Source organism: Salmo trutta, chromosome 28 (assembly GCF_901001165.1).
Source record: "Salmo trutta chromosome 28, fSalTru1.1, whole genome shotgun sequence".
Classification (NCBI taxonomy): domain Eukaryota; kingdom Metazoa; phylum Chordata; class Actinopteri; order Salmoniformes; family Salmonidae; genus Salmo; species Salmo trutta.
Window position 1 is genome coordinate 18,669,510 of NC_042984.1, and position 144,179 is coordinate 18,813,688.

Sequence of the window (144,179 nt, forward strand, 5' to 3'; positions counted from 1 at the left end):
CCTATTAATGTTTTATGATACGTTTAGCAGATTATGTCCGTATTAAGCCGCATACAGACAGTCCGCGAGCTAGACTGGAAAGTCCCTGACTGTGACACAGATGGTCAAGGTAGCCCAAAAAGTATGAAACTGGCATTGCATTAGAGGGTGTAATGTTCAAAAAAAGTTGCTAGTTAGAAGCCTACCAAAAAAAGGGTTATTAATTTGCCCCTGTAGGAGAACCCTTTGGATAACCTTTTATGAAGGTTCTATGTATAACCATTCACAACTAGATCTAACTTAGAGGGTTCTATGATTTCCATACAGGGACAAATGAAAGAACCATAAGGGGTCTTTGATTGATATTGTTGCTGTATGGGAACCGTTTTTGGTGCAATGTAGAACCAATTTTTTTAAGACCCATAGAGGGTTCTTTGATTTGTCCCTTTAGGCCAGTGTAGGGGAATGTTTTTGTCATGCTATGGTTCTACATTTTTTGAAGAACCATAAAGGTTCTTTGGTTTGTCCTTCTAGGAGAACCGTTTTGCTGCTATGTAGAACCTATTTGGAATACATTTAAGGGGATTATTTGATGTCTACAAGGGAACCCTTTCTGGTTCTATGTAGTGAGAACCCTCTAATGAAAAACTCTATACTGGGTTCCAGCTAGAAACAATAACGTGTTCTATCTGGGACTGAACTAGAATTGCATTATCTGATTAATATTTACATTTAGCAGTATGGTGTATCCATAATTAAACTTGAGGAGTTGAACCCTTTTGGAACCCTTTTTCTAAACTGTAGTAGATCATTTATTTCACATATGCAATCCATTCTCTCTTCTCTTCATCTACAGCGTAATAGTCTAAGGCGTAGCAGCCGCCGTGCCATGCAGGTGAGGTTGCTGTATGCTAGCATGCTTTCCATGCAGTCTGTTAACATCTGTTACACCGATGCATCATACCATTAGGCCAATATTCAGCTGAGACCCAACTATACTGAAGATTCTACATAGAGGATGCTTTTAAGTCCATGGCAGGATAATCTTTTTTGTTGTTGTTGTTAGGATGGATCCCAAATGGCACTCTATTCCTTATTTAGTGCACTTCTTTTGACCAGGGCCAAATAGGGGAATAGGGTGCCATTTGGGACAAATTATTTTATTTAATAAGGATATAGGAAATACAATTATGTTCACAGGCCACGTTGACCTACCCTGAGGTGATCGTTCGGAGTGTGGAGATGACATCGGTCAGTAGGAGAGACATCTCCTCTTCGATCAGCAACAACACCTACAACCGATACTTGCTGGAGAAACAACAGAAGATAGGTTTGAAACACTTAGAAGTTGGTAGCCCTTAAGACTCGTACCCATATATGGGTTGAAAATGGCTGATTTGGGCACTGATAATCGCTTAAATTGGAACGCAGTGGCTATTCAGTAAAACGCTATAAATTACGTCAGAGCTCAGGTTCTAAGCTTCACAGCGCTGAATGGATTTTGACTGACAACCTTTCTGAACTTGAGCACTGCACGCAACAAAGTTTCCCCCATTCCTCCCGCTAATTGTGCAATGTTTGCACCTTTTTCATTGTCTGAGTGAGGGAAATGCTGTAAATTAAGAGGGCTCAATGTATTTTGGAAGTTGAGGATTATAATAAACATTGCTTTGATGTCCTACAAGCAAGTCAAACACCTGTGAGTCCAAATGTGCACTTCACGTTTCCATATCATAAAACTCATGTCAGATACAGTGTCAACGTTTATGATCACTATGTTTGATGTAGTTACAAGATGACATGATGTCATACCCTGGGTTGTTCTGAACAGAATGAGCCTATGTTTGTCTATTGTGAAGCCAATTTGCTGTGGGACACGTACCTGAATGCATGCATGACTCCTTTCAATGCGCGTCAAAATTATGATTTGTTTCTCTGAATTGCCCTGTGAAAGCCTAACACTGTAAGATCGTATTTTATAACTTAGCTAGTCATGTTGGCAATAGAACAAGATTTCAAATGATGCCCACCTGACCCTGTTTTTTTTATTGCGTAAACAACAACAGTAATTGTATGATGGCGGGGATACAAGGTTGTGTTCAAAACAACTACAAGTGTGTTTGCTCTAGTTCCTTTGAGCGATAAAAGTGCATTGAAATTACTTAGGAACTTTGCACTTTTTGGAGAAGTGTGTGTCCACTTGGAGACACCAGTTAGTCCTCTCACTCAAACCCATTTTTTTGTCATGTTGCACCTACTCCACATTTTCCAGGAATATTCTCATCATGTTATTGAATGTTATTTTCAGATTTCGTTATCAACAAATGTAGCGAAAAGTAAAGTAAATATAAAATCTAAAGTCTTGTGTCAGGTGAACTGTTGTGTCCTCATCTTTGGTCCAAATTTTCCCTAAATCTGCAAACTGTTCCCTTTCAAATACTACCATGCTAATGCATATTTTTTAAATATTTATTCTGTTAGTAACATTTCAATTTAGACCTATAGGCCAAGGGTTAAATAGGCAAATTGATGGTGTTTTTTCAGTTTGGGCGTCTTACACAACTATGAAACAGATTTTGTATAATAAGGAAATACTTGAGTACCAGTTTGGTAAACTGAAGAAAAAAAATAAAACGCAACATGTAGTGTTGGTTTCATGAGCTGAAATAAAAGATCCCAGAAATGTTCCATATGCACAAAGCTTATTTCTCTAAAATGTTGTGCACAAGTTTGTTTACATCCCTGTTAGTGAGCATTTCTCCTTTGCCAAGAGAATCCATCCACCTGACAGGTGTGGCATATCAAGAAGCTGATTAAACAGCATGATCATTACACAGGTGCACCTTGTACTGGTGACAATGAAAGGCCACTCTAAAATGTGACGTTTTGTCACACAGGACAATGCCACAGATGTCTCAAGTTTTGAGGAAGCGTGCAATTGGCATGCTGAATGCAGGAATTTCCACCGGAGTTGTTGCCAATGTTAATTGCTCTACTATAAGCCACCTCCAACGTTGTTTTAGAGAATTTGTCAGTACGTCCAACCGGCCCAAAGTGTAACCACCCCAGCCCAGGACCACAACCGTCTTTTTCACCTGCGGGATCATCTGAGCCCAGCCACCCAGACTGGGGAAACTGGGTTTGCACAACCGAAGAATTTCTGCACAAATTGTCAGAAACCGTTTCAGGGAAGCTCATCTGCGTGCTCGTCGTCCTCACCAGGGTCTAGACCTGACAGCAGTTCGGCGTCGTAACCGACTTCAGTGGCAAATGTTGACCTTCGATGGCCATTGGCACGCTGGAGAAGTGTACTCTTCATGGATGAATCATGGTTTCAATGGTACCGGGCAGATGGCAGACAGCGTGTATGGCGTCGTGGGGTGCGAGCGATTTCCTGATGTCAACGTTGTGTCCCATGGTGGCGGAGGGGTTATGGTATGGGCAGGCAGGAATAAGCTACGGACAACGAACACAATTGCATTTTATGGATGGCAATTTGAATGCACAAAGATATTGTGACAATATCCTAAGGCCATTGTCATGCCATTCATCCGCCACCATCACCTCATGTTTTAGCATGATAATGCAAGAATCTGTAAACAATTCCTGGAAGCTGAAAATGGCCCAGTTCTTCCATGGCCTGCATACTCACAAGACATGTCACCCATTGAGCACGTTTGGGATGCTCTGTATCACTGTGTACGACAGTGTGTTCCAGTTCCCGCCAATATCCAGCAACTTCGCACAGCCACTGAAGAGGAGTGGGACAACATTCCATAGGCCACAATCAACAGCCTGATCAACTCTATGCAAAAGAGATGTGTCGCGCTGCACAAGGCACAAAACATCTGGTGGTTACACCAGATACTGACAGGTTTTCTGATCCACGTCCCTACCTTTTTTTAAGGTATCTGTGACCAGCAGATGCATATCTGTATTCCCAGTCATGTGAAATCTGTCACACCTTAATCTGTTTGACCTGTCCTTGTGCTTGTCTCCATCCCCCACCAGTTGTCTCCCATCTTCCCCCATTATCCCGTGTGTTTATACCTGCGTTTTCAGTTTGTCTGTTGCCAGTTCATCTTGTCCCATCAAGTCCTACCACCGTGTTCCCGTGTTTCATGTGCTCTAGTTTTTGTTTTTCCTAGTCCTCCCAGTTCTGACCTTTCTGCATGTCCTGACCCTGATCCTACCTGCCGCCCTGTACCTGCCTGACTCTGATTTGGATTACAACTCTTTGCCTGCCTTGACGTACCTTTTGCCTGCCCCTTGTGTCTGCATCTGGGTCTTAGCCTGAGCCATGATACAATCCATAGATTAGGTTCTTATGAATTTATTTCAATTGACTGATTTCCTTATATGAAATGTATCTCATTAAATCTTTTAAATTGTTGCATGTTGCTTTTATATTTTTGTTCAGTGTAGATGAAGTACAACATCAAATCAAATGTATTTATATAGCCCTTCTTACATCAGCTGATATCTCAAAGTGCTGTACAGAAACCCAGCCTAAAACCCCAAACAGCAAGCAATGCAGGTGTAGAAGCACGGTGGCTAGGAAAAACTCCCTAGAAAGTCCAAAACCTAGGAAGAAACCTAGAGAGGAACCAGGCTATGAGGGGTGGCCAGTCCTCTTCTGGCTGTGCCGGGTGGAGATTATAACAGCACATGGCCTAGATGTTCAAATGTTCATAAATGACCAGCATTGTCAAATAATAATAATCATAGTAGTTGTCGAGGGTGCAACAAGTCAGTAACACAAGAGTAAGTGTCAGTTGGCTTTTTCATAGCCGATCTTTGTGAGTATCTCTACCGCTCCTGCTGTCTCTAGAGAGTTGAAAACAGCAGATCTGGGACAGGTAGCACGTCCGGTGAATAGGTCAGGGTTCCAGCAGTTCTGGGACAACAGGTCTGGGACAGGTAGCACGTCCAGTGAACAGGTCAGGGTTCCATAGCTGCATGCAGAACAGTTGGAACTGGAGCAGCAGCACAGCCAGGTGAACTGGGGACAGCAAGGAGTCATCAAGCCAGGAAGTCCTGAGGCATGGTCCTAGGGCTCAGGTCCTCCGAGAGAGAGAAAGAAAGAAAGAGAAAGAGAGAATTAGAGAGAGCATATTTAAATTCACACAGGACACCGGAAAAGACAAGAGAAATACAGCAGATGTGACAGACTGACCCTAGCCCCCCGACACATAAACTACTGCAGCATAAATACTGGAACATACATTTCCCAATGAGCAAAAACTGGTTGAATCAATGTTGTTTCCATTTCACTTCAACCAAAACATTTAATGTGATGTTGAATCAAAGTGGAAAACTGATTGGATTTGAAAATCAGTGCAAGAGAATTTCATTTTTTTTCAGACAACTTTTAGCCTGTTGATTTCACGTTGAATTCACGTTAGTTGACAACTCAACCAAATGTAAATCAAAGCTAGACGTTGAAATGACGTGTACCAGTGGGTTGATACTTGGACTCGTTGTTAAAGCCTTTGTCAACTACTTGTTACACTGTAAAGATTAAACATCTAATCAACTTTATTTTTGGGCTTACAGAGTTGGTTTGGTTCCAGAAGACAGGGAAGAAATCAACTCTGGCTGTCGGAGCAACCAGTCCAACACCTGCTGTGTTCAATGTCACTAAGGGTCTATCTGACAAGTAAGGTATTTTTTACATATCCTTTGTGGTTCAGGGTTGGTATGATGTCGACAGATCCCCTGCAGTTGTCAATTTATGAAGTGCATATGCACATTAGGCCTACAACAGAGCCATAGATTGATATGGCTCTGGCTGTATTGCAGTTGCATTGCACACATGATCAGATCTCACAACGCCTGGAGAAGTGTTTAATGTCTCAGGATGTATCATATTGAAGTGGATCCTTAGACTTTCAAATAAAATCAAATGTTATTTGTCACATACACATGGTTAGCAGATGTTAATGCGAGTGTGGCGAAATGCTTGTGCTTCTAGTTCCAACAGTGCAGTAATATTCAACACTTCTCCAGGCGTTGTGAGATCTGATCATCTGTGCAATGCAAATGCCATATGATCAGAGCTTTATATAGGCTATGTAGAAATCTATGGCTCTGTTGTAGATCTGGAACACAGCCATTTGAAAGATTTATATTGACCAGCGATATGTGAGTAAGACCTTTAAACAGGTCAACATTCACAAGGCCGCTGGGCCAGACGGATTACCAGGACGTGTACTCCGAACATGTGCTGACCAACTGTCAAGTGTCTTCACTGACATTCTCAACCTCTCACTGTTTGAGTCTGTAATACCAACATGTTTCAAGCAGACCACCATAGTGCCTGTGCCCAAGAACACTAAGGTAACCTGCCTAAATGACTACTGACCCGTAGCACTCACGTCTGTAGCCATGAAGTGCTTTGAAAGGCTAGTCATGGCTCACATCAACACCATTATCCCAGAAACCCTAGACCCACTCCAATTTGCATACCGCAGATGATGCAATCTCTATTGCACTCCACACTGCCCTTTCCCCCCTGGACAAAAGGAACACCTGTGTGAGAATGCTATTCATTGACTACAGCTCAGCGTTCAACACCATAGTGCCCTCAAAGCTCATCACTAAGCTAAGAACCCTGGGACTGAACACCTCGCTCTGCAACTGGATCCTGGACTTCCTGACGACCCGCCCCCAGGTGGTAAGGGTAGCTAACAACACATCCGCCACGCTGATCCTCAACACGGGGGCCCCTCAGGGGTGCGTACTCAGTCCCCTCCTGTAATCCCTGTTCACTCATGACTGCACGGCCAGGCATGACTCCAACACCATCATTAAGTTTGCTGATGACACAACAGTGGTAGGCCTGATCACCGACAACGATGAGACAGCCAATAGGGAGGAGGTCAGAGACCTGACCGTGTGGTGCAAGGACAACAACCTCTTCCAACGTGATCAAGACAAAGGAGATGATTGTGGACTACAGGAAAAGGAGGACCGAGCACGCCCCCATTCTCATCGATGGGGCTGTAGTGGAGCAGGTTGAGAGCTTCAAGTTCCTTGGCGTCCACATCACCAACAAACTAACATGGTCCAAGCACATCAAGACAGTCGTGAAGAGGGCTCAACAAAACCTATTCCCCCTCAGGAGACTGAAAAGATTTGGCATATGTCCTCAGATCCTCAAAAGGTTCTACAGCTGCACCATCGAAAGCATCCTGACGGGTTGCATCATTGCCTGGTGTGGCAACTTGTCACGGCTGTCGAAAGGAGCAGACCAAAGTGCAGCGTGGTTGTAGTTCCACATTTGATTTAATCCGTGAAACTTTGCAATACATAAATAACTGAATTTGACAAAACAACAAACTGTGACACAGAGAGAAACAAACACTACTCAAAATATAATAACCCACAAAACCCAGGAAGAAATACCCCTACTTAAATATGATCTCCAATTAGAGACAACGAGGACCAGCTGCCTCCAATTGGAGATCAACCCCCCCCCCAAAAAACATAGAAATAGAAAAAACTAGAACTTAAACATAGAAATACAAAACATAGAAAAACACAAAACACCCCCTGTCACGCCCTGACCTACTCTACCATAGAAAATAACCTCTTACTTTGGTCAGGACGTGACACAACTGCTCGGCCTCCGACAGCAAGGCACTACAAAGGGTAGTGCATATGGCCCAGTACATCACCGGGACCAAGCTTCCTGCCATCCAGGACCTTAATACCAGGCGGTGTCAGAGAAGGCCCAAAAAATTGTCAAAGACTCCAGCCACCTTAGTCATAGACTGTTCTCTCTGCGACCGCACAGAAAACGGTACCGGTGCACCAAGTCTAGGTCCAAGAGGCTTTTTAACAGCTTCTACCCCCAAGCCATTAGACTCTTGATCAGCTAATCAAATGGCTACCCAGACTATTTGCATTGCCCCCCCCCCCCACCCACCCACTGCTGCTACTCTCTGTTATTATCTATGCATAGCCACTTTAATAACCCTACCTGCATGTACATAATTTCCTCAATTACCTCGACAACGGTGACCCTGCATATTGACACATTGACTCTGTACCGGTACCCCCTGTATATAGCCCCACTATTGTTATTTACTGCTGCTCTTTAATTATTTGTTATTCTTATCTCTTTCTTTTTGGGGGGATTTTCTTAAAACTGCATTGTTGGTTAAGGGCTTGTAAGTAAGCATTTCACTGTAAGGTCTACACCTGTTGTATTATTTGATTTGATTTATGATGTGACCAAAGGCAACCAAAGATATTGCAGAGAGATGGCGAAGCATGAGGCTGCACTCATCAGCACCCAAACACAGATACTATTAAGCATCTGCGTATGTGCACAGGAATTAGCTTCTCTCGCTCTCTCTCCTGCAACATTGTTTCACACTGTCTTTGTGTCAGAAGTTGTGCCACTGCTCATGTTTACGTCATATTACTCAATCTACATTTAAATCAAATTGGAACACATTTTAATTGACATTTGTTTCAGGCAGTGGCAGTCCATACAAGGGGAGATGCCAGGCAATGTAAGATTATTTTCTCTTTATTCCACCAGAAGAGGCTGGTGGGAGGAACTATAGGAGGACGGGCTCATTGTAATGGCTAGAATGGAAAGATGGAACGATATCAAATATATCAAACATATGGAAACCATGTTTGACACCGTTCCATTTATTCCATTCCAGCCATTACAATGAGCCCGTCCTCTTATAGCTCCTCCCACCAGACTCCTTGTCATACCATTTCTGTACCATACAGGGTAAATGGTATTATCGCCCAAGCCTACTTCATAGAGCTCTTCCCACCAGCCTCCTGTTCATTCAACATACAGTTGAAGTCGGAAGTTTACATACACTTAGGTTGGAGTCATTAAAACCTGTTTTTCAACCACTCCACAAATTTCTTGTTAACAAACTATAGTTTTGGCAAGTCGGTTAGGACATCTACTTTGTGCATTACACAAGTCATTTTTCCAACAATTGTTTACAGACAGATTATTTCTGTCACAACTTCCGCCGAAGTCGGTCCCTCTCCTTCTTCGGGCGGCGTTCGGCGGTCGACGTCACCAGCCTTCTAGCCATCGCCGATCCACTTTTCATTTTCCATTTGTTTTGTCTTTGTCTTACACACCTGGTTTCAATTCCCCAATTACTTGTTAATTATTTAACCCTCTGTTCCCCCATGTTTGTTTGTGAGTAATTGTTTATTGTATTGCGTTCCGTATTTGTGGCCTTGTATTTATACGACGTGTATTGTTATATTATTGAGTAAAATTGCTTTCATTACTCATATCTGCTGTCCTGCGCCTGACTCATCTCACCAGCTACACACAGACGCATTACAATTTCACTTATAATTCATTGTATCACAATTCCAGTGGGTCAGAAGTTTACATACACTAAGTTGACTGACATTGACATAATTTGAGTCAATTGGAGGTGTACCTGTGGATGTATTTCAAGGCCTACCTTCAAACTCAGTGCCTCTTTGCTTGACATCATGGGAAAATCAAAAGAAATCAGCCAAGACCTCAGAATTTTTTTTGTAGACAAGTCTGGTTCATACTTGAGAGCAATTTCCAAACGCCTAAAGGGACCACGTTCATCTGTACAAACAATAGTACACAAGTATAAACACCATGGGACCACACAGCCGTCATACCGCTCAGGAAGGAGACGTGTTCTGTCTCCTAGAGATGAACGTACTTTGGTGCGAAAAGTGCAAATCAATCCCAGAACTACAGCAAAGGACCTTGTGAAGATGCTGGAGGAAACAGGTACAAAAGTATCTATATCCACAGTTAAACGAGTCCTATATCGACATAACTTGAAAGGCCGCTCAGCAAGGAAGAAGCCACTGCTCCAAAACCGCCATAAAAAAGGCAGACTATGGTTTGCAACTGCACATGGGGACAAAGATCGTACTTTTTGGAGAAATGTCCTCTGGTCTGATGAAACAAACATAGAACTATTTGGCCATAATGACCATCATTATGTTTGGAGGAAAAGGGGGTAGGCTTGCAAGCCGAAGAACACCATCCCAACTGTGATGCACGGGGGTGGCAGCATCATGTTGTGGGGGTGCTTTTCTGCAGGAGGGACTGGTGCACTTCACAAAATAGATGGCATCATGAGGTAGGAAAATGATGTGGATATATTGAAGCAACATCTCAAGACATCAGTCAGGAAGTGAAAGCTTGGTCGCAAATGGGTCTTCCAAATGGACAATGATCCCAAACATACTTCCAAAGTTGTGGCAAAATGGCTTAAGGACAACAAAGTCAAGGTATTGGAGTGGCCATCAGAAAGCCCTGACCTCAATCCTATAGAACATTTGTGGGCAGAACTAAAAAAGTGTGTGCGAGCAAGGAGGCCTACAAACCTGACTCAGTTCCACCAGCTCTGTCAGGAGGAATGGGCCACAATTCACCCAACTTATTGTGGGAAGCTTGTGGAAAGCTACCTGAAACGTTTGACCCAAGTTAAACAATTTAAAGGCAATGCTACCAAATGCTAATTGAGTGTATGTAAACTTCTGACCCACTGGGAATGTGATGAAAGAAATAAAAGCTGAAATAAATCATTCTCTCTACTATTATTCTGACATTTCACATTCTTAAAATAAAGTGGGGATCCTAACTGACCTAAGACAGGGTATTTTTACTAGGATTAAATGTCAGGAATTGTGAAAAACTGAGTTTAAATGTATTTGGCTAAGGTGTATGTAAACTTCTGACTTCAACTGTGGCCTTCCTCACCATCAAATCCCTCAATTGTTGTTACTCATATACTATTACAGTATATTGTAAAAATCTCTTTAGTAATGTAGTTTCAGGAGACATGTCAAAAGACAAAGTGCTAAATATTTTTGGCATTCACATTACCTCAAATAAAAATAAAAAATCTGACTTTTCTTGCCCCTCTGTGTAAAAAAAGATGACAAGAGAGGACTTTAATGAGACCTGCAACACCATCCTACTGTGGGTGAAAGAGGCCGTTGGGACTGCTGTGAAGCCTGCCCTGGACCTGACCTGGGAAATCATCACCACTAACGGATCTTCAATATTGTCGACCCCCTCCAGCTGCTCACGAGCAGAGGAATGCTCAGTTGTGATCTGTCCCTTTCCATCAAGGTATTTTGAACGTAATAGTACTCTATGGTCAGTGGTAAGAACTTTGACCTGTGTTAAGTGTCACATGTCAGGACATTGACTGTACTGCTACTCTGCTGTTATCTGAATTGTATTTATTATGGATCCCCATTAGCTGCTGCCACAGATTGTAAACTGTCATGGTCAAAACATATTGATACAACGTTAGCTAAGATGGGGAGAAGTCTGTCCATAATAAAGGGCTCTTCTGCCTTCTTAACAGCATTATCAACAAGGCAGGTCCTACAGGCCCTAGTTTTGTCGCACCAGGACTACTGTTCAGTCGTGTGGTCAGGTTCCACAAAGAGGGACTTAGGAAAATTGCAATTGGCTCAGAACAGGGCAGCACGGCTGGCCCTTAGATGTATACAGAGAGCTAACATTAATGTACACAGAGAGCAGCTACTCTTCCTGGGGTCTAGCAAAATGAAAGCAGTTATACAATTTTAAAAGCATTATAATACATTCACAACAGATTTCACAACACATTAAGTGTGTGCCCTCAGGGTCTTACTCTACTACCACATATCTACAACACAAAATGAATGTGTACGTGTGTGTATAGTGCGTATGTTATCGTGTGTTTGTATGCATGTGTCTGTGCCAATGTTTGTGTTGCTTCACAGTCCCCGCTATTCCATAAGGTGTATTTTTTTCAAATCTAATTTGACTGCTTGCATGAGTTACTTGATGTGGAATAGAGTTCCATGTACGCATGGCTCTATGTAGTACTGTGCGCTTCCCATAGTCTGTTCTGGACTTGGGGACTGTGAAGAGACCTCTGGTGGCATGTCTTGTGGGGTATGCATGGGTGCCAGTAGTTCAAACAGACAGCTCGGTGCATTCAACATGTCAATACATCTCACAAATACAAGTAGTGATGAAGTCAATCTCTCCTCCACTTTAAGTGGAAACAAGTCTCACCGTTGCCGCTTGCTATAGACCACCCTCTGCCCCCAGCTGTGCCCTGGACACCATATGTGAACTGATTGCCCCCCATCTATCTTCAGAACTAGTGCTGCTAGGTGACCTAAACTGGGACATGCTTAACACGCCGGCCATCCTACAATCTAAGCTTGATGCCCTTAATCTCTCACAAATGATCAATGAACCCACCAGGTACAACCCCAAATCCATACCCTCATAGATATCATCCTAACCAACTTGCCCTCCAAATATACCTCTGCTGTTTTCAACCAAGATCTCAGCAATCACTGCCTCATTGCCTGCATCCGTAATGGGTCTGCGGTCAAACGACCACCCCTCATCACTATCAAACTCTCCCTAAAACACTTCAGCGAGCAGGCCTTCCTAATCGACCTGGCCCGGGTATCCTGGAAGGATATTGACCTCATCCCTTCAGTAGAGGATGCCTGGTCATTCTTTAAAAGTGCCTTCGTCAACATCTTAAATAAGCATGCCCCTTTCAAAAAATTTAGAACCAGGAACAGATATAGCCTTTGGTTCTCTCCAGACTTGACTGCCCTTGACCAGCACAAAAACATCCTGCGGCGTTCTGCATTAGCATCGAATAGCCCCCGTGATATGCAACTTTTCTGGGAAGTCAGGAACATACAACACAGGCAGTTAGGAAAGCTAAGGCTAGCTTTTTCAAGCAGAAATTTGCATCCTGTAGCACAAACTCAAAAAAGTTCTGGGACACTGTAAAGTCCATGGAGAATAAGAGCACCTCCTCCCAGCTGCCCACTGCTCTGAGGCTAGGAAACACTGTCACCACCGATAAATCCACATAATTGAGAATTTCAATAAGCATTTTTCTACGGCTGACCATGCTTTCCACTTGGCTACCCCTACCCCGGTCAACAGCCCTGCACTCCCCACAGCAACTCGCCCAAGCCTCCCCCATTTCTCCTTCACCCAAATCCAGATAGCTGATGTTCTTAAAGAACTGCAAATCCTGGACCCCTACAAATCAGCCGGGCTAGACAATCTGGACCCTCTCTTTTTAAAATTACCTGCCGAAATTGTTGCAACTCCTATTACTAGCCTGTTCAACCTCTCTTTCATATCATCTGAGATTCCCAAAGATTGGAAAGCTGCCGCGGTCATCCCCCTGTTCAAAGGGGGAAACACTCTAGACCCAAATTGCTACAGACCTATATCTATCCTATCCTGAATTTCTAAGGTCTTCGAAAGCCAAGTCAACAAACAGATTACCGACCATTTCGAATCCCACCGTACCTTCTCCGCTATGCAATCTGGTTTCAGAGCTGGTCATGGGTCCACGCTCAAGGTCCATTCTGTATACTTCTGGCCCTTCTTTGGACACTGTGTTAACTAACCTCCAGACGAGCTTCAATGCCATACAACTCTCCTTCCGTGGACTCCAACTGCTCTTAAATGCATGTAAACCTAAATGCATGCTATTCAACCGATCACTGCCCGCACCTGCCCGCCCGTCCAGCATCACTACTCTGGACGGTTCTGACTTAGAATATGTGGACCACTACAAATACCTAGGTGTCTGGCTAGACTGTAAACTCTCCTTCCAGACTCACATTAAGCATCTCCAATCCCAAATTAAATCTAGAATCGGCTTCCTATTTCGCAACAAAGCATCCTTCACTCATGCTGCCAAACATACCCTCGTAAAAATGACCATCCTACCAATCCTCGACTTTGGCAATGTCATCTATAAAATAGCCTCCAATACTCTACTCAACAAATTGGATGCAGTCTATCACAGTGCCATCCGTTTTGTCACCAAAGCCCCATATATTACCCACCACTACGAACTGTACGCTCTCATTGGCTGGCCATCACTTCATACTCATCGCCAAACCCACTGGCTCCAGGTCATCTACAAGTCTCTGCTAGGTAAAGCCCCGCCTTATCTCAGCTCACTGGTCACCATAGCAGCACCCACCCGTAGCACGCGCTCCAGCCGGTGTATCTCACTGGTCACCCCCAAGGCCAATTCCTCCTTTGGCCACCTTTCCTTCCAGTTCTCTGCTGCCAGTGACTGGACCGAACTGCAAAAATCACTGAAGCTGGAGACCCATATCTCCCTCACTAGCTTTAAGCACCAGCTGTCAGAGCAGCTCACAGATCACTGCACCTGTACATAGCCCATCTGTAAACAGCCCATCCAACTACCTCATCCCTATACTGTATTTATTTATCTTGCTTCTTTGCACCCCAGTATCTCTACTTGCACATTAATCTTCTGCACATCTACCATTCCACTGTCTAATTGCTATATTGTAATTACTTCGCCACCATGGCCTATTTATTGCCTTACCTCCCTTATCTTACCTCATTTGCACTGACTGTATATAGATTTTTTCTACTGTATTATTGACTGTATGTTTGTTTATTTCATGTGTAACTTATTCCATGTGTTGTTGTATGTGTCGAACTGCTGTGCTTTATCTTGGCCAGGTCGGAGTTGTAAATGAGAACTTGTTCTCAACTAGCCTACCTGGTTAAATAAAGGTGAAATAAAAAATATTAGTAATGTTAGCTCTCTGTGAACATCTTAGGGCCAGCTGTGCTGCCTTGTTCTGAGCCAATTGGCCTGTAGGATCTGCCTTGTTGATAGTGCTGTTAAGAAGGCAATCCAGGGTTACTCCAAGCAGTTTCGTCACCTCAACTTGCTCAAATTCCACATTATTCATTACAAGATTTAGTTGAGATTTAGGGTTTAGTAAATGATTTGTCCCAAATACAATGCTTTTAGTTTTAGAAATATTTCGGACTAACTTATTCCTTGCCACCCATTCTGAAACTAACTGCAGATCTTTGGTAAGTGTTGCAGTCCTTTCAGTCGCTGTAGTAGCTGAAATGTACAGTTGTGGCCAAAAGTTTTGAGAATGACACAAATATTAATTTCTACAAAGTTTGCTGCCTCAGTGTCTTTAGATATTTTTGTCAGATGTTACTATGGAATACTGAAGTATAATTACAAGCATTTCATAAGTGTCAAAGGCTTTTATTGACAATTACATGAAGTTGATGCAATGAGTCAATATTTGCAGTGTTGACCCTTCTTTTTCAAGATCTCTGCAATCCGCCCTGGCATGCTGTCAATTAACTTCTGGGCCACATCCTGACTGGTGGCAGCCCATTCATGCATAATCATTGCTTGGAGTTTGTCAGAATTTGTGTTTTTTTGTTTGTCCACCCGCCTCTTGAGGATTGTCCACAAGTTCTCAATGGGATTCATGGTTTGGGGAGTTTCCTGGCCATGGACCCAAAATATCGATGTTTTGTTCCCCGAGCCACTTAGTTATCACTTTTGCCTTATGGCAAGGTGCTCCATCATGCTGGAAAAGGCATTGTTTGTCACCAAACTGTTCCTGGATGGTTGGGAGAAGTTGTTCTCGGAGGATGTGTTGGTACCATTCTTTATTCATGGCTGTGTTCTTATGCAGAATTGTGAGTGAGCCCACTCCCTTGGCTGAGAAGCATCCCCACACATGAATGGTCTCAGGATGCTTTACTGTTGGCATGACACAGGACTGATGGTAGCGCTCACTTTGTCTTCTCCGGACAAGCTTTTTTCCGGATGCCCCAAACAATCGGAAAGGGGATTCATCAGAGAAAATGACTTTACTCCAGTCCTCAGCAGTCCAATCCCTGTACCTTTTGCAGAATATCAGTCTGTCCCTGATGTTTTTCCTGGAGAGAAGTGGCTTCTTTGCTGCCCTTCTTGACACCAGGCCATCCTCCAAAAGTCTTCGCCTCACTGTGGGTGCAGATGCACTCACACCTGCCTGCTGCCATTCCTGAGCAAGCTCTGTACTGGTGGTGCCTCGATCCCGCAGCTGAATCAACTTTAGGAGACGGTCCTGGTGCTTGCTGGACTTTCTTGGGCACCCTGAAGCCTTCTTCACAACAATTGAACTGCTCTCCTTGAAGTTCTTGATGATCCGATAAATGGTTGATTTAGGTGCAATCTTACTGGCAGCAATATCCTTGCCTGTGAAGCCCTTTTTGTGCAAAGCAATGATGACGGCACGTGTTTCCTTGCAGGTAACCATGTTTGACAGAGGAAGAACAATGATTCCATGCACCACCCTCCTTTTGAAGCTTCGCGTCTGTTATTGGAACTCAATCAGCATAACAGAGTGATCTCCAGCCTTGTCCTCGTCAACACTCACACCTGTGTTAACAAGAGAATCACTGACATGATGTCAGCTGGTCCTTTTGTGGCAGGGCTGAAATGCAGTGGAAATGTTTTTTGGGGATTCAGTTCATTTGCATGGCAAAGAGGGACTTTGCAATTAATTGCAATTCATCTAATCACTCTTCATAACATTCTGGAGTATATGCAAATTGCCATCATACAAACTGAGGCAGGAGACTTTGTGAAAATGTATATTTGTGTCATTCTCAAAATTTTTGGCCACGACTGTACAGTGTTGAGTCATCCGCATACATAGACACACTAGTTTTACTCAAAGCCAGTGGCATGTCGTTAGTAAAGATTGAAAAAAGTAATGGGTCTAGACAGCTTTCCTGATTATACCTGGATTATGTTGAATAGGCTTCCATTAAAGAACACCCTCTGTGTTCTGTTAGACAGGTCACTCTTTATCCACAATATAGCAGGGAAGCTGTCATTAAGGCAACGGGTGGCTACTTTGAAGAATCTTCAATTTAAAATATATTTTGATTTAAAATATATTTTCATTTGAACCAAACACTTTTTTGGTTACTACATGATTCCATATGTGTTATTTCATAGTTTTGATGTCTTCACTATTATTCTACAATGTAGAACATAGTAAAAATATAGAAAAACCCTTGAATGAGTAGGTGTATCCAAACTTTTGACTGGTACTGTACATATTCAAAATATATAAAAATTTGAAGAAAAAAAAACTGGGAAAAAGTTTTGCACTGGGCCTTCAGTAGGATTAGCGTACCAATATAGACAGTGTATTCGGAAAGTATTCAGACCCTTTGAATTTGTTCCACATTTTGTTACAGCCTTATTCTAAAATTGATTAAATCGTTTTTTTGCCTCATCATACTACACACAATACTCCATAATGATGAAGCGAAAACAGGTTTTTTGATGAAAACCCCCCCGGAAATATCACATTTACGTAAGTATTCAGACCCTTTGTTCAGTACTTTGTTGAAGCACGTTTGGCAGCGATTACAGCCTAAAGTCTTCTTGGGTAAGACGCTACAGACTTGGTATATCTGTATTTGGGGAGTTTCTACAATTCTTCTCTGCAGATCCTCTCAAGCTCTGTCAGGTTGGATGGGGAGTGTTGCTGCACAGCTATTTTCAGGTTTCTCCAGAAATGTTAGATCTGGTTCAAGTCCGGGCTCTGCTGTGTCACTCAAGGACATTCAGAGACTTGTCCGGAATCCACTCCTGCGTTATCTTGGCTGTGTGCTTAGGGTCATTGTCCTGTTGGAAGGTGGACCTTTGCCCCAGTCTGTGTTCCTGAGCACTCTGGAGCTGGTTTTCATCAAGGATCTCTATGTACTTTCAACCATTCATCTTTTCCTCGATCCTGACTAGTCTCCCAGTCCCTGCTGCTGAAAAACAACCCCACAGTATGATGCTGCCACCACCATGCTTCACCGTAGGGATGGTGCCAGGTTTCCTCCAGACGTGACGCTTGGCATTCAGGCCAAAGAGTTCAATCTTGGTTTCATCAGACCAGAGAATCTTGTTTCTCATGGTCTGAGAGTACTTTTAAGTGCCTTTTGGCAAAATCCAAGCAGGCTGTCTTGCCTTTTACTGAGGAGTGGCTTCTGTCTAACCACTCTACCATGAAGGCCTGATTGGTGGAGTGCTGCAGAGATGGTTGTCCTTCTGGAAGGTTCTCCCATCTCCACAGAGGAACTCTGGAGGTCTGTCAGAGTGACCATTGGGTTCTTGGTCACCTCCCCGATCAAGGCCCTTCTCCGATTGCTCAGTTTGGCCAGGCGGCCAGCTCTAGGAAGAGTCTTGGGTGTTCCAAACTTCTTCCATTTAAGAATGATGGAAGCCACTGTGTTCTTGGGGACCTTCAATGCTGCAGACATTTCTTTGTACCATTCCCCAGATCTGTGCCTCAAAAACAATCCTGTCATGGAGCTCTACAGACAATTCTTTCAACCTCATGGCTTGGTTTTTGCTCTGACATGCTCTGTCAACTGTGGGATCTTATATAGACAGGTGTGTGCTTTTCCAAATCATGTCCAATCAATTGAATTTACCACAGGTGGACTCCAATCAAGTTGTAGAAACATGTCAAGGATTATCAATGGAAACAGGATGCACCTGAGCTCAGTTTCGAGTGTCATAGCATAAGTTCTGAATACTTAATTACATTTGAAAAATGTAAACAAAACCCTGTCCTCAAAAATTTATTGATCAAATAACATGGAAAACAACCACTTTGTGTGTAGTATTAATTTACCATCCTTACAAACCACTTGTACATTAGTGTATTGTACATAGGCTGGTCATCTAGGTTTGTACCTGTAGACTTTCCATCACTATGAAGAAAAACAATGCACAATACAGTAATTGAGTACATTGAGACGTCAAGGAGTTTTTGGTGATGTGATGATGTGGCTCAGTTGGTAGAGCATGGCGCTTGCAATGCTAGGGCTGTGGGTTCGATTGCAACAATTTCAAAGATTTTACTGAGTTACAATTCATATAAGGAAATCAGTCAATTTAAATGAATTCATTAGGCCGTAATCTATGGATTTCACGACTTTGAATGGAGATATGCATCTGTTGGTCATTTACATTACATTTACATTTGACATTTTAGTCATTTAGCAGACGCTCTTATCCAGAGCAACTTACAGTAGTGAATGCATACATTTCTTCTCCGTACTGGTCACAGATGCCTTTGAAAAAATGGGCCGTCATGGTATCTCTGTGCATTGAAATTGCATCGATAAAATGCAATTGTGTTCGTTGTCCGTAGCTTATGCCTGCCCATATCATAACCCCACGACCACTATGGGGCACTCTGTTCACAACGTTGACATCAGCAAACTGCTCACCCACATGACGCAATACACGTGGTCTGTGGTTGGGAAGCAGATTGGACGTACTGCCAAATTCTCTAAAATGATGTTGGTAGAGAAATGAACATTAAATTCTCTGGAAACAGCTCTGTTGGACATTCCTGCAGTCAGCATGCCAATTGCACGCTCCCTCAAAACTTGAGACAGTGGCCTTCCTTTTATTGTCCCCAGCACAAGGTGCACCTGTGTAAGGATCATGCTGTTTAATCAGCTTCTTGATATGCCACACTTGTCAGGTGGATGGATTATCTTGGCAAAGAAGAAATGCTGACTAAAAGATATGTAAACAAATTTGTGCAGAAAATTTGAGAGAAATAAGCTTTTTGCGCATATGGAACATTTTGGGGATCATGAAACATGGGACTAACACTTTAAATGTCCCCCCCAATCTCTGCTTGTTCATAAAAAATCTGTCAAAGTCAATATTGCTCAACTGAAAAGATAATTTGAACAAAAGAGCTCGAGTTTGAACATGCCAAAGATTCTTTAGACAACTTGTGAGTGAACAGCTAAAATAGTTTTTATATACTAACTCTATTTTATCAATGTACCAATCGGGTTTCAGGAAGAATCATAGCACAATTACAGCAGCCATGAAGGTTTTAAATGATATCACTGAAGCTCTTGACAAAAAACAGCATTGTGTCTCACTTTTTATTGATCTCTCTAAGGCTTTTGATACAGTTGATCATGCTATACTAAGGCAGAGATTGTCGAGTGTAGGTCTTTCAGAGCATGCAGTTGCATGGTTTGTTAACTATCTGTCTGATAGAACTCAGTGCACTCAATTTGATGGGCTTAGGTCTGTTAAATTGTCTGTCTTTAATGGTGTGCCCCAAGCCTCTGTACTTGGTCCTCTCTTATTCACTATTTATATAAATAATTTAGACAAAAATGTCCAAAATGCACAACTTCATTTTTATGCTGATGATACTGTTATTTAATGTTGTGCTTCATCTCTTACAAAAGCTTTCCAGAACTTGCAAACTGCTTTTTATACTGTTCAACATACCTTGTGTCAATTGAAGCTTATCCTCAATACTGACAAAACTAAACTAATGGTGTTTTCTAAAGCAAGAAATAGACCTCTGAACCTTTCACCTATTACTACCTGTCAGGGCAAGGAGATTGAGGTTGTAACCTCATATAAATATCTTGGAATTTTGATTGATGATGGCCTCTCTTTTAAAATGCATATTCAACAACTTACAAAAAAATTGAAGCTGAAATTAGGATTTTATTTTAGGAATAAGGCTTGTTTTTCTTTTGAAGCCAGAAGGAGGCTAGTATCAGCTACATTTATGCCTTTACTAGACTATGGGGATATTTTATATATGAATGCTTCCGCTCACTGTTTGAGATCAATTGACACCCTTTACCATGGCACTTTGAGATGTATTTTAAATTGCAAAACCCTTACGCACCACTGCACTTTGTATACCAGGGTTGGCTGGCCTTCTCTAGTCACTCGTAGGCTCAGTCACTGGTATACTTTTATTTACAAAGCCATTTTAGGTTTACTACCTTTTTATTTGGGTATTTTTATTGTTCAGAAATGTGGTGGGTACTCTCTTCGTTCGCGGGACTTTATCCTGCTAACGGTTCCAAATGTCCGAACTGAATTTGGTAAAAGGGCTTTTATGTACTCTGCGCCATCGTCTTGGAACGCCTTACAAAATACTTTTAAACTGGAAGAACTTGTCCCGATTGATCTTTTTAAATCACTGATGAATGATCTTGAGACTGATTCCCTGACATGTCAATGTTTTTAATTTGCTGTTTTTGATTTTGTTATACTCTTGTGAATTCTATGGTTCTTACTAGATTACTTGTAGTTTTTCATGTTGTTTGTCTGTAATTTTTGTAATGACTTGGCGCTGCCTATCTTGGCCAGGACGCTCTTGAAAAAGAGATTTTAAATCTCAATGAGCTCTTCCTGGTTAAATAAAGGTTAAATAAAAAATAAAAAGCTTCTGCTCTATATATCCCTATATGTAGATGAAAGCAAGCAAAAATTCTCAACTCATTGCTATGCTAACAGAACAAACAAAGTGAGCAAGCAACATTTGTTTTGGTAAATTATCTTGTGTATGTCATAAATGACATTATAGCATGTTTCAATGTCTATCTTGATATTTCAGCAGCAGATCTAAGAGTGCTTTGTTGGATGAGGTTGACGATGAACACGGTGAGTTGCCCTGTGGATCAAACAGGTCCAGGCCAAGTAGGAATGGAAGTAGACTGTTGGTGGAACCAGTAGTAGTTCTGTTAGGTGGGTCGCAAGAAAACGTCTATCAGTGCATTCAGTCTGAGATTGATGAGTCAGTAAGCAACATAATTCTCCTGTCAGAGCTTAGAGATGACAATCTGTTGAAAGCAGTGAGTTCATCCAAGACTGTGAGCTCTGATATCTTTGAGGTGGCAATAAGGGATATCAACGCTGCCCTCTCTTATGTCCTCCTGCAAGCAACATGTAGCAGAAGCCGCCAAGTTGCCAGAGAGATGCTTTGCGTTGTCTCTGTGAAGTTGCTTCCGTTGTTCCCTGAGCTGACAGGAAAGGTGTTTCCCAGTGTCCCTGTAGAATTGCAGAGGATACTGGAATCGAAGTTGCCTCATGCCACAGCACAGGTTATTGTTTCTGTCATTGATGCCATGATTCATCTCTGTGGAAAGGAATGCACAAGGGATACTACAGAAGGGCAGGATTCCGTTAATAGCCAACTGTGTAGCTTTCTACATGCTGTGTCTGACAGAATCAAAGACATGACATTGAAGATCAAATCATTTAGCCCCCAGCCTGACAAACAACCCGGAACATCCAAATCCATGGAATTTCTCCAGGACACAATGCCATACTCAAAACCCAAGCTTCTATTGTCATCCACCTCATCCATAGACCAGTCTTGCTCAAGCTTGATGAAGCTGTGCTCCTACTGTTATTCCACACCTGACTTTAACAGAGAGTTCAGTGACCTGGAACAGGAGAGACAAGTGGTTCAGTCACCTCAGCCGTCAATGTCAAGAAAGGAGAATGTTGACCTTGGAGACATTCCATCTGCAATTTGGGACCAATCAAAAAATATGGAATTCCATAAAATAGCCTCAATGGCAGTGAGCCAGATCATGGTAAACACTGTAAATGAGATCATCACACTTTTTGATTCCAAAATCTGCACCATTTACCAAGGGGGATCACTTGAGAAGCTTGATGAACAAAGCATGCCACTGGAGCCCTCTATAAAGCTCCCACACAACACTGGTGAGGCAGCCTTTGGTGTGGTAGATATCATCTTGGAGGGTGTGCGGACTGTAATTGATGCCAACAAGGATTTTTTAAATACTCTCACAGACCCTACACTCTTTTGGGAGCAAGTCCAATTGGTTTCTGACATTATCCTTCAAATGGTCCAGGCTAAATTGAAGGAAATGTTCACCGTACAACTGCTCCTCAACACTGAAAGCGACATCGGATTTAGTCAACACAGTGTAGTAACCAGTGCAAAAGAGATCCTGAGCCGGATCTTGGTGAACATCAAGAAGGGACTGCCAACATGCGAGTTGAAAGGGTCCAGGGAGGCACTTGCAAAGCAGTTTTTGGACTCTCTAATCCATAACCTCGAGCTACTGATCACCAGGGACGTGGATCAACAGCCAGAACAAGGTGCCTCCAGCTGCTTTGTTGAACAAAGAGTGGCTGACATTAGTTCCTCAATTATTGCAGAGACTAGATGCAGCAGTTCTCTAGAGCTCGAATGTATGGTTGCTGATGTTAGGCCTATAACAACTAATTTGTATCACGCCATTGTGGAGACAGCAAACGTCCTCTCTAAGGATTCGATTCACTTCTTGTCTGAGACTGTGCTCATTGAAAAGGCCCAGCAGGTAATGCTAGATTCCAGCAGCACCAATATACTGCGCTTGGCAATCAGTAATTCACAGATGGCTTTCAAGAAATCATGCCCTGGGAAGGAGGACCTTCAGAAACAACTTGTTTTGGATTTTGTGAAGACGTCGGTAGGGAACCTACCTCAGAAATGTTTGGGTTTAAATGCTTCCCAAGATGAATCTCAACCCTCTCAACACCCTGCCTCTGGCTCAAGCCAAAAGTCTCTTCGCTCCATCCCTGGCTGGGTGATGTCAAAGCTGAAGGGTACTAAGACAAGCGTGGAAACTGTCTCTGCAACAGCCTTGATCACAACAGCCATGGTCCAGGAAGTAATGGGCTCCGTCCCACTGACCAGAGATCTGTCAGTGGATGCAAGTGTTTGCCTCAGCAAAGGTAAGGCATTTATTCATTTTATACATTATTTTCTAAACTGAATGTTATCTAAAATGTAATTGAGATGTGAATATAAGGTGTTATTGGATTTATCTTACTTTCGCAACTTTCAATCAATTCAAATATTCATATTTTTATAAAATGTCCATTTTATTTTTAAAGATCCTTCAAATATGTCTTTGCCGCTTGGAGATATTCAATGTTATGAGGAGCTAGTAACAGAATGTGACATAGGAAAAATGTCTGAGAAACCTTTGGACACAGAGGCTGACTGTCCAGAAACGGGACTTAAAACTGTAAATTGGCGTGAGAGAGTCCCCTATTTCATGGGTCTTTGTCAAAAGAAAGCACAGACAATGTCCCGTGTAAGTCTGGCTAAAAGTCTGGCTTCGGACAAAACCAATTCTCAGTTCAGTGCAGAGGTTCCCAGAGCCATTGCTTTGTCTGTGGTTCCGGCAATCAGCACTGACAAAATACCTAAGCCATCTCTCACCATCACTAAGGCTCAAGGAAAGACAACCAAAAACAGGCGAGAGAGATCCTATTTCCCTAGTTGTTGTCTACAGAAGGAGCAAAAGAAAGACATAGGGAGTTCAGTTTCTACTTTGTCTGACAAAGCTATGTTTGTTGACAATGTGTACCAGGACCTGCTCCAAGAAAAGGGATCTGCCATAAAATTGTGCCAATCAGTTGAGCAATTGCACCTTGCGGTAGAGGCGTGCAGTGCAGAGAGATTACCCCATTTATTGGGTCTTAGTAAAAAGAAACCAGAGACAATGTCCCGTGTAAGTCTGACTAAAAGTCTGGCTTCAGAAAATAATTATTCTCAGGAAGATGTACAAGAGTTTCAGGCCACTTTAAGTCAATGCACGGTGGCAAGAACCTCATCCCCAGTGGAATTAATCAGCAATGGGTCTGTGCATAGTATAATGAATGCCTGTCTCTTGAAAGTCGAAGAGAATTTGGTCGAATCAGTGTTGGAATTGCACCAGGCAGCAGGCGAGTTCAGTGCAGAGGTTCCCAGAGCCATTGATTTGTCTGTGGTTCCGGCAATCAGCACTGACAAAATGCCTGAGCCATCTCTCACCATCACTAAGGCTCAAGGAAAGACAACCAAAAACAGGCGAGAGAGATCCTATTTCCCTAGTTGTTGTCTACAGAAGGAGCAAAAGAAAGACAAAGGGAGTTCAGTTTCTACTTTGTCTGACAAAGCTATGTTTGTTGACAATGTGTACCAGGACCTGCTCCAAGAAAAGGGATCTGCCATAAAATTGTGCCAATCAGTTGAGCAATTGCACCTTGCGGTAGAGGCGTGCAGTGCAGAGAGATTACCCCATTTATTGGGTCTTAGTAAAAAGAAACCAGAGACAATGTCCCGTGTAAGTCTGACTAAAAGTCTGGCTTCAGAAAATAATTATTCTCAGGAAGATGTACAAGAGTTTCAGGCCACTTTAAGTCAATGCACGGTGGCAAGAACCTCATCCCCAGTGGAATTGATCATCAATGGGTCTGTGAATAGTATAATGAATGCCTGTCTCTTGAAAGTCGAAGAGAATTCGGTCGAATCAGTGTTGGAATTGCACCAGGCAGCAGGCGAGATCAGTGCAGAGGTTCCCAGAGCCATTGGTTTGTCTGTGGTTCCGGCAATCAGCACTGACAAAATGCCTGAGCCATCTCTCACCATCACTAAGGCTCAAGGAAAGACAACCAAAAACAGGCGAGAGAGATCCTATTTCCCTAGTTGTTGTCTACAGAAGGAGCAAAAGAAAGACAAAGGGAGTTCAGTTTCTACTTTCTCTGACAAAGCTATGTTTGTTGACAATGTGTACCAGGACCTGCTCCAAGAAAAGGGATCTGCCATAAAATTGTGCCAATCAGTTGAGCAATTGCACCTTGCGGTAGAGGCGTGCAGTGCAGAGAGATTACCCCATTTATTGGGTCTTAGTAAAAAGAAACCAGAGACAATGTCCCGTGTAAGTCTGACTAAAAGTCTGGCTTCAGAAAATAATTATTCTCAGGAAGATGTACAAGAGTTTCAGGCCACTTTAAGTCAATGCACGGTGGCAAGAACCTCATCCCCAGTGGAATTGATCAGCAATGGGTCTGTGCATAGTATAATGAATGCATGTCTCTTGAAAGTCGAAGAGAATTCGGTCGAATCAGTGTTGGAATTGCACCAGGCAGCAGGCGAGATCAGTGCAGAGGTTCCCAGAGCCATTGGTTTGTCTGTGGTTCCGGCAATCAGCACTAACAAAATGCTTGAGCCATCTCTCACCATCACTAAGGCTCAAGGAAAGACAACCAAAAACAGGCGAGAGAGATCCTATTTCCCTAGTTGTTGTCTACAGAAGGAGCAAAAGAAAGACAAAGGGAGTTCAGTTTCTACTTTGTCTGACAAAGCTATGTTTGTTGACAATGTGTACCAGGACCTGCTCCAAGAAAAGGGATCTGCCATAAAATTGTGCCAATCAGTTGAGCAATTGCACCTTGCGGTAGAGGCGTGCAGTGCAGAGAGATTACCCCATTTATTGGGTCTTAGTAAAAAGAAACCAGAGACAATGTCCCGTGTAAGTCTGACTAAAAGTCTGGCTTCAGAAAATAATTATTCTCAGGAAGATGTACAAGAGTTTCAGGCCACTTTAAGTCAATGCACGGTGGCAAGAACCTCATCCCCAGTGGAATTAATCAGCAATGGGTCTGTGCATAGTATAATGAATGCCTGTCTCTTGAAAGTCGAAGAGAATTTGGTCGAATCAGTGTTGGAATTGCACCAGGCAGCAGGCGAGTTCAGTGCAGAGGTTCCCAGAGCCATTGATTTGTCTGTGGTTCCGGCAATCAGCACTGACAAAATGCCTGAGCCATCTCTCACCATCACTAAGGCTCAAGGAAAGACAACCAAAAACAGGCGAGAGAGATCCTATTTCCCTAGTTGTTGTCTACAGAAGGAGCAAAAGAAAGACAAAGGGAGTTCAGTTTCTACTTTGTCTGACAAAGCTATGTTTGTTGACAATGTGTACCAGGACCTGCTCCAAGAAAAGGGATCTGCCATAAAATTGTGCCAATCAGTTGAGCAATTGCACCTTGCGGTAGAGGCGTGCAGTGCAGAGAGATTACCCCATTTATTGGGTCTTAGTAAAAAGAAACCAGAGACAATGTCCCGTGTAAGTCTGACTAAAAGTCTGGCTTCAGAAAATAATTATTCTCAGGAAGATGTACAAGAGTTTCAGGCCACTTTAAGTCAATGCACGGTGGCAAGAACCTCATCCCCAGTGGAATTGATCAGCAATGGGTCTGTGCATAGTATAATGAATGCCTGTCTCTTGAAAGTCGAAGAGAATTCGGTCGAATCAGTGTTGGAATTGCACCAGGCAGCAGGCGAGATCAGTGCAGAGGTTCCCAGAGCCATTGGTTTGTCTGTGGTTCCGGCAATCAGCACTATCAAAATGCCTGAGCCATCTCTCACCATCACTAAGGCTCAAGGAAAGACAACCAAAAACAGGCGAGAGAGATCCTATTTCCCTAGTTGTTGTCTACAGAAGGAGCAAAAGAAAGACAAAGGGAGTTCAGTTTCTACTTTGTCTGACAAAGCTATGTTTGTTGACAATGTGTACCAGGACCTGCTCCAAGATAAGGGATCTGCCATAAAATTGTGCCAATCAGTTGAGCAATTGCACCTTGCGGTAGAGGCGTGCAGTGCAGAGAGATTACCCCATTTATTGGGTCTTAGTAAAAAGAAACCAGAGACAATGTCCCGTGTAAGTCTGACTAAAAGTCTGGCTTCAGAAAATAATTATTCTCAGGAAGATGTACAAGAGTTTCAGGCCACTTTAAGTCAATGCACGGTGGCAAGAACCTCATCCCCAGTGGAATTAATCAGCAATGGGTCTGTGCATAGTATAATGAATGCCTGTCTCTTGAAAGTCGAAGAGAATTTGGTCGAATCAGTGTTAGAATTGCACCAGGCAGCAGGCGAGTTCAGTGCAGAGGTTCCCAGAGCCATTGATTTGTCTATGGTTCCGGCAATCAGCACTGACAAAATGCCTGAGCCATCTCTCACCATCACTAAGGCTCAAGGAAAGACAACCAAAAACAGGCGAGAGAGATCCTATTTCCCTAGTTGTTGTCTACAGAAGGAGCAAAAGAAAGACAAAGGGAGTTCAGTTTCTACTTTGTCTGACAAAGCTATGTTTGTTGACAATGTGTACCAGGACCTGCTCCAAGAAAAGGGATCTGCCATAAACGTGTGCCAATCAGTTGAGCAATTGCACCTTGCGGTAGAGGAGTGCAGTGCAGAGAGATTACCCCATTTATTGGGTCTTAGTAAAAAGAAACCAGAGACAATGTCCCGTGTAAGTCTGACTAAAAGTCTGGCTTCAGAAAATAATTATTCACTGGAAGATGTACAAGAGTTTCAGCCCACTTTAAGTCAATGCACGGTGGCAAGAACCTCATCCCCAGTGGAATTGATCATCAATGGGTCTGTGCATAGTATAATGAATGCCTGTCTCTTGAAAGTCGAAGAGAATTCGGTCGAATCAGTGTTGGAATTGCACCAGGCAGCAGGCGAGTTCAGCGCAGAGGTTCCCATAGCCATTGATTTGTCTGTGGTTCCGGCAATCAGCACTGACAAAATGCCTGAGCCATCTCTCACCATCACTAAGGCTCAAGGAAAGACAACCAAAAACAGGCGAGAGAGATCCTATTTCCCTAGTTGTTGTCTACAGAAGGAGCAAAAGAAAGACAAAGGGAGTTCAGTTTCTACTTTGTCTGACAAAGCTATGTTTGTTGACAATGTGTACCAGGACCTGCTCCAAGAAAAGGGATCTGCCATAAAATTGTGCCAATCAGTTGAGCAATTGCACCTTGCGGTAGAGGCGTGCAGTGCAGAGAGATTACCCCATTTATTGGGTCTTAGTAAAAAGAAACCAGAGACAATGTCCCGTGTAAGTCTGACTAAAAGTCTGGCTTCAGAAAATAATTATTCTCAGGAAGATGTACAAGAGTTTCAGGCCACTTTAAGTCAATGCACGGTGGCAAGAACCTCATCCCCAGTGGAATTAATCAGCAATGGGTCTGTGCATAGTATAATGAATGCCTGTCTCTTGAAAGTCGAAGAGAATTTGGTCGAATCAGTGTTGGAATTGCACCAGGCAGCAGGCGAGTTCAGTGCAGAGGTTCCCAGAGCCATTGATTTGTCTGTGGTTCCGGCAATCAGCAATGACAAAATGCCTGAGCCATCTCTCACCATCACTAAGGCTCAAGGAAAGACAACCAAAAACAGGCGAGAGAGATCCTATTTCCCTAGTTGTTGTCTACAGAAGGAGCAAAAGAAAGACAAAGGGAGTTCAGTTTCTACTTTGTCTGACAAAGCTATGTTTGTTGACAATGTGTACCAGGACCTGCTCCAAGAAAAGGGATCTGCCATAAACGTGTGCCAATCAGTTGAGCAATTGCACCTTGCGGTAGAGGAGTGCAGTGCAGAGAGATTACCCCATTTATTGGGTCTTAGTAAAAAGAAACCAGAGACAATGTCCCGTGTAAGTCTGACTAAAAGTCTGGCTTCAGAAAATAATTATTCTCAGGAAGATGTACAAGAGTTTCAGGCCACTTTAAGTCAATGCACGGTGGCAAGAACCTCATCCCCAGTGGAATTGATCAGCAATGGGTCTGTGCATAGTATAATGAATGCCTGTCTCTTGAAAGTCGAAGAGAATTCGGTCGAATCAGTGTTGGAATTGCACCAGGCAGCAGGCGAGATCAGTGCAGAGGTTCCCATAGCCATTGATTTGTCTGTGGTTCCGGCAATCAGCACTGACAAAATGCCTGAGCCATCTCTCACCATCACTAAGGCTCAAGGAAAGACAACCAAAAACAGTCGAGAGAGATTCTATTTCCCTAGTTGTTGTCCACAGAAGGTGCAAAAGAAAGCCAAAGTGAGTTCCGTTTCTACTTTGTCTGACAAAGCTAAGTTTGTTGACGACGTGTACCAGGACCTGCTCCAAAAAAAGGGATCTGCCATAAAATTGTGCCAATCAGTTGAGCAATTACACCTTGCAGTAGAGGCGTGCAGTTCAGAGAGAATCCCCCATTACTTGGGTCTTAGTCAAAAGAAACCAGAGACAATGTCCCGTGTAAGTTTGGCTAAAAGTCTGGATTCAGACAAAACTAATTCTCAGGAAGATATACAAGAGTTTCAGGCTAATTCAAGTCTATCCATGGAGGCAAGAACCCCATCCCCAGTGGAATTGCTCTCCAATGGGTCTGTGCATAGTGTAATGAATGCCCTTCTCTCAAAAGTCAAAAAGAATTCAGTTGAATCAGTTTTGGAATTGCACCAGGCAGTAGAGGAGTTTAGTGCAGAGGTTCCCAGAGCCATTGATTTGTCTGTGGTTCAGGCAATCAGCACTGACAAAATGCCTGAGCCATCTCTCACCATCACTAAGGCTCAAGGAAAGACAACCAAAACCAGGCGAGAGAGATTCTATTTCCCTAGTTGGTGTCCACAGAAGGAGCAAAAGAAAGACATAGTGAGTTCCGTTTCTACTTTGTCTGACAAAGCTATGTTTGTTGACGACGTGTACCAGGACCTGCTCCAAGAAAAGGGATCTGCCATAAAATTGTGCCAATCAGTTGAGCAATTGCACCTTGCAGTAGATGAGTGCAGTACAGAAGTCCGCAAATCCAATGCTTTGTCTGTGGCTAGAGTGATTAGCGTAGAAAAAATGGCTGAGTCATCTCTTAACACTATTGCTCAAGGAAAGCAAACCAATAACAGGCAAGAGAGATCCTATTTCCCTAGCTTTTGTCTGCAGAAGAAGAAAAAGCAAAACAAAGCCGAACAGAGTTTCACTTCTACTTTGTCTAACAAAGCTAATTCCTCTGGTCCCCAAGAAGTCCTACCCCAAGTCTGTGGCAGTGCCACCCCAAGTCTATGTAATACAACAGAAACTCAGTCCACAGCTACAGGAACTCCATCTACACCCGTGGTTTCCTTTTCCAGTGGGTCTGTGCATAGCTTGGTATGTGCACTCCTCTTGAAGATCCGGAAGAATGCCGATGGAGCTCCCCCTCAGTCAGAGCCAGAGCTGATTGAGAAAGCCCTGTCTGTCAGTGGATCAGTGTTGACACTGTTGGCAGAGGTCAACGGAATGTCCGTTGATGAGGAATCATCTACCCCTAGTCGGGCACCTCCTGATGAGGTAGTTGAAGCAGTGTACAAGGACCTGCTGCAGGAAAAGGGTTCCGCAATCAAATTGCACCAGGCAGTGGAACAGTGCAGTGCAGAGGTCCCTAAAGTCATAGCCTGGTCTCTGGTAAAGGAGATAAGCACCGCTCCCCCCAATGAATTCCTTGCTGCCCCAGCTTTCCTCCTCTCCTCTGTCCTGCTTCTCTCCGGACATCCAAGTAAGGCGATCTCATTATCTGGAAATGCCAAATCACTTGTCTCAGCAGCAAGTGATAGTCTACCTAAGGATGAGAGTCAGAAGAGGTTTGGCTTGTTGCCAAAGCTGCCTAAGACACATAAAATGCAGAAGATGCCAAAGTTGAAAGCGAAGGTATGGTTTGAAAGTCTTTGAATTAATAACACTTTTTATTTAGTTAAGCGTCTCTATTTTGACATTTTATGCTGTGTTTGTGAACCATTAGTTTTAATTGCTAGTGAATTACAATTAATGGGAAAGATCAGAATTTCTGTTTCTGACAGCTTTGTGACTTATGTTAACACTTTTCTATGACCTTCCAGAACAAAGTGGATCCACTGGCCATCTCTTTTGATCTTCTGAGAGAGGATCCACTTGAGGACACTTATGATCATTCATAAGAGGATCTATTGGAAGGCACCTCCGATGATCATACAAACGGTAAACTGAAAAAATCCCAAACATATTTTTGTTGTTAAATAGACATAATTTTGTCCATACCATTTTGAAGTGTTACTGTTGGTGGGTCTGGGCCCTGATTTTAGCTCATGCACAGAATTGATTTATATGCTGAGCATGTGCAAATTGTTTTTGAACTGTGGTGAAATGTTTTATGACTATGGGGTCCTCACTAACTCTCTCTAATTAGACTTACAGTGCAGCTGTCCTTTTACATCACCTCCCAACCCATTTGGAGAAGAACTAACATTCTGGCTCTGGCACCAAAAGACAGTCTCTTTTCACTAGCATTGCCAGCGTCATCACCAAGGCCTTCACTAGAGCACTTCACCCAGTCATGACCAGATCTAGGACCATCCGCAGTAGTAGTTAACTTGACCACCTGATAATTCAAGAGAGGATCCCTTGGACCTTATGATCATCCATCTTTGTTTAGATAAACTTGTTAGTTCAGAATCCAATTTATCATTCCATTGTTTTCATTCTTATGTTGGTAGCCACACAATTACATTTAGACTTTAGCTAGGTTTCCATCCAATTGGCGACAGATTTTCATGCAAATATTCTAAATTCTGCTTTAAAAACAATGTGCGCATTTTTCCACCAGTGATGTTTTCATCAAATTGACTAGTTGCGGATAAAAGGCTATGCATGACGGCGTAGTGCACATAATGCCTTTTGCGGTACTGTTAAATCCCATGTGTCGAATAAGAAATACAAATTAAATGGGTTTCCATCACATTTTCAACTCTGATGGTTTTCTCACAAAAATAAATGTGCGCTATATGAAGTGTTTCCACTCCGGTATTGGCACATGCACTCTAGCCAACAGCGTGCAGATACCGGATCTGTGCGCTGTTGGCTAGAGCACAGATATAGCCTACAGTGGTTTCCAACCAGGGGTACTAGGACCTCTGGGGGTACTTGGCCTATCTACAGAGGGTTCTTCATGAGACCATAGGCCTACTGGTAAAATTGCACGAGGGGTTACTTCTGGGCTACTCCAGGCAGAGCAAAATTCAGTTGGTGGTACAGAAACCAAAAAAAGGTTTGGAATCACTGGCCTACATGAGATTATGGATTATTTTTATTTGTCAAGCGGCAGCAAAACATCGTTGATCATGTCATCAGAATAAGATGCTCAACATTTATTAGAAAGGAGAATCAAATGCATCACCTTGCACTTTCACCAATCTGTAGCATAATAAACTGCATGCTTTCCCTACAAGTCGTAGTGGGAGGACACGTCATCGCATGACTCCAAGTTGACTTCGATACGATGGTTACTATATAATTTCTCACATAATTCATTTTACAGACACAAAAAGATCCCACCTTGTCTGTAATTTGTTTTGTTGACATTTGTAAAGAAGCCAAATGTTTCTCTCTCCATCTGGCCTGACATTTTATCCGACATGTACTTTCGTCGCATAAAAATATTGGATGGAAACCTGCTTTATAACACTATCAAACTGCATCTCTGATTTCAGTTTTGGAGGATGCAGAGGCCCGTCACAGTTTCAAGCAATAGCTCCAGCCCTCATTTGACATGTTGCTGATTACTGAGATTTGGACTTGTCCCATCAAGCCTCTGCCACAACATCTTAAACAACCTTACTTGCTCCAATATGGCAAATTGAATTACACAATTCTTACATAGTTAACCATAAAATGAGAAGTGATATCTGAGCGTATCGCCATTTATTTTGCTTACAGTTAAGTTGACATATGGATCTGTAAAATACAGTCACCTTGAACTGTGCCCATGAAAAACATATGAAGACAAAGGACACCTGCTTATGTATTGCAAAGTTTAATAGTAAATGAAAGTGTGTGCCTTTCCGCATATGGGGGGGGGGGGGGGGGGGGGGGGTGTATTAGAATCGATGGGGAGGGCAGATGTCTTTGGTCCATACTTCGTGGTTGCTGTAAGGAGGGGGGGTGTATGAATTGGATGGAGGCAAGAGAAGGCACTTAAGTTTACAGTTTGGACTGGAAGAATTGGACTTCACTAGATGGTTAGTTCAGTCCATATGACTGAACTAGTTCAGGGGTAAACCATATGCTCAACACGTATATAACATACAAAATGTCCCATGTGAGCGCAACAGAATTATAGCTATATATACACACAGTAAAGAAAGAAAATGTAAAATACATTTTTTTAACATGCTACTCAATCTAGAATAGATTATCCAATTGGAAAACAATGAATAGTTATTTTTTATAGGCAGAGAAAGAAAAAAGGAAATGTTTTTCTCTTTGGTGATCACCAGATAGTTGAGAATGTAGACAAAGCTGTAAATGTGAGTTCTTACACTTGGTAAAAGAGATGGACAGGCATAATTAATTCCCCATAGAGAATAACTCTAGCTTTTAGACAACTGTAAGAAATACTACATGTACATGCTTGAAGCTACCACAAGGTAACAATTAGCAATGTGTTGTGGAGAGAAAATGCAGTGCATGCATCTCCGCAATTGAAGAGTAGGCCTACTGTGCATTAGGATTACTGAAAATAGGCCTATATTTACAGTGCAGATCTGAGATTAGGAAAAATTTGCTGAAGGCAGGAAGCTCCCGGAGTTGGCTACCCAGCCTTACGTGCTCAAGCACAGTTGCTGATACATGCCAATTGATCTACCCTGCTGTATACACTCTGCACTTCCCCAGAAGACTTTGTAAACCATTGAACAAATAAGAACTACATAATCTTTATGTTGATGTGCAATATAACAAAAATGAAGACATTTTCCTCATGGCCAAATTATACTTCTATGAAAAGAAGACTTCAGTACCTATGTTTATAACATATCGCAAACACAAAGGTATTCCTATGGATAACTTCCTACCAGTAATATTGGAGGAGATGGAGGGGGTTCTCTCAATTCTTCTACTCATCGGGTATGACCCTTTGGTACACAGAGGAAACAGCTGTATGACCTTATACACATGCCTTGCAGTTTGACACGACACCGCTCTGCTTTCGGTAAATGGTGAACCATACCAAGCCCCATTTCAAAAGAACATTATCAGGGGAAAAAGCAAATCCTGAAAAGCAACATTATGCCTCCAGGCAGTGTACAAGGGGAAACAATCAGATATTTCTCCAGATTTTGTTAAGTTATATACTTTACTAAGAATCTTAAAATCAGTCCCAACTCAGTAGTCATAAAACTTATTCACAAATTTGATCCGATTTTTTCTTTCTCTAGGAAATGATCAAGAGGAAAGTTAACATATTAAAAAAGGACAGAAAGCTCCTAAAGCTCGCTTTTTAACATGTAAGAGATCACAAGAACGTGCACTGATGTTCGTGATGCAGGCATCTCTGCATTTCTAGAAAGGCAAAGTTGCACTGTGATACATGGCAAGCATGTCAAGTGTGTACCGTTTATGGTCCTGTCTGAGATGCACTGAAAATAAGAATGAGAGTAGACCAAATAACACCTAAATATATGTACTTCTAACAAAGGGAAGTCCAAATTCAGACTGTAGGTGTAGGGGATTGGGGGTTCCTTTCTCATATCTGAGACTTGAGAAGTGGAATAATTCATAATTAAATATGTATGTAATAAAGAAATCGAGCCTTCTCCTTGGATTATACAATAACAATATAGAGAAGGACAGGACAACTATCCACTAAACTATTCTCATACATGTGAGGGAGGGAATAAACAACTGCCCATCAGGCAACATCCAAAGTGATGACCTCTAATTCTAATCTGATTCATTGTCCAGTTCAAGGAGTACATATTATTTACAGGCGCAACCAGTATTTATGGAAAGCTCTAAATGAATTGGATACAAATAAACTTATGTAGTGTTGATTGTATGCCATTGATGAAAGTCTTCCATACATACTAGCAAGCATGCCATAACATATGGAACTGAAATGGTTTGATGGACAAAAAAAATTAAATAAAAAATGGCAACCAAAATAAAATGAATTTGATGCTTGAGAAGAAAAACTAAAATAAAAATGCCTTTTAGCAGTGCACAAAATGCATATAAATCACAGCAGTCTCTGTGCTGAACTCATCACCAGATAACACTGGCCTCTGAAGTAGCAAAATGCTGCTAGATCAACAGGCATGAGAAAATAGGTCTTATTAGCAGATTTTCAAGTTTGGTGGATGAATGGTTTTGCCTATGGGTGGCACTACAGCTCAACTGACAAAAAGATGTAAACTTGTATTCTATTCTTCATCAAAAAGGAGTTAGTGGGGTGGAAGGGGCAGGGTATCGAGGGTGGAGTGCCAGGGTTAGTTCCGGTGTCAGGGGCAGTGTGTCCGCGGAGGCCTTTGGGGCAGACCGTTATGAGAAGGGTGGTCTTGACGGTAAGAAGAGGACGGAGTGGAGTTGGAAGGGGCTCTTGTGGAGTTGGAGGATTGTGTGGCAGTGCTGGTAGGATGGCTGGGGCCGTCACCTTGGCCTTGGTTGCCCTGGTAGCCTTGGTAACCCTCGGAGCGGTAGCCTCCGCGATTGGTGTTCCTGTCGCGATAGGAGCCGCCATTATACCGCTGACCACCGGAGTAGTATCCCGGGCCCGCCGTATACCGCCTGTTGCCTTGGAAAGTCTGAAAGGTGCAGATTAAAATCACACTTAAAACACAAAGCAATCATATTATGTTTCATATTTTTACTCCTAAGGAAACATGACTGAAAACAGTTAGCAACTCCTTTAGTTGCATGTTTATGATTGCTTTGTGAGCTGACCGTTTTGTTTGGCTGGGTAGGGTGTCCTTCGAAGCTGGAGCCCTGGTGCTGAGATGGAGGTGGTGCTTCTAGGGACCCTGGGCCTGTGATGGACGAGGAGGTGGAACTACAGCGGGAGCGGCTGGAGTAGCCTGTCTGAGGGTGGTACACTGAAAGGAGAGGGCGTCACGAGGGCAGGCATTACCATAGAGATACATAGTATTATTATACAAATGTGTTCTATTTAATTCTGTGGGCGTTACTATCAAGACAATTGATTAATTACCCTCTAAATAGCAATGCAATACTGTATGATCACAGTGAGTTTCTGTAAGAGGAAAGACATCAAAGAGAAGAAAAAATGAATGTACCTGAACCAAATCCTGTGACACTTGTCTTCAGTGGTTCGAGCTCGAAAGTGAACTTCACAGCTTTTCCCAGGTCTTCATCATACTTACGTTCACTCACAAAGTGCTGGAAAAAGAGGTGACAAGACATACAGTATGTGGACACTTTCAAATGAGTGGATTCGGCTATTTCAGCCACACAACAGGTGTATTAAATAGAGCACACAGCCATGTGATCTCCACAGACAAACATCGGCAGAGTTCACACAGTTCCAAACTCTGCCATTGGCCTCTGGAGCACTGGAAACACGTTCTCTGGAGTGATGGGGGTGCGTTCTCAGCCCTCTCCTGTACTCCCTTGTTCACCCATGACTGGGTGAACTCAATCAACTCATCCAACTCAATCATCAAGTTTGCAGACGACACTACAGTGGTAGGCTTGATAACCAACAATGACGAGACGGCCTATAGGGAGGAGGTGAGGGCCCTCGGAGTGTGGTGTCAGGAAAATAACCTCAAACTCAACGTCAACGGACTTCGTGGACTTCAGGAAACAGCAGAGGGAGCACCCCCCTATCCACATCGACAGGACAGTAGTGGAGAAGGTGGAAAGTTTTAAGTTCCTCTGCATACACATCACAGACAAACTGAAATGGTCCACCCACACAGACAGCGTGGTGAAGAAGGCGCAACAGCGCCTCTTCAACGTCAGGGGGCTGAAGAAATTTGGCTTGTCACCAAAAACACAAACTTTTACAGATGCACAATCGAGAGCATCCTGTCGGGCTGTATCACCGCCTGGTACGGCAACTGCTCCGCCCACAACCGTAAGGCTCTCCAGAGGGTAGTGAAGTCTGCACAACGCATCACTGGGGGCAAACTACCTGCCCTCCAGGACACCTACACCACCCGATGTCACAGGAAGGCCAAAAAGATCATCAAGGACAACAACCACCCGAGCCACTGCCTGCTCACCCCGCTATTATCCAGAAGGCGAGGTCAGTACAGGTGCATCAAAGCTGGGACCGAGAGACTGAAAACAGCTTCTAATCTCAAGGCCATCAGACTGTTAAACAGCCATCACTAACATTGAGTGGCTGCTGCCAACATCCTGACTCAAATCTCTAGCCACTTGAATAATAAAAAATTGGATGTAATAAACATATCACCAGTCACTTTAAACAATGCCACTTTATATATGTTTACATACCCTACTCATCTCATATGTATATACTGTACTCTATACCATCTACTGCATCTTGCCTATGCCATTCGGCCATCGCTCATCCATATATTCTTATTCATTCCTTTACACTTGTGTATAAGGTAGTTGTTGTGAAATTGTTAGATTACTTGTTAGATATTACTGCACGGTCGGAAGTAAAAGCACAACCATTTCGCTACACTCGTATTAACATCTGCTAACCATGTGTATGTGACCAGTAAAATTTGATTTCATGAATCACACTTAACCATCTGGCAGTGTGATCTGGGTTTGGTGGATGCCAGGAGAACGCTGCCAGCCCGAATGCATAGTGCCAACTGTAAAGTTTGGTGGAGGAAGAATACTGGTCTAGGGCTATATTTCATGGTTCGGGCTAGGTCCCTTAGTTTCAGTGAAGTGAAATCTTAACCCTATAGTATACAATGACATTCTAGACGATTCTGTGCTTCCAACTTTGTGGCAACCATTTGGGGAATGCCCATTCCTGTTTCAGCATGACAATGCCCCTGTACACAAAGCGAGGTCCATACAGAAATGATTTGTCGAGACCGGTGGGAAGAACTTGACTGGCCTGCACAAAGCCCTGACCTCAACCCCATTGAACACCTTTGGAAAGAATTGGAATGCTGACTGCGAGCCAGGCCTAATCGCCCAACATCAGATAGCGTTATTGCGGTAGTCAACTTACCTTTATGTCCGCTCGCAGCTCACTCAGTTGGTTCTCAGACATGGATGCTGATTGGTCAGTTAGCCTGCGGAGCTCCTCTGCTCTCTTTTGACGGCCATCCAAAATGGCCACTTAAACACAGATACACAATATCAGTCAACTGCTCACCAAATATTCAGACACCTTCAGTTGTATGGAGAGAAATCCACACATAAGCAATACCATACTGAAACTTGGGACTAGCTATGTCCTCAACATGAGAAGGTAAGACTATTAGTTGACTAGTTTTTACAAAATAAAAATCATACAGAATACAACACTGCATCCCTAAATAACTCCACAGACTTTTCCTGGTGCTGACCAATATCAGGACTGAGGTGGGAAAAAGAAAAACCACAAAAACTCCCACAGAGGAACCGTACTGTTTGTTTATCAGTTGCTAAGGAGAATCAAATTACAGAAAATACCTCTCTCCTCATGAGGTAAAAAGGGGAAGGGAAGAAAGTCTAATCCATTAACAGTAACACACATCTAAAGGAAGGGAAGCGATTAGGGCAGAAACTGGTACATTTGAAGGAATGTTGAGTTTCTGTAATGTCAAAGAACTGCTCTAGAGTTCCCTCGCTTCTTCCCTCAATTCCCCACACACCTAGACACAAAGAAAGCATTTAGTCTCCCTTGAAACCTGACACTATTCACTTTTTCCAAGCTCAGGACACACAACACTGTATTTGGAGGCAGGAAAGAATAAAAGGGAGAATGGCCTACTTGTGGAAATATGCAGTCTTGCTCTGTCATGTTTCACTACATTGAAGACTGGTATGCCTAAGGCCAAAAATAACCTTGAGGACATACATTCGAAGAATGCTGGTTGGTTACGTGTTAACTTGTGAACTGGGAGGGAGTAGGTGACATCTATAGGTAGCCTATATGGAATGACCTAACTGGGACAAAGGCTTTCAGAAAAAAATAGAAACATAGTAAGAACAGAAACAAAGTCTAATAAACACAGTGTACAAAACATTAAGAACACCTTAATATTGATTGGCACCCCCCTGCCCTAAGAACAGCCTCAATTCGTTGGGACATGGACTCTACAAGATGTCGAAAGCATTCCACATGAATTAATGTCCCACGTTGACTACAACACTTCCCACAGTTGTGTCAAGTTGGCTGGATGTCCTTTGGGTGTGGACCATTCTTGATACACAAGGGAAACTGGTGAGCATGAAAAACCCAGCAGCTTTGCAGTTCTTGACACAAACCAGTGCACCTGGCACTTACAACCATACCCTGTTCAAAGGCACTTAAATCCTTTGTCTTACCAATTCACCCTCTGAATTACACAATCCATGTCTCATTTGTCTCGAGGCTTAAAAAACCTTCTTTAACCTGTCTCTGAAGTGGATTTAACAAGTGCCATCAATAAGGAATCATAGCTTTCACCTGGTCAGTTTGTCATGGAAAGAGCAGGTATTCTTAATGTTTTGTACACTGAGTGTACATTGAAGTCCAAATGCTAATTGAAAGGTGTTGTACTCACTGGCTTCTGCTTTGACTTTGTCCATCTCTGTCAACAGAGTAACCTCTCTGTCCATTAGACTAAGAGAGAGGTGGGGAGAAAGAGAGATATGAAATGACATGTTCTTTACTACGATAAGTTGACCATGATTATTTACATTTCTAAGAGTCTGTACTTTGATTTTGGCAATACTCACCATTTTTCAAATACGACAACACTGGTTAGCAATATGCTACATGTTACGCTGAAAGAGGTACTAGTGGTGGTTGCTGTAGTGCAGATGTGAGAGCAATGAACTGATTCAGTGATCAAATCTCCTAAATTGCTTAACTAAACATTCTGCTTAAAAATAATGGAATTTGTGGTATGTTATATCCCACAATAACAAGTTAATATTCCAAATATTAACTACAACTTTACAAACTAATGTAGTGGAGTTAATGTTGGGAAATGTACCAGCTCTGGAGCTCAGCAAACGTCTGCTTCATGGTCTTAATAGAGGAGTCCATTTCATCCTTGACCAACACTCTGTATCGAGTAAGCGACACTGTGCATCTCTGCAGGTCCTTCACAGAGCGGTCAATGTTGGGCGCTGAGTGTCAAAGAACAGGGTTAGAGGTCACTTGTCTTAAACAAAGCATTACTAGAGCTGTCGTCATTAACACTCCAGTGCACACATCCTAGTTTTATAAGATAATATACAGCTTAGGCACCTGGGACTACTAATCTACCATCGGACTGCAGGAAACAATATTCTATATTAACAATAAGGAAATAAAGCACATTTGGCACTAACCAATCTTCTTGGCTCCAGAAAATCCCTGTTGGCTTTCATCAGTGGTGAGCACAGAGGAAGTGGATGATTGCTGGGAGTTGGTTCTGGGACGGAACTTGTTGCCACGGGGAGGCTGGTGATTCCTTCCTCCTTGAGCATGATGAGGGGTGGTGCTTGGGCCACTACAAAAAGAGTCTGCTTCAACACCTTTAAGGAGAAAGACACTGTAGTGTGATATTTTCCGATGGGTAGGCGTTGGCTTCAACTACAGAAGATTATCAAAAGTGTAAAATAAAGCCACTGAGACTGCTCTATAACAATACCTGTAATGTCCGACGTGGCAGGTTCAGATTCGAGCTCAGCTGCATCCAAGAAGGCAGAATCCAACTGCTCACTCAGAGAGTCTAATGAGTCTCCGTCCAACACAGAGCCATTGGCATGGAACCCATTCACTGCTTCTGTACTCTCAGTCTCTGAAGGCTGTGTGGTTTCGGCTGGAGCAGGCTCCTCTCCCGGAGGCTGTGGCTGGGGCTTGGGCTTCTTTTTCTTCTTGGGCTGGATGTAGTAGAATCAAAGTCAGACTCTAACCACTACAATAAAACCTTACGTCTTTTGGAGTTCATACATAACAAGCATATAAACTCTGCAAAAAAGAAAATGTCCTCTCACTGTCAACTGTGTTTATTTTCATTAAACTTAACATGTGTAAATATTTGTATGAACACAAGATTCAACAACTGAGACATAAACTGAACAAGTTCCACAGACATGTGACTAACATAAATGTAATAATGTGTCCCTGAACAAAGAGGGGGTCAAAATCAAAAGTAACAGTCAGTATCTGGTGTGGCCACCAGCTGCATTGAGTACTGCAGTGCATCTCCTCCTCATGGACTGCACCAGATTTGCCAGTTCTTGCTGTGAGATGTTACTCCACTCTTCCACCAAGGCACCTGCAAGTTCCCGGACATTTCTGGGGGGAATGGCCCTGGCCCTAGCCCTCACCCTCCGATCCAACAGGTCCCAGATGTGCTCAATGGTATTGAGATCCGGGCTCTTCGCTTGCCATGGCAGAACACTGACATTCCTGTCTTGCAGGAAATCACACACAGAACGAGCTGTATGGCTGGCGGCATTGTCATGCTGGAGGGTCATGTCAGTATGAGCCTGCAGGAAGGGTACCACATGAGGGAGGATGCCATCCCTGTAACGCACAGCGTTGAGATTGGCTGCAATAACAAGCTCAGTCCGATGATGCTATGACACACTGCCCCAGACCATGACGGACCCTCCACCACCAAATCGATCCCACTCCAGAGTACAGGCCTCGGTGTAACGCTCATTCCTTCGACGATAAACACGAATCCGACCATCACCTCTGGTGAGACAAAACTGCGACTCGTCAGTGAAGAGCACTTTTTGCCAGTCCTGTTTGGTCCAGCGATGATGGGTTTGTGCCCATAGGCGACGTTGTTGCCGGTGATGTCTGGTGAGGAGCTGCCTTACAACAGGCCTACAAGCCCTCAGTCCAGCCTCTCTCAGCCTATTGCAAACAGTCTGAGCACTGATGGAGGGATTGTGCGTTCCTGGTGTAACTTCCTGGTGTAACTCGGGCCGTTGTTGTTGCCATCCTGTACCTGTCCTGCAGGTGTGATGTTTGAATGTACCGATCCTGTGCAGGTGTTGTTACACGTGTCTGCCACTGCAGACCCTGTAGCGCTGTCTTAGGCGTCTCACAGTACGGACAATGAAATGTATTGCCCTGGCCACATCTGCAGTCCTCATGCCTCCTTGCAGCATGCCTAAGGCACGTTCACGCAGATGAGCAGGGACCCTGGGCATCTTTCTTTTGGTGTTTTTCAAAGTCAGTAGAAATGCCTCTTTAGTGTCCTATGTTTTTATAACTGTGACCTTAATTGCCTACCACCTGTAAGCTGTTAGTGTCTTAACGACCGTTCCACAGGTGCATGTTCACTAGTTGTTTATGGTTCATTGAACAAGCATGGGAAACAGTGTTTAAACCCTTACAATGAAGATCTGTGAAGTTACTTGGATTTTTACGAATTATCTTTGAAAGACAGGGCCCTGAAAAAGGGAAATTTCTTTTTTTGCTCAGTTTAGCTATGGTTGAGCGGAATGTAGGTCCTCATGACACAGACACCATGTTCAGCTAGAGCTGCTGACTTCAAAGCAAAATGGGAGATAGGTGAAACAACAAAACAGATTATCTGGGACGGATGTTGAAAATTTGTGTGAGCTAGAAACTCTATAGTGAAATGCAGCCGATGATTGTTTGTTCAATGTGTTTTTACTCATCTCTATCCAAATAAACTAAACATACATTTCCTTTGACTAGCATTTAGAGTTCAAATTTAAGTGGATTTAAAGTAAGTGTTTTTTTGCTCAAAGTCTGGATTGGTCTGTCACTGGAAGTAGATCCTTTGAACTTGTTTTTAAAAAGTGTTGTCTCATAATCCTGTGAGGGACAGGCCATAATTAAAATGTCATGAAACATAATACATTTCATTCATACTCATGTGGCCCTTTCATACAGAATGCAATACCCTGAAGTAAAAACAAAGTCAACAAGGTTACCTTCTTTTTACCAGTTACATTCCACTCCTTCAAGATATCAATGGCACTACCTGAAGGGAAAATGAAGTAATTGTGAGTTAAGAAGAATGCTCTTTCCATAACAGCCTTGACCTCGTTCATGACATGCAGACAATGTTTCAGATTATCGAGGTTTAAATACTCATAAAAAAATTTAAAAAAGATCACTATGGCATTCCCATACCTTCTAGGAAAGCCTGGACGGCCTTATCAACGCAGTTCTCAAAGTGCTGCAACACCAGAACTATCTCATTGTTGCTTTTGTTGGGAACAACGGCCCTGACGGCACTAATCTGTGAAGAGAACGAATAAGAGAGAATGATCTGGCAAATTAAGGAAAATATTTAGCATAGTGATACATATCCCAAGGCCCTGGGGCCTCATTTCTAAATGTTGCTTTTTTACAACATACCATACAACATGTGTGCGCCAGTTTACACAGAAGTTGGCATTTATAAAATCTGAACTTGCTGTGAGAATGTGTTTAATTTTGTGCAAACTTTAGACCATGCGTACACACTATATCTAGTGGTTGTATTGCAAGTAAAATTATTAGACTTTAGAATTTATTTCCTATTTTACAGGAAGAATAAATTCCTCACCTTTTGTGTCTGTGATGGCTTCATATTTCCGAAGTAGCCATAGGCCTACATCAAATTACCATACGCATCTCTCTTTTAATTGGGCCTAGTAAATAGATCTACCCTCATAGATATCATCCTAACCAACCTGCCCTCCAAATACACCTCTGTCTTCAACCAGGATCTCAGCGATCACTGCCTGCATCCGTAATGGGTCTGCGGTCAAACAACCACCCCTCATCACAGTCAAACGCTCCCTAAAACACTTCAGCGAGCGGACCTTTCTAATCGACCTGGTCCGGGTATCCTGGAAGGATATTGACCTCATTCCATCAGTAGATGATGCCTGGTTATTCTTTAAAAGTGCTTTCCTCATCATCTTAAATAAGCATGCCCCATTCAGAAAATGTAGAACCAGGAACAGACATAGCCCTTGGTTCACTCCACACCTGACTGCCCTTGACCAGCACAAAAACATCCTGTGGCATACTGCATTAGCATCGAATAGCCCCTGCGATATGCAACTTTTCAGGGAAGTTAGGAACCAATATACACAGGCAGTTAGGAAAGCAAAGGCTAGCTTTTTCAAACAGAAAATTGCATCCTGTAGCACAAACTCCAAAAAGTTCTGGGACACTAAAGTCCATGGAGAATAAGAGCACCTCCTCCCAGCTGCCCACTGCACTGAGGCTAGGAAACACTGTCACCACCGATAAATCCACGATAATTGAGAACTTCAATAAGAATTTTTCTACGGCTGGCCATGCTTTCCACCTGGCTACCCCTACCCCAGTCAACAGCCCTGCACCCATTTTTACATTTTTTTTTTTCACCCCCCACAGCAACTTGCGCAAGCCTCCTCCATTTCTCCTTCCCCCAAATCCAGATAGCTGATGTTCTGGATGTTCTGAAAGAGCTGCAAAATCTGGACCCCTACAAATCAGCCAGGCTAGACAATCTGGACACTCTTTTTAAAATGAACATCTGAAATTGTTGCAACCCCTATTACTAGCCTGTTCAACCTCTTTCTTATTGTCTGAGATCCTCAAAGATTGGAAAGCTGCCGCGGTCATCCCCCTCTTCAAAAGGGGAGGAGACACTCTAGACCCAAACTGCTACAGACCTATATTTATCCTACCCTGCCTTTCTAAGGTCTTCGTAAGTCAAGTTAAACAGATCACCGACCATTTAGAATCCCACCGTACCTTCTCCGCTATTCAATCTGGTTTCCGAGCTGGTCATGGGTGCACCTCAGCCACGCTCAAGGTCCTAAACGATATCATAACCGCTATCGATAAGAGACAATACTGTGCAGCTGTATTCATCGACCTGGCCAAGGCTTTCGACTCTGTCAATCACCACATTCTTATCAGCAGACTCAACAGCCTTGGTTTCTCAAATGACTGCCTCGCCTGGTTCACCAACTACTTGTCCAGTGTGTCAAATCTGAGGGCCTGTTGGCCGGACCTCTGGCAGTCTCAATGGGGGTGCCACAGGTTTCAATTCTCTGGTCGACTCTTCTCTGTATACATCAATGATGTCGCTCTTGCTGCTGGTGATTCTCTGATCCACCTTTAAGCAGACGACACCATTCCGTATACTGCTGGCCCTTCTTTGGACACGGAGTTAACTAACCTCCAGACGAGCTTCAATGCCATACAACTCTCCTTCTGTGACCTCCAACTGCTCTTAAATGCAAGCAAAACTAAATGCATGCTCTTCAACCGATCGCTGCCCACACCTGCCTGTCCGTCCAGCATCACTACTCTGGACGGTTCTGACTTAGAATATGTGGACAACTACAAATACCTAGGTGTCTGGTTAGACTGTAAACTCTCCTTCCAGACTCGCATTAAGCATCTCCAATCCAAAATTAAATCTAGAATCGGCTTCCTATTTCGCAACAAAGCATCCTTCACTCATGCTGCCAAACAAACCCTCGTAAAACTGACTATCCTACCGATCCTTGACTTCGGCGATGTCGGTTACAAAATAGCCTCCAACACTCTACTCAGCAAATTGGATACAGTCTATCACAGTGCCATCCGTTTTGTCACCAAAGCCCCATATACTACCCACCACTGCGACCAGTATGCTCTCGTTGTCTGGCCCTTGCTTCATATTCGTCACCAAACCCACTGGCTCCAGGTCATCTATAAGTCTTTGCTAGGTAAAGCCCCGCCTTATCTCAACTCGCTGGTTACCAAAGCAGCACCCACCCGTAGCACACGCTCCAGCAGGTATATTTCACTGGTCACCCCCAAAGGCAACTCTTCCTTTGGCCGCCTTTCCTTCCAGTTCTCTGCTGCCAATGACTGGACCGAACTGCAAAAATCACTGAAGCTGGAGACTCATATCTCCCTAACTAACTTTAAGCACCAGCTGTCAGTGCAGCTTACAGATCACTGCACATAGCCCATCCAACTACCTCATCCCCATACTGTTATTTATTTTGCTCCTTTGCACCTCAGTATGTCTACTTGCACACTCATCTTCTGCACATCTATCATTGCTATATTGTAATTATTTTGCCACTATGGCTTATTTATTGCCTATCTACCTCATTTGCACACACTGTATTTAGACATTTCTATTGTATTATTGACTATGTTTATTCCATGTGTAACTCTGTGTTGTTGTTTGTGTCGCACTGCTTTGCTTTATCTTGGCCAGGTCGCAGTTGTAAATGAGAACTTGTTCTCACCTAGCCTACCTGGTGAAATAAAAGAAGAAGAAAAAAAAAAGATAAGCTACATGCATTTTAAATTTTGCTGTATGCGAGCCCATAGGCAGTGTGGTTTATATAGGCTACACAGTCTAATTTAAATAGACAGTTGATATTTTATATTGAAGTATGTACGCAACTATTGTAATTTGCTTTTTTTGAGTAGCCTAGACAATGTTTCAGAATTCGCAGGCAGTACAGCATATTTTAGGTTGGGGGGCAAAGTTGATGCAAAACATGTTCAAACATTCTGCTGACAGGTTGACAGTTTCAGAAAGAAAAAAATATGGCTCTCACATTCCTTTGCCAAATACAGCATAAGTTACTGCAAACAATTTCACTGGTAGCGTATGTAAAATATTTGACAATATGGGTAGACTATAATATTGCTGTTCGATAGGAGCACAGAGTGCGACATCATAGCCTATTTCATCTCTAAGCCTATACCAAGGCAGGAGATTGTGTTTCTATCTATTGAACAACAATTCGTCTTTTGCATAGATGTGTGGGCTGTAGCAGTGTTTCCGCCACAGTCATTTAAACTGTGGCGCTGCGTCACGGACAAAATCATTGCCACAACGGGAAAAAAATAAAATCAAACAATATTTCCGTCGTGGCGAACTTTGAAGATGCTATTACAGTCGCATTTACTTTTCCTCTGCAAACAAAACAAGTAATGAATAGAAAAAAAATTAACAAACCCATAGTAGAATAGTATCTATAGTGAACTAAAATATAAATGCAACAATTTTACTGAGTTACAGTTCATATAAGGAAATCAGTCAATTGAAATAAATTCATTTAGGCACTAATCTATGGATTTCACATGACTGAGCAGGGGGTGCCTGGGAGGGCATAGGCCCAGCCAATCAGAATGAGTTTTCCCCCACAAAAAGGTCTTTATTACAGACAGAAATACTCTTCAGTTTCATCAGCTGTCTGGATGGCTGGTCTCAGATGATCCTGCAGGTGAAGAAGTCAGATGTGGAGGTCCTGGGCTGGCGTGGTTAGACGTGGTGTGCAGTTGTGAGGCCGGTTGGACATACTGCCAAATTCTCTAAAGCGAAATTGGAAGCGGCTTATGGTAGAGAAATGAACATTCAATTCTCTGGCAACAGCTCTGGTGAACATTCCTGCAGTCAGAGCCGGTCCTGACCTCCCTGGGGTCCTAAGCAAAACCCGTGAGCCATGTAAAACATTTGCCATGCTGTTCCCACATGCTTCAAGAGGGCCACCATTGTTCCTGTTCTCAAGAAAGCTATGGTAACTGAGCTAAACTACTATCGCCCCATAGCACTCACTTCCGTCATCATGAAGTGCTTTGAGAGACTAGTCAAGGATCATATCACCTCCACCCTACCTGACACCCTAGACCCAATCCAATTTGCTTACCGCCCCAATACGTCCACAGACGACGCAATCACACTGCCCTAACCCATCTGGACAAGAGGAATACCCATGTAAGAATGCTGTTCATCGACTATAGCTCAGCATTTAACACCCTAGTACCCTCCAAACTCGTTATTAAGCTCGAGAGACTGGGTCTCGACCCCGCCCTGTGCAACTGGGTCCTGGACTTTCTTACAGGCCGCCCCCAGGTGGTGAGGGTAGAAAACAACATCTGAAACACCGCTGATCCTCAAAACTGGGGCCCCGCAAGGGTGCATTCTCAGCCCTCTCCTGTACTCCCTTGAGTACAGGAGAGGGCTGAGTACAGGAGAGGGCTGTTCTCCCATGACTGGAGAGTACAGGAGAGGGCTGTTCTCCCTGTACTCCCATGACTGCGTGACCAGGCACGCCTCCAACTCAATCATCAGGTTTGCAGACGACACTACAGTGGTAGGCTTGATTACAAAAGAGATGATCGTGGACTTCAGGAAACAGCAGAGGGAGCACCCCCCTATCCACATCGACGGGACAGTAGTGGAGAAGGTGGAAAGTTTTAAGTTCCTCGGCATACACATCACGGACAAACTGAAATGGTCCACCCACACAGACAGCGTGGTGAAACACAAACTTTTACAGATCCACAATCGAGAGCATCCTGTCGGGCTGTATCACCGCCTGGTACGGCAGCTGCTCCGCCCATAACCGGCAGGCTCTCCAGAGGGTAGTGAGGTCTGCACAACGCATCATCGGGGGCAAACTACCTGCCCTCCAGGACACCTACACCACCCGAAGTCACAGGAAGGCCAAAAAGATCATCAAGGACAACAACCACCCGAGCCACTGCCTGTTCACCCCAATATCATCCAGAAGGCGAGGTCAGTACAGGTGCATCAAAGCTGGGACCGAGAGACTGAAAACAGCTTCTATCGCAAGGCCATCAGACTGTTAAACAGCCATCACTAACATTGAGTGGCTGCTGCCAACATACTGACTCAAATCTCTAGCCACTTTAATAGTTGAATGTAATAAACATATCACTAGTCACTTTAAACAATGCCACTTTATATAATGTTTACATACCCTACACTACTCATCTCATATGTATATTCCGTACTCTATACCATCTACTGCATCTTGCCTATGCCGTTCGGCCATCGCTCATCCATATATTTATATGTACACATTCTTATTCATTCCTTTACACTTGTGTGTATAAGGTAGTTGTTGTGGAATTGTTAAATTACTTGTTAGATATTACTGCACGGTCGGAACTAGAAGCACAAGCATTTCACTACACTCGCATTAACATCTGCTAACCGTGTGTATGTGACCAATACAATTTGACTGCCACAGCTGACACCCCAGTGCTCCCACTACAATCCTCCCTCCTTTAAAACAGTTTGCTCCATCTGTCAGTGTAAGAAGAAGTAAACCTATACAGAACAGAATGAGGTATAAGCACACAATATTTATTCAATAGAATATTTTCTATAGAATCTTAAGTGAATATTAACATTAACATAAATAAGAACCTGTAGAAAATGGCTCTGCTGCCTGGTAATTAGTCCAGTCCTTACAATATTATACAATTAGCTTTGTCTATACAATGTAAACATAAGCCTATAGGCTATGGCTGCAGCTATATGTCTCAAAACAGTTAAAATAAAACCTATACATCGGTGTGATTAACTTTGGTTTTCAGCATCAGCACCAGTCTATTTGGACTTTCTGGAAGAAATTGAGAAAGTATGTCACAGTTAAACAACCATTCACACAAATGCACTTCTGCCATCCAATCTTAAATGTTACTAAGTGTGTAAACATTTGAATGTTTGAATTTAAATCTTACCATCTAAATATTCCTCTTCTGCACTTTGCGGCAAAATCATCAAATGTCGTCATCATAGGACATGCGTTTCCCCACGTCATGATTTATACTCATGATGGCCAGACCACTCAAACATTCCTGTGACATGGAAGACCTCAGGTAGCTTTTGATGCGCTTTCATTTTGAAAAGCTCCTCTCTGCCGATGCTACTGTTACTGTTAGGGTGACTGCAATTCTTAGGGCTATCCAAAAGGTTAGGATAGAGTTCCTCCAGGTTTTTCTCACAGAGAAAGGAAAGCAGCTCAAAAGGCAGTCATCTTATCTGATGGCAGATCAGGTAAATTCTGAATCTTGTGTGCCAGATTCATTCCACTGATGTCACAGTCATCTCTGAAGGTTAGAGTGTTTTCAACTTCCATGCAGTGAGCCTTTAAAGACTCACTGGACATCTGAGAGGCAGTGCAGCACTCCATATTTGGTTTTCACCTGGCTCAGTGTTTCAAATCTCTCATCCATGGATGTCACAGCAGAGTCGACCACAATGTTGAAGTAGTTGACTTCAAGGTTTTTCAGTGCATCAGTCACTGGTTCATTAGGAGCCTCATAGCTGAAATGCCTCCTGCTGTTTCTCAGTCTTATCTTTCAGAACAGCCTCCACATGTATTTCTTCACAACGCATTTGGCTTGTTTTCTGGGCCTCAGAGAATCCAGTTTCCCGGTATGTAGTGAGGGAGGCCTTTGCATTTGAGATGAATATCGCGGTGAATTTAAACTGCACTGAGGCAGATTGGAGGAGCTTGTTCACCTTGTTTGTCATTGTCAGTATCTCGCACCATACGACACAGCAAATCAAGAAGCCGTAGGACCCAACTTCCTCTGTAAGTGCTTCTGCCTCCACTTTGGCCACAGGATCGTTGATCGTCTGTCTGGCTTCCAGTAATGCTTCCCGAACCTCAGAAGCCTGATACCTGATGCATGAACACTTTGGAGGCTACTCTCCCATCTTGTGTCACTCCATGAACTCATGGTTATGTTCAAGTGTTTCTTCAAAACAATCCATCTTTGTGTGGCAGCTGAAAAGAAGGTGAAGAGCTTTTGCACATGCCCAAAAAACCCAACTGCATCTTTTAAAGATTTGGCAGCATCTGCAATGACAACATTTAGAGTAGGTGCTCCACATGAGATGAACACAGCTCTGGGATTTTTTTTTCAGCAGTCTGGCTTGTACTCCTTGGTGCTTGCTCTTCATGTTGGCCCCATTATCATAAGCTTGTCCTCTGCAATCTTCAAATGGAATCTTGAGCTCGTTCAGCTTATCTAAGACGACAGTGGACAGATTGAAGCCTGTTGTAACCTCAACATTCACAAAGCTGAGGAAGTGCTCCTTGATCTCTGGCTTTCCCTTTAAAGCCACACTTCTCAGAATAATGGACATTTGCTCCTGGTGACTAATGTCAGGTGTACAGGCCAAGATAATGGAGAAGTACTTGGAGTCTCTTACTTGAGTCACTATTGCTTCCAGAATCTTGTCACTCACAATCTGTAGCAGCTCATTCTGTGTGTGCCTCCCAAGGTAATTAGCATGTGTCTCTCCATCTTTAATTTTGCTGAGATGATTTTCCATAACGGGGTCAAATTTGACCAGTTATTCAACCTCTTTTAGGAAGTTTCCATTATCTGGTTGGAAGAGTTTGTCTGATGAACCCCTGACTGCTAGGTTTTTTCAGCCAGAGGCTGGGTGATACTTATTAAATGTGTAAGGACATCCCGCAATTCCTTTCTTTCAGCCTCCAAAATGGTCATTGGTATCTGGTCAAGAGTCTGTCCCCGACTTAGGCGCAGATCAAGTTCTCTCCACTTAATATTGTTTGTGTGTTCAGGACTACCCTCATGGTGTTTCAGAATGGCGTTGATATTTGACCAGTCATTCACGCCTTCCTTTATTATTTTGTAGTCTTTTGAAGAAAAGAGCTTACAGCAAAAACAATACACAGCGTTGTTTTTGATTGAATATGAAAGCCAGCTCCTGGTAATCTTTTCCCCATTTGACAGCTGTCTCTGTAATAAGCCTGAATGGAAACCTCTTCTAGACTTGTCTTTACGGTACGAAAAATCCAGTGCTGGTTTGAATGGACCGCTGCACACTAACTCAGTCCTCATAAAGTCTGTTAAGACTGGGGGCCAATCCGCTGGGTCATTTGGTGGAGCAGCAACTGTTCTATTAGGGTCTGAGTTGCTTGTATCTGATGCTGGCTGTACACCTCTGGTTGTGCTAGTACTGGCTGAGGCTGCCTGTACTTCACCTGGGTCTGTGTTAGTATTTGCTGAAGCCAGCTGTACTGGGTCTGTGTCAGTACTTGCTGAGGCTGGATGTGGATCAACTGAGTCTGTGCGTGAACTGGCTGATGATCCAGCATCTCCTCTACTGACAAACTTTAGCATTGCACCTGTAAATTATCGATAACAATATTATTCATTTTATCAGCTGCATCAGGCCCATTCAAACTGGCACCCCAGATTTCCATTTATACATTTTCAAATATACAATACTATGGCTTGGCTGAATACTTGATGGTTATTACTTACTGAGATGTGCATCCATATTGTCCAGTATGCCCAGCTAATCAACATTTTAAATTCAATATATAAATCAATAGTCAATGTCAATTCATTGCTTTCCATCTTGCATTAGTCCAGAGTTGTAACTAAACCTTGACTGATTTACTAGATAATCATTGTCTTTTTTAAAATGACGTGCGCCTATGAGGAGTGCCATCACACCCATATATTGTCTGGACTGGTCTCCACAGAGGTTGCTGCTGGAAAGCGCAAGTTTCATTTCGTGCATGCACATATGAAAGCATGTTCACGCGCAACGCGGTTATCTTTTCAGAGCTGCAGTTTATAAACACCGTTGTCATTTATCAAACCTAATAAATAGTTGTATTTCACTCTCACTTTTGTCAGGCACAAAGTCACAGAACACAGCCCTGGAAGTGGCTGGAAAGCAAGCAAGACAGACCAAGAGATGCACTGCCCAGTTAGGTTAGCAAGACAGACTAGAGAGATGCACTGCAAGCTAGCACATCAACTTAACGTTACTGTTATTTGCTGACATCAAACTTGGAGAGAACACAGGTTTACCTGATTGCTGTTCCTGCAATTCACTCTCATGGTGTTTTTTTTCCCTTTCTCTTTTCGTGACCAGAAGGATAGTTCCGCTTCATCCTCTCATCCAAGTTGTAAACATTGACAACTACTTCAACACGAGGGGGAGGCGGGGCCCTTGCGTAATTTGCGGGGCCTATGCAACTTGCATAGTGAGCATATAGGGCCACCTGGCTCTGCCTGCAGTCAGCATGCCAATTGCCTGCTCCCTCAAAACTTGAGGCATCTGCGGCATTGTGTTGTGACAAAACAGCACATTTGTGGCATTTTATTGTCCCAAACACAAGGTTCACCTGTGTATTGATCATGCTGTTTAATCAGCTTCTTGATATGCCACACCTGTTAGGTGGATGGATTATCTTGCCAAGGAAAAATGCTCACTGACAGGGGCGTAAACTAATTTGTGCACAACTTTTTGTTTGCATGGAACATTTCTAGCATCTTTTATTTCAGCTCATGAAACCAACATTTTACATGTTGCGTTTATATTTTTGTTCAGAATATTTACCTAGTTGGCTTGTTGTTGTGTGTTCTATGCAAGATAAATATTCCTCAGTTATATTCCTAAAATATTCCTTCAATTTAAGAGCACCATAGGGAGGGAAACATGCATTCTGACAAGCAGTCAATGCACAACAATTCTTGTAATCACTGGGAAAACAGCAGTTTTAATGGCCTTTGTTAAGAAGCAGTGTTGGAAAAAGTACCCAATTGTCATACTTGAGTTAAAGTAATACGATACCTTAATAGAAAATGACTCAAGTAAAAGTCAGTAATCCAGTAAAATACTACTTGAGTAAAAGTATTTGGTTTTAAATATACTTAAGTATCAAAAGTTATATTAAGAAAACTGGACAGCACAATTTTCTGGTTTATTTATTAGCCTGGGTATACTACAACACTCAGACATAATTTACAAAACGAAGCATGTGTTTAGTGAGTCCGCCAGATCAGAGGCAGTAGGGATAACCAGGGATGTTCTCTGGATAAGTGTGTGAATTGGACCATTTTCCTGTCCTGCTAAGCATTCAAAACGTAACAAGTACATTTGGCTGTCAGGGAAAAATGTGTGGAGTAAAAACGACATTATTTTCTTTAGGAATGTTGTAGTCAAATATAAATACAAAAGTACAGATACTGCAAAACAATTGCTTAGTATTTTTACACCACTGAAAAGAGAGCAATCTCAGCTTTTTTTTGAGTGCACAGGGAAGTGTAGGGCTAAATGTAACATAGGTCAATTGTAGGGTAACTTGGGGTAAAATGCCACCCTAGCTCAAAATCATTTTTGGGGAGTGATGGGGCAGATTACATTTTTTGTTGAGCAAGAGCAGTGGCAACCAGGGAAAGTGTTTGGGGAGGATTAAGACATGAAGTGGTTTCTGTGAGAAGTACAGGCAGAGGCCGTGTTACCCAAGTGACCCTAACAGGTAGACCTACATTCTATTTACTGTGTTTACGCAAGTTTTAGAGGACATCAAATTAATAAATAGGATACTAACTAGTTAAAATACTACATTTGGGATCTAGGCAATTTACCCAATTTATTTATTTATAGCCACTATGCTGCATTAATTGGGCTACAGGTGATAATGCTTATTGCATACCTGATAATATGGATCATGCATAGGCTATATGCATGGACCAATATGTTAAAATAACCTTTACGATCTTTCCCCCCCACTGAATTTTGTTTTCTCCAGAGGAAACACTAAGCTGTAGCATTTACTTTTAAATTGTTTTGAATATATAATTAATCTTGCTGAATGCGAGGACAGTGTATGGCACTCGCTATAGTCAGCATGCATATTTAAATTGAAAAAGTAATGGCAAAATATCAAAACATTCCACCCACACCTCCACAGAATTGTGATAAAATGAAACATTTCTTTTTCTTTTTAGAAACTTCCATGGCCAAATTCAAATAGTTCCAAATTATATACCGTAATTTCCGGACTATTGAGCGCACCTGAATATAAGCCGCACCCACTGAATTTAAAAAAAAAAAATCTATATTTTGAACATAAATAAGCCGCACATGTCTATAAGCCGCAGGTGCCTACCGGTACATTGAAACAAATGAATTTTACACAGGCTTTAATGAAACACGGCTTGTAACAAAAATAAATAGGCTTTAACGAAACACGGCTTGTAACAAAAATAAATAGGCTTTAACGAAACACGGCTTGTAACAAAAAATATAAAATGAGCAGTAAACAGTAGCCTACCAAGAAAGTCATTGCTCCAGACCAAGCTCCTGTGCAGCAGCTCTATTTACTTTTCCAACAGCCAGATCAATCGCCTTCAACTTGAAAGCTGCATCATATGCATTTCTCCGTGTCTTTGCCATGATGAGGGTGACAAAATGACTACCGTAATCAGAATGATGGGAAGTTTGAGCGCGCTCGATTTAATCTAAACAGTAAACAAAAAAGTTGTTTGACCTTAACCCGTTCGGCAATTTCATTGGTCTAATGAAAGCTTCATGCCGCCAAAAAACTGAGCACGTCACAGAAAGTGTTTTTTTTTTTTTTTTTTTTAAAGCGGGAAAAATCCATATATTAGCTGCGTCATTGTTTAAGCCGCGAGATTCAAAGCGTGGGAAAAAAGTACCGGCTTATAGTCCGGAAATTACAGTAACAAATAAAGGGTGTTATTGTCACCATAGTGAATGATGGCATTTTTCAGGCGATGTTATAATCCTAGTTCACACACACACCAAGTTTTAGGACGGGGATCGGCTTTATAATGGAAAACATGCATGTGTATGGCATGCGGCAAGTTTAGAAATCTCAATATTTTTAGACGTACATATTATTTTTTACTGTGAAATTTACACAACAGATATTAAAGAGGCCCCTACTAGCAAAACTGGAATTGTATTCAAATCAATGCAATTGGAATGTAGTCAAACCTAGAGAGAAATCTTTTGGCGTATGATCCTTTTCAGTCCTTACCTTCTCCTTCATTCTCTCAAACGTCCCTCCCTGGGACATAACCATTTTCAAGTTAGTGTCGAACACCATACCAGAAGTATCTGGGGGGGAAAGAGAGAAAAGGTTGCTTGAAAAAATAAATGTGGATTTGGAATCTGTTTTTTGCTGGACCTAGGTCTATTTGCAAAACAAATTGTAAATGCATAAGCACATCTTTGTTCAAACAAAGATCTCCTCATACCTAGTCATTCCTGTACATTAAAAAGGTCTTTGTGTTGAAAGTCAACCATGGCTAAGAACACAGGGATTGTCATAAATCATGTGGAACAGACAAGAGGACTTGGACATTTTCTTACCGGGTGAATAATGAGAAGATGCTTGCTTGATGACCTCTTAAGTACAACTTTTTTAATAAGGTGCTTGAGGCCTAGGCCTAAAGATTTTACAACACTTCTATGGGCTTTATTTAGGATTGATCCAAAAATAACTAACCCTAGAGAAATGAAACTTGTCTCAAGAAATCTTAGCATCTGGACTGTCCCAAACTGATCTGAGATCTGCATTGAATTTGAACCGGTTATAACGGATATACAGTTCTAGAAACAGAATGAGTCAGCAAAGCAGGGGTTTACGCATCAGACGGATAAGAATACCGCCCTAAACAAAATAAGCTCAATGAGATGAGAAACAGATGGGTTGCTGCAACCCAAAGACATGTGGCATGAGCAAAGAATGCCAGAGGACAGTTTTGCAGTACTCTGCATCAGTTCTAATGGATGGCTTTATTTCAGAAAGTTCATGAAATAGCCTAACTTTATCTTAGAAAAGTTTGAACCCTTAAAAGGTATAATCTATCCAATGTGGACTGCATGGATGTCAGTTCAAATTGCTGTCCATCTCTCTCAACTATTGTGCTTGAAAGGATCCATTCTACCTCAATAAGATGTCTTTGAATGTATCCTTTCCAAAAGCGGTTCTGGCCAAAAGCAGCAGTGGCAACGATGTTTGGTCTGAGACGGTCAATGTTTTCTTTGTCTACAGTACAATAGTAGAGCAGGAAAATCTGATGGACTTCCACCATGCAACCTCAAGATATTAAAATCGAAATTTGCCAGGAGTTCATAGCTTTGAGTAGGGACGTCAAACGTTCAGCCTGCTGCACATCCCCTATGGACGCTCTTCTAGAGCACCTGGTTAAATTCTACAGAAAAAAACCCATCTCTAAATAGTTAAATGTGATTGGGGTAAAAAGAAAAAAACGCGATTGCTTTATTTAAAATCAACCCCTGAAACGTATCCAAAATGCTGCAGCCCGCCTGGTGTTCAACCTTCCATGTCACCCAGCTCTTCTGCACACTTCACTGGCTTCCAGTCAAAGCTTGCATCCACTTCAAGACCAAGGTATTTGCCTATGGAGCAGCAAGAGGAACTGAGATATGTGGTTGTACCACCTAGCTATCTATCTTAAAGATGAATGCACTAACTAAGACGCTCTGCAGAACAGTGTCTGCTAAATGACTAAAATGTAAATTAAGATATAATTATCTTGCCATATCTAATTAATGTATAATTACTCTACTTTCCATTGATGTGGACAGTAGGTGTTACTACATTACACAAGCTGATGTGGGGGGGGGGGGGGGGGGGGGGGGGGGATTACACATGCTTTTTACCTCAGATTGGTGATGTTACTACAAAGGTTTATAGTTAACACAATGACAAGATCAATTGCTTAAAGCAGATCAATATCTTGTGTACTATTGATTTGTTCATAATTCATGATGGTCTCTATAAAAAGTCGCTGGCCACACACAAATACACAGATTTCAAAGTCAAACATTCACTTACATAGCAGCCAACCGTAGTCACTTCATATCGTATGGCGGGTCGTGATTCGTTGAAGTTAACTAAGAGAAAAAGTAGTTTGTTCCCTTTTCCGTGATGGCAGCTTCACGAAATCAACATCCCCCATTCCAAAATATCGATAGAATTTATAGAAGGCTTCTAACCAACCATGTATAGGTTATTCCAAGTTTCCGTGTGGCCTTTGAATAGCGTTAGTTTAAACAGCACTACACCCCAAACGTTTGCCCCCTGTTCTATTGATTTCAGCGTGATATCCATGGAAGTGATTAACAGAAAAATGTTATGCTATACTTACCGCATTGGAGACCCACTTGAAAAAAAATGCAACACTTCAACATGTAGCTAGCAGTCTTCTTTGAAATGGTCCTCTAACCAGTGATGTACACATTGTTCCCAGATTCCTTGTGGTTTTGTAGCTGTGTTAGTTTTAACAGGATGTGCAACCTCATCTCCCCCCTATTGCGTAATTGATTTCAACGGGATAATCGAAAGGAGGGATTGACAAAAGCGTTTCATTAGTGTTTCTGTTCTGGTGGCCCCCGTATCAAAATGCAACATTCCAAAAAGTACCTGACTGTTCTGCAGGTTGTCCTCTAACCAGTGATGTAAAAATATATCCAGTTTCCATGTGATTGAGTTGTGGTAGTTTCAACAGCGCATAAACATGACTCCAAAAACGTGCTGTGATTGATTTATTTTGATGATATAGGCCTACCAGAAATCACCAAAACAGGTTTCTCCGGCCTACTATGAGATGAGTGTATGGCCTAAACAGACCCACTTGACTAAATTGCATATCAATTTGTCGAGTGCTGCTTATTTAACCTGATGCCAGCTCTGTGTGCTATCGTATCAACTCCTTGTCAGATGATGTGCCAATCAATGTTTGGCATGACAAGGAGATGACATGTTCAAACATATCTAGGGCTAGGCTACTGCTTCTTGCAGGGAGATACAGCAACACAAGTTAGAGCAGCAGATGAAACTTCCACCATTTACAAATACTTATTTAGGAGGACACAATCACTAGGTCAAGGGAGGGCCTATACAAATGTGTCCCGATTGACTTAAGTGTCTTTGAGAATCAGCTTCACACATTTAATGGTGCACAATGCAGAAATCTCTCCACCATTTCCTGGTTGCTAAAATTCTAATACTTTGCCTAATTTCAGTTTGTGACAAAAGAAGCAAGTATAGTGGAGATCATCATTGTACCATCTAAACCGCTGTGAAATATATTTTCCATAATCAAAAATATTGTATTTTCAGCTGGTGTACAAAACTAAAAGACGCAAAGACAAAACTTAATGGGAAGCATAGAAACAGCGAACATAGAACAGATCTACCGCTTCTTAGACTTGCTTTCAATGAAAAATCTATAACTAAAATGTCTATGTGAATTTGGCCGGGGGTCGCCCAAAAAGTTACATAATGCAACATTAAAATGCATTCTAACACTGGTTATAGCATTTTCAATGCTAGTTTATCTGTTTTTAAAAACAAATAGCAGAGACGAATGACAGCATACATACCCTTCTGGCTGTTTTTCTTCGCCATGTTGTAACTCCACTAGTCCAAAAAGTAGAGTAAGTAGGTCACAGCTGATACGTTCCCCACAGTACAGCTCTTCAAGTCAAAAACAAATCAATAAAAACTATTTTCCAGATATTCAGTTTGAACTAGTTTCCTAAATGGAGACTTCAGCTCTTCATGTGTAGAAATGTTCCTCCTTGATTTCCCCTCAGACAGGATGCCAACAAAGGCTCACAAATCTGGCAGTGGGAGGGGTTGGAGGAGGCAGGGGCAGATCAGGCCTCCACCACTTTTCTTCTCCGTTCTCCCCAAAGTTGATCCAATTCTTAAAAAATGAGACAGAAATAAGGTTACTGTCTTGGGTTGATGTCATAAGCAGAGAGGATTAGAAAGAGTTGCATGAGATGACCTAAGTGAACAGACAGAAAAAAAAACTAGTAGTTCATAATTAATCTTGACCCAACAAATGCACACAAAATAAAATGGTTGTAACATTTAGCATATTCAGAGAAGAACTATTACATTGGTGCTGTCAAGTCTATAACTAGACTATTAGGGAAAATGCCTTGAAATGTAGACGACAATGCATGTGCATTGTCTAGCACTGGAAATAGTCATGCACGTTCACAAAAAACTATTCCTTTGCTCAGAAGTCATAAAACTTGATGAAAAACAGATTTAAATAAATTACTCAGTCTGGGACATCCTTCTAGACACTCTGGACTCAATATTGTACATGGCAGCAGCATATTTTCAGTTTTGCTAAAACGCACAGCGAAGAAACCTTTTAATCATGATTTAGTTTAGTTCCTCTGGGTGAATTAAACCTGACATAGACATGCGGCATGTGATGCAGTTTTTAAATAATTTAACTAAACTAATAACAATTAAACTGTTAAACCCCCCAAAACAAATCATATGAAGGCCTACAAATCTTTGAGTACAGTTACATGCACTCAATAATAGGATTGTGGATAGTCAGATTAATAATAGTTAAAAACGTTTCCATGCTTTGGAAGATGAACGATTTCTCCAATAATCCTGTCTACATGGACACATCTGAAATCAGGCTGATGGGACTTAAATAAATGTAGAAAATCACTCATCAAAATAAACGTCCTACCACAGCTACCATGTTATTTTTGCGAAGCCTATTTGATTCCGAGTTGGACATATAAAGTTTGCATGTGAAAACTATTTCTAAGATGCATACCTAGAGTTTTTTTTTTTTTTCCTGAACTCACTTCACTATGGCCATTAGAGGAAGGAATGTGCTGCCGGTGCAGGCACATGTGCAGATCAAATACACTTCTGGAACGCTGATTAAGGTCCTAATAATTAGAAAGATCGCTCAGAAAAACAGGTGTTTTAATCGGCGTATGCTTACTTCGATTTTATCCTTAAGCTGATTAAGATAAGCAGAGTAAGGCGTTTACGTGACTAACGTCATACTCGGCCATTTGCCATAATCAATTTAATATTGAATTAGTGTGAATGTAAACGTACTCTCTGAGATCATGTTGAATTTGTATTAGAGCAAAGTAGGTAGTTAGGATTTTCCAAAAATCAGACATACAGATAGCTTACGTCACAATGACGTTTTAGCAATACATATTGACACTAGCCAATATGCCAAGTTAACTTGCTGACAGACGCCATGTCCATAATTAGTTTGATCATGCCAAGTTCTTGAGAACCTTGAACACCACCCTGAGCAAACTGTGGAGTCATTTATGGGCCAGCTGTTTCCCACTTAGGTTTCCATTTGACTCAGCAGTCCTGGAAAGGGAAACTTAAACTATGCAAACCCACACCCTTTTCATTATCCCTTCATGTCACCGTCCGGCACTCATTTCATAGCATGCCACCACACCTTTAAACACGTCAAACCATAAGCACTGTCAACAAGTAAGCCAAGACATGGACGCATTGTGTTTATCAAGAGGGATGGTGCTAGTAGGTTACACACCATGTGTTGATTTAGGCAAAACACTGAATAGGACCAGGCAATAAAAATTATATTAATTGGCCTCGATTCTAAAAACGGAAGAATTTTAGACTAGCAAATTTATGAAACTGTAATAAGATGTCCTTTAGAAGCTTGAGCCAAATTCACAAGGGTCATCACACAAGATGTTGGCAACCCACTGTCTTGTGAACAGCATTGTAGTTCAATCAGTGCTGCAGGGTCTTGATTCACAAAACACACAGATAAAGGGCACAATCTGGAAATTTGGCCTCATGTAAAAAGTGTAGCCCTGTGTTGATCAACGTTGTTAGGACTGCAGAGACTACAAATTATACCACATGAGACTAAATGATGCCAGGCTGTGTGCTTCCTTATGAATAGGCCTAATAAATTTAGAAAATTATTTTGTTTGGAATCTGGACAGCTTTTTAAGTTTGCTCTGTATAATCGAAATACACAGAGCAAAAAAACTAATAAATCGATATTCAACTGACTGGCAGAGTATGGCATTAGTCATGTAAACACCTTACTCTGCTTATCTTAATTGGCTTAAGGTAATAATCAAAGTAAGCATACACCGATTAAAACACTTGGTTTACTGATCAATCTTTCAAATTATTAGAACATGTAAACAGCTTAATTGGAGTTCCAGTAGCGCAAGCCTCCCTCTTATGCGGGAATGAAGTGAAGATTTTTAGGTATGCATCTTATAGTTTTCACATACAAACCTAATGTCCAAACTCAGAATCAAAAAGTATTCGCAAAAATAACATGGTCACTGTGGCATAAAGTTTATTTTGATTGGCAATTTTCTGCATTTATCAAAAGTCCCATCATCAGTAGCCTGATTTCAGAGGTGTCCATGTAAACATGATTATTATTCTACGTTTTGGGACACTGTAAAGTCCATGGAGAATAAGAGCACCTCCTCCCAGCTGCCCACTGCATCTACGATAATCGAGAATATCAATAAGCATTTTTCTACAGCTGGCCATGCTTTCCACCTGGCTACCCCTACCCCGGTCAACAGCTCTGCACCCTACACAGCAACTTGCCCAAGCCTCCCCCATTTCTCCTTCACCCAAATCTAGATAGCTGATGTTCTGGAAGCACTGCAAAATGTGGACCCTTACAAATCAGCTGGGCTAGACAATCTGGACCCTCTAAAATTATCCACCGCAATTGTTGCAACCCCTATTACTAGCCTGTTCAACCTCTTTCGTATCGTCTGAGATCCCCAAAGATTGGAAAGCTGCCGCGGCCATCCCCCTCTTCAAAGGGGGAGACACTCTAGACCCAAACTGTTACAGGCCTATATCTATCCTACCCTGCCTTTCCAAGGTCTTCGAAAGCCAAGTTAACAAAGAGATCATCGACCATTTCGAATCCCACTCTACCTTCTCCGCTATGCAATCTGGTTTCTGAGCTGGTCATGAGTGCACCTCAGCCACGCTCAAGGTCCTAAACGATATCATAACCGCCATCGATAAAAGACAATACTGTGCAGTCGTCTTCATCGACCTGGCCAAGGCTTTCGACTCTGTCAATCACCACATTCTTATCAGCAGACTCAACAGCCTTGGTTTCTCAAATGACTGCGTCGCCTGGTTCACCAACTACTTCTCAGATAGAGTTCAGTGTGTCAAATCGGAGGGCCTGTTGTCCGGACCTCTGGCAGTCTCTATGGGGGTGCCGCAGGGTTCAATTCTTGGGCCGACTCTTTTCTCTGTATACAGCAATGATGTCGCTCTTGCTGCTGGTGATTCTCTGATCCACCTCTACGCAGACGACACCATTCTGTATACTTCTGGCCCTTCTTTGGACACTGTGTTAACTAACCTCCAGACGAGCTTCAATGCCATACAACTCTCCTTCCATGGCCTCCAACTGCTCTTAAATGCATGCTCTTCAACCGATCGCTGCCCGCAGCTGCCCGCCTGTCCAGCGTCACTACTCTGGACGGTTCTGACTTAGAATATGTGGACAACTACAAATACCTAGGTGTCTGGTTAGACTGTAAACTCTCCTTCCAGACTCACATTAAGCATCTCCAATCCAAAATTAAATCTAGAATTGGCTTCCTATTTCGCAACAAAGCAGCCTTCACTCATGCTGCCAAACAAACCCTCGTAAAACTGACCATCCTACTGATCCTTGACTTCAGCGATGTCATTTACAAAATAGCCTCCAACACTCTACTCAACAAATTGGATACAGTCTATCACAGTGCCATCCATTTTGTCGACAAAGCCCCATATACTACCCACCACTGCAACCTGTATGCTCTCGTTGGCTGGCCCTCGCTTCATATTCGTCGCCAAACCCACTGGCTCCAGGTCATCTATAAGTCTTTGCTAGGTAAAGCCCCGCCTTATCTCAGCACACTGGTCACCATAGCAGCACCCAGCCATAGCACACGCTCCAACAGGTATATTTCACTGGTCACCCCCAAAGCCAACTCCTCGTTTGGCCGCCTTTCCTTCCAGTTCTCTGCTGCCAATGACTGGAACGAACTGCAAAAATCGCTGAAGCTGGAGACTCATATCTCCCTCACTAACTTTAAGCATCAGCGGTCAGAGCAGCTTACAGATCATTGCACCTGTACATAGTCCATCTGTAAATAGCCCACCCAACTACCTCATTCCCATATTGTTTTTTGCTTCTTTGCACCCCAGTATCTCTACTTGCACATTCATCTTCTGCACATCTATCACGCCAGTGTTTGCTAAATTGTAATTATTCCGCCAGTATGGCCTATTTATTGCCTTACCTCCTTAATCTTAATTAATTTGCACACACTGTATATAGACTTCTCTATTGTGTTATTGACTGTACGTTTGTTTATTCCATGTGTAACTCTGTTGTTTGTGTCGCACTACTTTGCTTCATCTTGGCCAGGTCGTAGTTGTAAAGGCGAACTTGTTCTCAACTGGCCTACCTGGTTAAATAAAGGTGAAAAAAAGAATTAAAAAATAAATTGCTATCATTATTCTTGCAATGCATGTAAACATTTTATACAAACTATTACATTAACCTAACTATCCACAATCTCATTATTGTGTGCATGTAATCGTGCCCACTGACCCAACCAACCAAACCACTTTGGAGATGAATAGCGTGTAATGAGTAAACCATTTGATTTGTTTTTGAATCCCTTCTCAAACCATTGTTACATTCCTTTGTGGGCTGCCACAGCAAGGCACTTAGTTAACAAATCTGATCTATTAGTCTCTTGTAGACAATACCTCTCAGGAAAGGTAAGGAAACATGTTATTTGGGTAAACTTCCCCTTTAAAATACTTTGCATCCCAATAGTAATACGTTCGTCTGTGCCAGCTTCTGGAAAAGACCATCTGAAACTAACGTTACCTACTTCTAGGGAGCAAAAAAGCAAACATTTCTGACAAATTAGTTAGTCAAGTCCCAAGAGGTAACGTTAGCTAATGTTGCCTAAAAACTCATTTTCACCATCTATGTGACTGCATCTTAGCTACGCCTTTCCTGGCTAGCCTACCCCATTTGCAATGTCTCATTTTATGCATTGCAAACTACTTACCTACTTTAACTCACTTAGCTAATTATGTGCATTGCTGGCAGTTGTGCATTTATTTAGTTCGCTAACTAGCTGACCGGGTACCACCATACCTACGGAATGTCGCTAGGTAATGCGTTACATAGTTAGGGCTAGAGACCACCTAACGTTAGCTAGTAGCGAACTAGCTACTATTCTCGCTTTAAAATAACGTTATAAATGTGCAAATCCTAAATTAAATGTTAGGTAGGTAGTTATTGCTTTACTGGATTAGCTAGCTATCTAAATGTAAATATTTTCAAAACCCCCCCGAGACTGCAGTGTAGTCGCCGCGTATCACTGCATTCTTCATCAACTCAGCAGCTACGTTAGCTAGTTACGTTGTTAGCTAGTTTCATTGACAATGCTAGCTAACGCAATTGTCTCTCCAGTTTGACACACAGCAAGCTAGCTAACTGGGTCTGTTTATTAACTTAATAGCCAAGATTGTCAGCTAGCTATACAATATTACATTTATATTTTGGAGTGATTAAGCTCCTACCTTGGTGTCTTTTTCTGCAACGTTACCAGTCGTCTGTGTTCTCCACTCCCCAATATTTTCCCGGCCTCTCCAATATGGTCTAACTGCAGACCGCAATTCGGGGGCGTTTCTTGAAATGGGCGTTAAGATAACAATGTTGCAGGTTAGAAAATGATGTTGGTTAGGTTTAGCTACAGTTGTCAACAACTGTTGTCCCCCCCAACGCGAAAGAAACGGCCATGGACCAATAGCGAGCATCAATGGGTGTAACTTGACATCAAGAAACGCCGATATCAGGAAAAAAAACGTAATTGTGGTCTGCAATTACACTGTTCACGGTCTCAGACAGGCACATCTATCTGGTCGTCACTCGTAATAACAGCCACAGTGTCATAAAACCAGCCTATTTCTACAATTTATCTTGTTAAAACTTGATTTTTAACCTAAACCATAAAAAGCTCATTTACAAAAATATATAATAAATATATAGCCAATTTTGACTTTGTGGTCTGTGATAACTAGTGGAAACCCATCTTCCACATCATCACTCCTGAACAGACTGAAATTGGTCATGCACGTCACACATGCCAAAATAACCTTTGGACAAAGTTAATTCGTTTATTCAGGCTTGATTTAAGATGTTTTGTAAATAATTGAAATGATCAACACATGTATTCTTGATCATTTCTAGGAGATGGAAAATACTATCTTTATGTGTCAATAGTCTTGACTATATTATAACTTTTCAGAGTCATTGATGTTTTGAGCACCGCAAAGACCTATCCCAGGCAGGGTGTGTTCCAGACTGATTGTCACACACATTGTAGAAGATAAGATTATTATGTCACACTGGTCCCTGAGATGTAACAAGGTACATTCCAGATTTCCGGCACGTAGGCCTGTGCAGATTATAGGATTGTAAAACCCGATGTAGACAGAGGGAGAGCTAGTGATGGCTGCTCAATGAAACAAGTCCTGTAAGCTCTAGTTTTATCTAAGCATAGCTATTACCTGGTGATATGGTCAAGTGCTGCAAAGGACCTAGAAAAGCTGCAGCTGGCCCAGAACAGAGAGTTAGCCCTTCAATGTAGCCAGTCTCTCTCAGCGCAAAGTAGAGGAGAGATTGACTGAATCAATTCTTGTTTTTGTGGAAATATTGTGTTCAAAATTCCAAATTGTTTGTATAATCAATTTACATATATCTATGACAGCTAGGCTGACTGACAATGTCTTCAGGAAGTACAAGCATTTCGCAACACTCGCATTAACATCTGCTAGCCATGTGTATGTGACCAATAAAATTTGATTTGAAGTATTCATACCGCTTGACTTATTCCACATTTTGTTGTTACAGCCTGAATTTTTTTTTTGTAAAATTAAATACAGAAATATCTCATTTACATAACTATTCACACTCCTGAGTCAATACTTTATAGAAGCACCTTTGGTTGTGTTTACTGCTGTGAGTCTTTCTGGGTAAGTCTCTAAGAGCTTTCCACACCTGGATTGTGCAACATTTGCCCATTATTCTTGTCAAAATTCTTCAAGCTCTGTCAATTTGGTTGTTGATCATTGCTAGACAATCATTTTCAGTTCTTGCAATAGATTTTCAAGTAGATTTAAATCAAGTCTGTAACTCGGCCACTCAGGAACATTCACTGTCTTCTTGGTAAGCAACTCCAGTGTAGATTTGGCCTTGTGTTTTAGGTTTTTGTCCTGCTGAAAGGTGAATTTTCTTTGTGTCTGGTGGGAGGCCGACTGAACCAGGTTTTCCTCTAAGATTTTGCCTGTGCTTAGCTTCATTCCATTTTTTTATCCTGAAAAACTCACAGGACTTAACGATTACAAGCATACCCATAACATGACGCAGCCACCACTATGCTTGGAAATATGAAGAGTGGTACTTAGTAATGTGTTGGATTGGATTTGCCTCAAACATAACACTTTGTATTCTGGACATAAAGTTTATTGCTTTGCAGTTTTTAAATATTTTTATTCTGTACATGCTTCCTTCTATTCACTTTGTTAATTAGGTTAGTATTGTGGAGTGACTGCAATGTTGTTGATCCATCCTCAAGTTTCTCCTATCACAGCCATTAAACTCTGTAATTGTTTTAGTCACCATTCGCCACATTGTGAAATCCCTGAGCGGTTTCCTTCCTCTTTCGCAACTGAGTTAGGAAGGACACCTGGATCTTTGTAGTGACTGGGTGTATTGATACACCATCCAAAAGTGTAATTAATAACTTCACCATGTTCAAAGGGATATTCAATGTCTTCTTATTGAAGTTGAATCTGTGTTTAAAATGTACTGCTCAACTGAGGGACCTTACAGATAATTGTATATGTGGGGTACAGAGATGAGGTAGTCATTCAAAAATCATGTTAAACACAACGTATGTGACTTATGCACATTTTTACTCCTGAACTTATTTAGGCTTGCCATAAGAAAGGGGTTGAATACTTACTGACTCAATACATTTCAGCTTTTCATTTTAGCTGTAAAAAAGTTTGAAAAACATAATTCCACGTTGACATGTTGTATTGTGTGTAGGTCAATGACAAAAAACAAACTAAATTGAATCCATTTTAAATTCAGGCTGTAACAACAAAATGTGGAAAATGTCAAGAGCTTACTTACCTCACCAGACATTCCACCAGGGGTCTCTTCAGTCCCCAAATCCAGAACAAATTCAATGCAACGCAAAGGATTATATATAGAGCCACTATCGCATGCAACTCCCTTCCACTTCAAATTACCAAAGCAAATCACTAAATTTGCTTTAAAAAACAAAAAAATACCTCACAGCACTACACCTCTCCCCTACCTGATCTAAATAACTCTTACACAGACATATATGTACTGATGTGTGTAACTGTCAGAAAAGTAGAGTATAGTACAATACAGTAAAGTACAGTTCAGTACAGTACAGTATAATGCACTGTATTGTACCCTACTTTACTCTAGTCTACTGAACTAAACTGTACTAAATTAAACTCTGCTCTACTGAATTAAAGTCTACTGTACTGTGCTGTTCAAACTTGTGAAATATAGCCTAGACGTCTATGATTCGTTCATATTTGGTCTGGACCGCCCAAATTTGCACTTGTTTGGGGCGGAGCGCATGAAAATACCCAGCATGCATTGCATTTTTATTTATTTAGTACATTTACATTTTACTCATTTAGCAGACGCTCTTATCCAGAGCGAATAACAGTCAGTACGTTCAACTAAGGTAGATTAACAAAAATATCACAGTCATAGCAACAAACAAATGTTTCTTTCTGTTACTGAAGATGTTTCTGTAGTTGAAGTGGTCCGTTGGTTAATTCTGTAGGTTGATCATCATCACTGCCAGTTTAAAATGATAAACTTGGATTAGCTAATAGATCATTAGAAAACCCTTTTGCAATTATGTTAGCACAGCTGAAACTGTTGTTCTGATTAAAGAAGCAATAAAACAGGCCTTCTTTAGACGAGATGAGTATCTGGAGCATCAGCATTTGTGGGTTCGATTACAGGCTCAAAATGGCCAGAAACAAAGACCTTTCTTCTGAAACTCATCAGTCTATTCTTGTTCTGAGAAATGGAGGCTATTCTATGCGAGAAATTTCCAAAAAACTGAAGATCTCGTACAATGCTGTGTACTACTCCCTTCACAGAACAGCGCAAACAGGCTCTAACCAGAATAGAAAGAGTGGGGGGCCCCGGTGCACAACTGAGCAGGAGGACACATACATTAGTGTCTAATTTGAGAAACAGACACCTCACAAGTCCTCAACTGGCAACTTCATGAAATAGTACCCGCAAAACACCAGTCTCAACATTAACAGTGAAGAGGTGACTCTGAGATACTGGCCTTCTAGGCAGAGTTCCTCTGTCCAGGGTCTGTGTTCTTTTGCCCATCTTAATCTTTTATTTTTATTGGCCAGTCTGAGATATGGCTTTTTCTTCGCAGCTCTGCAACTTTGCACGCTTAAATGTACGCACACCATGATGTACAGCAGAGTCTACTGGTGGAAATGGAAATGGTGTGAAAAGTGTCCTGGTCCCTTACACCAATCCCTGGGCCATTTCTCACGTGGACTGGCTGAACTCCTGCGTCCTCTCTCCTCTTGCCTCCTTTTGAAAAAGGTCAAAGGTAATTGAGGAGAGGTGGTGAGAGACCGTGGATGAAAATACGCTTGTATGAAATGAGACTCCTTTTCCACTCCCAAAATAACTATGTAAACTGGTAAAAATAAGTTAGTTGTGCAAGATATTTTATAGATAAAACAATAAGCAGCATGATGTTTTAAATGTGTGCATGATTTTTCCCCCTTTGACAAAACAGAAGCTGAAGCAAAGGGGGTGTGTCCAATTTCAAAATTTCCATGAAGGACTCTGGTAGAATAGGATACACACGATTGTCCTTGATGAAATGTGGATATCGAGGAGGGGAGAATACTCTTCTGTTCTTCTACTAACAAATTAACATTCCTCGACCACTTATCAGTTTCCGGGTTACGAAGGAGAGGGTGGAGGACGGACTTTTTCCCAAATGTGGAAATGCCTACCAATGGCACCTACGCGAGGTAGGAATTGATGCTCATCAATATTGTTATGGATAGCCTAGGATGTCTACCCCTATGCACTTAGCGAGATATGAGAGTATCCTGGATCAATGCTCCACGTCCACTATGTCGTCTGATAGACGAACAAGGTGAATGTTTCACCTATCCAATACTCCACATATTATAGAGGGCAGTGGTTAATTAGGGATTTCCCCATGTTTGAGCCCTTGATACAGGTTTTGATTGAGTTTGTCCCTAGGCACCTCTACCTACAACATTATTGCGTAGGTGACATAAGAATTAGAAAATTGATTATTGGGTCATGCCCCCAAACCAAGGGACATCACAGTAAGCAAAAGTATGTTGAAAAGACATCTAAAATATGTATTTTCCAGACGTTGATGTGATGTTTATTTTAGGTTCTGAATGAAAGGTGAAGATATGTATTTTCCCGACATTGAAAATAATTATTTTCCGGATGTTGTAATCAGGTTCATTTTTGATTATGAATGAAAGTTAAAAAGATGTAATTTACAGACAATGAAAATACGTATTTTTCTGGTCATTGATTCTATGGCCAAATTTCAAGTGCACATGCATTCTGAATTAAGTAAGCATTACATCACAATAATACTTTTTAAATGCATTGAATAGGAAAGAGGAGCCAAAATATGTAATGTATTATTGATCTCATCTGTCATATACACTTACAGTATGTTAGCCTTTTAAAAGCTTTTGAAAAAGCTAACACAATGTGCCATTTGAACACAAGAGTGATGCTTGCTGATAATGGGCCTCTGTACACCTATGTAGATATTCCATAAAAACAAATCTGACGTTTCCAGCTACAATAGTCATTTACAACATTAACAATGTCTACACTGTATTTCTCATCAATTTTATGTTATTTTAAAATGGACAAAATGTTTAACTTTTCTTTTAAAAACAAGGACATTTCTAAGTGACTGCAAACTTTTGAACAGTAGTGTATATTTTGTGAAAAAAATGTTTTCGGTATTTTGTTTGATGGTATATAATAGATTAAATTATACATTGTGAGCCGTATTGATGTGTTGAAAGCAACGAACTGTCTGTTCAAACAGTTTACACACAGCTCAAACACCCATACACACTGCAACCAGGGGTCTCTTCACAGTCCCCAAGTCCAGAACGGACTCTAGGAAACTCACAGAACAACAGAGCCATGACTACATGAAACTCTCTTCCACATCAAGTGGAAGAGTGTTGCACATGGGGATGTGTGAAACTTACTACTCAGCCTGAAGTGTCCCCACTTGCTAGCTTTTCGCGTGGCACCGACTGGTAAGAAGCTTTAGGTGGGTGGTTGCAAGGGAGAGGTCCCAAGTTCGCGCCAGGTACAGGCTGAATCGGGAGGAAGTGGTACTCGCTAAGCAAGCAGCATGACGTCCTTTACACAAGCAGTAAAATCCGATTTTTTAAAAATCCATAAAACAACACCTAATAGCACAACGCAAACTGTGAAGAGACACGCACGCATACGCACATACAGTGCCTTTAAAGTATTCAGACCCGTTGACTTTTCCAACATTTTGTTAAGTTAAAGCATTCTAAAATGTATTAAAATGTTTTTTTCCTCCTCATCCATCTACACACAATACACCATAAATGACAAAGCAAAAAAAAAAGTGTAAAAAAGAAAAAAAAGAGGAAATATCCAATTTACTTAGACCCTTTACTCAGTACTTTGTTGAAGCACCTTTGGCACCGATTACATAATCGCTGTCTACTTGGGTGACGCTACAAGCTTAGCACACCTGTATTTGGGGAGTTTCATTCTTTTCTGCAGATCTTCTCAAGCTCTATCCTGTTGGATGGGGAGCGTTGCTGCACAGCTATTTTCAGGTTTCTCCAGAGATTTTCGATCGGGTTCAAGTCCGGGCTACTCAAGGACATTCAGAGACTTGTCCCGAAGCCACTCCTGCGTTGTCTTGGCTGTGTTCTTAGGGTCGTTGTCCTGTTGGAAGGTGAACTTTTGCCAGTCTGAGGTCCTGAGTGCTCTGGAGCAGGTTTTCATCAAGGATCTCTGAACTTTGCTCTGTTCATCTTTCCCTCGATCCTGACTAGTCTCCCAATCCCTGCCACTGAAAAACATCCCCACACCATGATTCTGCCACCACCATGCTTCACCGTAGGGATAGTGCCAGGTTTCCTCCAGATGTGACATTTGGCATTCAGGCCAAAGAGTTCAAATCTTGGTTTAATCAGACCAGAGAATCTTGTTTCTCATGGTCAGAGTCCTTTAGGTGCCTTTTGGCAAACTCCAAGCGGGCTGTCATGTGCCTTTTAGTGAGTGGCTTCCACCTGGCCACTCTACCATGAAGGCCTGATTGGTGGAGTGCTGCAGAGATGGTTGTCCTTCTGGAAGGTTCTCCCATCTCCACAGAGGAACTCTGTAAGAGTGACCATTGGGTTCTTGATCACCTCCCTGACCAAGACCCTTCTCCCCCAATTGCTCAGTTTGGCTGGGCGGCCAGCTCTAGGAAGAGTCGTGGTGGTTACAAACTTCTTCCATGTAAGAATGATGGAGGCCACTGTGTTCTTGGGGACCTTCAATGCTACAGAAAAGTTTTGGTACCCTTCCCCAGATCTGTGCCTCGACACAATCCTGTCTACGGACAATTCCTTCGACCTCATTGCTTCATTTTTGCTCTGACATGCACTGTCAACTGTGGGACCTTATATAGACAGGTGTGTGCCTTTACAAATCATGTCCAATCAATTGAATTTACCACAGGTGGACTCCAATGAAGTTGAAGAAACATCAAGGAAGATCAATGGAAACAAGATGCACCTGAGCTCAATTTCAACTCTCATAGCAAAGGGTCTGAATACTTATGTAAATAAGGCATCCGTTTAAATTGTTTATAAATTTACAAACATTTATAAAAGACCTGTTTTCGCTTTGTCATTATGGGCTATTGTATGTAGATTGCTGAGGATTTTTCTTTATATATTCATTTTAGAATAAGGCTGTAACATAACAAAATGTGTAAAAATTCACGTGGTCTGAATACTTTCCGAAGGCACTGTACATTCTATAACACACACTCTACACACAAACACATTGTAGTATTGGAGATTTTATATTGTACATTTGTAATGATGGAGTAATGTAATAATGTAGAGTATGATGTATAGTTTTATTTTTGATGTAGGCTGTTTTATTATGATGTAATTGTTCTAATCCTGTTTGGACCCCTGGAAAAGCTGCTGCTGCCTTGGCAGGTCAGGGTTCAATCGCTATTGGGGATCCTAACAATAAATACTAAATACTTATAAACTGTCGAGAGTAGACCCCAAACTGATCCAAATGGAATTAATGGAATGAAACATGACAGGAGTTTTGTGCCGTTTACTGAAATGACATTTTCACTGCAGTTTACAGCTTAGAGTAGAATTTTGTACTCAGTAGAAAACAATGACGCAATTATTCATTGCATTGTGTCGTTGCAGGCTAGTCCTAGCAGGTTAGGATAATTAAGGTAGCACGTTAGGAGAATTAGATTAAGTTAAGTAAAAGGGATAGGGTTAGCAAAAATGCTTTCCTAACCTGCTACGAAAACCACTTTGGGCGAAGTGCCGTGTTTTTAGGGAGTCCCAGTAAGGATAATTGTATTTTCCCTAAACAGGATCAATAGGAGAGCTTTTTGAGCTGCGTCTCATGTCTTCACTGTTCTTTCATGTGCACTTGACTCTCCGCTGCTTATCAGCCATTCCTCTATGTTGTTGTGGATTTATATTGAAAATTGGTGCCGCTTTGAATGATTTTGTGTGGTATGATTGCTAGTTAGCCTATTGCAGATCTGGACAAACAGTCCACCTACTACTATTGTGACTATGAATGGTGGATAGGGCAGGATAGACAGACTGGTAGACTATACTGACCTGTGGTATAGTAAGTGTGCGGAAAAGTGCATAAGGGAAGTAACAAAACACCTTGATAAGGTAAGTGCATGCAAGCAGATGAGGAAACTTGGCTAGGATGGAAGAAATGACATAGTAAAACCTTAAAAAAAAGCAAATGTAAATCAGGGAAGAAACACACTACCATCCCCTGTGCCCAGTAAAAAAACAACAGCAACTAAGAGCGTAACTTTGTGTTGCATAATGGGAGTTGGGGGGGGGGGGGGGGGGGGGCAGGTTAAATGTGTTCCAGTGTCAACCACATCACGTATGACCCCCCCCACACAAATTATGCACCTGCACACAACCCTCCCCAAAGCCCCAAAACAGTTAGACAACCCTCCCCAATTTTGGACCGCCCGCCCCACCCCAGTAAATTTCAAACTGTCCCTTAAGTTTTCCTTTTCTTACTCTTGGTGGGAGAGATCGAAGCATTTTGTTGTTTTCTCTCATCAATTGGTTCTCTTTGCTCAGCAACGGAAGACCATTCCCTTTTGGACAGGAGCCAATGAAGGATTTTCGAATGTCTGCCACAGCTTCCTTTGTCTTTTGTAAGGTCTCAATGTCTTGACATAGATAAGTAGCATCCATTATTTTGTTTAATTCAACTCTTAACGCACACTGTTCAGCTGTGATGTGGTTTTCCCTGTCTCTGTCCTGCCCCATGTTTTCTTGTGGATGCATCTTCCTTTTAAAGCAACTTCCTTCATTGACAATGTGATTTTGGTGTGCTTCAGCGATTGGGAACTTGACATGAATGAATGATGATGTAGCTGGGCTTGTCTGAGTCAATGCCTCCTTCAGCCTTTTCATTGCTTCTTGTTTTTTTGCCCTTGAAGCATCCCCTTTGACACTAAATGTGTCATACCTTAAGAAAACAGTTTAATACATATTTAGTCAACGCTTAGAGAAATTAGAGGCATTGTTGAAGCATCCATTACATTATACTGTGCTAATTAACTCACCTAGTTACATGCCGAATGAAAAGCTTTGCTGGACAGTCCACTTTTTTGCCCCTCTGCACATATAACCTTTTCTTGCTATATACATGTTCTGAAGGCTGTTCCTTTAGACACATTTGTCAATGAATGGAAAAGTTACCAATCAATGATTCAATGAGTGAAGAAATAATGAAGAAGGCACAACTAACAGAGTATTACAACTTTTGATTTGGGGTTATGATAGGTTTATTTAACCCATTATGCCTTCAGACTATTCCAATTCTATGGGTATATATGAATTCCTTATAATGACACTAGACATTGTACCTCAGCTGTAGAAGGTCTTTTCGATGCTTTGCCATGCTGGCAGGCAAGGATAGCTCTTTTTTCAACACAAACGGGGACATCATCTGCATAATCCTCCACTTGCCAAAGTAGCCTTCTTTTGATTTTATCCTTTTTATGTTCAGACCTAGAGGATCACCAGAAGTGATCATGTAGGTAAATCAATACAGAGGGAAAAAGCACACACACACACACACAGGGAAAAAAGTACTTGATCCCCTGCAGATTTTGTACGTTTAAAATGCAAATCAATTTATAACATTTTTGACATGCAGTTTTCTGGATTTTTTTGTTGTTATTCTGTCTCTCACTGTTCAAATAAACCTATCATTAAAATTATAGACTGATAATTTCTTTGTCAGTGGGCAAACGTACAAAATCAGCCGGGGATCAAATACTTTTTTCCCCTCACTGTACATACATACATACATACATTGCGTGCACAATTATTAGGCAAGTGAGTATTCTGATCTTATTGTTTCTATTCACATTTTCGAACTCCAAACCATATAAACTTGAATGCTATTGGATTTAATCCTTTTCTGGTGATATGTATTTGTATAATGAGGGAGGGTGTGGCGAAAGTGAATAACACCTTATATCAAGGTGTACATAATTATTAGGCAGCCTCATTACCTCAGGTAAAATGGGCCAGAAAATAAATTTAACTGACACTGAAAAGCCAAAAATGTAAAATGCCTTTCAGACGGATGCGACACTCTTTATATAGCTAAACTATTGAGGTGTGACCACCGGACATTCAAACCCTTTTTTGCGAATAGTCAACTGGGGCGCAAAAAACGCATGGGGAAGAAAAGGCGCAAATTAACTGCAAAAGACTTGAGAAGAATTAAAACGTCAAACTAGCAGGAACCCATTATCCTCCAGTGCCACCGTATTATAGAACTACAACCTACCTGGAGTGTTCAGAAGTACAAGGTGTCAAGTGCTCAGAGACATGTCCAAGGTCAAGAAGACTGAAACAAGACCACCACTGAATAAGATTCACAAGTTGAAGTGTCACGACTGGGCAAAGAAATACCTGAAGACAGATTTTTCAAAGGTTTTATGGACAGATGAAATGAAAGTGACTCTTGATGGACCAAATGGATGGGCCCGTGGCTGGATCAGTAATGGACACAGGGCACCACTTTGAGTCAGGTGCCAGCAAGGTGAAGGAGGGGTACTGGTATGGGCTGCTATCATTGAGGATGAGGTAATTGGACCTTTTAGGGTTGAAGATGGACTGAAACTCAACTCCCAAACCTACTGCCAGTTTCTGGAAGATTCTTTCATCAAACAGTGGTACAGGAAGAAGTCCTCAGCATTCTAGAAGGCCATGATCTTTATGCAGGACAATGCTCCATCACATGCATCCAAGTACTCCACTGCTTGGCTAGCCAGCAAGGACCTCAAAGATGCCTGAATAATGACCTGGCCCCCTTCCTCACCTGACTTAAATCCTATTGAGAACTTGTGGGCCCTTCTCAAACGTGAGATTTACAGTGATGGAAGACAATACACCGTTTTGAACAGCATTTGGGAGGCTGTGGTTGCTGCTTCAGCAAAAATTGATCGTGAACAGATCAAGAAACTGACAGACTCCATGGATGGAAGGCTCATGGCAGTTATTGAAAATAAGGGTGGCTATATTGGTCACTGAATATTTTTGAAAGGCCATAAATGTTATATAATTGTAATTTTGTGTTACTTATCTGTTACACTTACTCTAAAAATTGAGAATAAACAAGTGAGTTGAGAGAAATTATTTTTGTAATTTAGTTGCCTAATAATTCTGCACACTAATAGTTGCCTAATAATTGTGCACACATATTTCCCTGAGAAAGACAAAACTCACTTTTCCTTTGTTAAACATTCAGGTTTGAGGTTCAATAACATTTTGGATTGACTGAGAGTATTGTGTTTGTTCCACAATAAAATGCATCCCGAGGAATACAATTTGCCTAATAATTGTGCACGCAGTGTATATACACATACAACTAAAATGTCTAATCAACAAATCATTTAATTGCATGGACTAAATTGACACATTCAGACCTACCATGTATTGAATGAAGTGTAAGTGGCTCTTTTGTGGTTTTCTAGCAAGGACCCCAATTCTTCCTCAGATTTCACAGTGCCAGACATGTAGCCATTGCTCCTACTTATAACTTTGAAAGAGGCAGGAATCCAGGCAAGATCTGTTGAATGCGAAAATGAAAAACATCTTAGATAAACAGAGACATAAACCACATTTCCATCCAGTTATTAACGCGGGTATGGTTTCCATCCAGTTATTAACGCGGGTATGGTTTCCATCCAGTTATTAACGCAGGTATGGTTTCCATCCAGTTATTAACGCGGGTATGGTTTCCATCCAGTTATTAACGCGGGTATGGTTTCCATCCAGTTATTAACGCGGGTATGGTTTCCATCCAGTTATTAACGCGAGTATGGTTTCCATCCAGTTATTAACGCGAGTATGGTTTCCATCCAGTTATTATGTGAGTAAAGTCATACCGTATATATTTTCTTTATGACATCTGTGATGGAAACAGGACGTTTCAGTACAATTTTATAAATGCATACAGATAATTTGTTTGTTCAACATGGTGGGATCTTTTTGTCTGTAAAATTAATTATGCGAGAAATGGTAGTGGAAACACCTTTATGCGCAAATATTGATATAATAACCATCATATCGAAGTAAACTTGGAGTCACGCAATGATATGGTGTGTGTGGTCCTCCCACAACGACTTGGGAAACCATACAGTTTATTAGGCTACAGATGAAATAACATATGATCTTCATGGGGTGGTGCACGGTGATCTTGATGCTCCTTTCCAATAATTATCAATTGTCTGATTCTGGTGACATGATAAGCAATGTTTGACTGCTGTTTTTTACAAATAAAAACATTTTCTCATCCATAATAATCTCATCATGTAGTCTAGCCTATGCGCACTGTATCTACGAGCTCTTGGCTAGAGTGCATGCGCCAAGACCAGAGTAGGCACATTTGCTATTTAACGCAACAGTTTTTGACAAAACGATCAGTAGAGTTGAAAATGCGATGGAAACACATTCAACTTTTGATTTTTATTCAGTACATGAAAACTTACGCAAAAAAGTACATTTTGCGTACACAATGTCATCACGTACTGTTTTTTATCCGCAACAAGTCTGTTTGGAGGACACACACCACTGGTGGGAAAATATGCAGATTTTCTTTATGCAGATTTCTGAATATTCGTATGAAAAACTGTCACCAATTGGAAGGAAACCTAGCTTTAGACAGAGAGATAGACACTTACACACATACAGCTTATGTAGCTAGGTCTACTGTAAAGCTCATACCATATAATACACATAATTTCTTCAGCTGGATAAAAATCTGTTTTTGGTAGCCTAGGCCTACATATTGTGAAGTCACAGGCTGCCGGTAGCACTTTATTAATTGGGAGGACGGGCTCATAGTAATCACTGTAATGCAATCAATGGAATGGTATCAAGCACATCAAACACATGGTTTTGATACCATTCCATTCCAGCCATTTTTATGAGCCGTCCTACCTTCAGCAGCCTCCTGTGTGTAAAGTACATATAGAGAAATCTTAGACACAGAAACAGACACACAGAGAATGACAGACATACAGAGAGAGGGAGAGATGCTCACATACAGCTTATTCAGCTAGGTCTTCTACTGTACAACTCACATGCCTATATACATTGGTATGCATGATATGTATGATTATTGATAATACTGACCTGAAGTATTGGTTTGCATTTTTTTGTAGTTCACATCACAATCACTGAAAAGGGAGGGTAAAGGGGAAGGGTAGGCTTAGTTAATCTGATTTTGGTCATCTAAATGCAAATAATTAATCTCATTGATATTGACAGTATACAGGTATTATTGCATGTTGACTAACCAATCGCAGTGAAATTAGATTAACTCATGATCAGTTTCATACATTCCATTCAGGTAATCTTAGTAGCTTGGCTTGATAGCGGCATTGACGTTGTTGGTTGGCTAGTAATCAAAACGTGACACATTGTTCATTTTTAGGAAAACTTGGGTTTATTCGTTAGAGGAAGGGCCAAAAAATTGTCAAAGGCTCCAGTCACCCAAGTCATAGACTGTTCTCTCTGCTACTGCATGGCAAGTGGTACCGGACCGCCAAGTCTAGGTCCAAAAGGCTCCTGAACAATTTATTAAATGGCCACCCGGACTATTTGCATTGAACCCCCCCCCTCCCGCTTTGTTTTTACACTGCTGTTACTCGCTGTTTATTATCTACAGTGGTTCATCCTTTTAAAGTTGCAGCATACTGCGGCGCAGTTTGCATGGTGCCGCAGAATTCTATGGCACGTTATTGAAGTGTGAACCACTGGCACCATTGGTGCTAGTTTGACCACCAGAGGGCATCTTTGAGAAGCATTTGATAGTCTTCAATAGAGACTGTGCTTGAGAATGCAGGCGCGCGGGACACCGGGGTTCAATTCCCCAACGGGGAGGAAGGAGTAGGCCGTCCTTGTAAATATGAATTTGTTCTTAACTGATTCCATGTGTGTCATTTCATAGTTGTGATATCGTCCCTATTATTCTACAATGTAGAAAATAGTAAAAATTAAGAAAAACCCTGGAATGAGTAGGTGTGTCTAAACATTTGACTGGTACTTATTCATTTGATCAATATTATGGTGTTTCTATTCCAAGAAAAACTAAAAACCCTCTGGGTCCGTTTGGATGGAACGGAAAATATGTCGCTGTACAAAGTGACGGTCAGGAGTACAGTACTGGGCTATCTGTAGCAACACAGTTTGCACTGCTATGCAGTGTCTTGGACCGTTGCGCCACTCAGCCGCTGTATAACGTGACCGGTCAAGAATGGCCTACATTTGGTAGCATTGCCTTTAAACTGTAACTTGGGTCAAACATTTTGGGTAACCTTCCACAAGCTTCCCACAATAAATTGGGTGAATTTTGGCCCATTCCTCCTGACAGAGCTGGTGTAACCGAGTCAGGTTTGTAGGCCTCCTTGCTCGCACACGCTTTGTCAGTTCTGGCCACAAATTTTCTATAGGATTGAGGTCAGGGCTTTGTGATGGCCACTTCAATACCTTGACTTTGTTGTCCTTAAGCCATTTTGCCACAACTTTGGAAGTATGCTTGGGGTCTGATCAGGCCCTACACCCAAACAAGGGCACTGCGTTCATCCACCTCTGGCCTGCTCGCCTCCCTACCTCTGAGGAAGCACAGTTCCCGCTCAGCCCAGTCAAAACTATTCGCTGCTCTGGCACCCCAATGGTGGAACAAGCTCCCTCACGACGCCAGGACAGCAGAGTCAATCACCACCTTCCGGAGACACCTGAAACCCCACCTCTTTAAGGAATACCTGGGATAGGATAAAGTAATTCTTCTAACCCCCCCCCCCCTAAAAGATTTAGATGCACTATTGTAAAGTGGTTGTTCCACTGGATATCATAAGGTGAATGCACCAATTTGTAAGTCGCTCTGGATAAGAGCGTCTGCTAAATGACTTAAATGTAATGTAAAATGTCATTGTCCATTTGGAAGACCCATTTGCGACCAACTTCCTGAATGATGTCTTGAGATGTTGCTTCAATATATCCACAGTAAGACCAAAATAATCCTAACAAATCAAAAGAATAAAAACCTTAGTGTAACAACAGTTTTAGTAAGAAATACTGAAGTCTAGCACAATTATCAGTTTCTATTTAGGTTTATGTCGCCCATTCATTGTCAGTTAGAGACACAGTAGGACCCCAAAGTCATAATCAGTGCTCTAACTCCCCCTTGCGCTGTTCTGGAGCAATGAAGTGGTGACACGGTACCGTACTAAACCACAAACTACCTCTAAATCCGGCAGCACAAATCGCAAAACTTATAGTGGCGCAACCACTGCATGCATAGTCACTTTACCCCTACCCATGGGTGAAAAGTTGATATTTACTTTGGAGGGGACAATTACATGATCTTTTCTCAAGAGCAATTCCTGAGGGGGACACAAAAAGTAGTGCTGTAACACATAGCCTGTTGTAATATGTTAAATGTATATTGAGGAACCATAATTACTACTACTGGATAATTGATAGGTAGTTAACTGAAGGGTTGTCCCAACTTGTTCAAATGTTTAAATCATTATATACTACTACTACTAATAGTTATAGCAGTGTTCCTTATCAGTCCAGTATGTATGCATGCATGTATTTGTATTTACAACCAGAAATACCAAGAAAGGCCATTAGGTGGCAATGGTACTATACACTGTGTATGTGTGCAGTATTCGTAAATACAATGAGCATGCTGCGATCTCATCTAAAATAATCTCCATTGAGAACCATCACAAAGTTGGTCTCAGTATTTAATTGGACCTTTTTATTTAACTTTTTCTGGATCATTTATATAATCACTAAATATGTGCCACTGGCCTGAGTCTACTACAATAGCTTTACAAGAACAAAAAGCTCAAAATTAAGTACAGTTCTAAAAGCGAAATAACTACTTCAATGAATAACCAAAATAAATCAACCAAAATATCCTTCAAAAATACTTATTGTTCAGTTAGTGTCTCAACTCTTCAAACAGCAGCTATGGACAAGTATGTCACACAAAGTATGCAATATTAAATAAAATAAATAAATAATTAGTAAGTGTACTGTCATGTACAAAAAAACGGAGAACTACTAAACAAAATAACAAATATACTATACACTAGGGGTTCTGAAACAGGGGTCCCTGGTGTAATTGCAAGGGGTCCGTGAAATAAAAAGTGTAATGAACGTATTCAGTACCACAAGGTTTCCAGTAACTTTACATATAGAAGGGGTGGGGGTCCCTGAGGACCACTCAAAACCTTGCCTGCCTTGCCTCAAAATATGCAGTGGTTCCAGTACCCCAAAAAAGTTGAGAACCACTGCTATACACACACACACACACTACTGAACTAATGAACAAAAGAACCGAACATATGTCTGCGGGTTTCAATGGATCCAACAAATTGCTGGCAGATATTTTCCCTCTTGAGACTGTCCAGCCTGTCTTTATGTACATTACAGACAACTACGCCGTTCAGTCTCTCTTGGCCCATGCTAGCCCGTAACCAAGTCTTCAACCTGCGGAGTGCACTGAAACTCCTCTCAGCCTCACATGAAGACACTGGCACCACAAACAAAATTCTGATCAGCATCTCAACTTGGTCAAACAACCTCCGCACCTCCACTGGAAGCCACCCGAGAACCTCTGCTGCCTCTCCACTGCTGCTACAGGGGTATTTGTTGCGAAAGAGAGGCAACTGCACTGAAAGAGAATCTATCTAGAGACTCATCCAACTTCCCCGTGAGAAGCGCTCTTTCCAAATTATGCAGGGCGTTTAGACTGTCCTGGTCAAAACGGTCACCAAACAACCTCCACAAAAATAATTCTTTACTATAGTGATCCACTGCTTTGCCAGCAAATCGTGTGTCTCAATGGAGTCAATCAATGTTGTTGCTTTCTCATACAGTGCAAGGTAGCTTTCGTAATTTCTCTTGCCCCTAAGATAAGACCGCACACAGTCGACTGCAGCCTGCATACCAGAGACAGTCTGAGTTTCCTTCTGCAGTGAAATGTTTATGCATTCAAGCTCTCCAAGAACAGCATAGGCAAGTGTGAGGCTCAACACAGTCTTGCCTTTGCTGAAGTGCTCAAATAAGCCACTGGCAGTTGAAGCTGTCTTGGATGCAGTTTTTGTCTTCTCCTCTAGGCTGCTTAGTACCCGCTCATACTGCCCTTGCACAGCTGTAATAGCAGTATTTGGCACAGTCCACCTTGTTGGACATAGGGGTTTCAGGGTGGTCAGATGTGCATCTTCGGACGTGGCAATTGATTCAAACATGCTCTTAAACTTTCCTGACTGTGACATCGACTGATGTAAAAAGGGCTTTATAAATACATTTGATATAGGACACCTAACTGATGGACCTAAGAAAGGGAATCCCGGATCAGTGGGGAGGCTGAGCAGCCAGCCAGTGTAATCAGATTTACAGTGTGCTCCACAATGCACATAGAGGGCTAATGGCTGCTGCCTCCTCACAATTGCCTGTGCACCAGTGTATTTTCCTGCCATGTTTGAGACACCATCATAACTCTGCCCACGTAAGCCAGACATAGGCAAATTGGGCCTCAACAACACATCAGTTGCCACTTTTGCAAATCCCTCGCATGTTGTCTCCTACACCTTGTATAGCCCAATAAACTCATCGTGAGGGACAAGGTCATGGTAGACATAACGCAGGCAGACACTCTCCTGCTCAGCACCAGAGACATCTTGAGTACCATCAACAATTACTGAAATGTGTACAATCGGAAGAGACCTAATCTCAGCTGCAATGCCTGTGTACATTGTGGTATGCTCTGTTAACCACTTCTGTAAAATGGGATCATCCTCTTCTGCCCTAAGTTTCAAAAGCTGGTATAAATTCCAACTGTCATCCGTGTGGCCTCTAAAGGCATGTCCCGGTCTTGCTACATGCCGCACCGAACTAACAATTTTCATCAAGCAATGCCTTGCGTCCTCCTGCTGTTTACCCGACGCACTGGATAACTGGGCACTGATTGGATTTAGCTGGTGTGCTGTTACAGTTACAAAGTGGCGGTGGGTTTGGCAGTTTTGATGTGCTGCGAATTTTACAATGGCTTTTCTCCAGTTCTTAAATCCTGCACTAATGAAGGCAGCATCCGCTCTTTGGCCAAAAGATGGCTTGCTTGAAAACCCTTGGCTACAGTGAGCCATGTAGCCAGGGGAAATCGCGAAACCATTTCTCTTAAAACATCAACACACTGTTGGCAAGCGTTTGCGGTACTATAAATTGTGGGTGTGGCTGATATGGTTTTGTGCCGTCACTGAGGTAACTGGACAATGCTGTGCCACTGTCCCATATAGTGGTGCTGCTGGCAACAAGGTTGATACCTGGTCCTGACGTGGCTGTGACACTGTCATCTGAAGTCTCTCTCACTGGCTCTTTTCCTTTCACCACCCTCACTTACTTACAGTCTGTCTCCTGGAAAATAAATAAGGTCTTTGCCATACTCCTAACTACCGGTACCCAAAACTACACAATCAATCACAACATCAATACCATTGCCTTAAACAAATCTTGGTTCAGTCACCAGTTTAAGTTGAGAGTGGGGGTATCCATGGCATTGTCCAATTATGTCCCTATTTTACAAGTTAAAAAAAAGAGAGAACCTTTCAGAATGTTGCCAAACAAAGACTCAAACTTACCTGAGACTCCCTGTCTCTGTCTGTCCCAAACTCTGCTGTCTGTGTGCCATCTGTTGCCTGCTCTGCCTAATGACATTATTATGAAACATTTCCATTAGGATTTCACCTCTTTCTTATTAATATTTTATCAACTAGTCTTTGAGATATTAGGCTACTAGGGTTCTTACTTTGCGTTTTGGTGTACTGAAAAATGCTCTGATATCCGTCTTTTTTCTACCTGGCTGGCCACACGCACAGTGTGCTGGTTATTTACAGTAGAAGATGGGCTTCGATCTACCAGGTAGCTAGCTAGTCAGCTAGCTAGTCAGCTAGCAAATGTGAAACTGATTGCAGTGTCAATGGTTAACAGCTGTATGAATTCACCATTTACACAATGTAAGCTGCAACCTTTTGTAATTTGATATAGTTTGTTTTATATTGGCTGGCTTCCCACAATAGCTGAATTTGCAAAGTTTCTGTGGTGTTTGCTATAATCTTTGCTATCGTCAGTTTACTCCAAGATAGCCACACAGGTGCTTCAAAGTCCCCTAGCGACAATTACCTTTTGCATCGAGAGCATTAAATATATTTAAGACAATGGTAGAAGATAATGTAGTTATATTCAGTTTGGAGTTCAGTTTATGGCTAACCTTATCATAGGGACTTCGAAGCACTACAGCTGCATGCTGATCTTGGAATAAACTGACGATAGCAAAGATTCCATCTTTGACGACGCCACATAAATGGAATAGGTGCTAGCTAGCTTAATAGCTTATGTTTGCTGCATCGGTTTGCTCGCTAACTCTGCAAATTCAGCTATTGTGTGTATGAACCCTGCCAACATAAAACAACATCGCTATGGTGCGATTGACTGGATTAACCTCACGTGCATTAGCTACGTGCATTAAGTGCCTTTCAGACGGTAGACACGAATACCCTTGTCACCTTGCCAGCTAAGGAACACTACATTGCATTGCATTGCTAGCTTCTCTCTGACTCGAATTCAAACAGCTGCAAACACTGGTTGATGTTACTGTAGCTAGCTAGCAAAAGTCAGCTAACAAAGAGTTACCTGTAATTCAATGCAAGACTGGTGACGGTTATAAATGTGTTTTATTGTATTGCGTGGTAGAAGTAAATAAATAAATGTCTAACATATCCTTTGTTTGAACTACTCACTGGAGGTCAGCCACCAACGACAGACTGTCAGATTCCCACACATGCACTGTTCCTGCATCATGTGCCACTTCTGAGGACTGGGGGGGGGGGAAATCAAACCATTGTGAGGCAAAGGGCGGGGGTCGCAATCTTTTGAAACTTAAAAACGCGCGATTAAGTGTCTATAAAATCAGCACAAGTGCTTTCATTGAATATTATTAATAATTGTGAAATTACATAGTTATGGTTACAGTGATATATTGGGAGGGACAAATCATATTTTTCTCTATATGGGGGCGGAGGGGGGATCCCCTGGGATTTCCGCATATGCCCCTACCTACATTGACTAAACTGTAACCTGCTCATTGACTCGGTACCGGTACCCCTGTATAGCCTCATTATTGTTATTTTATGGTGTTACTTTTTACATGCTTTACTTTAGTTTATTTAGTAAATATTTTCTTAAAACTGCGTTGTTGGTTAAGGGCTTATAAGTGAACATTTCGCGATAAGGTCTACACCTGTTGTATTCGGCGCATGTGACAAATAAAATTTGATATCTGGCTCATTGTTCTATCTGTGGCAGAGTGCTTATGGTCATGGCTAGAAGTGATCCAGCATGTCAAATTAACGTCAACAATATATTGTTTTAGCTAACCATAACCTAATTATCCTAACGTTGTTAATTTCTCCTAACGTGTTACGAAAAGTCAAATCTGACGTTAATTTGATCCCGTCTAGCTATGACCAGTGCTTATGAATAATGAGGCTGGCCGCGGGTTTCCACTAGTTACCACAGACAAGCCCACAGTCAACATTGGCAAGATCGTAAAAATTCATGAAAACCAACATTTACTTTTTGGTCTTCATTTAATGTTAGCAGTGTGGTTATATTATATCTATAAAGCATGTTTAACGGTAATGTTTTGAAGTAAAACTATATATTTATTTGATTGTGTATACTTAGCCTTAAGCGCTATGGCAGCACGCTAAGCTTTTTTTTAGCTATATTTACCTAACGTTACCTAGCTAGTTTTGCAAACGTCAACTTAGCTAACGTCTAGCCAGTGTATGCGATAGAAAAATGGCCGTAACAACGAAGACTGACGATTGCATTTTGTTTTACCGGATAATTACTTTTGATGCAACCGTAGCAAATGTGTTTTTCGAGCTAGCTCCTTGTTCTATCTTTGCCCATAATGTACAGCAACTGCCATTACTGCAGCAGCGGATAAACATTAATTTTCAGAAGGTCCTGCTGTTTGACCCCGCGCAAGAGAAAGAAAAGCCCATTGGACAAATTCAGGTAGGTCCCTCCCCGTTTTGTTCAGTTTCCTTCCGTTTAGCTCTTAAACAGTACGTGTGTTCCGTTGTGAGATTTGAATACACCGATGGTTCAGCCACTTGGTAGCTAGCTATCGTTAATCAAATGAAGCAAAATTATGTAGTGCAGTTTGTAAAGTATAAACTCACCATAGTCATGTCGGTGAAGAAGTTTGAATGAGGTCCCAGGCGAGGATTCTCGGGTGAACGTGTACGCGTATCGGACGGTCCACTTGACGTATAGCACCGCCCACCTGGTGAATGTGGGTTGAATCATATTGCAAGGCCTGGTGCCCCGGATGAGCGGAGTCTGGGATTTAGAACATTACATTGGTCCTTAAGCGAAATCTCCAAACACCTGGGGCACTGGGCCATGTGGCTCAGTTGGTAGAGCATGGTGTTTGCAACGCCAGGGTTGTAGGTTCGATTCCCATGGGGGACCAGTACGGGGGAAAAATGTATGCATTCACTCACCACTGTAAGTCGCTCTGGATAAGAGCGTCTGCTAAATGACTAAAATTGTAAAATGAAATGTAAAAAATGCAAAACGAACTATCAGTAAGGATGACGTCACTTCCTGTCATTCCTGCCAACGGAAGTAGTTAATTGAGGAAAATGGCAACCCCGTATGTTGAAGATCAATCTGGTAAGGCTGGTTCAAGTCAGACATCCAGTTAAATATTGGTGAAGTTTGAGAATGAACACACAGTTTAGCATGAATAACCCGTAGCTACCCCCAGAAAAAAAAACCCACGACGGTCGTTTTGTGGAGTAAACAAATTGTTCCAGCGCGACGTATTCTGCGCTGGCTAACCAGTTACTAGCTAAAACACAGCACACTACACTAGCGCTAGTTATCTAGCTTATTAGCTAATGTACTAACTAATATTTATACTAGTTCGATGTGACACCGGATTATTTTGGCTAGCCAAGCTAGGGGCAAAATTTGTTTGTTAGATAACTAACTAGTAGTACCAGCAGCAAGTGGCTAATTTGAAATACATTAGCTAGCAAAGACGCTAGGTAGCTAGTTTACGCTTATAAATTATGGGTAATTCCATGGTAACAGAGTGATGCCGAAACTCATATTTTTTTACTTTAAAATGTATGTCAAACAAACCAATGGTTGCCAATTTAATGAAATCACATCTATGCACAAGGACTACTTTGAAAAATGTCCCCTTTTTTACAAAAACACCTTTAACGTTACTTGAAGAACCGTGCAGATGCTAAGTTTGTTAACAGAATGAAGGCACAAACAGTACAAACCGTTATTCTTATATCAAACTTTTGATATGCACTGCTCAAGTAAATGTGTTTTGGTAAAATCTATGGTGGAAATGTTTAAAAGTAGGCCTTGTGCATAGTGTTGTAGGGTTTGTTTAACTTTGGTTTTTGATAGAAGTATTCCTTGTGCATCGACCTCATAAATCGGCCCCTTTTTTAATTTTTTTTTGCCTAAAATGACATACCCAAATCAAACTGCCTGTAGCTCAGGCCCTGAAGCAAGGGTATGCATATTCTTGGTACCATTTGAAAGGAAACACTTTGACGTTTTTAAAATGTGAAAGGAATGTAGGAGAATATAACACATTAGATCTGGTAAAAGATAATTCAAAGAAAAAAACAACTTTTTTTGTATTTTTTTGTACTATTTTTGAAATGCAAGAGAAAGGAAATATTGTATTATTCCAGTCCAGGTGCAATTTAGATTTTGGTCACTAGATGGCAGCAGTGTATGTGCAAAGTTTCAGACTGATTCAATGAACCATTGCATTTCTGTTCAAAATTCTGTATCAAGACTGCCCAAATGTGCCTAATTTGTTTATTTATAACTTTAAATGTTAAAAATTGTGTACTCTCCTCAATGGCATGGTATTATTTCACTGTAATAGCTACTGTAAATTGGACAGTGCAGTTAGATTAACAAGAATTTAAGCTTTCTGCCGATATCAGATATGTCTATGTCCTGGGAAATGTTCCTGTTACTTACAACCTCATGCTAATTGCATTAGCCTACGTTAGCTCAACCGTTCCGCAGGGGACCCACCAATCCTGAAGACGTTTTAAACAAACCATACAACTTTGCAGTCATTGTATTATTGTTTGGGTGAAAAGATCTGTCTCAGCATCACTCTGTTACTGTGGAATTGCCCCCTATTAACATACAGTAGCTAGATAGCTTGACAAATGTACACCGGCTAGCTAGCTAATGTTAGCTATTTAATAACGACTATAAAACATACATTTCTATTAAATTGTTCTCGGTACTGTTCATGCTACTGCCGATGCAAACGTGGCAAATCGAGAGCTTTGGACTATAAGGTTCTATCTGCAAAAAGATAATTGAGATAATTGGCTTCAAAGTTCTGGACCCTCATTGGTTTGAATGGTGTCAGTTATCAGTGAACTTAACAACGTGAATCGGGGTATTTAGACTAGTATATAGGTAGAGAACATTGAACAGAATTTTGTCATTAACAAAATTTTGACAAATGCAGATTTTATAGTCTCAAACTCTCAAAATGCACTGTAGTATAGTGACCAGTGTATTGTTGTAACAAACACACAGAGCAATGTTTTAGCTGAACAAAACATTGGTTCAAGATAAATGCATTGTTTTCAGTGAATTTATAATATTTGCTCATGTTTGCTCCTCCTGTTATAGGGAAATACATTGCTGCTACACAGCGACCTGATGGAACCTGGAGGAAGCCTCGTAGAGTGAAGGATGGTTATACCCCTCAGGAAGAGGTCCCTGTGTAAGTAATGCTTCCTAACAAAGTTAAAGTACCAGTCAAAAGTCTGGACACACCTACTCATTCAAGGTTTCTTCTTTATTTGTACTATTTTCTACATTGTAGAATAATAGTGAAGACATAAAAACTATGAAATAACACATGGAATCATATAGTAACCAAAAAAGTGTTAAAACAAATAAAAAATATTTTATATTTGAAATTCTTCAAAGTAGCCACCCTTTGCCTTGATGACAGCTGTCGTGACTTTCAGTAATGTGATAACTGTTATTTATCGAATAAACTAACTGTGTTTAATTGTCACCCGATTTAAATGAATTATGTAACAATTAACTCATTAGGAATTTGGGGCACCACAGGAAAAGTTGTTTAACGAGTTACCATCTCCCGAATTAAACTCTAAAGATATATACAGTTGAAGTCGGAAGTTTACATACACTTAGGTTGGAGTCATTAAAACTCGTATTTCAACCACTGCACAAATTTTAACAAACTATAGTTTTGGCAAGTCGGTTAGGACATCTACTTTGTGCATGACACAAGTAATTTTTCAACAATTGTTTACAGACAGATTATTTCACTTATTATTCACTGTATCACAATTCCAGTGGGTCAGACGTTTACATACACTAAGTTGACTGTGCCTTTAAACAGCTTGGAAAATTCCAGAAAATTATGTCATGGCTTTAGAAGCTTCTGATAGGCTAATTGACATCATTTTAGTCAATTGGGGGTGTACCTGTGGATGTATTTCAAGGCCTACCTTCAAACTCAGTGCCTCTTTGCTTGACGTCATGGGAAAATCAAAAGAAATAAGCCAAGACCTCTGAAAAAAATTGTAGACCCCCACAAGTCTGGTTCATCCTTGGGAGCAATTCCCAAATGCCTGAAGGTACCACATTCATCTGTACAAACAATCGTACGCAAGTATAAACACCATGGGACCACGCAGCCATCATACCGCTCAGGAAGGAGACGCGTTCTGTCTCCTAGAGATGAACGTACTTTGGTGTGAAAAGTGCAAATCAATCCCAGATCAACAGCAAGGATCTTGTGAAGATGCTGGAGGAAACAGGTACAAAAGTATCTATACTTTTTGGAGAAATTTCCTCTGGTCTGATGAAACAAAAATAGAACTGTTTGGCCATAATGTAAAGAACACCATCCCAACCGTGAAGCACGGGGGTGGCAGCATCATGTTGTGGGGGTGCTTTGCTGCAGGAGGGACTGGTGCTCTTCACAAAATAAATGGCATCATGACGTTGGAAAATTATGTGGATATATTGAAGCAACATCTCAAGACATCAGTCAAGAAGTTAAAGCTTGGTCGCAAATGGGTCTTCCAAATGGACAATGACCCCAAGCATACTTCCAAAGTTGTGGCAAAATGGCTTAAGGACAACAAAGTCAAGGTATTGGAGTTTCCATCAGAACGCCCTGACCTCAATCCAATAGAACATTTGTGGGCAGAACTGAAAAGGCGTGTGCAAGCAAGGAGGCCTACAAACCTGACTCAGTTACACCAGCTCTGTCAGGAGGAATGGGCCAAAATTCACCCAACTTATTGTGGGAAGCTTGTGGAAAGCTACCCGAAACGTTTGACCCAAGTGAAACAATTTAAAAAGGCAGTGCTACCAAATACTAATTGAGTGTATGTAAACTTCTGACCCACTGGGAATGTGATGAAAGAAATAAAAGCTGAAATAAATCATTCTCTCTACTATTATACTGACATTTCACATTCTTAAAATAAAGTGGTGATCCTAACTGACCTAAGACAGGGAATTTTTACTGAGATTAAATGTCAGGAATTGTGAAAAACTGAGTTTAAATGTATTTGGCAAAGGTGTATGTAAACGTCCGACTTCAACTGTAAGTAACTATTACATCAATAAGTCACTTATTAATCATTATCTCATATCAGTCTCATTCTGAACGTCGCAGACCTCTTGAATCCGCAAGAACCCAAGCCTTTCTCATTTTTCAGTTCTACACAAATTGATGTAATTATTTATTTACTAACTAAATAATAACATTTTAGTCATTTAGCAGACGCTCTTATCCAGAGCGACTTACAGTAGTGAATGCATACATTTCATACATTTTTTTCCCCTCCGTACTGGTCCCCCGTGGGAATCGAACCCACCACCCTGGCGTTGCAAACACCATGCTCTACCAACTGAGCCACACGGGACCACATAGACCGAATACATAACACCGAATACACATAGACTTACATCAGACAAATGTCCCTAGTGGACTGACAAGATATGACGGCTTGTTACACATATGGAGAGGGAGGGGTAGATAAAGAGAGGGAGAGTCAAACTTATCGTACATTTAGGAACTACCCTCAAAATAATGATAATGCTTTGCTCACGAACTGCCGCCCGTTTGGGTAATAAATGCAATGTAATTACGTGTCTTTGTTCGTCTCTCTGTTGGAACCAACCAATCCTTCTATGAGGAAGGGGCTGGATGGGTGTAAGGCTCTGGTTGTCCACCAGAGGTCACAATCTGCTTAGTAGTTTTGGCTTGTAGTGGTTGTTTTAGATGCACCAATGATTGCCTGAGATGGGGTGTAATCCTTCCTTTCTCAGGTAGATAGTCAAGTTCTAGATCCCTTTACATGTACAGCTGCAGACTGTCAAATGTTCTGGTCTAGTCTTTACCTTCACTTGTTTCGGAGTTTCTAACCATTTCAACGTGTGGCCAACTCTCCACGCTTTTCTGGTCTTCCTTCTTAAGTTACAGTATTTGTTTCATACTGTTTTTAATAACATCACAAAATAATAAGCAATATGACAGCATTATTATTCTTAAGATCCCCACGGACCATTCTTAACATTACTATCTAATAAATATTGTTCCAAAGTTCACACTTTGGGTGTTATATTGTTGGGTGGCAAAATGTCTCTGTAACAAAGGAATTCCTTTCCCAATACTGAGGAGCAAAGGGAGAGATTCCCCTCCTGCCTAATTTACGACCGAGTGATAAGATGTCAAAACCGGCACCCCCCCTGACCTCTTCTGTGGGTAAGATGGTCTGGTTGTTGTCAGCTATTTATCAAGCTGATCTGAGGCCTTTGATCCTCGACCAGGAGAGTCATGACACAGCTTTGCACACTCTTGGGATTCTCTCAACCAGCTTCACCTGGAATGCTTTTCCAACAGTCTTGAAGGAGTTCCCACATATGCTGAGCACTTGTTGGCTACTTTTCCTTTACTCTGCAGTCCAACTCATCCCAAACCATCTCAATTGGGTTGAGGTCAGGTGATTGTGGAGGCCAGGTCATCTGATGCAGCAAACCAGATGGGATGGCATATCGCTGCAGAATGCTGTGGTAGCCATGCTGGTTAAGTGTGCCTTGAATTCTAAATAAATCACTGACAATGTCACCAGCAAAGCACCATCACACCTCCTCCTCACTTAACGGAGGGAACCACACATGCGGAGATCATCCGTTCACCTGCTCTGCATCTCACAAAGCCACAGCAGTTGGAACCAAAAATCTCAAATTAGGTCTCATCATACCAAAGGACAGATTTCCACTAGTCTAATGTCCATTGCTCGTGTTTTTTGGCCCAAGCAAGTATCTTCTTCTTATTGGTGTTCTTTAGTAGTGGTTTCTTTGCAGCAATTCAACCATGAAGGCCTGATTCACGCAGTCTCTCCTGAACAGTTGATGTGGAGATGTCTGTTACTTGAACTTTGTGAAGCATTTACATGGGCTGCAATTTCTGAGGCTGGTAACTCTAATGAACTTATTCTCTGCAGCAGCAAAGGGAAGCACAGCCGTGAGCTGCCTAGTGACACGAGCCTACCAATCGAGCTACATCACTTCTATGCTCGCTTCAAGGCAAGCAACACTGAGGCATGCATGAGAGTATCAGCTCTTCCGGACGACTGTGTGATCACGCTCTCCGTAGTCGACGTGAGTAAGACCTTTTAAACAGGTCAACATTCACAAGGCTGCGGGGCCAGACGGATTACCAGAACATGTGCTCCGGGCATGTGCTGACCAACTGGCAGGTGTCTTCACAGACATTTTCAACATGATGGAGTCTGTAATACCAACATGTTTCAAGCAGATCACCATAGTCCCTGTGCCCAAGAACACGAAGGCAACCTGCCTAAATGACTACAGACCCGTAGCACTCACGTCCGTAGCCATGAAGTGCTTTGAAAGGCTGGTAATGGCTCACATCAACACCATTGTCCCAGAAACCCTAGACCCACTCCAATTTGCATAACGCCCAAACAGATCCACAGATTATGCAATCTCTATTGCACTCCACACTGCCCTTTCCCACCTGGACAAAAAGAACACCTATGTGAGAATGCTATTCATTGACTACAGTTCAGCGTTCAACACCATAGTACCCTCAAAGCTCATCACTAAGCTAAGGATCCTGGTACTAAACACCTCCCTCTGCAACTGGATCCTGGACTTCCTGACGGGCCGCCCCCAGGTGGTGAGGGTAGGTAGCAACACATCTGCCACGCTGATCCTCAACACAGGGGCCCCTCATGGGTGCGTGCTCAGTCCACTCCTGTACTCCCTGTTCACCCACGACTGCGTGGCCAGGCACGACTCCAACACCATCATTAAGTTTGCAAACAACACAACCGTGGTAAGCCTGATCACCGACAACGACGAGATAGCCTATAGGGAGAAGGTCAGAGCCCTGGCCGGGTGGTGCCAGAATAACAACCTCTCCCTCAACGTAACCAAGACTAAGGAGATGATTGTGGACTACAGGAAAAGGAGGACCGAGCACGCCCCCATTCTCATCGACGGGGCTGTAGTGGAGCAGGTTGAGAGCTTCAAGTTCCTTGGTGTCCACATCACCAACAAACTAAAATGGTCCAAACACACCAAGACAGTCGTGAAGAGGGCACGACAAAGCCTATTCCCCCTCAGGAAACTAAAAAGATTTGGCATGTGTCCTCAGATCCTCAAAAGGTTCTGTTCTCTCTACTACCACATGGCAAGCGGTACCCGAGTGCCAAGTCTAGGACTAATAGGCTTCTAAATAGTTTTTACCCCCAAGCCATAAGACTCCTGAGCAGGTAATCAAATGGCTACCCGGACTATTTGCATTGGGTGCCCCCCAACCCCTCTTTTACACTGCTGCTACTCTCTGTTTATCATATATGCATAGTCACTTTAACCATATCTACATGTACGTACTACCTCAATCAGCCCGACTAACCAGTGCCTGTATATAGCCTCGCTACTGTTATTTTTCACTGTCTTTTTTACTGTTGTTTTTATTTCTTTACTTACCTATTGTTCACCTAATACCTTTTTTGCACTGTTGGTTAGGTAAGTAAGCATTTCACTGTACAACACCTGTTGTATTCGGCCTATGTGACAAATAAGCTTTGATTTGAAATTCCACAAATTAACTTTTAACAAGACACACCTGTTAATTGCAATGCATTCCAGGTGACTACCTCATGAAGCTGGTTGAGAGAATGCCAAGAGTGTGCAAAGCTGTCATCAAGGCAATGGGTGGCTACTTTGAAGAATCTCAAATGTAAAATATATTTTGATTTGTTTAACACTTTTTTGGTTACTACATGATTCCGTATGTGTTATTTCATAGTTTTGATGTCTTCACTGTTATTCTGCAATGTAGAAAATAGTACAAATAAAGAAAAACCCTTGAATGAGTAGGTGTGTCAACTTTTGACTGGTTCTGTACCTCTGTCAAGTCAACCTTTAATATGGATTTTGTTAGAAGTCTCTGCTGTAGATTGGTTGTTTCCTCATTTCCTCTTTGCTTTCAGCTACGAGAATAAATTTGTGAAGTTCTTCAAGGGCAAGCCCGATCTGCCACCAGGTATGAGCCCCGGCAATGCGGCCCAGGCAAGGCAGCAGCAGGGGATCCCCGGCATTGCAGAGAATGAGATAACTGGGCTCTCCAAGACAGCCAAGCGAAACATGAAACGCAAGGAAAAGCGCAAGCAGCAAGGCCCAGATAGCAATGTGGAATTACTAACAAATGCTGTTGAGACTATGACGTTTGCAGAGGACGGTGACAGTGTGACGCCTGCATCTAACCCAGCTGGAGCTACTTATGACCCTTCATCTGCAATAGCAGAAAAGGCCAAGAAGATCAAGAACATAAAAAAGAAGCTGAGGCAGGTTGAGGAGCTGCAGCAGAAACTGGACTCTGGGGAAATCAAGCAAGCTACAAAAGAGCAGCAGGAGAAGCTTGGAAGGGCCAAGGCCTTACAGGACGAGTTACTGCAGCTTGAGGAGGATTCATGAGATTGAAAATGTTGTAAAAAGGGCAGCAGACCATTTGTGGAAGTTAGACTGTTCAAAAATACAAACACCCAGTTCTAAAAGAAATTGACATTTACAGCTGTGTTGATGAGCTTCCCTTGAACATTTTCTGGATATTTGTTGTTATCAGACAGCCAATGAACATGAACTTTGGCATTTATTTGTGTACTTAGTATGTTTGTGCATTTCGTATCTTTGTTTTTTTTATCTTTATCTGTCAAGAATAGCATAACATTTTATATATTAGTTAGTTGCATTAAAGATGCAAAAATCCCCTATTGAAAAGAATACCTGTTTGTTGACCCATCTCTGTACTGAAATTATACAAATTTTCCCAATGATTGGATAACTTCAAATACAGTTTGAATTTGTTTACATAATGAAGAGGTTCATGGTTTACAACATTGTAAACAACTAATAATGTAAATCCCCGTGATTGCAGGGGATAGAGAGGATTGTGCTGTTTTTTAATCTGATTTCGGCAGTCAGATAGGATTAAATGTTAGAATGTGAATCTGGTCCTCCATGTAGGGTTTTGGTTATCCAATCTGACCTTTTAATCAAGATTAAATGTCGTTTTTCAAAGGCGATTAGGATAGTTTTGATGTAAAAAATCTGGATTATCTTGACCTCACTGGAAGGGTGGTTTTAGAAAAGTGAATGGCACTACAACCAAGACATTTTAATGTAAACTGAACAAAAATATAAATGCAACATGTAAAGTGCTGGTCCCATGTTTCTTGAGCTGAAATAAAACATCTCAGAAGTTTTCCATATGCACAAAAAGCTTATTTCGCTCTAATTTTGTGTACACATTTGTTTACATCCCTGTTAGTGAGCGTTTTGTCTTTTGTCAAGATAATCCATCCACCTGACAGATGTGGCATATCAAGAAGCTGATTAAACAGCATGACCATTACGCAGGTGCACCTTGTGCTGGGGACAATGACAGGCCACTAAAATGTGCAATTTTGTCACACAACACAATGCCAGAGATGTCTCAAGTTTTGAGGGAGCGTGCAATTGGCATGGTGACTGCAAGGAATGTCCACCAGAGCTTTTGCCTGAGAATTGAATGTTCACTTCTCGACCAATGTTGTTTTAGAGAATTTGGCAGTATGTCCAACCAGCCTCACAACCGCAGAACACGTGTAACCACGTCAGCCCAGGACCTCCACATCCGGCTTCTTCACCTGCGGGATCATCAGAGGGGGTGCTGAGGAGTATTTCTGTCTGTAATAAAGCCCTTTTGTGGGGAAAAACTCATTCTGATTGGCTGGGCCTTGCTCCCCAGTGGGTGGGCCTGGCTCCCAAGCTGATGGGCCTATGCCCACCCATAGATGTGCCCCTGCCCAGTCATGTGAAATCCATAGATTAGGGCCTAATTAAATTATTTAAATTGACTGATTTCCTTATATGAACTGTAACTCAACAAAATCTTTGAAATTGTTGCGTTTATATTTTTGGTCAATATAACTAAGGTAACAAGGTTTAAAAAGCTATTTTGCATCTGAAAACCAAAGGTAATGTTAAATTGGTTGCAGTAAAGTTATGTGGTCAGTTGTTATATTGAGAAGTGTCAAATAAATGCATGTACTTATGTGATATGCAGACAATTTTTAATCTAGGTACCTTTTATTAATGTAGTTTACTCCGGTTGTGATAAATGCGGAAGACACATTTCAGTTGAGTGCATTCAGTAGCTGACTAGCTATCCCACTTTCCCTTTCCCTTACTCATATCTGTTTCAGTATGACAGTGTTGAAGTAGTACCATAGCCTGTCCAGTATATGGCAAGGTGTAGGCCTGAAATGCCGGATTCTGTGATCTTGATATTGTGTTATCTGAATCAGAATGATCCTATCTGGTTATTTGCTGAAAAGCCGTCTCAAAAACAGCTAGATCAATCTGATCTTTAATTGCAAAAAAGAGGATTACAGAATCCAGATAATTCTGAACCAGATTAAACGATTTGAAAAACTGGGCCTTGGTGACATCAAGAGGCAAAAATGTGACATTGACGTGTTAAATTCATGGATCTTATATATAAGCATACTAATTAACGGTTGTCTCAGAACGGAAATGTGGTTAGTTGTTTTTCTCTCATAGGACAGTTGTAAAACTTTACATTACTGGAGGATGAGGTTTTTATCTCACAGACTACATTATATTTATCTAGAGAAATGTAGAAAGAAACATCTTGATTGAGCAACTTCAGTGATACATTTAGTAAATCCTTCTCTGTCTTTCCCTAGTAGTGAATCACTGTTTCATTGTTCATTAATTATGCAATATAAGATGCATTGAATACACCATCTGTATTGTAACCCTGCCTGTCATTTAAACTGACCAAGAATAGACCTTTAAAAGTTATTGTTATATTGACTTAATTATTTTGTGTTCCTCTGACGTGATCTAGGGTATTTAGAGGCAATTTAATTAGTTGAAAGGGGATAGCTTTTGGGATAGTTGTAAGTGGGCTGTGTACTTTATGAGTTGCTGTCGGTGTCTAGAGTATTTATTTGCTCTAAACTAATCCCAGAATGCATTCCTCTAATGATTTATTATGTGGTTGGAAACAGGTCCCAGTGGGCAGACAATGGTATAAAACTATGTGAAACCATAAACTACAGAGTTCCATAGAACATTATGAGACCGACACCAACAGAATGAAAATTATAAACTAGGCTTGGAAGACTCCTCTAAATAGATAAAATGTACCTGAAATATTGGATCTTATTTTATTGGACAGAGTTATTAGTTTATTTTCATCACACTGTATCTCGCTGAAGAAATAAGAAATAGAAAAATAGAAACAGTACTTGAAAACATATATATATATATAATATCTTAAAACAGATTATTAGATGGAGTACAGTCGTGGCCAAAAGTTTTGAGAATGACACAAATATACATTTTCACAAAGTTTGCTGCTTCAGTGTCTTTAGATATTTTTGTCAGATGTTACTATGGAATACTGAAGTATAATTACAAGCATTTCATAAGTGTCAAAGGCTTTTATTGACAATTACATGAAGTTGATGCAACGAGTCAATATTTGCAGTGTTGACCCTTCTTTTTCATGACCTCTGCAATCCGTCCTGGCATGCTGTCAATTAACTTCTGGGCCACATCCTGACTGATGGCAGCCCATTCTTGCATAATCAATGCTTGGAGTTTGTCAGAATTTGTGGGTTTTTGTTTGTCCACCCACCTCTTGAGGATTGACCACAAGTTCTCAATGGGATTAAGGTCTGGGGAGTTTCCTGGCCATGGACCCAAAATATCGATGTTTTGTTCCCCGAGCCACTTAGTTATCACGTTTGCCTTATGGCAAGGTGCTCCATCATGCTGGAAAAGGCATTGTTTGTCACCAAACTGTTCCTGGATGGTTGGGAGGAGTTGCTCTCGGAGGATATGTTGGTACCATTCTTTATTCATGGCTGTGTTCTTAGCCAAAATTGTGAGTGAGCTCACTCCCTTGGCTGAGAAGCAACCCCACACATGAATGGTCTCAGGATGCTTTACTGTTGGCATGACACAGGACTGATGGTAGCACTCACCGTGTCTTCTCCGGACAAGCTTTTTCCGGATGCCCCAAACAATCAGAAAGGGGATTCATCAGAGAAAAGGACTTTACCCCAGTCCTCAGCAGTCCAATCCCTGTACCTTTTGCAGAATATCAGTCTGTCCCTGATGTTTTTCCTGGAGAGAAGTGGCTTCTTTGCTGCCCTTCTTGACACCAGGCCATCCTCCAAAAGTCTTCGCCTCACTGTGCGTGCAGATGCACTCACACCTGCCTGCTGCCCTTCCTGAGCAAACTCTGTACTGGTGGTGCCCCGATCCCGCAGCTGAATCAACTTTAGGAGACGGTCCTGGCGCTTGCTGGACTTTCTTGGGCGCCCTGAAGCCTTCTTCACAACAATTGAACTGCTCTCCTTGAAGTTCTTGATGATCCGATAAATGGTTGATTTAGGTGCAATCTTACTGGCAGCAATATCCTTGCCTGTGAAGCCCTTTTTGTGCAAAGCAATGATGACAGCATGTGTTTCCTTGCAGGTAACCATGGTTGACAGAGGAAGAACCATGATTCCAAGCACCACCCTCCTTTTGAAGCTTCCAGTCTGTTATGCGAACTCAATCAGCATGACAGAGTGATCTACAGCCTTGTCCTTGTTAACACTCACACATGTGTTAACGAGAGAATCACTGACATGATGTCAGCTGGTCCTTTTGTGGCAGGGCTGAAATGCAGTGGAAATGTTTTTAGGGGATTCAGTTCATTTGCATGGCAAAGAGGGACTTTGCAATTAATTGCAATTCATCTGATCACTCTTCATAACATTCTGGAGTATATGCAAATTGCCATCATACAAACTGAGGCAGCAGACTTTGTGAAAATTCATATTTGTGTCATTCTCAAAACATTTGGCCATGACTGTACATGCTGATTCTTGTCTTGCTGACAACAGTGTCATCCATTGCCTTGAACAGGGAGGAACTCATGGAAGCCATGGTAAGAATATCCCATATAATAGATTATCAATGAGAACTGCTGCAATTCATTATTTACTAAACAGCCTGGTCTGAGCTTTAGCCAACTCCTCTCTGTTCGTTTGTTGTCATGCCAAACATGTACCTACTAATACTTTTAATGTTAGTTTGTCTGCCAGTGCCATATCTCCTTAGGTCTATTTAAGGAACTATGGCTACCTGCACATCCCACTGAACAATAGTATGAGCCAAGTTGATCAGACTTAGGAAATGACAGGGGCACTGAGGTAACCACCAAAAATCCCACTTCGTAGCATGTTCTCTCTTCTCTTGTGCTTTAGGTTGTCCTTCAGCTTGGCAGTCTTACATACTCAATATGCTACATATGTGTTTAACTATAAGAACCTTTGGAACTTTCCAGAAGGCAACTAACTTAGCCATCTCAGCAACACTTAATAAGGCCACATTGGCAATGATGAAACAACCTTTGAGGACTCCTTCAATGACAAATCCCTCAAATATCAAGTCATGGGTGGGTCACTTAATTTATTCTCTTCCGGATTCATTGTTAGATAATCTTGACTTGGTGTGAGGCAAAAATATGCCCACACAATCAACTAAGGGTAAAAACAAAGCCTTGCCATAAATGTTTTAGATTTACAACTATTTTTGACTGCTATATTTAACTAATGCCCATTTCCACAGGTTCTTCTTGGTGTACGATAATGCTGACCTACTGCATCTGTAGCTACACCCCAGATTTGGGCCTGGCAAAAACATGTGCGGCTGTCACGTCCTGACCAGTAAAGGGGTTATTTGTTATATTAGTTTGGTCAGGACGTGGCAGGGGGTATTTGTTTAGAGTGTTTCGGGTTTGTTGGGCTATGTGTTTTGTTGAGGGGTGTTTGATTAGAGTGTTCCGGGGTTTCGGTTTATGTTCTATGTTAGCATATTTCTATGTTCTAGTCTTTCTAGTTCTATGTTTAGTTTATTGATTTGGCCTTCAATTGGAGGTAGCTGTTCCTCGTTGCCTCTGATTGAAGGTCCTATGTATAGGGATGTTTTGGTAATGGGAATTGTGGGTAGTTATTTCCTGTTTAGTGTATGTAGCACCTGATGGGACTGTTTAGTGTTGGTCGTTCGTTTTTGTATACGTGTTTCTTTTGGTTTTTCCTTCTTTTATAATCAATAAGAAGATGAGTATACATTTTCCCGCTGCACCTTGGTCTACTTCATGCGACGGCCGTACAGCGGCTCTGCGTTTAGGTACTACAGTAAGATGTCACCCCTGAATTTCTGGGAGGTGTTGTTTCTGTGAAGAGCAGACATCAAAATCGTGTTTCATAACAATGATCTTGTCCAGTGCCCTTCGACAGACCAGGTGAGAGTCAGAGTGCTCCATAGGCGTACAACTGTCACTGCAGTTTGGATGTGTGAAAGAAGGCTTTTCAGATCTCAACTGAAGTGACATGAGTCTGATGTAGACGATCTGCTGTATATGCATCTGAACGTGATATCATCTGTATCATCTGTATTTTCACCTGTCTGAAACAATCCTCTGTCATTAGGGGGAGTCAGGCATTGTGCATTTTGACAAAGACAAGTAGTGGACAGAGGTGAAGTCTTCTGGCCGTGAACTGATTGTAGCAGCCCATGAGATTGGTCACGTCCTTGGCCTGGGTCACTCTCAGCACCACAAGGCTCTAATGGGACCCGTTTACCCTGGTTACCGTGACAACATCAAACTAAATCCTGATGGCATCTCAGCTCTCTGTGTTTAGGGCTGGTTGATTATTTATTTTATTTGGTTAATACAGATTATATGATCAATATCTGATAAGACATCAAATAATTCCGTTGTAAGACTTTGATTTCCTGTGGATGTTGTATGTGCAGTTGAAGTCAAAAGTTTACATACACCTTAGCCAAATACATTTAAACTCAGTTTTTCACAATTCCTGACATTTAATCAGGGTAAAAATTCTCTGTCTTCGGTCAGTTAGGATCACCACTTTTATTTTAAGAATGTGAAATGTCACTATAATAGTAGAGTGATTTATTTCAGCTTTTAATTCTTTCATCACATTCCAAGTGGGTCAGAAGTTTACATACACTCAATTAGTATTTGGTAGCATTGCCTTTAAATTGTTTAACTTGGGTCAAATGTTTTGGGTAGCCTTCCACAAGCTTCCCACAATAAATTGGGTGAATTTTGGCCCATTCCTCCTGACAGAGCTGGTGTAACTGAGTCAGGTTTGTAGGCCTCCTTGCTCGCACACTATTTTTCAGTTCTGCCCACAAATTTTCTATAGGATTGAGGTCAGGGTGTTCTGATGGCCACTCCAATACCTTGACTTTGTTGTCCTTAAGCCATTTTGCCACAACTTTGGAAGTATGCTTGGGGTCATTGTCCATTTGGAAGACCCATTTGCGACCAAGCTTTCACTTCCTGACTGATGTCTTAAGATGTTGCTTCAATATATCCACATAATTTTCCATCCTCATGATGCCATCTATTTTGTGAAGTGCACCAGTCCCTCCTGCAGCAAAGCACCCCTACAACATGATGCTGCCACCCCCGTGCTTCACGGTTGGGATGGTGTTCTGCGGCTTGCAAGCATACCCTTTTACCACCAAACATAATGATGGCCATTATGGCCAAACAGTTCTATTTCTGTTTCATCAGACCAGAAGACATTTCTCCAAAAAGTACGATCTTTGTCCCCATGTGCAGTTGCAAACCATAGTCTGGCTTTTTTATGGCGGTTTTGGAGCAGTGGCTTCTTCCTTGCTGAACGGCCTTTCAGGTTATGTCGATATGGGACTGATTTTACTGTGGATATAGATACTTTTGTACCTGTTTCCTCCAGCATCATCACATGGTCCTTTTCTGTTCTGGGATTGATTTGCACTTTTCGCACCAAAGTACCTTCATCTTTAGGAGACAGAACGTGTCTCCTTCCTGAGCGGTACATGACGGCTACGTGGTCCCATGGTGTTTAGACTTGCGTACCATTGTAGAGATGAACGTGGTGCCTTAAGGCGTTTGGAAATTGCTCCCAAGGATGAACCAGATTTGTGGGGGTCTACAATTGTTTTTCTGAGGTCTTGGCTCAGTTGGTAGAGCATGGTGTTTGTAACGCCAGTGTGGTGTGTGCAATGCCAGGGTTGTGGGTTCAATTCCCACGGGGGGCCAGTACAAAAGAAATGCATGAAATGTATGCATTCACTACTGTAAGTCACTCTGGATAAGAGTGTCTGCTAAATGACTAAAATGTAAATGTATTTCTTTTGATTTTCCCATGATGTCAAGCAAAGATGCACAGAGTTTGAAGGTAGGCATTGAAATACATCCACAGGTACACCTCCAATTGACTCAAATTGTCAATTAGCCTATCAGAAGCTTCTAAAGCCATGACATACTTTTCTGGAATTTTCCAAGCTGTTTAAAGGCAGTCAACTTAGTGTATGTAAACTTCTGACCCACTGAAATTGTGATACAGTGAATTATAAGTGAAATAAACTGTCTGTAAACAATTGTTTGAAACATTACTTGTCATGCACAAGATGTCCTAACCGACTAGCCAAAACTGTTGTTTGTTAACAAGAAATTTGTGGAGTGGTTGAAAAACAAGTGTTAATGACTCCAACGTAAGTATGTAAACTTCTGACTTCAACTGTAGATGATAAAAACCGTTTCAAGACGTTATGTGTTTGAAACCTTTTCCTTTTCTGTTCTCCTTTAGGGAAGCCAGCCAATCGTCCCACAGTATCCAGAAAGCCAAATCATCCAATTCTAGAGGCAGGTCCTCCACATTCTTACAAGGGTGCCATGGAGGCAATTATGTTAGGTAGGTACCGTAAAGGTTTTATCACCAATGTCTGTCCTACAAAACACAATGTAAACTCTATGTGAAACTGCAAAATAGCACAGCGCTTTCCTTTGGATATACAGTATTTACAGGTGTTTGTTTGTCTGATATTTATCCACCTCCCAGGTCCTTTTTGCAAGACACATCTTCAGCGGTTAGTATGTGTGGACAGTGTCTGACACTACTGGGTACAACACACCCATCCTGATCTCTGTGCTGTGGAAGGATCTACCAGGGAGCCTCAATGCAGCTGTTTACTCTTAGAGGACCAACAAGTCCTACTTCCTTAAAGGTATACCTTTTTGCCCTGACTCACACTATTTCTAGCCTAGTCCCAAATCAGTTTGTGCTGTCTTGCCAACTTCGTTGTCATTACCAAACATTGTTCTACCTATACATAGGAGTCGGCAAAACATACAGATCTTGGACCAGGCTACACTGTCCCTGTTTCAGTTCTGGAATTTCTCTCAATTGTAGTTCTCATGTGTCACTGTCATGTTCTTTACTCAGGAGACAAAGTGTGGTGATATACAAGATTCAAACTCGACATTGGCTTTCCCAAACACTTGGCCAGCATTCCTTCTAATGTCAATTCAGCCTTGTACTTTAACTGGAATAACAAAGTGATATTATTCAAGGTAAGGAGCAAATAAACAAACAAACAACCAATGTTTTGGGGATAATATGTGAACATGTAATATACCCACTAATCTAAACCATTTCAGAATGAGTGGGATGTAGCGACCAGATAATAGTTAATTTTCATTCTATTCCTTAGTGTTCTCAGTATTGGCAGTGGGCTGAAGCTGGGGAAACGGACTCCAGCACGCATCCCAAAACCATCTCACATCTCTTCTCTGGGGTATCCTACAACCCGAATGCTGCCTTCACATGGACAAAGAGCCATCTATAAGTTTTCAAAGGTAACTAGTACTGGCGCATCAACAATAACCAAGTTGTGGATAACGTCTACCCTCTCAGAACTTGTGAAAAATGGTTATAATGTGATCTATAGGCTGTTAGAGGTCAGTGGTGTTTCATTTGTACAGTAAGACAAAAAGGGAAAAGTATTTGATCCCCTGCTGATTTTGTACGTTTGCCCACTGACAAAGAAATGATCAGCCTATAATTTTAATGGTAGGTTTATTTGAACAGTGAGAGACAGAATAACAATTAAAAAATCCAGAAAAACGCATGTCAAAAATGTTATAAATTGATTTGCATTTTAATGAGGGAAATAAGTATTTGACCCCCTCTCAATCAGAAAGATGTCTGGCTCCCAGGTGTCTTTTATACAGGTAACGAGCTGAGATTAGGAGCACACTCTTAAAGGGAGTGCTCCTAATCTCTGTTACCTGTATAAAAAAAACCTGTCCACAGAAGCAATCAATCAGATTCCAAACTCTCCACCATGGCCAAGACCAAAGAGCTCTCCAAGGATGTCAGGGACAAGATTGTAGACCTACACAAGGCTGGAATGGACTACAAGACCATTGCCAAGCAGTTTAGTGAGAAGGTGACAACAGTTGGTGCGACTATTCGCAAATGGAAGAAACACAAAAGAACTGGCAATCTCCCTCGGCCTGGGGCTCCATGCAAGATCTCACCTCGTGGAGTTGCAATGATTATGAGAATGGTGAGGAATCAGCCCAAAACTACACAGGAGGATCTTGTCAATGATCTCAAGGCAGCTGGGACCATAGTCACCAAGAAAACAATTGGTAACACACTACGCCGTGAAGGACTGAAATCCTGCAGCGCCCGCAAGGTCCCCCTGCACAAGAAAGCACATATACATGCCCGTCTGAAGTTTGCCAATGAACATTTGAATGATTTAGAGGACAACTGGTGAAAGTGTGGTCAGATGAGACCAAAATGGAGCTCTTTGGCATCAACTCAACTCATCATGTTTGGAGGAGGAGGAATGCTGCCTATGACCCCAAGAACACCATCCCCACCGTCAAACATGGAGGTGGAAACATTTTGCTTTGGGGGTGTTTTTCTGCTAAGGGGACAGGACAACTTCACCGCATCAAAGGGACGATGGACAGGTCCCGTGTGGCTCAGTTGGTAGAGCGTGGTGTTTGCAACGCCAGGGTTGTGGGTTCGATTCCCACTGGGGACCAGTACGGAGAAAAAATTTATGAAATGTATTCATTCACTACTGTAAGTCGCTCTGGATAAGAGTGTCTGCTAAATGACTAAAATGTCATGTACTGTCAAATCTTGGGTGAGAACCTCCTTTCCTCAGCCAGGGCATTGAAAATGGGTCGTGGATGGGTATTCCAGCATGACAATGACCCAAAACGCACGGCCAAGGCAACAAAGGAGTGGCTCAAGAAGAAGCACATTAAGGTCCTGGAGTGGCCTAGCCAGTCTCCAGACCTAAATCCCATAGAAAATCTGTGGAGGGAGCTGAAGGTTCGAGTTGCCAAACGTCAGCCTCGAAACCATAATGACTTGGAGAAGATCTGCAAAGACGAGTGGGACAAAATCCCTCCTGAGATGTGTGCAAACCTGGTGGCCAACTACACGAAACGTCTGACCTCTGATTGCCAACAAGGGTTTTGCCACCAAGTACTAAGTCATGTTTTGCAGAGGGGTCAAATACTTATTTCCCTCATTAAAATGCTAATCAATTTATAACATTTTTGACATGCGTTTTTCTGGATTTTTTTGGTTGTTATTCTGTCTCTCACTGTTCAAATGAACCTACCATTAAAATTATAGACTGATAATTTCTTTGTCAGTGGGCAAACGTTCAAAATCAGCAGGGGATCAAATACTTTTTTCCCTCACTGTAGTAACATTTAAGGATGTTTATTTATTTTGACAATAGAGCGACAAAAATGTTTTATACTATATCTCTTGTGCAAGGCATATACAATGTACGTAAATCCCCCACATATTTCACCCTCTTGTACACTGTGCATAAAACTGTGTTGGATTCTGGGTAAACTTTGAGCATTGCTATGATAGATCAGAAGTATGGTATCTGAGGGATGGTAAATGGTTTTTACATCAGAAATTAATGGTAATCTGTAGGAGTTAGATGGCTTTGGGAATGTTTAGGGGAGCCGGGTGGAGATCTTAGAACCTAACAATGTCACTGAGGGAGAGAGGGTGATGTAAACTCTGCAAAAAAACAAACTTCCTCTCACTGTCAACTGCATTTATTTTCAGCAAACTTAACATGTGTAAATATTTGTATGAACATAACAAGATTCAACAACTGAGATATAAACTGAACAAGTTCCACAGACATGTGACTAACAGAAATTGAATAATGTGTCCCTGAACAAAGGGGGGGTCAAAATCAAAAGTAACAGTCAGTATCTGGTGTGGCCACCAGCTGCATTAAGTAAAGCGGTGCATCTCCTCCTCATGGACTGCACCAGATTTGCCAGTTATTTCTGTGAAATGTTACCCCACTCTTCCACCAAGGCACCTGCAAGTTCCCGGACATTTCTGGGGGGAATGGCCCTAGCCCTCACCCTCTGATCCAACAGGTCCCAGACGTGCTCAATGGGATTGAGATCCGGGCTCTTTGCTGGCCATGGTATAACACTGACATTCCTGTCTTACAGGAAATCATGCACAAAACGAGCAGTATGGCTGTTGGCATTGTCAGGGTCATGTCAGGATGAGCCTGGAGGGTCATGTCAGGATGAGCCTGGAGGGTCATGTCAGGATGAGCCTGCAGGAAGGGTACCACATGAGGGAGGAGGATGTCTTCCCTGTAACGCACAGCGTTGAGATTGCCTGCAATGACAACAAGCTCAGTCTGATGATGCTGTGACACACTTTCCCAGACCATGACGGACCCTCCACCTCCGAATTGATCCCGCTCCAGAGTACAGGCCTCGGTGTAACGCTCATTCATTCGATGATTAACACGAATCCGACCATCACCCCTGATCAGACAAAACCGTGACTCGTCAGTGAAGAGCCCTTTTTGCCAGTCCTGTCTGGTCCAGCGACTGTGGGTTTGTGCCCATAGGCAACGTTGTTGCCGGTGATGTCTGGTGAGGACCTGCCTTACAACAGGCCTACAAGCCCTCAGTCCAGCCTCTCTCAGCCTATTGCGGACAGTCTGAGCACTGATGGAGGGATTGTGCATTCCTGGTGTAACTCGGGCAGTTGTTGTTGCCATCCTGTACCTGTCCCGCAAGTGTGATGTTCGGATGTACCAATCCTGTGTAGGTGTTACATGTGTTCTGCCACTGAGGACAATCAGCTGTCCGTCCTGTCTCCCTGTAGCACTGTCTTAGGCATGTCACAGTATGGACATTGCAATTTATTGCCCTGGCCACATTTGCAGTCCTCATGCCTCCTTGCAGCATGCCTAAGGCACATTCACGCAGATGAGCAAGGACCCTGGGCATCTTTCTTTTGGGGTTTTTCAGAGTCAGTAGAAATGCCTCTTTAGTGTCCTAAGTTTTCATGACATTGACCTTAATTGCCTACCGTCTGTAAGCTGTTAGTGTCTTAACGACCGTTCCACAGGTGGTTCTTCATTAATTATTTATGGTTCAATGAACAAGCATGGGAAACAGTGTTTTAAACCCTTTACAATGACGATCTGTGAAGTTATTTGGATTTCTACGAATTATCTTTGAAAGACAGGGTCCTGAAAAAGGGACGTTTCTTTTTTTGCTGAGTTTATAACATTTACATTATGTCAGGATATGTTATTGTTAGGCATCAGGGATCCTCTGGGAGGAGAAGAGACACAGTCTGGTATCAATAACCATGACAGCCTTGAGTTGGGGAGGAAGTGAGAGCTTTGGGGTAGAGGTGAGGTTAGATGAAATGAAGAAGAATAGATATCACTAAGCTTCTGTCTAGCAACAGAGATGCGTTGGCTGTTCAGTTGTGGAGGAGGAGACTCAGCCTAGGAGATAGGTTTAAATATTAGTACTTGTGTGAAATGTTTTTTTTTTTGTCTGAATTACAGCTGTAACGACCCTTTGGGATGAATTAAACTTGGTTAAGCTTCTCTAGTGTCTGTCAGTTATTTACTCAAAATTGGAACCTAACCATTGTTAGTTGTTATCTTCACAAAAATGATCAATGGTTATATTACTGTCTGATACCTTAAAGACATAGAATAATAAACAAAACAACAAGGTGAATTAGTTGACTGAATCTCTTGTCTCAGGAATCAGTGTGTTGTAGAATAATAAACAAAACAACAAGGTGAATTAGTTGACTGAATCTCTTGTCTCAGGAATCAGTGTGTTGTAAAAAGAAAAACAGTCTATGAATTGTCTGCTGGAGAGAGGTGTTGGGCACCTTAGTGGAACTGGGAGGTGATGCCTACTATTTAGTGTTTGTCCCTCAGACCCTGTAGACTAGGGAGGAGGCATTCAGGGGAACCATGAAGCCTGTCTCAAAGTCTATCATGGTGTGGTTGACTGTGCTGTTGCTGATGATGCTGCTGCTAGAGGAGCCTGTACCCATCTGACGGTCACGAAGGCTCTGGATGTAACTCTAAGGTAAAGAAAAAACATTGTTGCATTGATCCTCTGTCTAGGATGATAGAAAAAATGCAATCTTTTAAAACATGACATGCAACTAATTGTCTATTAGCTATGTGCATAACATTTTTCAAAAAAGTGTTTGAATCAAGCTCATTCATGCCCATTAGTAACTGAAGTAACTCACTGGGGCCAGGACGTCTCCAGCATAACGCTTTAGAATTAGAGGCTTTCGATGGCGGTAAGTGCCCAGCTGGGGTCGTCTCTGGGCATCTCTCTGTCTGATTCGCATCAGTTGGACCTGTCTTTGTCGTCCACTGACAGGTACTGGAGGGCATTCAGTGTAAATTAGCATGGGACAGAAAAACAGAATTGTGTTGTAAACAGTCAGTTTAACCTAAGTATCGAATGAAGCAGTAATGACATTGAGGAATAAGCGTTCCATATTTTTTATGAAACTGTGCCACTCACCTTCTGTGTGGGACACTCCTTTGGCAGTGAGCATCCATTGCACCGTTACCCCCATCAGACCAAATAGAGGAAACACGCCTGTTATAACCCAGCTGTACCAGCAGAGGGGCCGAGGGGGAACCTGAGACAGGATGTCGTACGCATGGCCAGCCAGCAGAGACGTCTCTACAAAGTAGTCCACGCATGCCATCACCACAGCGGCTCCGACTGCAGCCGTGGAGAGCACAGTGAAAAGTTTCTGCCACTGCAGTGTGAGAGTGGCACAAAAGGTGCTCGTGGCCAGGAGTGCACCGAGAGGCGCCCATAGTGGGCTAAGGCTGTAAAACTGTCTGACAACCAGTAGGTTGGCAAGGGTGAGCAGACACCCCAGCTCTAGGCCAGTAATGATGAGCCCCACAGTCTGTACCAGCACAGTCACCAGGCCACAGAGTACAGACACTCCCAGGAGGATGCCTGCTTTGGTCTCCATAGTCAACTGGGTATCCAGTACAGGCTCCTTAAGGTACAACAGGCAGACTAGTGCAGATCCAAACATGAAGCCTGACAGGAACATGACCATCTTAAAGCAGCGGTATCCTAAAGAAAGAGAGACAAGTGGAGGGATGTTAAGTAACAAGATGGAGAAGGAAACAAAATGTACTAAAGTGAATAAGGTTTGACTGAGTAGGGATTGTTTTTTTTTATTAAAATAAATGTTTAGATGTCAGTGTTTCCCTTTGGTATACTGTATAGTTTACAGAATATTAGAAAGTTTACATCACATGATGCATAGTCTGCTTAAGAAAAACTAAGCGTTTCTTATATCAGACATCAACATTTAATGGATTTGGACCAGGCCAGGAAGCTGCCTGCATCATCCCAGGTGGCTGTTTTCTGACTCTCTTTCAGAGGAATGCAACAGAACCAGGTTACCCATCTACCGCTTTCCTAGCTTGGAGCTTATCCATTATAACCCTGGCTAGCCTAGGTCAGACACCCTCCTGTTTTTACTATAAGGCTTAGAGTGAGCTGAGGAAATCATTTCAGTTAGTATGATGAGGTTAAATGTAAACTGGGAATTAAATAATGATGTATCTACAGTGGAGCATTAGTGTTTTGTGGAAATACTGTAATTGAATTGCAGATATGCCTATCATGTCTTTAATGTGTAAGTCTTGAGAGTACACATGTTGAAGTTCTAACTGTCCTCTATTACAGGTCAGGAACTTACCAAAAAAGCAGTAGATTAGGCCTAACAAAAGGCATACTGAGCAGACGATGGATGGGATGAGGTCATACTTCCTAGTGAACCCCAACTCACATGCATCCACTTCAGCCAAGCCAGAGAGGATATATTGATCCACTTCAGCCTGGCTCAGCACTGCCCCATCAGTGACCAAGAGTGAGCTGGGGTCTGCCATCTTGGAGCAGCCGTTCAACAAGTCTGGATAATGACTGTGCTTTTATTTAGCAATTAAGGCCATCCGTGTAACCGTGTTGTTTTCCTGGTTTAATCTCATTTGGGAGCATACGTCAACAGTCAACACCAAGCCAGTATATTGTCAGTATTCCATTGGGACAGGACTTTGCTTCATTAATTCAATGAAAGAATGTGACGAATGCTTCATGTTGTTAGAATGTAAGTGCTGAGGAAACAGGAAGCTCCTGTGAGAAGTGTGTGATTCAGACCATTTCCTGCCCTGCACCTGCAACAAGAGGAGAGGAGAATCAAATACAGCCAGAGAAAATTATATGATATCTGTAATAGGCAGACTATAAATGATCAAACTGGACTCTTCATATCTAGACTTCACATTTACATCTAAGGTAGATAATAGATTGAATATGATGTATTTCAAGAAAAATCCCTCTGTACTCCACAACCCTATCCCCAGGAACCAGAAAAGGAAACAGATTTTATCTGGGTCACACATTTTTTTTCTTGACCCTTTGTTAAAATAGAGGATGCAGATGAGGAAACAAGGGGTGGCTTGATGCCGACTGAGTCATTGGCCCTCTTTGTTTTGAACATATGGTAAAGTTTTCCAGTCACAGAACAATGCTAAGAAAACAAACACCCCAACAGTAGGACATACCGTTCCAAAACCCCAAAAAGGCATTGTATATTTTTGAATACACAATGTCGCTTGCAGGTGGGCAAAAGCTGGAAAAAATATTGAAAACTATGTAACACAATTAAACAAAACAAAAAAATCTGGACAAAAAAGCAATACCTTCAGCATTCAAACCATTACTTTCAATGTGCACATGTACCTTGTTGGTCGCATACTTACCTCTGCACACAAGGATAAATTGGGTTGCCTTAATCTGTCTAGCAACAGAGTATACTCTATGTTAAAGGACCTTATAAGCTTTCAGGCAGATCCCCAGATAATTGAATTAGAGGCCTATTAGTGGAGTCTAGTGAGGCTCATGTCCTTCTGTCCTGACATCTGCTTGTAAGTCACACAGAAAACACTATCACTTTCTATGGCACCAATCAAGTGATTTCCGCTATTAGAATATAATTAAGATGTCAGGATGATAAACTTTACATTTTTGATAACAAATTAAAACTGGACACTGAGCCATTTGCCAAAAAGAGACTCCCTGTGAAAATATATATTTATATAGTCAGACACATGAACACCTCATTGTCAGTTAATTACTAAATAGTCATATACAACAGGCATTACATGAGTTATATAGCAACTTCCACTTTGATAATTAATAGCTGGAATCACGTATTTTGATCAGACATAACAGACATATGCCTACCAGAGAGTATTTGTGATCATGAGATTACAAATACTGTTTGCATGAATTGTTTTAAGAGTCTGAAAATAAGTAATCTTACCAAACATGAGGCATATCCTTGTCAGAATTACAATCTGCGATGAGAAGGAATAAAACTGCTACTCATTTGTCACTTTGTGTGGTATTCTAGGTGGAGGAGCTATATCTGTTCCCTCTGTCTTTGCTGTGTTGAGGACATCCTACTCGTGCGTGCGTTCGTCTCATCTGTGGACACTGGACGGCTGACAGCATCAGTGCAAGAAGTGACCATCTGTCCCAAGCTTGTTGTGCAGATCAGAGGTGAGGGAATACTGTTGTTGTCCACATGATGTCTCTCTAGTCATACAGATTTACAACAAAGGAAAATGTTAGGTTGGTTGAACCCATTGCCAGACATGTTTCGTCATGAGTCAGACATGGTGTAAGTTAACATGTCAGGGATGGAATATGGAAGTTTAAGTTCTAGGAAGAGTGAGTGGTCCAGAAAAGAGGTGAGATTCTGGATGTGATGAGTCAACAGCTCATCCATTAAATACACATTAAATAAACTCATGTAGTCTCATATCTCAGTGAATATGCAAATGACCAATCAATGGTTTGTAAGAACAGAGAAAAATCAACTCACAAGATTGATAAATTAAATGTTGTTTCATGATGACATTATCGACCACTGATGTTTATTTTTAGATCATACACATACTGTACCATATGTATATATTAGACTGGCAGTTTATTTATGAAACTATAAACTATCCGAAACCATCCGAAATTATTGTCACACTTGAAAAAGATGAGCATAAAAGACCATATAGAATAAATAATAGCAAATACTGAGCTAGGTTGTATGCTCAAATAATTATAATATTTTATGGGAATGCACATGCTCAGAGAAAAATATTTTGTTTTACAAGTTTAAAAATGTATATATATTGGCACCCCTTTTTTTAGTACTTAGTGCACCCTCCCATTGTGAGGATAACGGAACTTAGCCTTTCTTTCTATAATGTTTAATGAGTTTGAAGAACACATTGGGAAGGATCTCAGACCATTCCTCCATACAGAATCTTTCCAGATCCTTGATATCCTTCAGTCTGTGCTGATGGACTGCCCTCTTCAATTCAAACCACAGGTTTTAAATGGGGTTCAAGTCCGGAGACTGAATGTTGATTTGTGGTTAATTAACCATTTCTTTGTGGATTTTGGTGTTTGCTTGGGGTCCTCGTCTTGCTGGAAGATCCACTTGCGGCCAAGTTTCAACCTCCTGGCAGAGGCAACCAGGTTATTGGCTAAATTGTCCTGCAATGATACTTGGTAGAGTTCATGATGCTGTTGACCTTAACAAGGGCCCCAGGACCAGTGGAAACAAAACAGCTTCATAACATCGAAGAGCCGCCTCCATATTTTGCAGTAGGTATAACGTTATTTTCTGCATATGCATCCTTCTTTCAAGGCCAAACCATCACTCACATCCGTGGCCAAAGAGCTCTATTTTCGTCTCATCTAACCATAGCACCTGGTTCCAATCCAAGAGCCAATGCTGTTTAGCAAACTCCAGGCGTTTACTTTTGTTGGTTGTTCTCAATAAAGCTTTTTTTATGGCAACTTTTCCAAATAGCCCATTGGTTTGGTGGCGTCTAATTGTAGATTTGGAGACTTGGTGACCCCAAGATGCGACCAAGTTTTGGAATTCTCCAACTGTGGCCCTTGGAATATTCTTTGCCCCCTGAACCACCTTCCTCACTGTGCATGGGGACAAGACACACTTGGGCCCTCTACCAGGCAAGTTTACCACTGTTCCAGTGTACCCATTGCCTGATTTATGAAAGTCAACAACGATTTGTCTCTTTTCATTTGTGAGCTCTTTGCCTTTCCCCATGGTGATGGATGACAAATGGATTTTACATGTGTGTTACCTAATTATTATACCCCAGTGAAACAGGAAGCCATTAAAGGCTACAATGCCATTTGTTAAACTGAGATAAACCAAAAAAAGTTGAATGTTAATGCAGATTAAAATAATCGTTAGGTGTCAAAATTATTGGCACCCCTATCTTTTTGAGTAATAATAAAAAAGTATTAAATTAAATATTTCTCTCTGAGCAACTGAATGAGTAAAAAAGTATATAATTTAAAAAAAAATGTAGCATACAATATAGCTTGGTATTTGTATTAATTATTTGATACAATATTTTTTGCTCATCTTTATCAAGGGTGTCAATAATTTTGGATGTGACCGTACCAGAGGCAACCCCTCCCATTTGAACAATAGATAAAGTTATGATTCTAGACACTTCTTAAAGAGACGGAATCTTGATGCTCCTTAAAGAGAACTGAAGAATTTCAATTAAATGTTGGTATTTTTTCGCTATCTAATCATGGCAGATATACATTTGTTAAAAATGTATCACTTGATGGTTTCATTTCAGAGAGACAAATAATCATGTTTTTTGCTAAATTCTATACACTGAGTGTACAAAACATTAGGAACACCTGCTCTTTCCATGTCATAGACTGACCAGGTGAATCCAACTGAGAGCTATGATCCCTTATTGATGTCACTTAAATCCACTTCAATCAGTGTAGATGAGTAGGAGGGGACAGGTTAAAGAAGGATTTTAAGCATTGAAACAATTGAGACATGAATTGTGTTTGTGTGCCATTCAGAGGGTGAATGGGCAAGACAAAATATGTGCCTTTGAATGGGGTATGGTAGTAGGTGCTAGGCGCACCGGTTTGAGTGTGTCAGGAACTGCAACGCTGCTGGGTTTTCCACGCTCAACAGTTTCCCGTGTGTATCAACAATGGTCCACCACCCAAAGGACATCCAGCCAACTTGACACAATTGTGGGAAGCATTGCTGTTAACATGGGCCAGCGTCCCTGTGGAACGCTTTCGACACCTTGTAGAGTCCATGCCCTGACGAATTGAGGCTGTTCTGAGGGAAAAAGGGGGGTGCAACTCACTATTAGGAACGTGTTCCAGATGTTTTGTACAACTCAGTGTATATCAGCCTTACTCTCAGATAAATAATTAGCACTGCTAGGTTTTACACAGTCAAATGTAACAAATAACAAAAAAAAATTGAAATAAATGTACAAATGATTCATTTGTGACATCAATATTTAAATAAATAATAATAATTCAATACAGTAATATGAGATCTGTATGTAAAACTTTCACATTTTACATTTTAGTCGTTTAGCTGATGTTCTTATCCAGTAAGGGCATTCATCTTAAGATAGCTAGGTGAGACAACGACATATCAGTCAGATATACAGGATACGAACAATCCGTTCCAGCTAAACAATGGATATATAGCATTTAGCAAAATATATTAATATATTTTTTTAGAACAATCATATTTTACACACCATGAAGGTACCCATAAGCAATCATTTCTGATGGAAAAAAGCAAGTATGAAATTGGTAGATATAGCGTTTTGGAAATAAACTCTTTAACTGTTTAAGGCCACCATGACATTTATAAGACTCATATATATCCCTCAAAAGTAATGCCAGGATAAGAATATTGGGTTTAAAAGACAACAAAGGGAAGTCTCCTCAGAGGGTTGACACTGTAGAGATGAATCTGACTGGATAACTCAAACCTGCTCTCAAAGGGGGAATCTCTTACTGTCCTTTTTGCACCCCTTGATGTATAGTGGGTATATTTCACTACTCATTACAAATCACATATAGTGAGACCCCATAATGGAGTTATGTGAGGGTTATGGAGTATACAGAAAACTAAGGTTGACACCACATTTTATTACGTTACAGCCTTATTCTAAAATGGATTAAATGAATACAAATCCTCAGCAATCAACACACAATACCCCATAATGACAAAGTGAAAACAGGTTTTTAGACATGTTTGCAAATTTGTAAAAAATAAAAAACAGAATTACCTTATTTACATAAGTATTCAGACCCTTTGTTATGAGACTCGAAATTGAGCTCAGGTGCATCCTGTTTCTATTGATCATCCTTGACATGTTTCTACAACTTGATTGGAGTCCACCTGTGGTACATTTAATTGATTGGACATGATTTGGAAAGGCACACACCTGTCTATATAAGGTCCCACAGTTCACAGCATGTCAGAGCAAAAACCGAGCCATGAAATCGAAGGAATTGTTCGTGGAGCACCGAGACAGGATTGTGTCGAGGAACAGATCTGGGGAAGGGTAGCAAAACAGCATTGAAGGTCGCTAAGAACACAGTGGCCTCCATCATTCTTAAATGGAAGAAGTTTGAAACCACCAAGACTCTTCCTAGAGCTGGCTGCCCGGCTAAACTGAGCAATCGGGGGAGAAGGGCCTTGGTCAGGGAGGTGACCAAGAACCTGATGGTCACTCTGACAGAGCTTTAGAGTTCTTCTGTGGAGATGGGAGAACCTTCCAGAAGGACAATCATCTTTACAGCACTCTACCAATCAGGCATTTATGGTATAGGGGCCAGGTGGAAGCCACTCCTCAATAAAAGGCATATGACAGCCCCCTTGGAGTTTGCCAAAAGGCACCTAAAGACTCTCAGACCATGAAAAACAAGATTCTCTGGTCTGATTAAACCAAGATTGAACACTTTGGCCTGAATGCCAAACGTCAAGTTTGTAGGAAACCTAGCACCATTCCTATGGTGAAGCATGTTGGTGGCAGCGTCATGATGTGGGGATGTTTTTCAGCGGCAGGGACTGGAAGACTAGTCAGGATTGAGGGAAAGATGAACGGAGCAAAGTACAGAGAGATCCTTGATGAAAACCTGCTCCAGAGTGTTCAGAAACAGACTGGGGCGAAGGTTTACCTTCCAACAGGACAACGACCCCAAGCACACAACCAAGACAACGCAGGAGTGGTTTCGGGACAAGTCTCTGAATGTCCTTGAGTGGCCTAGCCAGTGCCCGTACTTGAACCCGATCGAACATCTCTGGAGAAACCTGAAAAAACTGTGCAGCAACGCTCCTCATCCAACCTGACAGAGCTTGAGAGGATCTTCAGAGAAGAATGGGAGAAACTCCCCAAATACAGGTGTGCCAACTTAGCGTCATACCCAAGAAGACTCGATGCTGTAACTGCTGCCAAAGGTGCTTCAACAAAGTACAGATTAAATGGTCTGAATACTTATGTAAATGTGATATTTCATTTTTTATTTTTTTATTTTATACATTTGCAAAAAAATCTAAAAACCTGTTTTTGCTTTGTCATTATGGGGTGTTGTGTGTAGATTGATGAGGGGAAAAAACTATTTCATACATTTTAGAGTAAGGCTATAACCTAACAAAATGTGGAAAAAGTCAAGGTGTCAAAATACTTTCCGAAGGCACTGTATGTGCTGACGAGGTCCATTTGTCTGTTGTACTGTTTAAAAAAGCTATGCTCAAATCTCCAAGAAGTTTCTAACTGAATGCAGTTTAATGAAGTCACCAGACTCACCACAGCTGAAGATGTTAATTAAAAAAAAATTGAACTGCCTTAATTCGTATTGCACAGGGCAGGGGTGTCATAACCTCAGTAGAGAGTTATGAACAGGTGTCAAACTGCAGGATTGTATTTATGATAAAGATAGATTTTGGTACATTATGCACTCTCTTTTATTGCTCAGTATTATAACTGAGTGCACAGTTTCTGCTTGTGTGGAATTACTCACATAGGAGATCATGCCTATTTAACAAGGTGTAAAAATACTTTTTTTGCATGTTGAGATGACATAGACAGAGCTTATATTCTGCTTCTGCTGTCTCCTCCTGTTGTGATACCATCACCCTCTTGGCCTCAAGCAGCTATACATAAACAGATGTCCAAAATATTGAAAGTACATTTAAATAAACATTTGGTATTCTTTAAAACACTTTTGGACTATGGATTTTATTAGCTGTCCCAATTGACTTTTTCTGCCACCTAGCCATGTCAAATATGACCACACCACGTGTAGCAAAAGATTTTCCTCACCAGGGAAAAATATGCGGAATATATTTTATACCTACGGGAACTGTTGCTCACTGACGTATCAAACTGTAAGTTTAATCAATTCTCAAGACCTTTCTACGTGGGATTCTTTATTGCACTGCTGATTGGAAAGAAGAGAGTGTATTGGTTGAGTGATCATTTCACCTCCATAAATGGAAGGCATTTTTCACTTCAATGGTCCAGTGGTACACCGTCCAGCCGAGGAACAGTGGCATTGACTCCATGAATTTAAAATGGCCGTAGCATGGGCAAATTCAACAGAGAATAAATTCAGTCTGATGTTTCAGATGACTCATCTAGCCAAAGTTTGGGAAACAGACATAGAAATAGATTTAGTTGTACACACTCAAGGAGCAGAATTTGCACTATTTTAAGACAGAACCTGTGAAATCCCCAGAAGTACAGTACGCAGAAGATTTGACGTGACAATTTTTATGGACCGAGCAGTTTTCAAATACAGTATGTAATAAAGAACAGATTGTACTGTTTTCTTGTGAATATACTGTATGTCAAAGAGAGTATCGTAACTTATTGACTATACTCTACCCTTGGGAAATCCATGAGAAAATCTATTGAGTTCCACTTGTTGCATCACTCGCAGTTTCAATAATGGCAAAGAAACAATAGGTGCTTTTCAATCATGGCATTGTGTTTTTCATGAGAATGAATTGAAAACGATAGAATGTTCAGTTCATAGGCCTGATCTAGAAAATAAATAAAATAAAATCTTATTGGTCACATACATATATTTAGCAGATGTTATTGTGGGTGTAGCGAAATGCTTGTATACCTAAATCCAACAGTACAGTAGTATCTAACAATTCACAACAATACACAAATCTAAAAGTAAAACAATGGAATTAAGAAACACATAAATATTAGGCCAAGCAATGTCAGAGTGGCATTGACTAAAATACAGTAGAATAGAATACAGTATATACATATGAGATGAGTAAAGCAGAATGTAAACAATATTAAAGTGACCAGTGTCCCATTATTAAAGTGACCAGTGATTCCATGTCTATGTATATAAGGCAGTTGCAGGGTTGAGTAAGCGGGTGATAGCCGGCTAGTGATGGCTATTTAACAGTCTGATAGCCTTGAGATAGAAGCTGTTTTTCAGTCTCTCGGTCCCAGCTTTGATGCACCTGTACTGACCTTGTCTTCTGGATGATAGCGGGGTGAACAGGCCGTGGCTTGGGTGGTTGATGTCCTTGATGATCTTTTTGGACTTCCTGTGACATCGGGTGCTGTAGGTATCCTGGAGGGCAGACAGTGTGCCCCCAGTGATGCGTTGGGCAGACTGTGCCGCACCGGCCTCTGGATAGCCCTGCGGTTGTGGGCAGTGCAGTTGCCGTACCAGACGGTGATATAGCCCGACAGGATGCTCTTAATTGTGCATCTGTAAAAGTTTCTGAGGGTCTTAAGGGCCAAGCCAAATTTCTTCAGCCTCCTGAGGTTGAATAGGCACTGTTGCACCTTCGTCACCACACTGACTGTGTTGGTGGACCATTTCAGAGTGTCCGTGATGTGTACGCTGAGGAACTTGAAGGTTTCTACCGTCTCCAATGCGGTCCTGCCGATGTGGATATGGGCGTGCTCCCTCTGCTGTTTCCTGAAGTCCACGATCAGCTCTTTTCTTTTGTTGACATTGAGGGAGAGGTTATTTTCCTGGCACCACTCTACCAGGGCTCTCACCTTCTCCCTGTAGGCTGTCTCGTCATTGTTGGTAATCAGGCCTACTACTGTTGTGTCGTCTACAAACTTGATGATTGAGTTGGAGGCATGCGTTGCCACGCAGTCATGGGTGAACAGGGAGTGAGCTTGGAGGGTACTATGGTGTTGAAGGCTGAGCTATAGTCAATGAAAAGCATTCTTACGTAGGTATCCCTCTGGTCCAGATGGGATAGGGCAGTGTGCAGTGTGATGGCGATTGCATCGTCTGTGGATCTATTGGGGCAGTAAGCAAGTTGAAGTGGGTCGAGGGTGTCAGGTAAGGTAGAGGTGATATGATCCTTAACTAGCCTCTCAAAGCACTTCATGTTGACAGAACTGAGTGCTATGGGGCGATAGTCATTTAGTTCAGTTACCTTTGCTTTCTTGGGTACAGGAACAATGGTGGACATCTTGAAGCAAGTGGGGACAGCAGACTGGGATAGGGAGAGATTGAATATGTCCGTAAACACTCCAATCAATCTTGTGACACTGTATATCAAATACATTTCCATAACATCTACTCGGCCTACACCATATTACAGCCATTAGATGCCTGTAGAACAAAAATGTTATCATATTGCTGAACGGTTTAATGAAGTTTGAGATGTATATAGTTTGTTATGAAGCAGCAACCCAACAATAACCTTGGGATCTCTGTATGCTCTACTTGTATTGTCAAGAAATGGCCACAGAAATTACTAGTAAAATGTAAGTGTACTGATGTATTTCTTATGTGTACAGCCTTTGCAGTCTCAGATGTACTGTTCATTTCAGGACATTGTCTGTCTTCTTTTGAAAGTCTTTCATTCCTCCATCTGTCAAATATTTAGTCTATTCACATCTAAAATGTATTGGATGGATTGCAATTTCACAAAGTCTACAAAGTCTGCACTTGCAATTATACTTTGGTGGGAAACCTTGTTGATTCTTGTAGTGAATTACATTTACAGTGCCTTCAGAAAGTATTCACACCCCTTGACTTTTTCCACATTTTGCTGTGTTACAAAGTGGGATTAAAATGGATTTAAAAAAAAAATGTCAACGATCTACACAAAATACTCTGTAATTTAAAAAACTGCTTTAAATAATGGAAAATAAAAAATGAATATATTTTGATTAGATACCGTATCTATTCAATCCAGTGAGTCAATACATGTTAGCATCACCTTTGGCAGCAATTACAGCTGTGAGTCGTTCTGAGTAAGTCTCTAAGAGCTTGGAAAACCTGGATGTACAATATTTGACCATTAATCTTTTTTAAATTCTTCATGCTCCGTCAAGTTGGTTGTTGATCATTGCTAGATAGACATTTTCAAGTCTTGCCATTGATTTTCAAGCCAATTTAAGTCAAAACTGTAACTAGGCCACTCAGGAACATTAAACATTGTCTTGGTAAGTATATTTGGCCTTGTATTTTAGGTTATTGTCCTGCAGAATGGTGGATTTGTCTCCCAATTTCTGTTGGAAAGCAGACTGAACCAGGTTTTCCTCTAGGATTTTGCCTATACTTAGCTCTATTCCGTTTCTTTTAATCCAAAAAAACAAGACAAGCATACCCATAACATCATGCATCCATCACCATGCTTGAAAATATGAAGATTGATACTCAGTGATGTGTTACAGTGAGGGAAAAAAGTATTTGATCCCCTGCTGATTTTGTACGTTTGCCCACTGACAAAGAAATTATCAGTCTATCATTTTAATGGTAGGTTTATTTGAACAGTGAGAGATAGAATAACAACAACAAAAATCCAGAAAAACGCCTGCCAAAAATGTTATAAATTGATTTGCATTTTAATGAGGGAAATAAGTATTTGACCCCCTCTCAATCAGAAAGATGCAGGACTGAAATCCTGCAGCGCCCGCAAGGTCCCCCTGCTCAAGAATACATATACATGCCCGTCTGAAGTTTGCCAATGAACATCTGAATCACTCAGAGGACAACTGGTGAAAGTGTTGTGGTCAGATGAGACCAAAATGGAGCTCTTTGGCATCAACTCACCTCGCCGTGTTTGGAGGAGGAGGAATGCTGCCTATGACCCCAAGAACACCATCTCCACCGTCAAACATGGAGGTGGAAACATTATGCTTTTGGGGGTGTTTTTCTGCTAAGGGGACAGGACAACTTCACTGCATCAAAGGGACGATGGACGGGGCCATGTACCGTCAAATCTTGGGTGAGAACCTCCTTCCCTCAGCCAGGGCATTAAAAATGGGTTGTGGATGGGCATTCCAGCATGACAGTGACCCAAAACACACAGCCAAGGCAACAAAGGAGTGGCTCAAGAAGAAGCACATTAAGGTCCTGGAGTGGCCTAGCCAGTCTCCAGACCTTAATCCCATAGAAAATCTGTGGAGGGAGCTGAAGTTTCGAGTTGCCAAACGTCAGCCTCGAAACCATAATGACTTGGAGAAGATCTGCAAAGAGGAGTGGGACAAAATCCCTCCTGAGTTGTGTGCAAACCTGGTGGCCAACTACAAGAAACGTCTGACCTCTGTGATGGCCAACAAGGGTTTTGCCACCAAGTACTAACTCATGTTTTGCAGAGGGGTCAAATATTTATTTCCCTCATTAAAATGCAAATCATTTTATAACATTTTTGACATGCGTTTTTCTGGATATTTTTGTTGTTATTCTGTCTCTCACTGTTCAAATAAACCTACCATTAAAATTATAGACTGATCATTTCTTTGTCAGTGGGCAAACGTACAAAATCAGCAGCGGATCAAATACTTTTTTCCCTCGCTGTATGTTGGATTTGCCCCAAACATAATGCTTTGTATTCAGGATAAAAAGTGAATTTCTTTGCCAAATGTTTTTGCAGTTTTACTTTAGTGCCTCATTGCAAAAATGATGCATGTTTATATTCATATATTTATATATATTATTCTGTACAAGCTTCCTTCTTTTCATTCTGTCATTTAGGTTAGTATTGTGGAGTAACTACAATGTTGTTGATCCATCCTTAGATTTCTCCTATCACAGCAATTTAACTCTGTTAACTGGTTTAAAATCACCATTGGCCAATCCCTGAGTGGTTTTCTTCCTCTCCGTCAACTAAGTTAGGAAGGATGCCTGTATCTTTGTAGTGACTGGGTGTATTGATACACAATCCAAAGTGTAATTAATGACTTCCCTATTCTCAAAGGGATATTCAATATCTGCTTTTTGTTGTTTTTCCCATCTACCAATAGGTGCCCTTCTTTGCGTGGCATTGGAAAACCTCCCTGGTCTTTGTCATTTAATCTGTGTTTGGAATTGTCACGTCCTGACCATAGTATGTTGTTATTTTCTATAGTAGAGTGGTCAGGGCGTGACGGGGTGTTTTGGGTGGTTGTTCTATGTTTTCTATTTCTATGTTTAAGTTCTAGTTTTTCTATTTCTATGTTGGGATTGTTTGGGTTGATCTCTAATTGGAGGCAGCTGATCCTCGTTGCCTCTGATTAGAGATCATATTTAAGTAGGGTTTTTTTCTCTTCTGTTTTGTGGGTTATTATCTTTTGAGTAGTGTGTTTTCCTCTCTGCGTCACGGTTTGTTGTTTTTGTATATTCAAGTATTTAAGTGTATTGCATTCAGTTTCACGCTTAATAAATATGTGGAACTACGAACTCGCTGCATTTTGGTCCGCTCCTTCGAACAGCCGTGACAGAATAACCCAACACCAAAGGACCAAGCAGCGTGGAATGGAGCAGCAGGAGAAATGGACTTGGGAGGAAATTTTGGACGGGGAAGGACCCTGGAGTCAGGCTGGGGAGTATCGACGCCCGAAGGAGGAAATCGAAGCAGCAAAAAGGGAGTGACGATACTACGAGGCTCGATATGCACCGAGAGACAAGGCTGAGAGGCAGCCCCAAAATAATTTTGTTGGGGGGCACACGGCAAGTTTGGCAGAGTCAGGGTGGAGACCTGAGCCAACTCCCTGTGCTTATCGTGGGGAACGAGTGACAGGGCAAGCACCGTATTATGCGGTGATGCGCACTGTGTCGTCAGGGCGCATTCACAGGCCGGTGCCATTTGTGCCCGCGCCCTGCATTAGTCAAGCTAGGTTGAGCATCCAGCCAGAACGGGTTGTGCCAGCTCTACGCTCGAGATCTCCAGTGCGCCTCCACGGCCCAGTATATCCTGTTCCTGCTTCCCGCACTCGCCCTGAGGTGCGTGTTACCAGTCTGGCACCACCTAGGCCAGTCCCACGCATCAGACCTCCAGTGCGCATGCCCAGTACGGAGTGTCCTGTTCCTGCTCCCCGCACTCGCCCTGAGGTGCGTGTTACCAGTCTGGCGCCACCCATGCCAGTACCACGCATCAGGATTCCGGCGACAGTTCCATGTCCAGAGCTTCAGGCGACAGTCTCCAGTCCAGAGCTTCCGGTGACAGTTCCCCGCCCAGAGCTTCCGGCGACAGTTCCCCGTCCAGAGCTTCCAGCGACAGTTCCCCGTCCAGAGCTTCCGGCGACAGTTCCCAGTCCAGAGCTTCTGGCGACGTTTTTCAGTCCGGAACCTACTGAGATGGCCTACAGTCCGGAACCTACTGAGACGGCCTACAGTCCGGAACCTACTGAGACGGCCTACAGTCCGGAACCTACTGAGACGGCCTACAGAACGGGTTGTGCCAGCTCTACGCTCGAGATCTCCAGTGCGCCTCCACGGCCCAGTATATCTTGTTCCTGCTTCCCGCACTCGCCCTGAGGTGCGTGTTACCAGTCTGGCGCCACCTAGGCCAGTCCCACGCATCAGACCTCCAGTGACGCTCCCCAGTCCGGAGCCTCAAGCGGCGGTCCGCAGCCCGGAGCCTCCAGCGGCGGTCCGCAGCCCGGAGCCTCCAGCGGCGGTCCGCAGCCCGGAGCCTCCAGCGGCGGTCCGCAGCCCGGAGCCTCCAGCGGCGGTCCGCAGCCCGGGGTCTTCAACGGCGGTCCCCAGTCCGGAGCTTCCAGCGGCGGTCCCCAGTCCGGAGCTTCCAGCGGCGGTCCGCAGCCCGGAGCCTCCAGCGGCGGTCCGGAGCCTCCAGCGGCGGTCCGCAGCCCGGAGTCTTCAACGGCGGCCCGCAGCCCGGAGTCTTCAACGGCGGCCCGCAGCCCGGAACCTTCCGCGGCGGCCCGCAGCCCGGAACCTTCAGCGGCGGCCTGCAGCCCGGAACCTTCAGCGGCGGCCTGCAGCCCGGAACCTTCAGCGGCAGCCTACAGCCCAGAACCTCTAGCAATGATCTACAGTCCGGTTCTTTCGACGACGATCCACAGTCAGGTGGTAAAGAAGCAGAGGGATCAGTGGGTGGAGTGGGGGTTACGCCCCGAACCCGAGCCGCCTCCCCTAGATAAGAAGGTTCTGGGTACTGCATATGAGCCGCCATAGACATTAGTCACCCACCCTACCCTCCTTTTGTGTTTTGTTCTTGGGGGGAGGGGTTTGTTGTGTGGAGGGGTTTGTTGTTGAGGGGGATTTGTTGTTGTTTTTTTGTTTTTTTTTAGGTATAGTCGGAGTCCGCACCTTTGGGGGGGTACTGTCACGTCCTGACCATAGTATGTTGTTATTTTCTATAGTAGAGTGGTCAGGGCGTGACAGGGGGTGTTTTGGGTGGTTGTTTTCTATTTCTATGTTTAAGTTCTAGTTTTTCTATTTCTATGTTGGGATTGTTTGTGTTGATCTCTAATTGGAGGCAGCTGATCCTTGTTGCCTCTGATTAGAGATCATATTTAAGTAGGTATTTTTTCTCTTCTTGTTTTGTGAGTTATTATCTTTTGAGGAGTGTGTTTTCCTCTCTGCGTCACGGTTTGTTGTTTTTGTATATTCAAGTATTTAAGTGTATTGCATTCAGTTTCACGTTTAATAAATATGTGGACCTACGAACACGCTGCATTTTGGTCCGCTCCTTCGAACAGCCGTGACAGGAATTCACTGCTAGAGTGAGAGACCTTATAGATAATTGGATGTGTGGGGTACAGAGATGGGGTAATTTATCATGTTAAACACCATTATTGCACACAGAGTTAGTCCATGAAACTTATCTGACTTGTTCAGCAAATGGACATGAAACAAAACAAGAACAGTGTCTGGACAGGGGGAACAAAATGACATTAATGCAGACACGGGGATGAAAGTGAGGAAGTGACAAACTGAGGGAGGCAATCAATAAGGTAATAGAGTCCAGGTGAGTCCCATGAAGCGCTGATGCGCGTAATGATGGTGACAGATGTGAGTAATGATGGGTCGCCTGGCGCCCTCGAGCGCCAGGGAGCGGGAGCAGACGTGACAGGTGTGAAAACTGTATGAAGGCACTATATATTAATTTTGTCATCTGGACAGTGTTGCTATGAATTGTATTGGTTCCATTATTTTGCTTCTAATGTCTTGAATATTTTGTAGTCATAAGCCATTCAAACTCTCTGTTAATAAGTATCCAAGAAATGGTAGATGAATGCATCTGTATTTATGAGATCTCATTTCACAGTTTACCCATACATCCAGAACATTCATTTGTAGCCAGTGAGGTTTTGATAAGACTTTAATGTGGAAAGAATCACAAAATGTAAATCACCAGTCAGACTTTTCTCCCAGGTAAATGCATATATTTATTGTATCGCACCGATGTGTGGTCAGGTTTCTAATCAGGAAGGGAAAGAGAATACATGACCACTTTGGACAGAAATGTGGGCATGACTGATTTAGCTGTATTGCAAATGACTTTGTTGTACCCACTTACACATTCCTTTGCCTTCAGGCTCTTTGGCTGTAATAAGTGTTAGTGCTAGAATAAAGAATAGTGTAACATTGTGTTTAGGACATTTTGTCATAACAGATTTATATAACAGTGTATAACTTTTATATCACCTATGCATATCACTGTGGTTGATCACTAACAATATATATCGATGCAATGGGACAATGTGCAATCCATTAAAATAGTCACCTCAGATGTCTTCAGACTGTATCTTCATTTTATCCCTGAGGATTTCAAAATATAAGTGCAGATTCCAGGCATACAGTACAACTTTTAAGCTATTTTTGTAAGCCTTGGCTGACAAGGCTTCAGAGCGTCAGAGGAGTGTCTGATTTCCAGAGGTAGAAAGTTAGAAATATCAGTCTGGAAATTGCTTGAAATCCATTGAAATCCACAGAACTGATGGAATTGATGGATTATTTTGTGAAATCGACAGATTGAAGGATAGATCATTATAGGAGATGAATCATAGAAATAGACAGAGCATCTACCGCTCGAAAGAACATGACTAACATCACTAACAACAAAACCAAACATGTAACCCTATGGAAAGGTCAGGGTACAGTGTGATGGCCACAAATCGATCGTCAATATTTGCTATAGGTTTATGACTTTGAGTAGAAGCATCAGACAGCTGTTATGGCATTTGCTCTTGTGCAAATGGACGTATTAAAGGATGACTCATGTTTTTATTCCATCTCCACATTGTGACTGACGGTGTCTATAATTGTCTTAACTGGGGTTTATGTAATGTGAATGCTGACAAGGGAAAACATAGTCATCCACCTCTAAAAACAACCATAGCCACTGATTGATTAACAAATCAATAATTCTGTTAACTCCAAAATGATAATTGTTTATTGTTTTTGCTTCCTCTTACAGACGTCACACCATCCCCTCAGTCACAATTAAAGGTAACAAAGCATCTACTAGACTGGCACTTCATAAAATATTTAAATAATATTCCAATATGGCTAAGACATCTGCTTAAAACAAGAACTGTGCAGCAAAAGGCTAGTCTGTGTACTAGTATGTGTACTGTAGCTTACAAGGCAGTCATACAAAAATAGAAGTCCACAGGAAATTGTTTTTTGCAGGAGACTTTCTTTGAGGCTCCAATCCCAGATGCTGTAGTTCAACAGCACTTCACTGCAATATTCCTGGTGCTGGTGGTCTTTTACAAGACACTTGAAGTTGAATCTGTGAATACATTTAAGTTTGCAGTCCGCAGGCACCAAACATGCCTTGGTTAGATTACACATTGTATGTTTACTTGTAATAACTATATTATACATTGTAATTACAAAGGAAAAACATACAAATATCACACAACATACTTTACACTAACCCCAACATTTTATGAATTCTTCCTGTTTGATGTGCTGTTAGGAAAGGTGTTTTAGATGACATCTTGATCCATTGTTGATTGAGTAGGCCTTCTTTCCTAGAAAAAGGCTTGCCACTTTCTGAGATCAAGAGGAAGTATCTGGATCTGGAAAAGGCATTCCAGCTTGGAACGCGTTATGCTTCTGAAATCTTTTCAACTTCCAAAAGGCTGAGCACAGCCTGAAACTTGTGGTCCAGATTAATATGGTCAAACTTCCATCCTGACACTGGCAGTGACAAAATGTGACTGGGTGGCAATGATAACACAGGACTGAAATATTAATAAGATGGATGACAACCATTTTCGTCCAGAATTGGTGTAAGATTTTCTCTGTTGATTGATAGAAAGAGGCAACCTCTGAGCCACATGCTTAGGGAGAACGGGTGGAATGGTAGACAGATCACCCAAGCCACACGCACCGTTACTTTACTGGGTGACGGGATAAAAGCAGAGGCCCAGCACTATGTCAACCTCAGGCTGTCTCATGACAACCACTCCTTTTACTCCCACATCAAAAAGCACTGTAATGCTAATACACCCTAGAAAATAAATGTCCTAGTAATAGAAATATATCAATCTTGAGACACTAGAGAAGTAAAACATTGGTAATTGTTTCTAAAGAGCTTAATTATACATGCTACAGCTTGTTACACTCACAACATTGGCCATGATATCATACCAAAGCATACTATACTGTGTGTCTACCTCTTCAACTTGATCGTGCTTGTTGACGCTTTCAAATAACTCCGGTTGCTGTTGCATAGCAATATGCATATGGCATTTATTGTTAAATGTATTCTATTCATGATCCAATGATTTGTCATTCTGCATCAACTGCTCTGGGCTTGAATAGGTTACCTGTCCTGGTCTGTGAGCCAGCCTTGTTTGAAAACCCATTCTATTATTCGATATGGAACGGAAAGGAACGATTTGGCCAACTTGGTCAATATCTATTGACTTAGGCAAGTAGTCCCTGTTTATTTCTCCTCAATGGCATTGAGGAGTACACCACATCTGTCTTTGGCTTCATCAATAAGTGCATCGATGACGTCGTCCCCACAGTGACCGTACGTACATACCCCAACCAGAAGCCATGGATTACAGTCAGCATCCGCACTGAGCTAAAGGCTAGAGCTGCCGCTTTCAAGGAGCGGGACTCTAACCCGGAAGCTTATAAGAAATCCCGCTATGCCCTCCGACAAACCATCAAACAGGCAAAGTGTCAATACAGGCCTAAGATCGAGTTGTACTACACCGCCTCTGGCACTCGTCGGATGTGGCAGAGCCTGCAAACCATTACAGCCTACAAAGGGAAGCACAGCCGAGAGCTGCCCAGTGACACAAGCCTACCGGACGAGCTAAACTACTTCTATGCTCACTTCGAGGCAAATAACACTGAAACATGAGAGCACCAGCTGTACCGGAAGACTGTGTGATCACGCTCTCCGCAGCCGATGTGATTAAGACCTTTAGACAGGTCAACATTCACAAGGCCACAGGGCCAGATGGATTCCCAGGATGTGTCCTGCGAGCATGCGCTTACCAACTAACGAGTGTCTTCACTGACATTTTCAACCTCTCCCTGTCCAAGTCTGTAATACCAACATGTTTTAAGCAGACCACCATAGTGCTTGTGCCCAAGAACACTAAGGTAACCTGCCTAAATGACTACTGACCCGTAGCACTCACGTCTGTAGCCATGAAGTGCTTTGAAAGGCTGGTCATGGCTCACATCAAGACCATCATCCCAGAAACCCTAGACCCCCTCCAATTTGCATTCCGCCTCAACAGATCCACAGATGATGCAGTCTCTATTGTACTCCTCACTGCCCTTTCTCACCTGGACAAAAGGAACACCTATGTGAGAATGCTATTCATTGACAACAGCTCAGCTTTCAACACCATAGTGCCCTCAATGCTCATCAATAAGCTAAGGACCCTGGGACTAAACACCCTCCCTCTACAACTGGATCCTGGACTTCCTGACGGGCTGTCTCTAGGTGGCAAGGGTAGGTAACAACACATCTGCAAAGCTGATCCTCAACACGGGGGCCCCTCAGGGGTGCGTGCTCTGTCCCCTCCTGTACTCCCTGTTCACTCATGACTGCACGGCCAGGCACAACTCCAACACCATCATTAAATTTGCCGATGACACAACAGTGGTAGGCCTGATCATCGAAAACAACGAGACAGCCTATAAGGTGGAGGTCATAGACCTGGCCGTGTGGTGCCAGGACAACAACCTCTCCCTCAACGGGATTAAGACAAAGGAGATGATTGTGGACTACAGAAAAAAGAGGACCGAACACGCCCCCATTCTCATCGACGGGGCTGCAGTGGAGCAGGTTGAGAGCTTCGAGTTCCTTGGTGTCCACATCACCAACAAACTAACATGGTCCAAGCACACCATGACAGTTGTGAAGCGGGCATGACAAAACTTAGTCCCCCTCAGGAGGCTGAAAAGATTTGGCATGGGTCTTCAGATCCTCAAAAGGTTCTACAGCTGCACCATCGAGAGCATCCTGACTGGTTGCATCACTGCCTGGTATGGCAACAGCTCGGCCTTCCTACCGCAAGGTACTACAAGCGGCCCAGTACATCACTGGGGCCAAGCTTCCTGCCATCCAGGACCTCTATTACATTTACATTTTAGTCATTTAGCAGACGCTCTTATCCAGAGCGACTTACAGTAGTGAATGCATACATTTCATACAATTTCATACATATCATACATTTTTTTGTCTGTGCTGGCCCCCCGTGGGAATCGAACCCACAACCCTGGTGTTGCAAACACCATGCTCTACCAACTGAGCTACAGGGAAGGCTATACCAAGCAGTGTCAGAGGAAGGCCCTAAAAATTGTCAAAGACTCCAGCCACCATAGTCATAGACTGTTCTATCTGCTACCACATGGCAAGCGGTACCTGAGCACCAAGTCTAGGTCCAAGAGGCTTCTAAACAGCTTCTACCCCCAAGCCATAAGACTCCTGAACATCGAGTCAAATGGCTACCCAGACTATTTGCATTACCCCCCTCTCCACTCCACTACCACTCTCTGTTGTCATCTATGCATAGTCACTTTAATGAACTCTTCCTACATGTACATACTACCTCAACTAACCAGTGCCCCCGCACATTGACTCTGTCCCACACCCCCCTGTATATATTGTTATTTTTTACTGCTCCTCTTTAATTACTTGTTACTTTTTTCTCTTATTCTTATCCATCTTTTTTTAGACTGCACTGTTGGTTAGGGGCTCGTAAGTAAGCATTTAACTGTAAGGTGTTGTATTCTGTGCATGTGACTAATAAAATTGTATTTAATTTGATATACGCTTCAGTTGTCTCTAAGCCAATGACATTTGTGCCTCTTTTTTTGCCAGTCATCTGAAAGACACACATAGCCTATACCAATAATTAAATGTTCAGTTTAGTTGGGAGATGAGACCATTTAAAATATTTGGACTATTCCTTATTCATATGCACCTCAGAGCATACTGAACGGAGAGGTAAATAAATTCAATGTGATTAGATACTCTCTTTAATTAGGGGTAATCAGCAAAACTGTGAAACCTGTTGTTATTCTGTGAAATCTTATTATTTACTTTTCCTTGGTCAAATAACTTAAGTATAGATAGTTATTTTTCATTTTTTTGGCATACAGAAACTATAAGCCATGAGTAACTTGTTAAAAAATAACGGCACCAATTGGTCTATAGAGGGTGCTGTTACAAGCAGTCTCACTTAAACCCTCATATCCATCGCTCCTTTTGACCTAGATACTTAAAGCTTGGTATGTAGGTGTATTTCCTCATGCAGAACAAATTTGCCTCAAGGATCAATAAGGTCTGTCAGGGTAGATTTTCCTCCATTTTTTTTTAAAGCCATTTTTGATAACATTTGACGTCCAAAGAACACTACATTCGATTTTAAGTGTCCATTTAAACCACTGTAAATCCACCGTGTTCTGTCAATTTGAGTCGTTTCATCGCTATCATGGATGGGTCTAAGATGAACCACACTGAATTTGGTATTGATATTTCAAAAAACAAGGAAACGATTAACATTTAATTCTTTGCGTATGTAACGCTAATGCTCAAAATCATCTGCAATTATCCTGATGAACCATAAATCATATTCAATCCAGATTTTGTATATAGACTCATTACATCAGTCTTTAATGGTTTTGAGATAGAAAATAGTTGCTGCATTCAAATATGGCCACACTGTACCTATGGATATACATTAGCACATATGCTACTGCTAAAATTACTTTAGAAATCTTCTTCTCATGAACCACAAGTCAGATTGACTCCAGATTTGGTATATAGACTCAATGAATTAGCATCTAATACATTTCAGAATGATTACTTGCTGCATTCAAAGTCGGCTATGCTACACCACTAGATAGCACCAATCAATCAATCAAGCAATCAATTAATCAAATGTATTTATAAAGCCCTTTTTACATCAGCATATGTCACAAAGTGCTATACAGAAACCCAGCCTAAAATCCCAAACAGCAAGCAATACAGCTGTAGAAGCACAGTGGCTAGGAAAAACTCCCAAGAAAGGCAGGAACCTAGGAAGAAACCTAGAGAGGAACCAGACTCTGAGGGGTGGCCAGTCATCTTCTGGCTGTGCTGGGTGGAGATTATAAGAGTACATGGCCATTAAGGCCAGAGTGTTCTTCAAGATGTTCAAACGTTCAGATGTTCAAACCATATTACACCAGGTCTATAAGAATTTTACCGATGGACATGGGGCCATGACATTTGGTATATACAGTTGAAGTCAGAAGTTTACATACACCTTAGCCAAATACATTTAAACTCAGTTTTTCACAATTCCTGACATTTAATCCTCGTAAAAATTCCCTGTTTTAGGTCAGTTAGGATCACCACTTTACTTTAAGAATGTGAAATGTCATAATAATAGTAGAGAGAATGATTTATTTCAGCTTTTATTTCTTTCATCACATTCCCAGTGGGTCATAAGTTTACATACACTCAATTAGTATTTGGTAGCATTGCCTTCAAATTGTTTAACTTGGGTCAAACGTTTCGGGTAGCCTTCCACAAGCTTCCCACAATAAGTTGTGTGAATTTTGGCCTATTCCTCCTGACAGAGCTGGTGTAACTGAGTCAGGTTTGTAGGCCTCCTTGCTCGCACACTATTTTTCAGTTCTGCCCACAAATTTTCTATAGGATTGAGGTCAGGGCTTTGTGATGGCCACTCCAATACCTTGACTTTGTTGTAAACTTCCGACTTCAACTGTAAAGCTTATGTATACAGTTGAAGTCGGAAATAAACATACACTTAGGTTAGAGTCATTAAAAGTCATTTTTCAACCACTCCACACATTTCTTGTTAACAAACTATAGTTTTGGTGAGTCAGTTAGGACATCTACTTTGTGCATGACACAAGTAATTTTTCCAACAATTGTTTACAGACAGATTATTTCACTTATAATTCACTGTATCACAATTCCAGGGGTCAGAAGTTGAGAAGAATATGCTGAGTTGACTGTGCCTTTAAACAGCTTGAAAAATTCCAGAAAATGATTTCATGGCTTTGGAAGTTTTTGATAGGCTAATTGACATAATTTGAGTCAATTGGAGGTGTACCTGTGTATGTATTTCAAGGCCTACCTTCAAACTCAGTCCCTCTTTGCTTGACATCTTGGGAAAATCAAAAGAAATCAGCCACGACCTCAGAAAACAAATTGTAGACCTCTGCAAGTCTGGTTCATCCTTGGGAGCAATTTCCAAAGGCCTGAAGGTACCACATTCATCTGTACAAATAATAGTACGCAAGTATAAACACCATGGGACCAACCAGCCGTCATACCTCTGAGGAAGGAGACACGTTCTGTCTCCTAGAGATGAAGGTACTTCGGTGCGAGAAGTGCAAATCAATCCCAGAACAACAGCAAATGACCATGTGAAGATGCTGGAGGAAACAGGTACAAAAGTATCTATCCACAGTAAAACGAGTCCTATATCGAAATAACCTGAAAGGCCGCTCAGCAAGGAAGAAGCCACTGCTCCAAAACCGCCATAAAAAAAGCCAGACTACGGTTTTCAACTGCACATGGGGACAAAGATCGTACTTTTTGGAGAAATGTCCTCTGGTCTGATGAAACAAAAATAGAATTGTTTGGCCATATTGAACATCATTATGTTTGGAGGAAAAAGGGGGAGGCTTGCAAGCCAAAGAACACCATCCCAACCGTGAAGCACGGGGGTGGCAGCATCATGTTGTGGGGGTGCTTTGCTGCAGGAGGGTCTGGTGCACTTCACAAAATAGATGGCATCATGAGGATGGAAAATTATGTGGATATATTGAAGCAACATCTCAAGAAATCAGTCAGGAAGTTAAATCTTGGTCACAAATGGGTCTTCCAAATGGACAATGACCCCATGCATACTTCCAAAGTTGTGGCAAAATGGCTTAAGGACAACAAAGTCAAGGTATTGGAGTGGCCATCAGAAAGCCCTGACTTCAATCCTATAGAAAATTTGTGGGCAGAACTGAAAAATAGTGTGCGAGCAAGGAGGCCTACAAACCTGACTCAGTTACACCAGCTCTGTCAGGAGGATTGGGCCAAAATTCACCCAACTTATTGTGGGAAGCTTGTGGAAGGCTACCCGAAACGTTTCACCCAAGTTAAACAATTTGAAGGCAATGCTACCAAATACTAATTGAGTGTATGTAAACTTCTGACCCACTGGGAATTTGATGAAAGAAATAAAAGCTGAAATAAATCATTCTCTCTACTATTATTCTGACATTTCACATTCTTAAAATAAAGTGGTGATCCTAACTGACCTAAGACAGGGAATTTTTACTAGGATTAAATGTCAGGAATTGTGAAAAATGTGTATTTGTCTAAGGTGTATGTAAACTTCCGACTTCAACTGTATATCTGTTTATACTGTATTCTATACTATCTATTGCATCTTAGCCTATGCCGCTCTGACATTGCTCATCCATATATTTATATTTAGATATTCTTATTCCATTCCTTTACTTCGATTTGTGTGTATTAGGTATTTGTTGTGGAATTGTTAGATATTACTTTTTAGATGCTGCTGCACTGTCGGAACTAGAAGCACAGGCATGTCGCTATACTCGCAAAAACATCTGATAACCATGTGTATGTGACCAATAAAATGGTATTTTATTTAAAACCTTGAGGTAGGCATCTTGGTTTCTAAGAAAGCAGCTCATAGCACAAGGGGGGATAAAAAGAGATAATGAACAGTAGAAATTAACGCTCTCTTGCTCTAAATGTAAAGCTTGATGAGAAAGAAGAAGGAAGATTGGAAGAAATTTCTTCAGCCCCTAATCCAGAATCCTGTGAAAAAATATCTAAAGGCAGATTTGTATTTTATTTTTAGAAAACAGGATAGGGTGGACATACTGTAACAATAAATATTCATTAGGTTCAGCAGAACACAATGTAAATGAATGTTTGTTGTAGTGTGGATACACCTCCATTGTTTATAAATGACTATGATCATCACTGACGCTGTGTGAGAAGACGGCGGCGCTTGTAGTTGGACCTGTCACCTCATTGGCTGGCAAGCATCTGGAGCACTGTTGGGAGCACAGCAGAGCTGAGTGTATAAATATGCGATCTGACAGTTCCACTATTTACCAAGCACAGCGTTACTGTCAAACTAACAGACTCTGGTGAAGGGAAGGGGGGGCATCACGATGCAAACTAAAAGGGAATGTTTCTCTGATAAATGTATTATTTTCTAACACTATACCCAGCCATCATTAACTTGTTGTTGTTTTTCCACAAGAAATATTGGACAAAATCATGTTGGTTGGTCACCTTTAATTCAGTTAATTACTATAATTAATCACAAAAATCAAGTCCCCAAAGAGCTATGATTGTTATGACATTGTTACACACAGTATGAGAAAATGCTGTATTTGAAAATGCTAAAAAGTTATATGGAGTATATTTACAATAGATTGCATCATAAACACTTTCACATTTTACACATACATTTACATGCTTCAACATATACAGACCAAAACAGATACTGTACAGTACAATAGTTTCGGTGGTGTCAAGTGGCCAACAAGCCAATATCAAACGAACCCACAATCTACATTGTTTTGTGACAATATAAGTAATGTGACATTCAAGCTGACATTCAAGTCTATTCTTTTCAGAAATTACTCCATAATAGCAATCCATAACACAGAGACCGCAGTCTCTAGTGTTTCTCCCTAGTTCTTAATTGATCAATTATTGTTATTGTTTGACTAACTAGTCCATCCACCTGCTGTTCTTACACTGTAAAAAAAATCTAGTTGCTTCAACCAATTGATATTAAGTAACTGGTTCCATTTTTGGGGGGTTACTCAACTTACTCAACTATTCCAAGTGTTACCTGAACAAAAAAAAGTAGTTGGCCCAAACTAGTAGTTGGCCCAAGCTTAACATGTCACATAATAAGTTGCATGGACTAACTCTGTGTAAAATAATAGTGCTTAACATGCTTGTTTTATGACTACCTCTTCTCTGTACCCCACACATACAATTATCTGTAAGGTCTCTCAGTCAAGCAGTGAATTTCAAGCACAGATTCAATCACAAAGATTAGGGAGGTTTTCCAATGCCTCGCAAAGATGGGCACCTATTGGTAGATGGGTAATGAGAATGGTGAAGTTATTAATTACACGTTGGATGGTGTATCAATACACACAGTCACTACAAAGATACAGGCATCCTTCCTAACTCAGTTGCCAGGGAGGAAGGAAAACACTCAGGGATTTCACCATGAGGCCAATGGTGACTTTAAAACAGTTACAAATGTTAATGGCTGTGATAGGAGAAAACTGAGGATGGATCAACAAAATTGTAGTTACTCCACAATACTAACCTAAATGGCAGAGTGAAAAGAAGGAAGCCTGTACAGAAACAAATATTCCCAAACATGCATCCTGTTTGCAATAAGGCACAAAAGTAATACTGCAAAAAATGTGGCAAAGAAATAAACTTTTTGTCCTGAATACAAAGCATTATGTTTGGGGAAAATCCAACACAGCACATCACTGAGTACCACTCATCATATTTTCAAGCATGGTGGTGGCTGCATCATGTTATGGGCATGCTTGTCATCGACAAGGACTAGGGAGTTTATTAGGATAAAAATAAATGGAATAGAGCTACAGTAAGCACAGGTAAAATCCTAGAGGAAAACCTGGTTCAGTCTGCTTTCCAATAGACACTGGTAGACAAATTCACCTTTCAGCAGGACAATAAGAGTTGCTTACCAAGACGACATGAGTGGCCTAGTTACAGTTTTGACTTGGATTGAAAATCTATTGCAAGACTTGTAAATGGCTGTCTAGCAATGATCAACAACCACCTTGACAGAGCTTGAAAAATTATTTTAAGAATAATGTGCAAATATTGTCCAATCCAGGTGTGCAAAGCTCTTAGAGACTTATCCAGAAAGACTCACAGCTGTAATCACTGCATAAGGTGATTCTAACATGTATTGACTCAGGGGTGTGAATGCTTATGGAAATTAGATATTTCTGTATTTCATTTTCAAGAAATGTGCAACAATCTCTAAAAACATGTTTTCACTTTGTAATTATGGGGTATTTATGTATATGGGTGAGAGAAAAAAAATCAACAATTTAATCCATTTTGAATTTAGGCTGTATGTAACACAACAACATGTGGAATAAATCAGGGGGTATTCGTACTTTCTGATGACACTGTAGAATCCCTATTAATTCAATAGGCTCTGTGTGGGCCTAGAAATAAAGATGGATCATTTAACTTTTAAAATATATTACCTTTTATTGTGGCATTAACTCAACCAGTCATAATGTTTTCCTCTGATTCTCAAACAGTCACTGCAAAGGGCTCCTTTACTAGGCTACCCGTGCACGCTCATCCACTCGCAACATATTTCCAGCCTCCAAACAGTGGTGAATGGAAAGAGACCTCTGTTACACCAAACACCAAAAAGTGTAATGACATTTGGCGATTGTCATTCGGCCAGAATTGATGTGTCCACTGCTGTCTGCACGGGTGTCAGTTTCGGCCAGTCTACTCAACGCAATTTGGAGTGCAGGCTTCTTCTATACCACCAGTTATCAAGTCCATTCGCTCATTATTCACATCACATTTTGGAGTGCAGGCTGATATACCACCAGTTTTCAAGTCCATTTGCTAATTTTTCATGCCTCTGACATGTGGTAATGAAAAATAATGGTGTAATAGCTTACAGTTTTTTTGTCATTTTGTTTTAGTTATGGCGATAGGCACATATTTTACCAGTTAGGTGTGCCCCCACTATTTATTTAGCAGAGACGCCGTACCGGACCGTATCGCCTTACCTAAAAATGACTGTGGAACTAGTTACACACACACACACACACACACACACAATGCATTTAACATACAATGTTTTCAACTTACATATTTGACACACTTTGACATACATGATGTCATTGTGCATGTTCATTGATACAGTAATTCTTATTCAACATGTCCTCACCTGGGATTTGAACTCACAATCAAACTCTTGGTTCATGGCATTCCGATCTTCCTCTTATACCACCAAGTCTGTGCAAATGATCAGTTTATCTGACTATTCTCTCATCATTGGTTTGATTTACTTATTTCAGCAACAACAAAAAAATCTGTATAGTTGTCTTATGCTGGTGAGGCATATTACTCTGTTTTAATGCTACTCCTTAATCACTATGATAAGGACAATAGTTTTCCTTGAGTGTACTTAAAAGTACACAGAACTGAGATTTACTTTGAATTGCAAAGTGTAGTAATAGAGGTGAAGTCAGTCATTGACACAGACATGGTTGTGACTACATAGCAGGAAGATAGGAATGCTGTGAAGCAAGATGTTATGAGTTCAAATCCTATGTTGAATATAAATTACAGCATAAATGAACATGCGCAATGTAATCATGTATATCAAAATGTAAAATATGTACGTTGAAAACATTGTATGTTAAAAGCTCTGTTTGTTTGTCACAACTAGCTCCACAGCGTTTTTTTAGGTAAGATGACCGAACAATCATTTCTAGTTGACAGAATTTTTGCCTACGTTTTCTCAAGTTGGAGCTAAGTTTGGGCCAACACATTTTTAAATAGTAGTTCAGGTAACACTTGGACCGAAAAGTTGAGTAAACAAAAAAAAAATGTTTGCGGAAGCAGTTACTGAATAAGAACGAGTTGAAACAATGTAGTCTTAAAGTGTTTCTGATACATGCGAAGATTAAACCCAGGATAGTCTCCAAGGAACCCTCAAGGAGTTCTACAGCCAATCTTTTAGATTGTTAGGGTGACTTATTGTCTTTTAAGAAGCAGGTAATGGGTTTTTAATTAGAAATTCTGAGGTTTGGGCTGTGCTATAAGATTGCACAATATAGTAGATGGTCAATAAATTCCAACAGTAAATACAAGTAAATTACAAAAAAGTCTAGTATCCTACTGACTTTTGACACAGGCAAAAATAATTACGTCACATTCACTTTATAAAACCTCACTTTACACAAATAACGTATTTCTATTTTGTCCGTCTATCAGGCAACACTGAACATAGTGCCGGTGTTCCCACACTTATCTGTGAAGTTGACCCTCTTACCAGCAGTGTTCCCATAACTGCTGAATCCTCCTGCTCTGTCTGCTCAGGGCTCTCACGGGAAGAGTCCTTCATGACACTGTAATACACTGGCACATTGTACTTGGTAACCTTCTCTGGGTCTTGTCCGTTGCCCTTGCAAAGCTTTTTGAAGGAGGCCCGGAACTTCTGAGACATCAGGTTGTAGATGATAGGGTTGATGGCACTGTTGGTGTAGATGCAGAAGCGGCAGAAGAGCAGGAACCATGTGTTTAGGTAGGGTGGGTCCATGAAAGAGTTTACCACCACCAGTGTCCGGTATGGCATCCAGAGCAGGGCGAAAATAATCACCACCACTGCAAGCATCTTAGTAACCTAAATTATGGGGCACAGGGCAAACAAAACGAAAAATGCACGGTGCGATAATTGACTCAAATGTTGCTGGTAGTTTTTTTATTATTATTATATATTTTCTTTGGACTGATGAAAGGCACTTTATGCCTGCAAATCAAATTGCAAAAACAAAACAGTGTTTTTCTGGTGTAGTGTAGAACAGTCTAATGACGGTAAACAGAGGTGATAATAACAGAATTCCATGGACTTTGAAACCATTACTATGAGCCTGCTGGGATGTATCCTCCCTCTCTTGAATTACAATCCAAGTAGTACGCCCACATGATGTGTCCAGTTAGGATTGTTGTAATCCTATACTACATTGATAAACTGCCAAATGCTGTAGCCTAAATTATTACTGTGAACACATTTTGTACACTATTGTCAATTTAGAAGCATTTATGAAGCATTTATTACTATCCTCATGATCTGATGAGCCTACCTGTTTTCTTGACGTCACTGCACCCTTGTTTGTTTTGCCCAACACCTTGACTGTGCTGCTGGAGCATCCCTGGTGTATAGAACCTTCACTATTGCCGTTGAGATTGGTTGACAAGGGGCTCATGGATAAAATCCTTGCGATGAGACTGTACAGCACAACAGCCACAATCAGAGGGAGGACATAAAACAAAGATAAGTCTAGAAAGTAAATTGGCATGTAGAGGTTTCTGGAGACACGGTAGCCACAGCTGACCAACACCCCATTGGCGTAGACAGTTTTGTTCGTGTCCACTAAAAATAACCACATCATGCAGTAAAGCGAGGTGAAAATCCACACAAAAGAAATGATCCTCTTCGCCCGAGACACAGTGCAAATAAATTGCGCCTTGATGGAGTGGCAGATAGCAATGTAGCGCTCAATGGTGAAGGCTGTGATGGAGCAGGATGATACATTGATACCCAGGTATTGCAGGTATGTGATGCAAAGGCACCCAGCATAGCCGTATATCCAAGAGTCGACTACTTCAGAAATATTAGGTAAACCTGCCGCTAAAAGGACAATAAGGTCCGCAATAGCCAGACTGACAAGATAACAGTTAGTAGGGGTCATCATGTGCTTGGTGCGCAGCACAACCAACACCACCATTATATTACCTGCTATCCCAACTCCGCATATTAGAAGTGCGAGAACAATTGTTATAACTTGTACTTCCATAGAGTTCTGTGGCATATTAATCAGAACTTCATTCTGTGTGAAATTGATGACATCTTGAGAGGTGTCATTAGTATTCTCCATGGTGTTTTACTTGTGTTGGCACATTTCTTCTGCTTTAATTTGCCTTGAGGTGGAACAGAATTAAGACACAAATGATTCCAAGATTGCCCTAGAATATATCAAAAGTTATAGTAAACCAATTATTTTGTTTCACAATAAGATACACATATCAGTCAATCATCATGTGAGATGACAAAGACATTTGAAATGAATGAAAGAGCTACTATATAACAATTACAATAATTGAAAATAGGCAGTTTAGCGACCATGGTTAGGAATGGTCTAAGCTTCATAACTCACCAAATCCAGCTGATATCCACAGAGACAGTAGTAAAAGGACTACTTGGTCTCTCAGTGATGTACTACTCTGTACTACTCCCTCATCTCTGAACACTCTCTCTCTCTCTCTCTCGCAGTAGTAAAAGGACTACTATGTCTCTCAGTGATGCTGCACTACTCCATCTCTGAACACTCAATTTCTCTCTCTCGCTCTCTCTCTCTCTCTTTCTCTCTCTCTTTCTCTCTCTCTCTATCTCTCTTCCCATCTCCATATTCAGCCACACATCAAATGGTGCAGTGTCCTTACTGCTGCTTTGGGCCATCTGATTAGGCTTGTTCGTATGGGACGTTATCAACGTCTATGACTATGACTGTGACTGTGCGACGTGATGATAACCCAGCAGTTAACCACAGCAAAATTATAGACTACAACTCAGCCCTGTCTATCACTAGCAATGACAATATAATATGAATTAACCAACTATGAAGTGTGTACACAATGGTTGCGTAAATGCTGGAAATACGTCCCTTGTTTTATCATGAAGATAAGCAGGGTTCTTTTTATGTCTTTTTTTGGGCAGTTGAGACCAGCTAATTTAACCTAACTCCTAACCCTAACCGTAACCTTAACCCTAACCTTAACCCCTAACCCCTAACCCGTACCCCTAGCTCAGCTTATGGTAGCCATTTGTAACATATCATACGTTTTGAAAATTCCTAACACATCATACGAATTGTAATTCATAACAAATGAAATGGATGATGGACATCCACAAATTAATACCATTTGAAACACAACATATCTTACTAATTGAAGCCCCTCAGCACTCAGCCAACCTCATCATCTAGCAAACCTCGTCTGGTTTTCTCTCAAACAAAGACAACACATCTCATGAGAGTCTTGGAGCGCATCAGAGAGCAGGCTACTCCAGCCCTACTCTGTCAGCGGGTGGACAGAGCTATCCATGCTAGAGCTAATTCTGAGTGGTTGCTTTCCTTCAGTCAAAGGATGTAATGTACAAATACACTGCTCAGGCAGATCACTTTTGACCATGGGTCTCTCATAATCACCCCATTTGACAAAGCTCGTTTTACATTTCCCTGATTCTTAATTAGTGACATTTTTCTTGTATGTTAGCTTGGATTAAAATCAATAGATAAAGTTACAGGCAAGATATTATACAATTGATTCACTTTATTTTTATTTTGGTACAGAACCAAAGATTTATGACAAGAGAAAGTATAGGAATTATACATTTTTTCCAGGCCTCACAGCAACAAAGCATATTATCTTGACAAAGTCTTGAAGTATGGGGTAAACATGACACAAAATGAAAAGGGACAAAATGGCTGGATTAAAAATAGATGAACAGGCATTATATTAATACACTGGCTAAAATAGCCTTCTGATGCCTTCTGGGAGTTGAAAGTAATGTGCTGATAAAAATGCAGAAGCCTTTTTAATATATGACAAATTAAAAAAGTTTTTGTATTCCAACATAAGTCCAAGAGGTACAGAAACAGTTTTTGCTCTCAGATTAAATTAAATTAGTTTTGTGTCATATGAAAATAAGTTTTACACAATCTAAACCATCATTGACCAGAAAGAATAAACAGTAATACCAAAGCACTAAAACAATAATCATGCTTGTTATATGTGGATTTTAAAACATTATTTTATTCATTCATTTGTGCACATGAAATGTCATACTGTAAGACTGTGCCAAAATATTTCCCCTCTGAACATGAATCTGAGTCTAATCAATTTCATTTTAAAAATGGTTTATTGACACAGATTTTCAATGAGTTTTATGATCATGTAAAGAGTATAATTACTGTTTTTCATAGCCTACTTGTGCCATAAAAGCATCTCAAATGCACTTAGTGACACCTAGTGAGGCTATGTAGACATCAACTGTCGTCTGTGGATTGTGGAGTTCTTCCTTGCAGTAAGAAATAAAGTCATAAATGGTCCTGTTCCTCAAGCGGAATAAAATGTGTTTT

At 41.7% G+C, this 144,179-nt stretch overlaps 4 protein-coding genes, 1 non-coding gene and 1 pseudogene across 13 annotated transcripts; 2 read left to right on the forward strand and 4 right to left on the reverse strand.

Moving 5' to 3' along the window:
* Positions 1-33,283: 33,283 nt before the first annotated feature.
* On the reverse strand, positions 33,284-65,330 carry LOC115165675 (spermatogenesis-associated serine-rich protein 2). Of its 2 annotated transcripts, XM_029718949.1 has the most exons (13): positions 65,213-65,330; positions 59,170-59,495; positions 55,793-55,872; positions 43,329-43,437; positions 43,127-43,176; positions 40,855-41,086; positions 40,553-40,738; positions 40,213-40,348; positions 39,778-39,836; positions 38,256-38,365; positions 36,367-36,469; positions 36,017-36,165; positions 33,284-35,877 (listed from the first exon to the last, which is right to left on the reverse strand). In XM_029718949.1, exons 2-13 carry the CDS (start codon positions 59,192-59,194, stop codon positions 35,575-35,577), a joined length of 1,542 nt encoding a protein of 513 aa, XP_029574809.1. In that variant the 5' UTR covers positions 59,195-59,495; positions 65,213-65,330; the 3' UTR covers positions 33,284-35,574. The 2 variants fall into 2 exon arrangements, with proteins under 2 accessions (XP_029574809.1, XP_029574810.1); XM_029718950.1 differs by lacking the exons at positions 59,170-59,495; positions 65,213-65,330 and adding an exon at positions 49,689-52,114 and having other exon boundaries at positions 55,793-55,873.
* A 7,526-nt stretch (positions 65,331-72,856) lies between these two features.
* Positions 72,857-87,120, reverse strand: LOC115165676 (uncharacterized). 8 transcript variants are annotated; one of them, XM_029718953.1, is made up of 7 exons: positions 86,878-87,119; positions 84,268-84,333; positions 78,746-78,789; positions 77,039-77,177; positions 74,959-75,103; positions 74,656-74,756; positions 72,857-74,558 (listed from the first exon to the last, which is right to left on the reverse strand). In XM_029718953.1, the coding sequence occupies exons 2-7, from the start codon at positions 84,315-84,317 to the stop codon at positions 74,021-74,023; spliced, it is 1,017 nt and encodes a 338-aa protein (XP_029574813.1). In that variant the 5' UTR covers positions 84,318-84,333; positions 86,878-87,119; the 3' UTR covers positions 72,857-74,020. The 8 variants fall into 8 exon arrangements, 7 of the variants coding, with proteins under 7 accessions (XP_029574813.1, XP_029574812.1, XP_029574815.1 ...); XM_029718952.1 differs by lacking the exon at positions 86,878-87,119 and adding an exon at positions 85,319-85,525; XM_029718955.1 differs by lacking the exon at positions 84,268-84,333 and having other exon boundaries at positions 86,878-87,116.
* A 119-nt stretch (positions 87,121-87,239) lies between these two features.
* On the forward strand, positions 87,240-96,559 carry LOC115165678 (partner of Y14 and mago A). Its single transcript, XM_029718959.1, has 3 exons — positions 87,240-87,373; positions 89,396-89,489; positions 95,284-96,559. Exons 1-3 carry the CDS (start codon positions 87,343-87,345, stop codon positions 95,765-95,767), a joined length of 609 nt encoding a protein of 202 aa, XP_029574819.1. The 5' UTR covers positions 87,240-87,342; the 3' UTR covers positions 95,768-96,559.
* A 9,643-nt stretch (positions 96,560-106,202) lies between these two features.
* Positions 106,203-106,276, forward strand: trnaa-ugc (transfer RNA alanine (anticodon UGC)). The gene has a single exon. It is a non-coding gene; the product is annotated as a tRNA-Ala (tRNA).
* Positions 106,277-108,799: 2,523 nt separating this feature from the next.
* On the reverse strand, positions 108,800-113,214 carry LOC115165679 (transmembrane protein 198). Its single transcript, XM_029718960.1, has 5 exons — positions 112,939-113,214; positions 111,313-111,787; positions 110,103-110,678; positions 109,819-109,958; positions 108,800-109,644 (listed from the first exon to the last, which is right to left on the reverse strand). Exons 2-5 carry the CDS (start codon positions 111,500-111,502, stop codon positions 109,492-109,494), a joined length of 1,059 nt encoding a protein of 352 aa, XP_029574820.1. The 5' UTR covers positions 111,503-111,787; positions 112,939-113,214; the 3' UTR covers positions 108,800-109,491.
* A 26,613-nt stretch (positions 113,215-139,827) lies between these two features.
* On the reverse strand, positions 139,828-142,072 carry LOC115166416 (thyrotropin-releasing hormone receptor-like; annotated as a pseudogene).
* Between the last annotated feature and the right edge of the window lie 2,107 nt (positions 142,073-144,179).

Bases quoted from the DNA above. Each gene is read 5' to 3' on its own strand.
- LOC115165676 (XM_029718951.1), bottom strand. From the start codon at position 87,004: ATGATTCAACCCACATTCACCAGGTGGGCGGTGCTATACGTCAAGTGG. The intron at 75,104-77,038 runs GTAGGTCTGAAT...GTGATCCTCTAG, and splicing joins TACACTTCATTCAATACATG to GTCTGAACATAAAAAGGATA. The intron at 74,757-74,958 runs GTACAATGTCTA...ATGTGTCTAAAG, and splicing joins AAAGACCTTCTACAGCTGAG to GAACAGCCTTCAGAACATGT.
- LOC115165678 (XM_029718959.1), top strand. From the start codon at position 87,343: ATGGCAACCCCGTATGTTGAAGATCAATCTG. The intron at 87,374-89,395 runs GTAAGGCTGGTT...CTCCTGTTATAG, and splicing joins GTATGTTGAAGATCAATCTG to GGAAATACATTGCTGCTACA. The intron at 89,490-95,283 runs GTAAGTAATGCT...CTTTGCTTTCAG, and splicing joins CCTCAGGAAGAGGTCCCTGT to CTACGAGAATAAATTTGTGA.
- LOC115165679 (XM_029718960.1), bottom strand. From the start codon at position 111,502: ATGGCAGACCCCAGCTCACTCTTGGTCACTGATGGGGCAGTGCTGAGC. The intron at 109,959-110,102 runs GTGAGTGGCACA...AATGCCCTCCAG, and splicing joins AGGAGTGTCCCACACAGAAG to TACCTGTCAGTGGACGACAA. The intron at 109,645-109,818 runs GTGAGTTACTTC...TCTTTACCTTAG, and splicing joins CTGGAGACGTCCTGGCCCCA to AGTTACATCCAGAGCCTTCG.
- LOC115165675 (XM_029718949.1), bottom strand. From the start codon at position 59,194: ATGGCGAAGAAAAACAGCCAGAAGG. The intron at 55,873-59,169 runs GTATGTATGCTG...TTTCCCCCCCAG, and splicing joins GAAGAAAAACAGCCAGAAGG to ATACTTCTGGTATGGTGTTC. The intron at 39,837-40,212 runs GTACATTTCCCA...CCTCTCTCTTAG, and splicing joins TTTGCTGAGCTCCAGAGCTG to TCTAATGGACAGAGAGGTTA.